Source organism: Capra hircus, chromosome 9 (genome assembly GCF_001704415.2).
Source record: "Capra hircus breed San Clemente chromosome 9, ASM170441v1, whole genome shotgun sequence".
Taxonomy (NCBI): domain Eukaryota; kingdom Metazoa; phylum Chordata; class Mammalia; order Artiodactyla; family Bovidae; genus Capra; species Capra hircus.
In genome coordinates, this window is record NC_030816.1 from 12481249 (window position 1) to 12603144 (window position 121896).

The window sequence follows — 121896 nt, forward strand, 5'->3', positions numbered from 1 at the left end:
ACCTTAACATCTTTTACATCTGGCTAGAGAACACAATCCAGTCAATGAAACAAAGTGGAAAGCTGTGATTCATAAGAGCCTTACCTCCTCATTAAAAATGAAATTAAGTTTTTCACAGTGTGAACCATATTTAGACTCCTTTGCTCAGCCGATGTTATTTGACTTGAATCAACAGAAAGGAACTCTGGCTATTTTGGGCAAATAAAAATGGACTGTATTATAAGAGCATGAAATAGCAACAGAATAGAAAGTCAAACAGCCAGCCTTAGACAGAATGATAATTCTGAAGCCCCAGAATGTAGGCAGGAATGGTCCTTTCAGTTCTTAGAACAAATGAGCTTCAGCCCCACAATCAGAGGGTGTCTGATTGGTCCCTTTAGTTATCTGCCAACCCATCTGGCCACTGGGGAGAGGGGAGGGGACCTTGTTTGACAGCCCCATCCACCTAGAGGCCTCTGATGAGGAAGACGCTATTATGAAATTAAGGGAAAATGGGCACCTGGGCAGGTAAGACCAACAGCTGTTCATACTGTTATTCACTGTAATCTTCTCACAGTGTGATGGCCATACACTGGCTATTGGTGGCAAAGAAGGACAGCAATAAATTCAAATATCACACTGAACTGGTTACAGACATCAGTGGCTGAAAGAACTGACTGACCCTTGGTTTATTGTGAGGATTGTGAAGCATGTGGAGGGAAAAAAAAGAGAAGGCTATGATTTACTGATGCACAATAAATGGTTTTGGAGAGAGTCACCATTTTAGTTTAAAGAAACAAATAATTAACCTTGATAACAAAAGTTTAAGAACTATGTGAATGACTTTAGTCATTTTTCTTCTCTGCTCTTAGACGAAAGTTGTAACTTATGTGATATTACTGGAACTTGTTTTGAGTTCAGAGAGTACTTATCCAATTTTAATGTCCATATAAATCACTTGGAGATACTGTTAAGATGCAGATTCTGGTTCGGTAAGTCTGACTTAGGGCCTGACTTTCTAACAAGCTCTGGGGGGATAACTGCAAAGTACCAGAGAGTTGAGCCTCTCCTGTGGCCACGATTCTCCTCTCACATCCCATCGTCCTTCATGCAGGGGCTGCACGATTCACCAGCACTTTCAGATCACAAGAGACTACTTACCTTCTGGCAACTTTTAGAAAGATATGATGGAGAAGGGGATTGAAACTACCCATGAACATGAGTCTTATGGATTTCATTTACACAAGTGCAATGAGCTGAATGTCTGTGTCCCTCGCAAATTCATTTGTTGAAATCCTAGCCCCCAAAGAGATAGTATTAGGAGGTGGGGCCCTTGGGAGGTGCTTAGGTCATGAGGATGGAGCCTCACAAATGGAATTAGTGCCCTTACAAAAGAGAGACCCCAGAGAGTTCCCTTGCCCCTTCTGCCATGTGAGTTCACAGTGACAATATCACTATTCAAGAACCAAGAAGCACAATGGAGTATTACTCAGCCATTAAAAAGAATACATTTGAATCAGTTCTAATGGGGTGGATGAAACTGGAGCCTATTATACAGAGTGAAGTAAGCCAGAAAGAAAAACACCAGAACAGTATACTAATGCATACATATGGAATTTAGAAAGATGGTAACAATAACCCTGTATAAGAGACAGCAAAAGAGATACAGATGTATAGAACAGTCTTTTGGACTCTGTGGGAGAGGGAGAGGGTGGGATGATTTGGGAGAATGGCATTGAAACATGTATAATATCATATAAGAAATGAATCACCAGTCTAGGTTCAATGCAGGATACAGGATGCTTGGGGCTGGTGCACTGGGATGACCCAGAGGGATGGTACGGGGAGGGAGGAGGAAGGGGGGTTCAGGATGGGGAACACATGTACACCAGTGGCAGATTCATGTTGATGTATAGCAAAACCAATACAATATTGTAAAGTAAAAAAAAAAAAAGAAGCAGCAGGCTCTCATCAGACACCAAATCTACCAGCACTTTGATCTTGGAGTCCCCACCCTCCTGAACTGTGAGAAATCAATTTCTGTTGTTTATAAGCTCCCCAATCGATGGTATTCTGTTACAGGAGCCCAAAGAGACTAAGACACCAAATAATCCCCTTTCTACAAGCACAGAAACTGCACAGTGCTTTTGTCTTCTGACCCAAAAGCAGACCACAAGTGGTTTATGTTGCATGGTTTATGTTCACAATGCTGCTCGACCCAGAAATCTAATATACTGACTTACCACCAGCCCTTAAAATGGGAGCATTGTCTGTCAACAGAGTTGGGGGATTCATTTCTCCATCAAAAGACAAAAAGGGCAACTTTGAAATGAATCTCTTGTGTGCCTGCTGGACAGAGCCCAGGCCCTGTCCTCACCTCTGGCAGTGACTGGCCACATCCTGTGAGCAGGGCCAGCCCAGACCCTCTGGATGCAGTGAGGGGCTTTTATCTGCACCTTGTCACAGACCCACTGAGTGACAGAACACGAACTGAATAGCCCATTCTCTCTGTCGAGACAGAGTCAACAGTGTTCTTGTAGCACACTCGGCCTTCCTTGCCTGAAGGAAAGTGAGGGCACCGCACACACCCCCTCTGGCAGCTCACTTCCCTTGGTGGACAGCTTGAGCTGGAGAGCCGCAGATAAGATAAAAGCAGAACAGAAAGAGCAGACGTCAGGTTCAGAGGCGAGGCATTATTTTTAGAGCTTGTAAGTAAAAGAGTGGCTAACCCTAAAGGGAAGACAATTCCTTAATTTTTAAATTTGAGTTCTTGACCTAAGGTTCTGAATTTAAGAAATATAATAATTAAAAAATCATGCAACCAGGTCTAGGTTGGTTCTAAAGCATGAAGACAGGAAATTAAAAACAGAACCTGCTCACAAAGAGTAAAAGTGACAATACATTTGAAATATATCCACAGAGTTTATATAATCTCTCTCTGGGTCTTGATGGTCTTTGTCCATTCATTTTCACTAGAATGCTGCTGAGCAAAGGGCTCGTGAAGACATCATGGCCAACAGTAGCAGTTCTCACCCACATCTCCATTGACCATGACTTTTTTCCTTCCTTTCCTCCAGATGAATTTTTAAAATATCTTTTCAGAGCTGTCTTTGGACATGGCAATGTGCAGTTTTGTCAATGGAGGCCTTATACTTCCTTAAGAAAAAGATACAATTCTGTATACCACATTATGATTAGGTATTCAGAAATCCAAGAGAAATGGGCCAGAGGCCTTATCCTGGAGAAACCTACAGTCTATAGGAGACAAGCTATTGGTAGATTGCAATGGTCAAAAGTACAGACCTCATCAGTCAGATGCAGGTTCAAATCCCACCTCCAACATTATTCACCATTAAACCACTCACTTCATTTAGTCTCTGTGAATTTCAGTTTCCTCATCCATAAAATAGATATAATTCCAATGGCGTAGAATGACCATGAAGATGAAATATTCCATAAAAAGCACTTATCACAATGTCTACCTATTAAATATTTGGTATATACTAATAATTATTATCATCAGTACTGCAGCTTACTGAATTTCCTCATGCCGATCCTCTGCCTCCTATGCAGTGTTTTTCCTACTACTCATGTTTTGGATCTGTTTACAAGACCTTGTTTTAGCCACATGATCTTTGGTCCAAAATACATTGAGAGAATAGAGAGGAACATCCTAAATGGTGTGATATACAATTAGCTTGGATTAATACCACCTCTGGGATCATTCTGGGTCCAGAATCTTAGAATTGAAGAGAAACTTAGAAATCTAGTAACTAATCCAACTTATAGAGGAGCTTTTACCTGCCACATCTTTGGCCATCAATAGTGAGATACAGTGGGGCTGAAAGAAACTGGAGGTACTAGGACCCAGTACCTCCAGAGGTACATAAAGGAATAATCTCAAGACCCAACTCAGTCTCCTATATCCATCTGAGGTGCCAATGACAAAAATCTATCCAGCTCCATCATCTGCATTGACCTTATCCTTTTGAAATAATATTGGGGAGATGGAGCTGCACTGCTAAGCCTCTCAGTCCCCACCTGCCTTTTAGCAAAGATGCTCTAGTAGAGACTTTGAAGACAACCAGAGCCACAAGGGGGTAATCTCTTAGGCCACTAGGGCTTGACCTATGTGTCTTGAGTTCCACTGCTGTCAAAAAGCTAAAACCCTCTCAGATACAGATGGTGGGTTTGACTGACTGAAGACAATGGGGTAAATGACACATTGTCTGTGTTTTTCCTGAAGACTAATTGCTGCCTGGATAGAAGCATTTTAACTATTCTAATTATTATTAAACCCATTACAAAGCTCCTTTAAGCAACTTGCTTAACCAAGCCTATTTGGTTCTTTGGGGGCTATGACTTCTCCTAGAATTACAGTGCGCAGAGTTCTGATTCAATACTGACCACCAATCCTTTCCAATCAGTAGGGACTCTCAACTTCTCCAGGGAGCCCCTAATAGAGTAAGGAATAGAAAGTGTCTTCAGCCAGGCATATAATTTACAGTAACTTCAAAGAAAACTTAATGCTTAAGACTTCAACTCCCAGCAACAGAAAATCAAGACACAGACCATTGAGACCACCAGACAGTTGCCTGAGGAGTACCACTTACTTCCTGCCACAGAGGAATGGAGAGGAGGAAGAAGGAGCAAAGAGGCAGTAAAGACTTGCAACCTCAGACATTCTCCCAGGCAACCTGGGCTTTGTTTAGGCTGCTTCCTGTTGGAAAATGAATGTTCAAAACAAGTTTATCATTCATGGAGTCTGTAATAGTCTCTTAAAAAAAAAAAAATGAAGAAGTCTAGGAAGGGCATAAGATGAGGGTTCCTCTGATAAAACTGCGCCAGAGTTCACTGACCAGAGGACACAGGGCTTGTGTGTTTAACTGAGGGCTCTCTATTTGTCACCACACAAGACTCAGTGGACCGCAGACGAGAGCTGCTATCTGCCCTAGACACAGCCTTTCTGGGGTCAGGTGCAGGCATACACATGTCAAAGCTCACCTTATCTCCCTCCCCGCTTCCTATCTCCTGCCGATAAACAAGGGCTCCAGTCCTCAGCTATCAGACCAGGTCCTCTTCACACTTGCATATTCAACTGCACAGAGAGTCCTCATTCCTTCTCAAAGTACAGCTTCCTCCCCAGTGCAGTACGTGGGCACGCTTTGCCTCAGGGAGGATGGTGATGTCCATCCTGAAGACACAGCCCTCCAGCAGTCTGTCTTGTTTCTCAGACTCACATGGTTTTCCATGTAACCTTGACTAGATCTTTTCTTTGTTGGAAACCACTTGACAAGTCAGAAAGGGATCAAGCAGCTCAGGAGATAAGCCTCAGCTGACCCCAAAGGAGGCCGATCAGGCGGCTACAAATTCATGTTGATGTATGACAGAAATCAAACCAATATTGTAAAGCAATCATCAACCAATTAAAAATAAATATAACTATTAAAAAAACAAAAAAGAGCCGCATTCTTTGCTTAGTCACGCACCCAGAAGAGGACGCTGCCTCCGCTAGGTCACAGGAGGACTCAAGAAAGGATCTGAAAATGGACAGGAAATAAATCCATCCTTTACCTTCCCCTACTGAGCCCAAAAACCGCTCCAAGTTCTTCCTTGCAAGTTTTGAAATCACGTGAAAACTCTCTTGGACGACAGCCCAGAGGATTCGACCCTTTCTTGTGACAAACATGCCTGATGGGTTTAGCATTAGGCTCTGGGTTTTCTCTTCCTTACGGAACAACCTTTCCAAACGCATTCATACATATCATCTCAATATACCTTCATTCCAAGGGAGATAGAGAAGTAAACGTTATTATTTTTAAGTTAACAGTGAGAGAAACAGACACAGGTGAAGTCAGAGCTGTCCTGACAGGTCTGGGACGGACCTGATAACTTCGGGTCCTTTTGTTACCAGCAAAGCCCATGAATAATTCCTGGGAAGTAAACATAGAATCTGGGTAATAAAATAAAGCCTAACCTTTCGTTTTTCCTTTTCCTTTGTGCTTAGTCTGGTTTCACTTGCTCGCAAGATGCCGCAGGCAGAGGCCTTGCCCTGGTGTTCCTGGCAAGAATCTGCTGGGCCAACACCCCGGCTTTGAAGAAGGGCAGAATTCAAGATGGCGGCAGGCTGCGTACAGAGACCACGCCCATCCCCACGCCCCGCTGGGATCTGGAGCCCCAGCAACCTGGCTGCACCTGCTCGCATGCCCACCCGTAGGAGCTCTGCTCCCCGCTGCCCCCATGAGGACCCTATAAAGCAGCCGGGAGCACAATTTGTCAGGGAGGGCATGGGCCGTAGAGTGTGAACTCTCACCTCTCCGTTCTCTGATCAAAGACTAAAACTGTCCTCGGTTTTAGGAACTCAGTCTCATTCTTTTGGCCCAAACACCATCCGGCTGGAAGAACCTTCCTAGAGCCGGACAAGAAAGCGTCAGTCACACTTGGTTCTCGACATTGATTGTCCCACGTGTGTGATGCAATGATGGCCTCACATTTAGACTCTCCTAGCTTGTTTAAGGCGGAGAAAGCAATGGCACCCCACTCCAGTACTCTTGCCTGAAAAATCCTATGGACAGAGGAGCCTGAAAGGCTGCAGTCCAAGGGGTCGCTGAGGGTCGGGCACGACTGAGTGGCTTCACTTTCACTTTTCACTTTCATGCATTGGAGAAGGAAATGGCAACCCACTCCAGTGTTCTTGCCTGGAGAATCCCAGGGATGGGGGAGCCTGGTGGGCTGCCGTCTATGGGGTCGCACAGAGCCAGACACGACTGAAGTGGCTTAGCAGCAGCAGCAGCTTGTTTAAGGAGAAGGCAATGGCACCCCACTCCAGTACTCTTGCCTGGAAAATCCCATGGATGGAGGAGCCTGGTAGGCTGCAGTCCATGGGGTCGCTAAGAGTGAGACACAACTGAGCGACTTCACTTTGACTTTTCACTTTCATGCATTGGAGAAGGAAATGGCAACCCGCTCCAGTATTCTTGCCTGGAGAATCCCAGGGATGGGGGAGCCTGGTGGGCTGCCGTCTCTGGGGTCGCACAGAGTCGGACGCGACTGAAGCGACTCACCAGCAGCATCAGCAGCAGCTTGTTTAAAGGGGACTTCCCAGGTGGCGCTAGTGGTAAAGAACCCGGCTGCCAATGCAGGAGACATAAGAGACATAGGTTCCACCCGTTGGTTGGGAGGATCCCCTGGGGAAGGGTATGGAACCCACTCCAGTATTCTTGCCTGAAGAATTGCATGGACAGAGGAAACTCTGTCCTGGCAGGCTATGGTCCATAGGGTTGCAAAGAGTTGGGCATGACTGAAGCGACTTAGCACACACACACATATCCCCAGCCTACCTCCCCACCATTCTCAACCTCACTAGTCTCTCAGCAAAAGAGCAGTATATTGAAAGTGGCATAATCTATGTTTTGTCTGACATTTTTGCTTGTTTTTTTAAGTAACAGACTTTGAAACTCAGAATACTATTTTTAATAGTTTAACAAAAACCACCTTAACCAAAGACTATGTATAGCTTCTTAGCCGGAGAAACACACTTTTTATCATCTTTTTGTCCAAGGTAGCTGGTATACATAGGGTATGCAGTAAATGTTGAAGGAGAAGCAAGAAGGGAACGATGGAGGGGGCTGGAGAGGAAAGAAGGATGATAAACAAGGGCTCTGAGGATTTCATCCTGCCTTCCTTCTCATCCTCATTATTTATGGGCTTTTAAAGAGTCATCAGAATATGATGATTAAAAAAAAAAACAAAAAACAAAACTGGATGTTCTTGGTAGCCTACTTCAAGGAGAAGTGCTCAGGGTTCTGAAATGTAAGAACAATGAACCCCAAGGCAAATCTCTGAAACAAGCAACAGTATTTGAATCACAAACTGTTTTTTATTTATGACAGCTTTCTTGAGGTTGATCAGTAAAATATTCTTTTGAAATCTATTTGCTAGGATTTCAAAATCATGACACTTCAACAGCTCATTTGTCTTGGAGTAGAGACACAGCTCCTGGAGACAGGGTTTGTGTTTGTCCTTGGAAATAAGGACAAACACGAGCTGGCAACTCAGAGTCTTTATTTTCGTCAGCTTGCTCTTCTGCAAGCTTACACCGTCAGCACTGTGTGAAGAGTGAAACCAATAAAAATCATCTCCCTCAACGCAGGAGGCCAACTCAAGACTGTTTCTTGGCTCAGGAGCAAGTATCTGTCAGTCAAGGTCAGGGAGGTTTCTGCTGCATTCAGCCAGAAAAATCTCTCACACAGAGTAACTGGGAGCCTGAGAAGGGAGCCTAAATGGAAGAAACTGAGGCTCCCAGGTGATAACGCTTTGCTCCGGTGAGGCTCGCCCTACTCAGAGGTCATTAACTGAGATCCAGAACCAAGAAAAGAACAGACCCTAGAGCAGTGGCAAAGTCACAAAACTCCATCACATGGGACGTTTGTCAAGAAAGTCAAGAATCTCAGCCACAGGGAGTCATTTTGCAAAAGCTACAACTTCCTAAAGAGCCTTGACAATGGCATAAGGGGGACGATCTTCACGGGGAGGGAGCTTCTCTCAGTTCAAGCCTCAAGCCCAGACTTTGTAGCAAGGGTTGGAAGTCCTTCATGATCTGGCCCTCGTTTCCTCTCCAGCTTCATTTCTTCTATTCATCCAACACTTGTAGTTGAGCTCCAAGTATCCAAGCTACTGGAACTGCTATCCAAGTGTCCTTTTCCAGATGCCTGGAATCCCCTGCTCGCCCTCACACAACCTGACGTCAGCTGGCAAGTTCCACAGCTTCTTCCTCAGGAGTCTACTTAGATGTCAGTTCAGTTCAGTTCAGTCGCTCAGTCATGTCCGACTCTTTGCGACCCCATGAATCGCAGCACGCCAGGCCTCTCTGTCCATCACCAACTCCCGGAGTTCACTCAGACTCACGTCCATCAAGTCAGTGATGCCATCCAGCCATCTCATCCTCTGTCGCCCCCTTCTCCTCCTGCCCCCAATCCCTCCCAGCATCAGAGTCTTTTCCAATGAGTCAACTCTTCGCAAAAGTTGACTGGAGTGGCCAAAGTACTGGAGTTTCAGTTTTAGCATCATTCCTTCCAAAGAACACCCAGGACTGATCTCCTTTAGAATGGACTGGTTGGATCCCCCTGCAGTCCAAGGGACTCTCAAGAGTCTTCTCCAACACCACAGTTCAAAAGCATCAATTCTTCGGCGCTCAGCTTTCTTCACAGTCCAACTCTCACATTCATACATGACCACAGGAAAAACCATAGCCTTGACTAGACGGACCTTTGTTGTCAAACAGGAAAGACGTCAACTTTGTTGACAAACAACTTAGATGTCAGCCTCTCTCAAAAGTGCTCCTGGACCCAATCCTCTCCCACTGTTTGTGTTTGAAAATGTAGATTTCCTGATTATTCAGGTTTGCTGAGACCAGCAGGTCAGAATACCATTGCCAATGAAAAGAGTTTGTTCATCAAAGATCCCAAAAAGAGGGCATGCCTTGCCAAGCCGGTGCACACAGATTTGTCAGGAGGCAAGAGGGGAGGTAGGGGAAAAATGTGGTTAAGAGCCTTTATAAATAAAGGTTTTTGTTTATTTATAAATAAATAAAGGTTTCCTTTATGGGGGTTCCGGCAGGAACAAACGGAGAGGCAGGGTGAGGAGGCTTGGGATTGGCTAGTCTGGAGTTTCCGTGGGCTCTGGGGTGTAGGGTCTGTCCCTATTGTCTGTGCCTGGCCTTTGAGTGATTATGACGTGGGGACAGGGGCCCAGAGTATGAGAGCCTGAAAGAGGAGGTAGGGGTTTATAGGCTCTGAGCTCCATGTACATATGAGAGGCGAGTCCTTTACTACCTCTCAGAATTGGCTGGCCAGGAGCAGACTCTCCAAGGTGAGCAAGATTTTGCATGTCATGTCACAGGATCAGAAACACATGATTAAGACTAGACACTGTTCAAAGTGGTTACCTGCTCCTCTTATACGCACCATGGACTTACCCTCTGGAAACCTGACTACTTAGCTTGTTATTTGCTATGACTTTTGGCCCCCTGGACTTGAAGCTCATTGAGGACGGGGGCTGTACCTTTTTCAATGCCAAGAATGACAACAAAGTATACAGAGATCAACCTGATTGGCTTCGAGGTCTAACCCTTGGTCTGGTGTACTAGGTGACCAGTGCAGGATCGAGTCTCATGGAGGGTTGATCACCTGCTGCAGGATTGGGTCTCATGGACCACTCAACAGCTCATGGAAATATGTCTTCCACAGCCCCATGTTGCCCTTTTTTCCTTAGGAACCCAGTTAGCATCAAGCAAGACCTCTCTTTGGGTTCAGAAAGCCAAACTGAAGGCAAAAACAAAGTTCTGTTGTTTCCAGATTCTTGATCTGTTTTTTCCAAAACTAAGAAAACAAGCTAACAAAGGCAAAAACAAAAAAATAAAATTTTACTCATCTATTTTGCTCCACAAGATAAGACTGTAGAATTAAATGTCAAGGGATCTCATGACATTTCTTGGCAGAATTTCTGTGTGAAGCTTTCAAATCAGTCAGTTTAATCCAAAGTAGTAGGAGCTTCAGAGAAGGCTTTTGGCCCATCCCTAACTGGGAAGAGGTTTTGTCATGGACTCTGCCAAAAGCATACATATATATAAAAAAGAGATAGAGGGAAATTGGGATTTTGGCCCAATATTTTTTAATAACAGGCAAACAAAACTCTCAACTTAATTAAAAATTTCCCCACATTCTGGCCTACCCTGTGTGATTTTTACATTGCTACCCAAAAGCTATTAAGCAGTTACTTTAAAAAGAGAAAAGGGAAGTATTTTTAAAGGATAAGGAGAAGAGGAAAAAACTCAAGCTTTCCTTTCCTTTCTCCACATCCAGAGTCCAAACCATGGTGGCCTGTTTCTTTAGCAGGTTTTTCCTTCAAGGCAACTAACAGCTTGTCAGTTTTTAAAAGTTCTATGATGAGGCTCGTGAACATATACAATCAATGGGGTGTATGCATTCATCCAGTTTGGACAGGGGCTCATCACCCCAAAGCCAGGGGGATTGCTCTCTGCAGCTTCTAACAGTGCGATGCAGCAATTTCATCTCACTAGATGAATTTCATCTTACTGTATCTCACTATATTTGTAATTAAAATATAAATTTCTCATAGTAATTTTGGAATTACCTCATTCAGTCTGACAGGTGTTGGGTCATGCCAATTCTCTTTGCTAAATATACACAGTATGCAAGGGGACAGGGCAACAGAATGAACCGGTGTGGGGTATCTTCACTCAGGGGCTCTTTGTCTCAGGCAAGGATCTTCTGCTCCTCAAATCTAGAACCACTATCCAGATTTGCTCTTGAATACTCAACAGTCTGCTGTGCAGTTTCTCTGCCTGTTCCATAGGCTTCACGTTCAGGATGTCTGTCTGTCCAAACCCTAAACACACGGTCTTTTCTATTTTCTGTTCCATTGTGTGTCATGCCATCCACCCAGTCGCCCAACTGGAACTCTGGACATCATCCATTACTCATCCTTGTGTGCAATCAATCAATCAGCAGGACCTGCTCATTTCATCTTCTAAATAGTCTCCATTCAATCTTTACTGTCACTGCTCTCTAGTGGAGATCCTCACATCTCTAAGCTGGATGGATGACTGCAGCAACCCTCTGACTAGCATTCCAGCTTCTCATCTATCTCCCTTCATTCCAAACCGCTACTGGAGTGATGGTGATAGACCAAGCCTGCCAATATTACCCATGAAACTCCCAAGGTAGCTTCCCTTCCGCCCCTAGGAGGCAAAGTAGAAAGCCCTCCTGCCATAATTTCTAGCCTTATTTGGTTGCTCCCTTCAGTGATTCCAAACCACAAGCAGTTCCCCTACACACCCTCGTCTTTTTATGCCTTTTAGCAACCAATCAGCAGCAAGCAAGCCTTAGAACGTATTTAACAGGAAAAGCAGGGAGCTTCTCTGGTGGTTTAATGGTTAAGAATCCACTTTGCAATGTGAGGGATACTGGTTTGATCCCCGGTCCAGAAAGATGCCACATTCTGCGGAGAAACTAAGCCTGTTCTCTGCAACATGAGAAGCCACCGCAAAAAGAAGCCCGTGTACCACAAGAGGAGCCCCACTCTCTGCAACTAGAGAAAGCCTGTATGCAGCAACTATGATCCACCACAGCCAACAAATAAAATTAGTCCTTATAATAAAAAAAAGGAAAAGTAGAGGAGCACATATAACTGGTACATGGCAAAGCAGTTATCATTAAAATAAAATAGAAAAGAACGTTTTTACATATTTTGGGCTCTAGAGGAAAATATAAAGAAAATTAAAGATAATAAATCAGCTGAAATATTGATTTTCCAGCTTCAACATCAGTAATAAAGCATACCAGGTAGAGGGCTCCTTTTGGACCAGATTTTCACAGCTCCCTCTCTGGGTCTGGTTCTGGAAACCTTCCCAGTGTGAGGCTCAAGCTGTTAATCAACAATTGTCTCTGGGCTGAAACCCAACAATTAAAAGACTTAGATGTCTGACAAAGGACGAAACACTGTACTGTTCAGAGCTAACTCTAGAGCAATGTATTACTAAGCCTTTCTGAGAAGGCTTGGTAAACGACTGCCAGAGAAAACATAGAACAATGCAGAGAAAATTTCCAAAGCTCAAAAATTCCAGATGCCTGCGGATGGTAGGGAGCATGGAAAGTCTATCAAATACCTTGACTATCAGCCCATGGTTGAGTGGCTTTTGCAATAAAAGGTATAATACCATTGTCATACCAATGGTTCAGAAAGCCAAACATGTGACACCACTTAGTTTCAAGGGCCAAAGTGGTGGCTGGAGTCAACTGATCAGACTGGAACAGCAAAGCTGTAACCGAAGAAAGTGCCAACAGCAGTGACACACAAGCAGCAGCTCTGAGAGTGGGGGCAAAGACCCGAAATCATCAATCTGCCAGGAGCAGGCTGGACAGCACTCCATGCAACGTGGCCTCCTTCACCGCAAGGCAATCAGGTCTATTTCTTGGCAGGAGTCATAAGTCTGGCACCGAACAGTAGCTCTGCGTCAGAAACACAGCCCTTTACTTCGTGTCCTATCTACATATTGGTGGGTGTGCGGTCACATGGGGGACAACGCTGGATCCAGGCCACAAGGATGGCAATCTGGGTGGTGTCGGCCCAGACAACAGCTTTCTTCTAGCTGGCTTCATCAGAGAAAGACCCAGACAGCTGTCAGCAGCCAGCTGTCTGTTTCCGCTGTTGGTAGCCCCCAAGGAAGGGTATCTTTAGTCAACCAATCTGCAGTTCTCCAAGTGAGGGACCAAACCATAGGTCATCAGCAATAGCCTAAAAGTCAGTAAAAATAGAACAAGTCTCAGCAAAGAGGGGACTGGCTGGAGCTATGAGAAGAGCTTTGAGATTTGCCCATGGACCAAGTCAACCACACCCATTTTCGGGTCTGAGTGCCTGGTGCTAAAATGGAGTGGCCACGGCAGCCCATTGCGCACTACTGGGTTTCAGTCTGGCCGATCCTTCAGTGAAAGAGGCAAAAGGCACTTAGAGGAATAGCCTAACTGTAACGTAAAAGTATTTTTAACCCACTGTAAATGTAACCTTTAAGAATCAAGGAGACCATTGAGCCATTCCCTTTGTTTCAGGCAATGTGGAATGGGGGACAAAATTTTCCCCCGGATAGCTACCACCTTTTCATCTAAATCCAAGATGCAAGTAGGGCTATACCAGTTGCATTCTTGAGTACAGCAACTCCATCTGACAAATGAGGTTTGCTGGGCCCTTCTCATCATGGTGAGTCTGTCTGATTCACTCCACATTGGCAGTATCAGGTTGGTTGGCTCAGGTGTTCAATTTTGACAAGAGCCCAGTCTTTTGCTATTTTTTAGAAGCGGGAGCAGGCAGGGGGAGACACTATGTCTCTATCTTTCAAGGGTGCTCACACATGCACCAAAAAAAAAAGTTTTGCTGTTTGTGCTGGAAGCACTCAAACTTGTGAGATACTCCAGTCCATGATTTATAAACAAACCAATATCAAAGCAGACTTCACCTACTCTATGGATACAATCCTTCTAAGAGAAAAAGATTCTTACAAGTGTTTAAAGAGGTTTTACAGATTTTTTAAAGGTTCACCAATACCAGCTCTGACCATCCTGATTCACTTCACAAATGTACAACATATAATATACAATACTTAGGCAGACCATGGAAGCCCAACCCAAGTACCATTTCACTTCCAATTTTAATTTTCTCCTCAGCCATTTTTAAAATTTGACTAACTTCACCCATAAGCCCAGCTAAGCTCCACTGCTGGATGTTAGACAAAATAAGAGTTCTTCTGATAAGCCCTCAGGAGAGATGGGAAGGCTTGATTAAAGGAGAGATTTTAAAGTCATAGAGGTCAAAGCAGATTCCTTTTAGGGTGATTCAATTTGGTATCACTGTGATATAATTATCTTAGTAAGAACATTCAAATGCTAGAACAAAAATATACTAAGAACATCCTAATATCCCAAGAAATAGGACTAGCAGTTACATCAAGTGAAGTGGGCTTATCTTAGCATTCATCTCTTAAGCCTATTTTCTGCGACCCAGGCTTCTTAGGAGACTGCCATGAGAATTTAGCCTCCATCCCCCTAAAAGCCTGTCTACAATGGCTTATGAAGGAAGGGATAACAGCCAAATTCCAGGTTGGCCTTGGTTATGCCTAAACGTCAACTTGCTTATCCTACCTAGCGAAACATATGAACATCCTGAGGCAGACCTCTACTGAGGGAAGAGGGTCAGGTTCCCTAGTGAGCTTTGCTAGGAATGTGCTGTCTCTATGATTCTATGGCTAGACCGAATCACAGATATGTTTATCATTCCATCACAATTCTTTACACTCTAGACCTTATGCTCTCAAACCACTCTGTTTTACAGACGCTCTCAAGGTTTTAGTAAAGTACAAACATCATCAGTCTAGTATTATTGTGTCCATGTGTATGTTCTGGATTAAAACACTTTTTTTGGTTTGGACTATAAACCACATTACTTGATAAATATCTGAGAAAAATGGGAGTGAGTGAGTTGGAAATAAAAGTAGGTTTTGCTTATTCTATGAACACAATTCTTCTAAGAAAAAAAGATCCTTACAAGTGTTTAGTTTTCTAAATAACTTTATAACGGAGAAAAAATATGCTCTTGTGAGTTGTCAAAGTCCTTATTCTGGTATAATTTACTCACTTTGGTCAAACAGAAAAATCAACAATAAGATCATCAATGTTCTTAGCCACAATTACCTCCCATTTCTATCCCTATGCTCCATATTAATTAATTTATGCCCTGCTTTATCTACAATGGATTTTTCCCCCCATTAGAACTATTAACGAGTTCCACGGTGCTTTTACAAGGGAGATTAGAATGCAGTAGAAAGATCATTTTCCCCCAAACATGTCACCTTCACTCTTTAAAACATAAACATTATGCATTATTACATATCTCCTGGGATTAGCAATACCTGGTAATACTTCCAGCATGGGTTATTTCTTTTTATCCCAAACGACTAAGGCCTTTGATTCAAGAGTCAGATTTGTTTATACTGGCATCTAGATAACCACCTTAACATCTAATTTCCCGATGTTAAAAAAAGTCATCCCTCATTATAAGAGTATAATAAAACATATTACCTAAACAGTTGTTTCTGTCCCAAACATTTAAAGCACATCTTTCACTCGATAACGTAAACACATTCACTATAATCCATCCATTAACTCATACTCTACCTTCCCCTACCAACTTGAAATAAATTTCTTTAGTTGTAGTCATCATTCTCCTTAAATGTACAGTAAATATCAAATTTTAAGTGAATTTTCACCATAAGGAAATAGTTGTAACACTGACTTACCTTCCAGAGTTTAAACAGTTTGAAAATATTTTACTGCTCAATCTCTGTATTTAAAGAATTAGTCATAAGGAAGTTAGCGGTGAATAGGCCTAAACCTGGGTTACCCTGGGCAGGAAGTGGCTAGAAATTTATAGGAGATTTGAAACTTTTTTTTTTTAATCTGCTGGTCACTTTGTCTAAATACCCCAAAGACCACCTATTCCACTATTCCCTCCCAGCTATCACAGAAAAAAAGAAAAGAAAATCCACCAGAATGGATGGGAAGGTTACTTATGATGAAACACCACCAAGATGCCAGAAGCAAAATTATAGAGTCTGTCATATTATGAACATTAACTAGGCCAGCCCAGAGACCACCTAAGGTTCACTCACAGATTATACTGTAAATTCATACTACAGGACTACCGCAGGCATTATGCTAGGTGATATTCTTGCTAGTAAAGTGCATGAAGAATATACATAAAACTCAAGCAATCCTGGAAATGATCTTCTCCAACTTATGCAGAAAGTAGTAAGATCCTGATGCCAGAAAATAAAGTTGTCCTTTCTAGAATAAGAGGACGTGTGACCTCTAAAATCGAAATTGGTTGAGAGTGATTAGTTTCTCTTTCACTTTTGGGTACCGACCTTAAAACAAGTGAAAACAATCTCACAACAATGAACAATTAAAGAGTAGAATACCTCCATTAGAGGTAATAAGAAATAATTTGAATTTTTTTTAAGGTAGGGTCATTTTTTTAGAACAAATGATTAAAATTAACATTGCAACTTTTCCAGATTTAATTTGGAACTAATTTGGACTAATTTTTGTGAAAACCAAAAAATGAGGCAAGGCTAAAATTTCATATTCCAAATTTAGTCAGCTACAAACTTTCAAACTCACTCCCCATACAACCTACAAAAATTTTAAATAAGACGGTTTACAACAGAAATACTGAAAATAAATCATTCTTGAATACTTTTAGATTTTCCCCAGTGTACCACAAATCACATCCAAAAACCCAAACAAAATAATCACTGAACTGTTTGAGATCTGCTGAAATTCAGAGCTGAAGAACAAGAAGAAGAGGGAGGATGTAGCAGACGGCCTGCTCCCTTTCTGCTTGGGCAGCACCGGTCTTCTGGAAGTCTTAAGCTATGCACATTCAAATTGTGAGACCATAAAAGCCAGCAGTAACACTAAAATAATAATAACAGCATAAATAAAAATAGGCTCTGGTTAGAGAGAGAGGATTCATTTACTGCCGCCCTGCTGAGGTACTTTGGCCACTGAAAGCAGGAAAGCTATTAGCATCCTGAATTAATGGGTACAGTGGTTTCCAAACAAGATATTTTCATGATGGACACAATGTGGACTCAGCAAAGTTTCTCCTTCAAGAAAAATATAGCTTCTATTTCAAAGAGCTCTGATTAGACTTAATACCATTAGGGAACCATCAAGGATTTGTGTTGTTGTTACTGCTTTAACTATCAGTTACTTTCTAAACCAAAAATTGTGGGTAGTTAACTTGACCGACAGTCAAGGTTTAGGAATGCAGAAGCAAATCCAAGGTACAGACGAACTTCAGATGTGAACAGGCCTCAAGGAGTTTGGAATCTTTTTAGGTTGTCAGGTCCTAGCCTTTCTCATTATCAACATGATCATTGCTACTACTTATTTGTCTTGGATTTATAAATAAAAGTTCATTTCCATCATCACACCCCCTCTGTATACTACATGATTTTAGAAATCCTCAGTAAGCTTTATTAGTGACAATGACAATGTAAAACAATTACAATCAAAAACAAAATAAACAAGTCTACCTAATGAACAAATTCTCAACCACTATTAACTGCCTGTAACATATCCAGCAGATTATGTTTAAAAAGTCAATGTGATTAGTTCCCTTTATAAATTAATTACCAAAAATATAACTGTTTTCAATTTCCATAATACTTGAAAGTACAAATAGAAATTAAAGTTCAAAAGACACATACAACCAAACAGTCTATAAAACAAAGCTAACGTTAAAAGAATTATACTTTGTAGAATTTATTTTATTATATAAAGCTATTTAAAACAGTACATTTTCTGTATTATACATGAAAATTCACATCCAGATGTCTTTTCTATCAAATCCTTATTCTTTCTCCATTGTCAAAAATCTTAAATTTTCATTCCTGGCTAGATTTTTCCTCCTTGGCAATTCTTTTTGTTACCCCACTGAAATATTTCTCACGGAAGGAATTATGACCTTGGTACAGCAGAAAGTGATCGCTCAGCAGATGTGAATACTGGTCCCGGTTCTGGTTGGTTGGAAAATACAAAAAATAAAGATGTTTGAGTTACTTCTTTTGTTAGCCTGCAAGCAAAGCAGTTACTTTAAGCAAAATCTCACTCTCTGGTATACAGCTATTTTCCCTTTATCACATCTGAATTGGAAATATACCACCATTTTATATCTGGGTCATGCTTGTGTATCCAAAGTACTTTCACCTGCTTCACCTCACCTGATCCACCCAACAGTCCTCTGCACAAAGAAGACAAATACTCTTACTGGGTAAGAGGGAAAGCAGGGAGAACCATCTCCTGCAACTTTAGTCCGGACAGCCACCAGCATCTTCCAATTCCTTGCTCAGCACAGACAGAAGCCTTCTTTGACTACAAGAATCACTGAGCGAAGAAGCTTCTATTCTAACAAATTACTACCTCTGCATGATGTCATACAGGTCAGTAAAACTGCTTGGGGATATGTCCACGTTCAGTTAATGATGTCAACTACTCCTGGCAACTTTAACCTCAGTAGATGAAGATACAGGCTAAACAAGTGGTCTTCACACTCTGAGACTTCAAAGAGAGGTGAGGACTAGTGGTCAGACAGATCTTTAGGAAACCAGAAACACGAAACTGGGACAGACTGTCTTGTTTCAGCTTAGAAAACCAAAGGATAAGAAGACTGACAGAAAACACTGACACATCAGCTTCTTGGTCAATTTCACTCGTCGCCTCAAAATGTGACAAAAACGGAATTAGAAATAAAACCACATATCCCATGCCCTTCTGCAAGTTCATATTCTACTGCACAAGGATTAGTGTGATTTGGAGAACAGGCAAGGAGACACAGTTAGAAAATATGAAGCCTAATTTGTTACTCTGGTTTCAGTATAAAACAGTATCTACAAATATATTTGGAATATAACAATCCTCAAAATATTCTTGTATTTTTCCTCATTCCTGTATGAGATGAATACCTTCATTCTTTCCCTCATATCTAATATTAATAATAGCCCAGGTTTAGCCAAAATAAAGTTATTTTGGCTGATTCGTTTATTCGAAACTATTTTGCCCCAGAATGCTTTTTTAAAAAATCACACACAAAAGAAACAAATTATTAAACATGCCAAGATTTCCTGATTCATTTTATTAAAAAAAAAAAAAAGTGGCTACTTAAATTCTATGGCACTAGGAATATTATACTTCCAAATTCTTGCAAACACATGAAAACATGATGGTGGTTATAACTTCAGGCTATATAAACGTCAAAAGATTAAAAAGAAATTTTACCTATCTACAGGTAAAAAATTAAAGAATATCAAAAGAAAGACGGTATTTATGTGGTATTTATTATGAACCAAAAAGACAACCCACTCCAGCATTCTTGCCTGGGAAACCCCATGGACAGAGGAGCCTGGTGGGCTACAGACCAGGGAGCAGCAAAGAGGCAGACACACATACCCACACGCCATCCTAAATGCTTCATAGACGTGGAACTGTTAGCTGCTTAGCTGCGTCCAACTCTTTGCCACCACGTGGACTGTAGCCCTGCCAGGCTCCTCTGTCCACTGGATTCTCCAGGCAAGAATACTGGAGTGGGTTGCCATGCCCTCCTCCAGGGGGTCTTCCCAACCCAGGGATGGAACCTGGGCGCCTTGCATTGCAGGCAGATTCTTTACCATTTGAGCCACCAGGGAAGCTCAAATGCTTCATAAGCACTATCTAATATAAACTCATCACCTCTGAGAGATAAGCACACTACTATCACATCTAGAGATGAATTATTTAAGAGCACAGGCCCAGGAAAACACAGCTAGTAAGTAAGTGACACAGCTAGGATTTGAACACAGGTCTATCAGACCCAGGGACTACACTCTTTAAATGTAACATAATGAGGACTTTTTTTTTTTTGTCCTCCAAAGAGCTAACTTTTTCCTCAACTCAAGAAGCAGGAGTATCTCTGGGAACAAAGCATGTGATAAACAAAGGCCTCCCAGAAAGGAAGAGAACTGGATCGGAAGTGCTATTAACTTAGTTCTACTAACTAAAAGAATTACTTCAGTGACACAAAATTTTCCTACTAGGAAATGTAAGGAGCCACAGATGCCCTAACCCTAGGAGGACAGTTGACTTGAAGGGAGGACTCAAGGTCCACATCTCAGAACCAGACATGGGAGACCAGCAGGGCAGAACAGTGGCCCAGCATTCAGCCTCTGCGCATGCCAACTCTGATCAAACGTCTGACTGAGGAGTCATCAGAAAGGACGGGTCACGCCTTCATCTGTCCCCCCAGGTATTCTGCATTCTGTCCATATATCAAATAAGAGCATTAGGAAACTTGTCTACTTGCTGAACGGCATGAGTTTCATCCTGGCAGAAATACCTTAGTTATAAACAGAGCTATGTCCAGAAGTGACATCTCTCCTGCTATTACGTCTCACAGCTCTTTGTGTCATTCTCCACCCAGTCATCAAAATCAGAAACCCGGGTCAAAGTGCTCTCCCTTTTTCTCACATTGAGTCAGTCCTGTAACCTGAGGTTCTACACCCTAAATATTTCACATCCACTCCTCCTCTTCATGTATAACTCCAGTACTACAGTCTAAGCCTTCCTCATCTCTCCTTGCCTTTTTCCTGAACAGCCAGTTGCCCTGCCTTTGTGGTTCCCTCTCTAGTCTATTTTCCACAGTGGGATCAAATACAACTTACTAAAGTGCAATCTACTACACCAGCATTCTGGTTGAATCCAAACGAGTCCAAACTCTCCCCAGTGCTGATACTTCTCCCTTAACGTTTGGGAGTGACATACAATTTCACATCAGTTTGCTGAATCTCCTCTCACTTTCCCCTTCCGAACAAGAGGGATCAGAACACTATCAGGCAGTGAGATCCTTCAGTTCTGCCTTCTGTCCATTCTTCTCCCTGTGACTCCTCTAAGCCAATCAAGATCACCTCTACACCAAAATGCACTGCAGACTAGTTTAGCGAATGTTCCAGGGCTGCAGGGGTATGACAGGACAGAAATGTGTGATGCGAGTGTGCAAGCTTAAAAGGCAGAGGTGTGGTAAGACAGCTGAGACCAGGATGGGCCAGGAACTGACTGGGGCTCAGTCGCTCCTGCACCTAACCTACCTCAACTGCCAACTATGCAGCTCACGAGGGGAAGCAGGAGAGAAAGTCAGAGCACAATGCAAGACAGGTGTCCTCAGAAGACAAACCGAGAGCTTAACAAGATAGCTTGCCTTTGATTTCAAGGATATACACAAGACAAACTGATGATAAGTAAAGACAAGACTATAAAGATCAGACGCAGAGACTAGGAATGAATAGCAGAAGCCTGGAAAACTCAAAGTGATGATTATACCCTACACCAATGAATGATTACCAAGAAAACATGTACTAGCTATGGCATTCTTTATCTGACTAGCTTAGACCTCAAGATTTACTCAGAATTCAGTAAAAGCAAACTAAGCCTCTTAACAGATCATATGCTCAGTGCTACAGAGACCCAGCGACAGAGAAATCCATGCTACTGGAAAAGTGGGGAAAGACTATTATTAGAAATGAAACCTCTTCGGGGACGAGGGTGGGGGTGTGGTGGCAGTGAAGTGAAAGTCACTCAGTCGTGTCCAACTCTTTGCAACCCCATGTAATAATAGTCCATGGAACTGTCCAGGCCAGAATACTGGAGTGGGTAGCCGTTCCTTTCTCCAGGGGATCTTCTTAACCCAGGGATTGAACCCAGGTCTCCCACATTGCAGGTGGATTCTTTACCAGCTGAGCCTCCAGGGACGTCTTGGGCGGAGAGGGGATCCTATTCATCTCCCAGGGAGTAGAGAAGATTTAATGTGAGTCCTATATTGGAATGCCTCCTTATGCAAGGATTGATTGCCCCCTGATTGCAAAATCAGACATTCATAACAAAAACTCCTGGAGAACCCCAAAGCTCCAAATCCCTTGTTCAGCCAGGGATCTGGCAAGTGCTGTTCTATTACTAACAGCATAAGTCTGCTTCAGGGCAAGCCAGACACTCCAGGACTTTGACTACCATTTTCATCTAAGTGGAAGAGACGTGGTTCACAAAATGTTGCACATAATAGGTTCAGTACATTTATGGTCCACATAGATGCATGTAAATATCACACCTATGAACAGTACACTCTGGTCCTTATGAAAAATACCATTTGCAGCATTCAGAACTTATGTTACCTTGATGCTGAATAAAATAGCAAAGTCAATGTTTTTCCTCTTATTTCTCTCTCTCTTTCAACCTATCTTTAGTTCAGTTTACCAGGGATCACATTTGAGACGATGATATTCAACTCCACATATTTTTCATCACCTTTTGATAACTCTTCTCTATTCACATTCCCTGCCCATCTCAACCAAGAATATCTGCAGATTTTTTTTTTCAACTCAGTATCTCAAAGGCCAAGAGTTTACTTAAAAGGGAGAAGAGCATCCTCAAGCAACACGACCCTTGAAGTCCCTCACTAACTCCAGCTTGCCCCAGTGTTTGATTTCTGGTTTCTCTGACACTTCTCAATCTGTCTATCACTATCAGTCATGATATCATCTATGTATCATAAAACCTGACTTATGCCAGTTTTTAGTAAGCAAGATATACTGCATGGAAAATACACATACGCAAAGAATTAGGAAATGCCAACAAAAAAAACTATGGCAATGAAAGATTACAGACCACCTTTCCTAAATATGATGACTACTGGTTAAATTTTGGCACATGTCAGTACTTGAGGAAACAGGAATAAAATACTAAGATTGTTGATTATACTATCTACTGTTTATCATTTTTATAACCAGAAATCAAGAATTTCTGTAGGAAAATCCTGGATACATAATGGGAATACACAGCTTTCGGATCTATCACTTAACTTTGTAAGACAAATAGCAATTATGACAAGAAACATACAAATTCTGATTTAAGAAAGCAACTGATATACATGTATAGCTATATGTTTGACAGAAGTGAATTATTTAATTTTCTGCATCTTTTCACAGCAGATTATTATCTAAATTTTCCACATACAGAAACTTCAAGAGTTTAAATAATCTGCCACAAGTCATATAGCTAGTAAGTAATGCCAGAGTTGTAGCCTAGATCAGGCTTTAAAGCACATACTTTTTCTGTCACACATTTTTTTTAATAGATATTACATCAAAACAGTGGTTAAAGAGTTAACTTCCTACATGGTATATTAGTGGGTTGTTCAAAATGGAGTGTGACATTTTGAGGCTGTTTTTCACTAAACAGCAACATTATGGTAATACATATTTCATCTCTAAACTTTTATAGACAGAGCCCCTTTAACCACTGTTCCACCCAGCCAATTTCCGGTCCTATCACTGCTACTAATTCTAAACATGAACTTCTCGAGGAATTTTAACCCTATTGCCAAGGGAAAAAAAAAAAAAATCAAAGGAAGCTTTACAATTGGCCGTGTACTTTTTATGTATACAGTGCCCCCTGCTGGCTGAAGCAGATAAATTCTTCTTTATAGTATTTCCTGATGTGGGTAAAGAGCATTTGAAGCCCAGCTGATCACGATGCATCCGACAGTCAGGAGCACTCCACTTCCCTCTCTGTCTGAGTCTTGGTTGCTGTAAACATATAGAGCCACAGGGCACCAACAAGACAGCCGTTTTCCTTCAGAGAGCACTGGCATTTATTCACATCATTTATAAAAGAATGATGTAGAAATATACTAATACGTATTTACCTTAGTGATTCTAAAGTGTTTTATCATTGTCATTTATGTCCAATCTACAATTGCAAATTATTCTCCAGAAAAATAAATAAAAAGTACATAAACCACACCTTATTCAAGTTAACCTTTATTTTTACAACTAACTCTACATCAAAAGTTGCTGAGTTGCTGGGTTGTGTCTGACTCCTTTGCAACCCCATGGACTTCAGCCTGCCCGGCTCCTCTGTCCATGGGATTTCCCAGGCAAAAATACTGGAGTGGGTTGCCATTTCCTCCTCCAGGGGATCTTCCCTACCCAGGGATCCAACCTGCATCTTCTGCACTGCAGGAGAATTCTTTATCACTGAGCCACCTGGGAAAAAAGTAGAGCTTCAAAAAGAAAAAAACAGCCTTCAAAAGGGAAGTACTTTGGCTACTTATAATTTAATAAATGTTAATTTAAAAGAGAACAAATCCTCAAGAAAAAAAACTAACTATGTTTTATAGTAGCATCTGAAGCTGCCACTTTAAATGGAACTAATGACACTCTGGATTAATCTGGGAGAATACATATTTGCAAGAGTGTCCTCAAACTGAATGTCATAAAACTTCTCACTTTAGAGAAAATAAAGCTGAGAACTGCACTTACATAAAACTATCCTTCTAACTACTATCTTCTCCCAGAGATCTGCCTTTCTTTGTTATTTCCACCTTAATTAGAAGGAAGGTGTTCTCATTTCCACAGTATAGCGATCCACCTGTTTTTCTGTTGCTTCTAAATCACTGACTTTTCAGGAGTGACATCAGGATAATGACAAAACTCAGTGTATTACTCTTCCTTCAAATGGATGATTTAAATACTGTTGAATTTGACTGCTTTTATTCTAGAAGGGGCCCCACCGAACAGTTACTATTTATTTCATAAATATGTACTGAGTAGTAAGCAAAACAGTCAAACTCCATTAATTCACAGAGTTACACACATTAAACAATACACACCCTAACATATACTTACAAACTGTGATGAAATACTGGGAAGAAAAGGGTACCATAAAAATATAAGGAGATACCTAGTTGGATGGGAGAAGAAAATGAATAAGAAAAGCTTCCCAAAGGAAGTGACATTTACCTGAGACCTAAAGGATGAATCAAATTTACTCATAAAAAGAGACAGGGAGAAAGCATTCTAGGAACACAATGAGGGAGGAGACACAATGTGAAAACATTCAGACTAGAAAGAGCTAAGTACATTCTGGGGAGTGAAAGTGGGCCAGTGTGGCTCAGGCTTGAAGAATGAACGGAAAGGTGGCTCAAAATCATATTGGAGAGACCGGCCAGAAGTAGGTCAGGCTGGCCCTGAAGGTTATGTGAAGGATTCTGAATTTTGATCTAAATTTCATAGCAAGTTATTGATGAATTTTAAACAGGGGAGTTTGATTATCTGCTTCCACTCTGAGAGATACTCTGGCTACTGTGCAAGCTATATGATGGGAGGAGAAGCTGCAGAAGCAGGGAGACCAGCGGGAAGCCTCCTGCAGTAGCCCAGGGAGCAGCACTGCGCCGTGTCCTTTGGGACAGAGGGGCAAGGGTAACATACCTGCACCTACTCAGCCACCCCAAGCCAGATTTCTAAGTCAGCCTTCAACCTGTCTCCCTTCCCCAATCATTCAGTCAGTCTTCAGGTCCTGCCACATCCACCTACCCGGAAACTCTCAATATCACTGTCTCTCCCACAATCTCTATATTCTATCTTTCTTAGTTGACAGCCTCATTGTCTTCACAAGATCATACGAGAAGCCTCCAGGCTGGTGTCACAGACATCTTTCCACAACAAAAACTGGCCTGCATATTAAAGTCTGGGTGACCTTCCTAAACAAGAACCTCTGTTACTCTCCTAACTCACATCCCTCAGGATTCGCCATCACCAATAGGATAAACTTGAAACTCTTTGGTAGGTAAAGACCTTCAACACTAGGCAGGCCTCTGGTTTTCCACTTTATCTCCAACCACCTCTCCCCAAATACTTTCAGTCATGCTTCAATGTCTAGAATTCCCTGAAAGCACCCCTCTCATGTCTCTGTACCTTTGCTGAGAATGTTGGCTCTTGACTCAAGCACCATCTCCTCAGGGAGGTGCCCGCTGGTGTTCACACAGCAACTTGCACGGATCACTACCGAACCAAACTTTCTCTCACACCAAGTTCTCTAAGGATAAGAACTATGTTTCATTAGTCTGTTCTATCTCAGCAGATGACAGAAGTGATTCTATAAACACATGCTGAGTGATGAAAGCCATGGCTTTCCCCTCAGGGAGCACGCAATCAAGTCAGAAAAAGAAAACACAACAAAAATACCCGAATGTAAAAACCAGTAAAAAACAGTTTTCTTTCTCATTTCGCACAGTCCTTTTTCCATTCGCTCTCAACAAAAACTTATATCCTTCTTTATAGAGAAAAAAGAGGAGTCAGGGGGTATGAATTTCCTCAACCTCCTTGCCTGCAGCCCACCCTCTACTTACAAACTGGATCCCCTTGCTTAATTCTACAGTCTCATCTCTCACACCACTCCCTACCCACATTCTAACTGAAGCCAAAATTCTCTCACAGCATCACTTTTCTGCCAAAGAGTGACTTTTAAAGAATCCCCCAATAATATACCTAAGGATAATCATCAATTTATAATTAATTTACTGTTTAAAAACAAGAGCTTACCCCTAGAAAGGTATCACTTTGGGGGTGAAGTTGAAAATCATTTAGAAGAAAACCAAATGCCTTCTATTTTAATTATAGGTCAAGTTTAAGTTGTCCTTTTACTAACTGACAATTCCTGATAATGAGATAATGATTTTTTCTACCTCACTAGTATTAACCTTAAGTCATTTATATTCTCAAAGTGGCAGCAGTTTATATAACATAGCAGTTTCTCTGCAAACACTTGATACAAATGGCTTATGAAACTTATTCTATGATAAGTGGAAACCAATGATGCTGTCATCGTAATAAAAGCCAAACTGGTGATGCTCACCTAACTTTGTCAAGACCAACTTCTGGATTCAGGCAACAGATTAACGGCATAATATACATTCTTTAATAAGGTGAGAGGAAGAAGGCAAAGAGATGGAAGAGGAAAAGAGTCAACAGATTTTCCTTCTTATAATTAGCAGAGAGTGAAATGAAAAGTAAATGATAGTGCTGAATATAATGGACCTCAGTTCAGCTTCAGGGTAATTACCCATGTCCGGCTTTTGTTTAAAAATCCTTGCTCCCCTTATCAAAGCTTCCCACTGTTCTACATCTGGTACTGGACAGTAGCTATAGAAACCACTTGTGCTAAAGTTATACAACTATAAACAGCACTAGGCCATTTGCAAACCAAGGACAAGCAGGTCAAAAGTCTGGCATCCAATACTATTATGGGAAACTTCTAGCATTACTCTTAATGGGAACAAGGTAAGGGTTGGAAATCTTCCTCCCTAAATTAGGTATTCCCATATAATCTATACTTGTAAAAAAAAAATTACTCTGTAAGGCATTAAGTTACCTAAAATCTGGTAAAATATTTTAATATATTAAAAAATCTTTATAGCTAGAGTTCTGAAAATGAGTGACATTCAATTACTTAACTTTGACATCTGGCACTCAACACATAACTTCTAACTGTAAAAAAACGCATCATGGATATCTGTGCTATCATGATGATATAGAACTATCAGTATATTCCACATGCTCACCACTAAAACCTATAACTTCATAAAATTCAAAACTTAACCCCAAACATTAAAATACAGGCCAACGCACAGGATGAAAATGTAATGACAACTTATTAGTTACTCTGTCTAATGGCTAGTTACAGTTAAGAAGAATCTAACTTACTCTAAGCAGCAAAGGATGAGCCATAGGCCAAAGCATGCACAGACATGCATATACAAACTCTCCTGTTTAATGTGGAGACACTTCATCTCCTGGGTGACTTTTTAAAACCACCACAACCCATTAAAATTAATAAAAATACATATGTATTTATATATATAAAGATCAGAAACAAATAATTATTTTGCTTAGCAATGAACTGGATAGTGATAATATTATAAAGGAAAGCAAGGAGGTGATTACCATAAGAGTCAGATTAACGCTTATATCTGCGGGAGGAGGTATTTTTGACCAAAAAGAGCCACAAGAGTGGGATGCTCCAGTACTCCGTAATTTTGACCTTGGTGGTCACTACAGAAATGTTTACTTTATAATTATTCATTAAACTGTACCCTTAGGATTGGGGCAAAAAACTACATATTAAGTTTCAGGGTTGGGTTCTTGATGGGTCATACGGTGAGAAGACAAGTCTGTATTTGAATTTGAAAAATACTAAGAAGAGAATTCTAAATTAAACAACCATATGATAAACAAAAATACAAAAAACAGAAAATGTGTCATTTAGAATTATAATAAATTAAATAACCATATGATAAATAAAAATACAAAAAACAGAAAATGTGTCATTTGAGAATTATTTTTAAAAAAAGCTCCAGAGGATTACGCTGACTCTGAACATACACTTCTCATTTCCCTAAACCATTCATGCCTTGGACTCCCAGATCACACTTTAAAGTTTGCAAATGACCTCTGCCTAAGATTCTGTAAGAGCAATACATTAACGACAGTTTTACCGTCATGGTTTGAAAATATGAACATTAGAGCTGGAACATGAAGACGAATGCTCCCTCTGCCATCAGAGAACTGCTTTTTCCTGCAAATAAGAGAGTTATATCCAAGTAGCATCATAAGTAGAAAGACCCAGGTATCTTAAATGATTCCTTCTTGGAGGAAGTAGGGGACAGAGTTTTGTTTTTACCTGGTTTACCAGAAACAGTAATTTCAAAATATTGTGATAGCATTAATTTAACAGAAAATCCGGTCTGGCGAAGTCATTTAGTTGCAGAAATATAAAAGAAAAAGTCAAATGATGACTCTCTCAAATTTAAATTCAAGGGAAACTACCATTAATAGCAAAAGTAATTCACTTGGTAAGTAGATGGCATGATCCTTAAACCTGAATTAATACGATATATAGCATCATCAGTCTTCTATCTGTGGTTATAAGCCTTTTATAAACACCTCAAGTTGAACTATAATTTTAAAATAATGCAAATAGCTTCCTTTTGATTTCTAATGCAAAATAATTTGGAAGATTCTCTCTCCATCTCTGTTCCTTGACCTCTCTCTCTTACACACACACACACACACTTTTTAATGTTAATGAATACTGTATTGTACTAAGACACAGACTGAGTTCATATCCCACTACCACGTTCTTGGTGTCATTCTGTCTTATTTTTGTCACTGATAAACGAAGCAGCATCTATTTCCCACTAGGCTTAGGATCGAAATAGTTCATACCTAATTTTTAATCTTTCCCTCTCTGATCAAAAGGAAAATACCCAATCACCCTGGCAAGGGATAGGCAAAAAAACAAAATATTTCAGAAAGAAAGGTCAACAGGAAGAGACCATCTTTAATTCAAATGGCTGCCTAAGGAAAAAACAATCAACACCACTGATCCTGGGAGAGGGTAGCGCATCATGGAAACAGGCACAGGCTTGAAGTCAGCAGAACGCCAGAGTTTATGATTAGCGACACTACTATCACTCTAAAATGCCACTACTTATACGAAGTCAAATTTCTTCCACTTCAAGCCATCCATAAGTCATTTTCTCAAACAAGTGACCTCAGTTTCTCTTCTCTTGCTTCCTCATTTAAAACACTGTTGTAAAAAAAAAAAACAAAAAAACACTGTTGTTGTTAGTGGTATGTTAATGGCTGTTTTCTCCCTCCACAGCTTTAAAATCTTTCAGTCAAGTCTTTCGGTTTTGGCCACCTTCCATTATGATTAATGAAGCATTCATAGGCTTCATGTTACAGGACTCTTTCATTTGGTCCAAAATAAAAAATTATATTAACTTTCACCACCTGCCACTATGACCTCCCAATATTCTCTGTTTTAAGTCATGTGAACTATACTGCCTAGCTACTAAAAAAAAAAAAAAAAAAAGACAACTGACTCACACTGTAACTTTAGTCTAAATGTCAGTGATATCTAAAATTAATTGACTCATACTTCAGTAGTTTTCAAATCACCAGCAGGGTAAGGCAAGATGTCAAGTAAATAAGCTACAAATAAATAGGGCATGTGTGTTAGCTGTTTGCTGCTGCTGCTGCTGCTGCTGCTAAGTCACTTCAGTCGTGTCCAACTCTGTGCGACCCCACAGACGGCAGCCCACCAGGCTCCCCTGTTCCTGGGATTCTCCAGGCAAGAACACTGGAGTGGGTTGCCATTTCCTTCTCCAATGCATGAAAGTGAAAAGTGAAAGTGAAGTCGCTGTGGCCCACCAGGCTCCTCCACCCATGGGATTTTCCAGGCAAGAGTGCTGGAGTTGGGTGCCATTGCCTTCTCCGTGTTAGTTGCTTAGTCATGTCCAACTCTCTGCAACCCCATAGACTGTAGCCCACCAGGCCCCTCTGTCCATGGGATTCTCCAGGCAAGAACACTGGAGTGGGTTGCCATTCCCTTCTCCAAAAGGAACTATACAAAGAAAGAAAATGAAGTCGCTCAGTCATGTCTGACTCTTTGTGACCTGATGGACTGTAGCCTACCAGGCTCCTCCATCCATGGAATTTTCCAGGCAGGAGTACTGGAGTGGGTTTGCCACTTCCTGCCCTGAAATAGGGCATATGATGGCCTATTTAGTGTGACGGCAATTTAAGATAATTTTCTTATATTTAACCAAGTACTTCTATAGCATATAAGAGTTGTATGAATGTTTAAAAAAAAATTTCAAGGAGATCTTGAAAATGGCTGTCTTGGGTACGCACGCATTCATCTGTTCAAGTACACTGGTACAGAACACCGAGTATTATTTTGGGTAATTTTCACTGAAGACAAACTACTGTACTCATATTCTTCTGGATATCTCTAGAGATCAGCATTTTTCTCCTATGAATTTTATATGAGAAAAATATTTTATATGAGTAACCACTGTGACCACAGCTATTTATGGCCGCACTGACTACACGTTGTATCAGCAGGAAAAATAAGTTCTCGTACAAGTCACATTCTACCACGGCCACATGAGGAGTGGGAAAAGAAACCTGTAACATGCCACTCAAGAATGTCTGCCTTTTAATCTCAGCATATTCTAAAGGCAGGATTGTGTTTTGGTAAAGAGGCAACATGATGTTGAAAAAAGGATATAGAATTTCAGGTACAAAGGAGGAGTTTTGCTCTCAAACTGGCTACTTCCTACTTAAGCAGACTGGGCTAGGCCTTGGGCACTTCCTCATCTCTAACCATATGCAACAATAATAAGGTCAAATTGATGTGAAACTGCTGCAAAAAATAAAGCCTTATAAAAGGGCTATTTGTCATTCATTTAGCTTTCAAATTGTATCAACAGGGAATAATAACAAAAAACTGGCTTTTCTTAGCATGCATTTTCATATTTTAACACAGTCAGCAAGAATATTCTTCCTTACTACCAATGTTCAGTAAGTCTAAAAACCATAGCCAATAAAGATACAAAATTTTATGAACTATCTATACTCTTTAGATATTTTTTACATATATAACTTATGTTTACATTTTAAAAGGGGGGAGAGGGAGAACACTTTATAACAACATATCAGCTGGGCCAAAAGTTATACTGAAGTTAATCCTAACAAGAGACAAATCAAAAATGAAGAGACAGTATACAAAAGTGTAAAAACCTAAAATTAATAGTCTTCCACTGCCAAAGTCAACAACACTGAACAAGGTCAAGAATAATTTGTTAGATGTACATGAGAACTGTTTGACAATTTTATGTCATCACTTTCATTATAAAGGACTGGGATCTTGCTGCAATTATATACACTCCTCTCCATGCAAACAGAAGGTAGAAATGAAGCAATTAATTAAAAGCCAAACATGACTAATTCAACATGACAAAGTAATTTCAGTTATAATAAACTCCATGCAAATTAAAACTCACTGATTAAATTTGATCTTATAAAGGGAAGGACATTTCAAAAAATTACTCGAGCAACAGGATTTCCTTACTTTATAAATTAATTTGAAAGGACAAAAGTAAAATATTAAATATTAAAAATATCTCAGGAAACTGCCTTTGTTTTTAGATAGCAGAAATATTCTCGGAAGCATCCTTAGATCATCCTCTATTTCCTCTTCTGTGTATCAAATTTGCTTGGGGAAATATAAATCTATCAAAAAAATAACCAGACTTTCTTAAACAAATTAAACTCGGAGGAAAGCAAGCGTGAAATGGTCCACAATGGGTTTTAATTCTGTCATTAAAACAGAAATGACTGGCTTATCATGTGGCTCCATTAATTCTTAAGCCTTTTCTCTAGACTGCTCTCCTTCCAACTCTTTAGAATAGCACTTCAAGCCTTCATAACCATCATATGGTGCACTTTTTACGGAGGCCACAAAGTAACAACCGCTGATGTCATTCACTGTATTTTCTAATATCAAGACTTAAAACTGAAAAATCTATTGGCAATATTAAATTTTTCAAACGTATTAAAATAAGCATTAAATAAACAACCTAACTTTATACCTCAACAAACTAGAAAAAGAGGAATAAGCCCAGAGTAGAAGGCAATATAGGTCAGAGCAGAAATAAATGAAAGAGACTAAAAGGATAATAGAAGAGGTAAATGACACTAAGGGCCGGTTCCTTGAAAAGATAAAAACTGGTAAGCCTTTAGCCAGACTCATTAAAAATAAAAAAGGCTCAAATAAGTAAAATCAGAATTGAAAGAAGAGACTTTAACCTGACACCACAGGGGAAAAAGCAAGGACAAGAGACCACTGTTAACATCTACATGCCAACAAATTATACAATCTAGAAGAAATGGGATACATTCTTAGAAAGACTTCTGAAGAATTCTAATAAGTTCCTAGAAATGCCTTCTAAGACTGAGTCATGAGGACACACAAAATCTGAACAGACCAATTACTAAGAGGACTGAAAAAGTGACAGGGAAAGTGCTAGTTGCTCAGTCGTGTCTGACTCTGCAACCCCTCTGCAACCCCATAAACTGCAGGCCACCGGGCTCCTCGGTCTATGGAATTCTCCAGGCAAGAACACTGGACTGGGGAGCCATTCCCTGGGCTTCCCTGGTGGCTGAGACAGTAAAGAGTGGGAGAGCCGGGTTCAATCACTGGGTGGGGAAGTTCCCCTGGAGGAGGGCATGGCAACCCACTCCAACATTCTTGCCTGGAGAATCCCCATGGACAGAGGAGCCTGGTGGGCTACAGTCCATGGGGTCACAAAGAGTCGGACACAACTGAGCGACTAAGCATAGCACAGCACAGCCATCCCCTTCTCCAGGGGATCTTCCTTACCCAGGGATCAAACCCCAGTCTTCTGTACTGCAGGAGGATTCTTTACCATCTGAGCCAGCAGGAAAATCAATAGAGATTGCACTAGTAATCAAAAGCTTCTCAACATACAAAAGCAGAGGACCAGAGAGCTTCATTCGGTGATTTCTACCAAGCATTCAAAGAAGAATTAATACCAACTTTTTCAAACTATTCAAAATATAGAAGATGAGGGAACAATTCCAAGCTCATTCTACAAGCCCAGCTAAACCCAAAACCAGACAAGGATACCACAACAAAAGAAATTACAGGCTATATCCTTGATGAATACACAACTCCTTAACAAAATATTACTGAACCAAACTCAACAATACATTAAAAAAATCATATACCATGATCAAGTGGGATTCAGGCAACAGTTCTGGGGATGCAACAAGTTAATCCTCACAGATCAATCAACATGACGCACCACATTAACAAAAGGAGGGTAAAAATCATATGATCATCTCAGCAGATACAGAAAAAGCACCTGACAAAATTCAACATCCATTCACAATAAAAAAAAAAAAAACCTGTCAACAAAGCAGGTATACAGGGAATATACCTCAACATAATAAAGGCCACATATGATAAGCCTATACTCAAGAATGAAAAGCTTAAAGCTTGTCTTCTAAGATCAAGACAAGGATGCCCAATCTTGACAATTTTATTCAATACAGTATTGAAAAGTGCTAACCAAAGCAATTAGGCAAGAACAAGAAATAAAAGGCATCCAAAATGGAAAGGAAAAGGCAAAACTGCCACCATTTGTAGATGATGTGATAATACATATAGAAAACCCTGAAGACTTCCACCAAAAACTGTTAGAGACAATAAACTGTGAAGTTTCAGATGCAGTAAAGCTGCAAAATACAAAAATCAATATACAAAAATAAGTTGTATTTCTATATACTAACAAACTATCAGAAACATAACAATCCCGTTTACAATTACATCAAAAAGAAGAAAATACCTAGGAATAAATTTAACTAGGGAGGTAAAAATCTGAAAACTATGACACTGATGAAAAAAACTAAAGATAACACAAATAAATAGAAAGGTATTCCATACTCATTCCATACTGGAAGTTTTAATATTGTTATAATGTCCATACTACAGGTTCAGTGCAATCCCAATCAAATTTCTAATGGTACTTTTCAAAGAAATGGAACAATTCTAAAATTTGTATGGAATTGCAAAAAAAAAAAAAAATCAAAAAACCAAAGAGCTGAAAGACAACACATAGGTAATAGATACCTGAAAAGATGTTCAACATGACTAATCAGGGAAATGCAAATCAGAACCACAATCAGATAACATCTCACACCTGTTAGAATAGCCATTCTTCAAAGGAAATAACAAGTGCTGGTGAGGATACAAATGGAAGGGAACCTGTGTGCTTTGCTGGAAGGAAGGTAAATTTGTGCAGCCACTATGGAAAGCAGGCTGCTGCTGCTGCTGCTGCGTTGCTTCAGTCGTGTCCCGACTCGGTGTGACCCCATAAATGGCAGCCCAACAGGCTCTGCCATCCCTGGGATTCTCTAGGCAAGAACGCTGGAGTGGGTTGCAGTTTCCTTCCCCAATGCATGAAAGCGAAAAGTCAAAGTGAAGTTGCTCAGTCGTGTCCGACTCCTAGCGACCCCATGGACTGCAGCCCACCAGGCTCCTCTGTCCATGGGATTCTCCAGACAAGAGGTCTGGAGTGGGTTGCCATTGCCTCCTCCAATGGAAAACAGTATGAAGATCCTGCAAATTACAAACAGAACTACCACGTAAACCAGCAATTCCACTTCTGGGAATTTATCTTAAGAAAATGAAAACACTAACCTGAAAAGATACATACAACCCCACATTCAAGGCAGTATTATTTACAACAGCCAACATATACAAGTAACCTATCACTGATAGATGAATGGATAAAGAAGATGTAATACATATATGCAAAGATGGGCACAATGGACAGAAATGGCATAGACCTAACAGAAACAGAAGATATTAAGAAGAGGTGGCAAGGATACACAGAAGAACAGTACAAAAAAGATCTTCATGACACAGATAATCACGTTGGTGTGATCACTCACCTAGAGCCAGACATCCTGGAATGCAAAGTCAAATGGGCCTTAGGAAGCATCACTACAAAGCTAGTGGAGATGATGGAATTACAGTTGAGCTATTTCAAATCCTAAAAGATGATGCTGTGAAAGTGCTGCACTCAATATGCCAACAATTTTGGAAAAGTCAGCAGTGGCCATAGGACTGGAAAAGGTCAGTTTTCATTCCAATCCCAAAGAAACGCAATGAATGCTCAAAGAATGCTCAAACTACTACACAATTGCACTCATCTCACACTCTGGTAAAGTAATGCTCAAAATTCTCCACGTTAGGCTTCAGCAGTACGTGAATTGTGAACTTCCAGATGTTCAAGCTGGATTTAGAAAAGGCAGAGGAACCGAGAGCAAATTGCCAACATCTGCTGTATCACCGAAAAAGCAAGAGAGTTCCAAAAAAACATCTACTTCTGCTTTACTGACTATGCCAAAGCCTTTGACTATGTGGATCACAACAAGCTCTGGAAAATTCTGAAAGAGAAGGCAATAGCAGACCACCTGATCCGCCTCTTGAGAAATCTATATGCAGGTCAGGAAGCAACAGTTAGAACTGGACATGGAACAGACCAGTTCCAAATTGGTATGTCAAGGCTGTATATTGTCACCCTTACTTAACTTATATGCAGAGAACATCATGAGAAATGCTGGGCTGGATGAAGTACAAACTGGAATCAAGAATGCCAGGAGAAATATCAATAACCTCAGAAATGCAGATGACACCACCCTTATGGCACAAAGCAAAGAAGAGCTAAAGAGCCTCTTGATGAAAGTCAAAGAGGAGAGTGAAAAAGTTGGCTTAAAGCTCAACATTCAGAAAACGAAGACCATGGCATCTGGTCCCATCACTTCATGGCAAATAGATGGAGAAACAGTGGAAACAGTGACAGACTTTATTTTGGGGGGCTCCAGAATCACTGCAGATGGTGACTGCAGCCATGAAATAAAAAGACGCTTTTTCCTTGGAAGAAAAGTTATGACCAACCTAGACAGCATGTTAAAAAGTTGAAATATTACTTTGCCAGCAAAGTTATGTCTAGTCTAGTCAAAGCTATGGTTTTCCAGTAGTCACGTATAGATGTGAGAGTTGGACTATAAAGAAAGCTGAGTGCCAAAGAATTGATGCTTTTGAACTGTGGTGTTGGAGCACACTCTTGAAGAGTCCCTTGGATTGCAAGGAGATCAAACCAGTCCATCCTAAAGGAAATCAGTCCTGAATATTCATTGGAAGGACTGATGCTGAAGCTGACACTCCAATACTTTGGCCACCTGATGCGAAGAGCTAACTCATTTGAAAAGACCCTGATGCTGGGAGGGATTGGGGGCAGGAGGAGAAGGGGATGACAGAGGATGAGATGATTGGATGGTATCACTGACTCAATGGACATGAGTTTGAGTAAACTCCAGGAGTTGGTGATGGACAAGGAGGCCTGGCGTGCTGCAGTCCATGGGGTTGCAAGGAGTTGGATTCGACTGAGCGACTGAACTGAACTGATACACATATACATATATATGTGCGCATATACACACAGCTTAGCTTTCAGAAATGCCCTGATACTAAAGCCTAATTATTGAGAAAAATGTCATACTGAAGATTCTGAACCTTACTCTGTAATAAAAATGAGTCAACTAAAATTCTTACAGAAAGAAGTAACCTAACAAATGCAGTGTTTTAGGAAGATTTATTTAACATATAGGGCTTCACAAGTGGCGCTGGTGGTAACGAAGCTGCCTGTCAACGCAGGAGATTTAAGAGATGCAGGTTCGATCCTTGGGTTGGCAAGATCCCCCTGGAGGAGGGCATGGCAACCCACTCTAGCATTCTTGCCTGGAGAATCTCATGGACAGAAAAGGCCTGGTGGGCTACAGTCCATGGGGTCAGACAGAGTTGGACACAACTGAAGAGTCTTAGCAAGCACACACATTTACTATATAAGAGCTAGAGGTGTGAAAAGTAGGAGACGTAATTTAGGAGCTTATCAGCATAAACCAGGTATATGGTAACAAGGGCCTATAGTGACAGATAGGAAATAGAAATTAAAAGGAAAAAAAAAAAACAAGAAATATGTAGAACAACATATGCAAACGGCACTGTACAAATATTATTTTTTATTATTGTGAAAGAATCCATAAGCTGTGAAGCCCATGAGAAAAATGAAATGCAGAGGTAAGGATGAGTAAGACAAAATCCTCAGGCAGTAACACTATTCTTTTCTGCTTGCCCTCCAGATCCAAAGCATTCATGGGGCTTACCCAAGTTCTAGTGAATGTGGAAGTGCTTCGGTTGTTAATCAAGATCTGTACAGACCAAGATGAATTCTGCAGATTTAATTAAGCTCCATGAGGAGGCATTATTCATATCAATTCTGATCTTGGTATGAAATAACAGATGTTTTGTTCTTTTCAACCTGAAAAATGAATTGTGTGTGGGAGAGAAAGAACGAAAGAGAGGCAACGCATGTTGGACCCTAACAGATGGGTCTTTCTCCTTTATACAAAGTGACATGTTCTCCAGTAAAGTGTGCAGTCAAGCAGGTTCTGCTTTTGAAGAAAAAGGGTAACTAGTACATTGCTAATTACACCTTGGTTGTTTAATTAACAGTGCTCTGTTCTATGACTAAGTTAGCCCAAGGATAACAAACATAGCCTGAAAAATAAAGGTCAACCATTCTTTCTATTCTTCAGTTTCTATATTCTATTCCTACCCCACCAAATGCCACAAACCTGTTCAACTTTTGCCTCCTCCTGAATTCATTAAAAACTTAAAAAAAAGGACTAACATTAACCAAACTTCATTTGAGGAAATTAGGAAAATCTACGTTTAATTCTTCCAGAATTTATCTGAAAAAAAAAAAGAAAGCAAAAACCTTGGCCAATTTACCTCAAATTCCTTCACCTTTTCCATGGTTATCAAGCGCCTTGACGTGTGACTGGAAAGCTTCTGCTCGCAGTTGCTGATGAGCTTCAGGCAGGGGTGCCAGGGCACCATCTCCTCAGTGTATCTGAAGAAAGAAGAGCTCACGGTTATGAACACTCACAGGTGCATCCCGCACAGGATCATCAAGGGGGTTGATCCAGGGTGGAATGGGACCTCCTCCCCCTACAGGCTGCACCATTTTATTTCACATATGTTAACTGTCCACATAATCCATAAACCATCTGCATTTTTAACAAGCAGTTTAATTTTTTTACCTATATAATGTGAGAGAATATGGATACGTCTTAAACTACAAAAATACAAAATGACAACTCGACCCTAAAGGATCCCGCAAGAGCACAAAAAGACAAATACAGACCACAACAACTCTCTGATATTCTTGACGGACTGATTCAGCTAGGGATTTTTATAAATTCCCCACGTATAAAGTCCACTACACTATATATTTTCCCCTTTAAAATGAAATGTCCGTGCTAAATTGTAATGACATCTTGAGACCTCTAACAACTTTGTTATGTAAAGATACTTGAGATAAACTACTGCTAGAACACTACAGAAAACATCAATCCTCTGCCATGAAATAAAACCAGAGTCATGATAAAGAGTGGTGGTACCCGCTGCTGTGCAGCACGTGTATTGAACTCGGTGAATGAAGATGATGACACCGAGAGAGCACAGCAGTCCAGCTGCAGGAGTTCAGAAGCTGACATCCGATAGGCTTTTGGCATTAATCTTGGTAGAAGAAGCAGGTAACAAATGTGGGGGAAGTAGTTATGGAGCAGAATTCAGAAGAACAGTAGAAGAGAGGGCTCCCTAGGTACGGGCATCTTTAAGAACACAGGGATTGCCAGTTTTTGTGTTTTTTTCTTCTTTACAAATCGTTATACCTTTCTAGATACATAGTTTCTGCAAACATTTCTTATATGGGAAATTTTAAAGCTCTGATCCAAGGTGGGGAAGGAGCCGACCAGCACTTCCTGTAAAGGATCACCATCTTGGTTAGCCCATTCTAATACATCAACACTGTCTCCCCCACCCCTCTAACTGATTTATCTAGGTCCCTGTGACCTTCAACAAGCTCTCCCTCACTACCTTGACCACTTGCTCAGAACCTTCACCACCCACTTACCAAACGACATTCATAATGCACCTCACTTCATTATCAGTGGAAGGAATTCTCTTGAAGTCCTTCTCTGACTCCTTCCTCAGGGCTTTCCAACAAGTAATGACCATTTTGGACTTCATCTCACCACAATTCTCTAATGCCAACTACACAGTAAGAAATGTGCTCTTATAACATCAGTTGATGTCAAATTTGTAGACTTCATATAAACCATTTATGATATGGAAGAATACATTCTATATCATAGTTGACAGACTAAAATAATGATAACAGAAAGAAAATATAGTTCTGACCTTAGGTTTGCAAGCAGCAGGGTTTCTAGATGTCTGAAACTGTCAAATCTAGTAATGTATACTTTTTTAAAGAAAAGAATCTTATTTTCCAGCAAAGTGATAAGGTATTATTGTTAAAATGCTACTTAAATGTATACAAATATAAACTCCTCATGCTTATATAATCTGTATAATTATAAAACCCAAGATAAATCTATAAATCAAAGAACAAAACCAATACAATTATTTATGACATGAATAATATTAAACTGGTAAAACTAAGCCATTGGCATTTGGCTTAACAGCAGAAAAACATATTTACATGTTAGAGATTATTTTTTGACTTGATCTTTGAGTTTGAGCATGAAAGGACATCATTTAGGTTATCATTAACAAACTTGTTTTTAACTTACTGCTCTTGAATGAGCCAATCAATTTAATCATGTACTTCTAAAATATACTAAAAAAATTAAAAACAGCATTTAAAATCATCTACTATATATTTATTACTATATTTCATACCAATGGATTGTTTGCAATCTGTTAAGTAGGAGCTATAAATCTGTACTATGCCCAGATTATGATGAGGGAATGGTATTTTAATTCTGTTTTTACTACCATCCCTCTATGATATAAGCAACTATTTAAAAATCTAAATAGTTAATAGTCAGCTAGAATAGATAAATCCACAGAGATAGATAAGTGGTTGGCAGGGAAAACAGCAAGAGAGATTGTTTGCATGAATGAGGTTTCTTTAGGGGGTGATAAAAATGTTGCGGAGTTAGACCTGGAGAATCCCATGGAGGGAGGAGGCTAGTAGGCTGCAGTCCACGGGGTCGCAAGAAGTCAGACTGAGCGACTTCACTTTCACGCACTGAAGAAGGAAATGGCAACCCACTCCAGTGTTCTTGCCTGGAGAATCCCAGGGATGGCAGAGCCTGGTGGGCTGCCGTCTATGGGGTCACGCTGAGTCGGACACAACTGAAGTGACTTAGCAGCATGGTTAAATAACCTTGTGGCTATGCTAAAAACTGTGGGGTTGCACACTTAAAAGCTGTGATTTTTCTGGACTTCCTTGGCAGTCCAGTGCTTAAGACTTTGTTTCCCAATGTTAGGGGTGTGGGTTTGATACCTGGTTGGGGGAACTCTGATTCCACATGCCTTGTGGCCAAAAAAAGCAAAATATGAAACAGAAACAATATTACAACAAACTCAATCTTGTTTAAAAATAAAATAAAATTGCGATTTTCATGGTGTACAAATTAAATTTCAACTTTTTTTAGAAAAAAGGGGAAAAAACCCTGTATTTATACATAGCTTTTCCATCAGTCAGTTCTGACAGTCATTTATCTTCCTGTGAATTTTCACACCTCAGACTATTTCCAAATGTCATTAGAGCTGCACTTCCCATTTGAGACACAGTGCTGATTGGAGCACTTACTGAAAACAATTTAAAGAATCATTTTTTTTCTGTTTCCCAGATGAAAAAATGAAAAATATGTTCTGTTCACTGCGCTGAGCCAGCACAAAATTCATTTTATCACAATTAAAATTTACCCCCAAATCCTACTTTGGAGTTCTTTATCAGACTTCACTTTGTCATCATTTTTTCACAAGCTTAGCAGTTGGATTTCTATGAAAGGACATCTTTCACAAAGAAACACAGTTCCTAATCATTTCATATGGATATGTGGAACCTGGGCAAGAAGCTACAGTCACTCAACAGCTTAGGAACTCCTATAACATCAAACACAAAAGTTGAATGCATGCCCTGACCAAATGAATGTTACACAGATCTTCGGGGTCATTTGCAAAGAGTTGAAATTGTGAATAAACTCACATGTACCAAGAGTCAACAGTAACTTTATGTGGTTAAGTTTCTATGCGTAATAAGAGTAAACTACTAGAAAAGCACAGATGCTAGACTGATGCATTCTGCTGAGAAGGGTTGGGAAAGTGTCAGAGGTCGTGACAATTAAGCCTGGCCTTAGATTACCAGAATTTCACAGCTGAGGAAAGAAGAAAGAGTATATCAAGCAAAGGGGACGAAATAAAAAAGGTAAAAGGATACAAAGAGTACAGAGTGTCTTGATGCAGGCCCCAAACCCAATATACCACGGCAGGAAGAATCTGGTCTAGAGGAAGCAGAATTTGTTGAGCAGTAGTTTCTTCACAATTTAAACTGTTAAACAGTGAAAAAATCATCAGTTTTGATAATTCTTCACAAATAACTAAGCTTTGATGTTTTTATTATGCTTTACAACTTTCAAAATGTCCTGGGTTTAATGAATAATACCTTAACTTGATTATAATGTGCAATTCTTATTTTTAAACTTCAATCGTATTAACAGGATTTGGTTGAGTAAAGGAATTCAACAGCAGGACTAAAAGTCAATATTACTATACCAAAAATACAAAAGTTTTCCAATTAAGCTGTGCCAAGGCACAGTTTTAAAATGAATTCTTTATTCCCAGGCTAATAAAAAGCTATACCCGCAATACAACATAACCAAACTAAGCAAGAGAGTTCCAGAAAAACATCTATTTCTGCTTTATTGACTCTGCCAAAGCCTTTGACCGTGTGGATCACAATAAACTGTGGAAAATTCGGAAAGAGATGGGAATACCAGAACATCTGACTTGCCTCTTGAGAAACCTGTATGCAGGCCAGGAAGCAACAGTGAGAACTGGACATGGAACAACAGACTGGTTCCAAATAGAAAAAGGAGTACGCCAAGGCTGTATATTGTCACCCTGCTTATTTAACTTCTATGCAGAGTACATCATGAGAAACGCCGGGCTGGAAGAAGTATAAGCTGCAATCAAGATTGCCGGGAGAAATATCAATAACCTCAGCTATGCAGATGACACCACCCTTATGGCAGAAAGTGAAGAGGAACTAAAGAGCCTCTTGATGAAAGTAAAAGAGGAGAGTGAAAAAGTTGGCCTAAAGCTCAACATTCAGAAAACGAAGATCATGGCATCTGGTCCCATCACTTCATGGGAAATAAATGGGGAAACAATGGAAACAGTGTCAGACTTTATTTCTGGGGGCTTCAAAATCACTGCAGATGGTGACTGCAGCCATGAAATTAAAAGATGCTTACTCCTTGGAAGGAAAGTTACGACCAACCTAGATAGCATATTCAAAAGCAGAGACACTACTTTGCCAACTAAGGTCCGTCTAGTCAAGGCTATGGTTTTTCCAGTGGTCATGTATGGATGTGAGAGTTGGACTGTGAAGAAGGCTGAGCGCCAAAAAATTGATGCTTTTGAACTGTGGTGTTGGAGAAGACTCTTGAGAGTCCCTTGGACTGCAAGGAGATCCAACCAGTCCATTCTGAAGGAGATCAACCCTGGGATTTCTTTGGAAGGAATGAGGCTAAAGCTGAAACTCCAGTACTTTGGCCACCTCATGTGAAGAGTTGACTCATTGGAAAAGACTCTGATGCTGGGAGGGATTGGGGGCAGGAGGAGAAGGGGACGACAGAGGATGAGATGGCTGGATGGCATCACTGACTCGATGGACGTGAGTCTGACTGAACTCCGGGAGTTGGTGATGGACAGGGAGGCCTGGCGTGCTGCGATTCATGGGGTCGCAAAGAGTTGGACACGACTGAGTGACTGTACTGAAATGAACTGAAACTAATTCTACATTGTTTAATTCGAAAGCAAGAACAGTATTTCAAACTTTCACAGATGACTTTAGTTTTAAGTTCATCTAATAGAAACAGTAAAGATTTTGGGTTATGTTTGCTGCAAAGGTGAAAACAGTTCATTCCCTAAAATAAATTCATGACAAATTAAGTTCATTAATAAGATTACTTTGGGTTAAGGGGAGGAGAAGACACACTGGAAGTCTAGTAATGAACATCAGAAGATCTGAAAATAACTCTCAGACAAGTAAGTCAGGGAAGTAAACGCCACAGAAGTCTTCCTATTTGTGTCCTAGTCTGGATGAAACTTGCCCTTTGATAAAACATCTAAAGCTAAAAAAATAAATAAGTAAATAAAAACCTGCCTCTTTTTTACTTCTAAAAAATCCCTTTGGTTATAAGGACTTGGAAATTTCCTGTTGTCAAAAAACTATTAAAAGAGAAGTCACTGAAGAAACATCCTAGAGATTTTTTTTAAGATCTTCAGAAATAGTAAAATAGTTGAAAGCGCCTCCAATTTGACTTTTCATAACAACAAAAGAATTAGAGAACATACTCATAACCACATTTAATTTCAATTAGAATTAAATAATAAACTACAAAATAGTAGAAAGTAAAAAAAAAATGCCAGAAAATAAGAAACACGAAAACCAATGAGGATACTTCAAAAGGACAGAGCAGCTACCTCAAAGAGACTCTCCTATTTCAAATCTAGGACAATCTGAGTAACAAAATCATGACAGAATTAAATTATAACCCAATGAATAATACTGGAATCTCTGACTCCATACCAATATAAATCAACAAATTAATGGGAGGGAAGGGGAAACTAATCCTTACAGAAAGCCAGCTTACAAATGCAGAAGGAATGATGGAAGAGCAAACTCATCATTATGGCGGTTGTTAACAATAAAACAAGACATTGGTGTATCCTGGGTTTCCGTCCCCTGGAACATACTAACTGAAAAGAAAATGATAAATCACTTTATCAGAGTTCTGATATTTCTTTATCAGAAATGACAGTTTCTCCACTTGACAGAACATGACCAGATGATTAAGTTTAAGATCTCCAGGAGGGGCTGCTCTGTGTGCCCCATAATGCAATGCACTAAGAACATAGTATCACTTTTGTGGTATTCCTACCAAGAGCAGTACCAGAGCCTGGTCACGGAAGAAACAACAGACGGACTTGGTTAAGGGCCAACCTTCAGAATATAAGCCACGTACTGTACAACTCTTAAGGACACACAGATAAGGAAAAGACTGAGGAAGTATTCCAGACTGGAGGAGAATGACATGATGGATCAGGGCAGTACATTTTCCTGGAGAGACTACAATCAGTAAAATCTGAAGGGGTCCAGGATCGGGCAGAAGTACTATCAATGGTGTTTCCAGACTTTGGGGCTTGATGGTGATTTGACAAGAATGCTCTTACTGAGAAATGCAATGAACTATGTAGGGGTGATGGGACATCACATCTGCAACTTCTTAAATAGTTCTGAAAAAGATTAATGACAGTGGGCATAAATGTAATGTGTGAGAAAACAAGGGTAGAGGAGGTGTATCTGAACAGCTGGAAAATTTGGATGAGGGGAGAAATTAGAGCTTTTTGTACTGTATTTGAAACTTTTCTGTAAATTTTGAATTTATTTCAAAATAAGTTTTTAAAAAATTCAGTCCTGAAACCTGAATTAAAACAAAGACACAAGGAAACTTACTGCTGGAATTTAGCTTGTCTAAGACAGAAACCACTTTTGCATAGAAATAAGCAAATACGCTACTTTCTGAAAATATTAATAAAGCCTCATCTATCACTTAATATACCAGGTACCTGAGATCTTGGCAGGATGCTGAATTAAGTGAACACAGCACAAGGAATAATGAAACCAATGAACTAGTCAGCTTTAAACTTTCGACAAGTCATTTCATTCCTTAGAATTAACTCCTCACATTTCTAAAATTAAGAAACGATCAATTTCTTAACAGAACATAAGCCCAGTGTTAAGGGGTTCAGATACAAATGTGCACAGTTTTATTAGCCAATAAACAAAATGCAAGACTAAAGTTAGCGCATGGTAGCTTCCAACGTGACATTTATTAAAAAAACAAAAAAGCATAGCTTCCAACGGCTGGAAGACCATCCACCATTACAAAACCACAAACAAGATAAAACTGTTCTAAAATGCTCTCTGTTTAACTATATACAGTAAATATAGAAATTAAAATAATTTTTAAGAAAGATTTCTATAGCAGATTGAATAGCCAAATTTTGAGCTTGATACTGCTTTTCAACTCTAAAGAGTCTATTTTGTTCAACACATCATGTCTTTCATTGTTGATGTATATAGCTCTGTTTAAAATTAATAATTACTGAATAATAAAACTCAAACCACTAATGTTGAACAGAATCAGGGCTTTAAATATATGCATAGCTCTTCTTTTGGTCTTAGTTTTTTAAGACAATCACAAGAGCAACATATATTAAGGCTAACAGTAAACAGATGAATCACTCAGCCAAGTTGTTAAAAATTACCTAGGTTTGTGGCCTGGCAAAAGAGCTGATGAGCAGCTGACACATAGAACCTGAACTAACAGTGATCAACAACAGGGCAAACTTTTGCACTTACAGGTCAGACAGTAAATATTTTAGCCTTATGGACCACGTGTGCTTCTGACACATATTCTTTTTCGTTGCCTTTTTCCTTTCTAACAGCCCTTTAAAAAGATAAAAACCAGTCTTAACTGCTTTACCGGAAAAAAAAAAAAAAGGCTAAAGACTGTATCAGGCTGACAGGTTGTAATTTGCCAACCCCTGATGTAAAATAAAAAGTTTAAAGCGATTCAATCAATAAGAGAAAGGGGCCTGTTTTATACAACGTGTTGGTAAATAAAGGCTATTGTACACATGTACACATTAAACATGAAGATACTCACTCTGAATATGATTAGAGACAGAAAAAAAGCATGTTAGATACACAAACACCATAGTAAAAATGAAGTTAAAAGTAAAATTATTATTATTACATACTCTGGTGTGTATACTGGTAACCAATAGACAAGTCTTCCACCTAATACGAGGGTCTCTGCTGAGAAGTTTAACAGGTCAAAAAACATATCACTCAGATGATAACTCAAGGAAACAGGAACGTGGCTTTCTGGACTAGACAAAACAAAATTTCAGAATCAGTGAAAAACTTAAAAACCAGTGAAAAACTAACACTATTAAACTCAGTTAGTTAAAAAGAAGCAATATGCTTCTTCCCAAGGTAGTAATATATCATATTTAATATTCACTTACCATTTTTCTATTCCCTTTGGTATTTCCTTCTGTGAACCTGTTCTTCTTGTAGATTCTCTAATACCATACGGAGCTAGAGAGAGCACACGGAACAAGGACAGTCAAAAGTCACCCCTTCACCACTGCCAAGCAGATGGACACCACGTGCCTCCAGATGTGACATCCTGAGGACACAGCACCTGTGCAATATCCCAGCCGAGAACGCAAACGAGAGGGACATTCTCGTTAACGCTGGGAGGGCAGGCAGGCAGGTGACTGTGTTCTTCAAAATGTCAATGTCATGAAAGACAGAGGAACGTTGTGGAAATGCTACAAATTACAGGAGGCCCTAAAGATATGATTACTCAAAGCAATGCCTGACATTAGACTGGATACTGTACTTCAGGGAAAAACATGCTACAAAGGAGTAATACTGGGTCAACTGACGAAACTGGGTGAGAAACTACAGATTAAAGTACTGCACTGACTCACTGAAACTGGTAACTGTACTCTGGCTATCTAGGGCTTCCCAGGCTCAGCGGTGAAGAGTCTGCCTGCCAATGCAGGAGCACAGGTTTGATCTGTGGGTTGAGAAGGTCCTCTAGAGGAGGAAATGGCAACCTGCGCCAGTTATTCTCGCTAGGGTAGTCCCACGGACAGAGAAGCATGGCGGCCGCAGCCCATGGCATTGCAAAGGGTTGGACAGGACTGAGCATGCATGCTCTCTGGCTATCTGAGAGCCTATCCCTATTCTTAGGAAATACACACTGGAGTGTAGGAAGGTAAAGGGCCAAGATGGACACAACTTACTCTCAACTGATCAGGAACAAAATTACATATTTTTACAAATACATATAGAGTGAGAGCAAGTAATACAGCAGGTTATAAATAAAAAGCCACCCAATTTCCATGAGTATATTCATACACATTGTAAAGTGAAACTTTACAACGTATCCAACTCTTTGAGTCCTCATAGACTGTAGTCCATGGAATTCTCCAGGCCAGAATACTGGAGGGGGTAGCCTTTCCCTTGTCCAGGTGATCTTCCCAACCCAGGGATCAAACCCAGGTCTCCTGCATTGTGGGCGGATTCTTTACCAGCTGAGCCATAAGGGAAGCCCAAGAATACTGGACTGAGTAGCCTGTCCCTTCTCCAGGGGATCGTCCCAACCCAGAAATCAAACCAGGGTCTCCTGCATTGCAGGTGATTCTTTACCAACTGAATTATCATTGTAAGGCCTTAATAATTTTCCTTTTGTTATATTTGAAACCACCTAAGTTACCAAATGGAGAAGGAAATGGCAACCCACTCCAGTGTTCTTGCCTGGAGAATCCCAGGGACGGCGGAGCCCGATGGGCTGCTGTCTGTGGGGTCGCACAGAGTTGGACATGACTGAAGCGACTTAGCAGCAGCAGCAGCAGCAAGTTACCAAAGAACTGAAGAGGTCTGAGATGGAAGGGCTGAGATACAGCTTGCCACTATGTACAGATTTACAGTCAAAGACTACAGAAAAGGCAGATCTTTTCTTAGACAGGATGCCTGAAAAGCCCAAGAACCCAGGAGACAAGAGAAAACAAGTTCCATGCACATTCCTGAAGCTCAGCGGGTTCACAATCCCAGGGGTTCACAGAGCTCCAAAGTTCTTATAACTCTAGGAAGAAGATGCCAGTTAGAATGGGCATAAAAACAACAACAACAAACACAAAAGGTTAGACACAGAAAATCTGAGATGCCTAAAACTTTCTTCTTCAAAATCTGATCCCATAATTGCAAATGACATTTTGGCTCTAGTTGGCATGCTAATAACCAACTACAGGTAAACATAAAACAAATATAAAAACAAATTTATGTCTTGAAAATAAGCTGAAGAGAAAAAAGGGGTGACAAGTTAATATACATCGTTTAGAAAAACAAAACCATGTAGTGAAATTGGCGTCCTGCCCTACATGCACAATTTCTTCCTTCTCACAATGTGAAGAAGTCAGGAGTGGGGGTAATGCTAGTACAAGGTGGCTCTTTTCTGTCGTACTGATACATTTTGTACATTAAATGTAAATGACCTTAGGAACCCAATCCTACTCCTGCTGCTGCTGCTAAGTCGCTTCAGTCGCGACCATCTCTGTGTGACTCCATAGACGGCAGTCCACCAGGCTCCTCCATCCATGGGATTTTCCAGGCAAGGGTTCTGGAGTGGGGTGCCATTGCCTTCTCCAATCCCACTCCTGCTTTTGTATAAAAACATACTTACGATCAGTGATGATTGCATCAAAATATGTGCCCTTCCTCCAGGAAGGTTTAGATGCATCTGAAACCAGGACATCAAGGTAATACTTCTCTAAACCATACTGACGAAGATTGGCCCTAATGTTTTCATCTGGTCCTCTCCATTTCTGGTTTTTCCTACTAGCCTTTCCTAAAGGGAAAGAAAAAGGAAGACAGAACTAACAAACAACATTCTTAACTCTTTGTCATTTAGCTAAAAGCAATGTTTAGCTCACCCAAAACTACATTAACTCAAATAGAACCTGCTTTTGTTTATAAAATTTTAACTGTATTTACACAAATGAACAATTATTTTTACTTTAACTTGCAATGAAGAAATACTGATGAATGAGATAAACGGAGCAGAAATGAAGAGAGCTAACCTTGGAAATGCAGAAGCAGTGACCATGGAGAGAGAGAAAGGAAAAGGGAGACACGAGATATGAAAAGTTAAAGTGGCGGCTCAAGGGAAGTTCAGAAGTTTCAGTTTAGGAGACATGAGTAGATGATGACATTGTCAGTTAAGATCTGAGAAACCAAGAAGAAAAACAAGCCTAGGAAAAAAGATGAAATTCATCTGCGATACATCAATCTCGATATACCTTGAGGTACCTATGGAAGATTCAGAAAGAGCTATTCAGCAGGGAGTTAGAGGCCAGAATATATATACACACTGGGAGATATCAGTAAATAAATTTAAGCTAAATGTGTAAGAATGAATGATATTTTTTACTAATGTAAGTGGCAATTATCTGTTTGTTCTATAATTTCTCTATTTTCATAAACTTCTCTGCATTATGATCTACTTCACAATAAAAACGAAACCTAAAAATTAAAAGATGAATGACATGACTCTGCACAGTATGTAATGTGACAGTTGGGGCTAACAAAGATGCCTGGAAAAAAGCAACATGTAAACAGACACTGAAGATAACCACAGGGCCTTCAGGAAACTGAGAAAGAAACAGACAAAGAAATCAAAGTACCACCAGATGAAGTCACTGTCTAGGAAACCAAAGGAGGCATTATGAAGGTCTACACTGCCGAATACTGTAGACCTGTGGCCTGAGTATTCAGTAAGCATGGAAGCTGGAAAACAACAGGCAGAAGACAGTTAAGAGATGAAAAAGAGGAAAGAGCAAGTAAATACTAGTCTTTTTAAGAAGCACTTTGGCAAACAGAAGAGGAAAATAAAGTAGTAGCTAGGAAGGCCTCTACAGGGTTGATAGAAAAAGTTTTGCATTTTTAAAATAGAGGAAATTTGGAAGTATTTGAGAGTATAGTAAGAGATGAGAAGCACAGGAAACAGAGGGCAAATCTAACAGCACCTTGGATAAGCTCTGAGGAAATTCTACCTCAATCAGAATTCTACCCAAGCAGACTGAGAGGTCAGCACGTAACTTTTACACGTAACTCTAATAAATAAAAATTAAAATGAAGCACATAGGACAATATCCTTAAAGCAAACAGACTGTTTCTACTAAAAGCAAACAGGAATAATTCTTCTTAGCACTCTGTCTATGCTAAGATACTGCAAACAAAGACTATCTTTTTCTAGTTAGCCCATTTAGATGAACTTCATAAAATGTTATTCATTCTCCTTATAGTACTAAAGTACTATTCCTTACAGTCAAAGTAGAAAAAAAGGCAGTTCATCAAATACAATATATCAAATTACTTCAAGAAAAGAAAGTCTAATAAATTCTCACCTATATAGTAACTTACACTGGGTGAGAAAAATAAAAAGCATGTTTTACAGGCTGATTCTAGCTACAACGATAAAACAATACCATAAATACAATTTCAAAATCAAAGAAACTTTACATTTTTAACACTATTCAGCTATAAAAAAATACTTTTAGATTGATTCAATTTCATGCAATCACACTTCATTAGCGCAGCTTCTGGATTTTAAAAGTGTTTTCCAAAACTGCCTCAAAAGCAACCCGATGCTTATTTCAAGTTACTCTCAGTCTAATGCAGAATCTTTAAAGTTACTGTCACCTTAACTGCTTTGAAGATGTTTTGGTTAATTATGAAATCAAAAACATATATGGTACTCAAGGACTACAGTAATTAATCAAGTATACACATAACAAATGGCTGCTAAACAAAAGAACGGTGACCATCTTTAAGCAGAAACTATGTCTTACTAAGGTGAATATACTAATTACAAAAGGCTTAGTCAGTCCCTCTCCTACTTCTTTCCCAGCCGTAAAGTTTTACAACTTTACTGACTGCCTACTTTTTAAAAATCTAAGACCAAAAATAGCTCTGAGAGAAGGGCTTTTGGTTATTCATCTTTGGTTCCCCTGGGAGGTCATTTTGCTCACTGGATAATTTCATGAAAAGCAGATACCCAATGAAAAGTCTTATTGTTGTAAAAATAACTAAAACCGTATTATATCACAACTCTATATTTTAACATTAAAAACAGATGTATAATGCCATACATAACTATTTAAGTACTTTAAAGGCACATTTGGTACAAGAGCAAAGACTCATTTGCTCATTTGTTATAGAGGAAAGACTGTAACACTGTCTAGAACCACTACTCACCCAAGCCATGAACAGTATTGTAGTCTATATCTGTCCCATATACGTATGCACCAAAATGAGCAGAAGCTATCAGAAGGCCACCTGAAAAAAATCACACAATTGTGATTTGTTAACCAGAAAGTCCCAGACTCTTATTTCTTCCTCTATTTAATCTGATCCAGATTCTTACAGACTACCTGTAGGCAGAGTACCCTGGAATGACCTTGGTTCTGGCCATACTTAACAGGCTTCAGGATGAAAAAGCAAACTCCTAACCTGTGCTCATCAACCTGGTTAGAAAGCAAGGAATTAATATATGTCCTGGCATTACTACTTAAAAATTCCCAGCACTATTTTGGGAAAATTATCCATTTTTTTGGTGAAAATAAGAGGTTTAGACATTTTCCTTTTATTTTTGAGAAGTCTATATAAAAGCATCTTCTTCCCTTCTTACAAATAAACATATAAGGCTGCTACACAAAGAGCTGGCAATAAGTAAGTTCTAACAATTGAACTTAATTCTCACTGAAGTCAGAGTTTCAGATAACTTAGAACATAATTAATATATGAGATTAATTCTTATAAAAATTAAAATATGAAGACAAGTATATCAGTGATTATCACTCCTATAATCAGTGAGGTAATTCTTTCATTTTCAACTGTAAATTTCTATGGTAGGACAATCATGTCTGAATAAAGCTATTATTGAAAATCAAAAAAAAAAACTGTAAATACAAATTCCTGAATAACTATTATCAGACATAAACAAAAATAGTTAATAAAACAAATCTTTTTACCTAGTGTTATAAACAAAGAAAACACAAATGTCCTAATACAATCTGAGGGGACTAAGTAACTTGGTAGGTATGACCAGTTTAATATGGAAAAGAATCCTAATAGAAATTAAAAATTAATGAAAACCTTAATGAAAAATGAAACATTTTAAAATTGTTTAAGAACAAAAATTCACAAAGTTAATAGCTGTTCTTTTCAGTGAACTTCACTTTTTAAATTACCCAAACTAAAAATGTTCTTAGTGATTGGGTAAATCCTCAGAGCTTTACTGCAGAAAGATCTGCCAGTCAATATGAATTCAGAAATATACAGAAACATACACTTAGACGATGCACAAACTTGGATACGGGGCTATAACTAGGGCTCTTTCCAGTCTATCCTTTTGAAATGTAATCTCTAAAATCAAGATGGGTAGTGCCTCCAGAGGGTCAAAATCTATAAATCTTGTTTTGAGATTTATAGATAGATATAGATCTATAAACCTATAAATCGTGTTCCTTCCATAGTCATTTAAAACATAGTTTGGTAACATGTACTTAAAAATCCTTTGCTCAATGAAAAATAACTGACTAGTTCCTAGCGGAGCCATGAGTAAGAGAGATGGAAGACTAACAGCATAGCAGAAATCAAAACCTAGGTTCCCCCATGCGAACTACAAAAAGCATTTGTTTGAGGAGGTAAAGACTGACCTCCTAGTTCTTAGCCTATAAATGGAACAGTCAAAATTTAGGAAAGATACTGTATGTAGTGACTTGAAATACTCATTAAAAAAAAATCACTTCATCCAAATTATGAGGCATTACTACAATTCTGCCAATTAAGGCAGATACTCACCTAGAAGAACTAGTTGTCAAGGGGAACAGAAAAGCTTTCCTGTGCTTCCTTAAACAGAACCTTATCCATTTGGTTAGAATGAGCTTTGAGAAGACCCAATTTAGAGTACACTGCTGAAAGGAGATGAATAATCTGTTAGACTGCATCTGTTAGTGAACTCTGCACTCTTTCAAGGTTTTCAAGTTTTAAATAAAATCACTATAAATTAGCTTCTCTGGTCACTGGGTAATCACTGTTAATTACCTCATTTTATTTCAATTAAATTGAAGCATTTTTGCATTTAGTTATGTATCTCAGGTGGAGTTTTCTTGGAAGCTTTTTGGTGGAACAAGGGGTAATAAAAAAGAAGAGGTGAAGAGTTGAGGGGGCAAATAATGCAATTCACCCAATTTCTCATTATGCTATCAAGTGTAAAAATACCACAGTGTGATCTACACTAGTAAACCAGTGTTTTGATTTCTTATTACTTAAACAGTAACCAGTTTAAGGTTCAGGCAATATCTTTGCAGGCAAATGGACACAACAACTGAACTTTATAATGGAGAAACTAATTTATGATTTTCATCTGTACAGATTTAAGCAGAAAGCTATACAAAATGTGAAAATCAGAACTGGGCTTTAGTTTTGCTGAAAGAAAAGGAGGAAAAATTGTGATACTACTTTACCTATGTTACCCTAAAAGAAGAAAACAAAATACGTAGAACTCTAAAAAACCGGCAGCTTATGCAAAAGGATACTGCCAGAGAACAGAAATCCTACCAAGCTATGAGACTCAGGAAAATGGGACTACAGAGTGGCGAATAAAACGGGAAGCAGAAAATTATTAGAAAGACCTACAGAGATCCATTATCTCTCTCCTAACTTCCTCTCCTCTTCATAGTCTCTTTTCAGACCTAGGACAGTGGGTATCTCAACACCTGCTCTCACATCTATCATTCTGCAAAGATAAAATTTTAAAGTTTTACTCTTTTCCTTACACCTATGGGCCATCTGAAGGTAGAAGAACCCAAGGAATACACAACCAGTCTCCTGGGTATATTCTCCACTAAAGGAGAAAGAAGAAAGGGAAAAGGAATCTGAGCTACGGCTGCAGAGCTACATCACTGCATCTGCACACACTGGCAGACACTTATGCCAATTATTTTCATTATAAGGTTACAATTTTAACCCTCAATTACATTTCTTGCTGCCATAACTTGCAAATAGTTGCAAATTATGAATATCTTGGAAATCAGCCAAAGAAGGAACTAGAAAATGAATTCATGGTCAAACTGTTCATTGTAACAATTCAGTATTGGCTATATCTAACATCTTTCACCAAAAAGGATCTCAGTGCTTAACAAAATAATTAAAAAATGATCAACAGTACAGGTCACTGTCTACCATGCATAACACAACTTCCTAATAAGTTCATAGACATATATTACCTCATTTACCCTCACAATATATTACGTATTACAATTGTACAAATGATGAAATTGAGGCCCAAACAAGTTAAGAATTTTGCTCAAAGTCACATAGTAACTGGTAAGAGTAAGGATTTAAAACTCACTCTCTTTGCTGTTACAGTGGTCTATAATCAGACAACCTCCTCTAGGATCAGCAGCAAGTGAAGTAAATATTTATTAGGCTACTATGTAGATACACAAAAGTAAAAGTTTGTTATTAAACAAATTAGATTAAGTAAGACTACACACTCCGTTAAGAGTTGTATACCATTCACAAGTCTTATATCACATCACAGGTCTGCCTGTGACATTATAGGTATTCAACTGATGCATCCTCATCACTCCTTTAGTGATGTTCATATTAGAATAGCAGTACTTTCTAATCACTGAGAGCTGATCCAGGATATGTATCTTCTCCCTTGGAAAAATGGAGATGCAAAAAAAAAAAAAAAAAACCTTTACTACAATGAGAATCAATGTATTTGCTAAAACAGAAATGAAAAGTGTGCTTCTGCAGCTTATAATGTCATTCTAGACAAGACAGCAGACTGTCTAATAGAAAAAGGTATTTAGGTAGGAAAAGATTACATCTCTCCTTTCAACTTCCCGGAAGTTCTCTAACCTACTCCATAACCTTGAGAATATCACAAGTCGTAAGTAGTCTGTGGGTAAAGCATTTAGGAAACTAATAAATATCAATTTTATACCTTTAAAACAGAAAAGGAATTGCAGACACTTAAATTTATAAACAAATAAAAACTAAACAGGAAAAAAGACAAAAATAACCAATTGTGTGTGAAAAACTATGACCATGGAGGAAAGCACAGGGCTGCTTATTTCTCCAATCCTTCAGAAGGTACTACCCATCAAAGAGAGAAAAGGCCCAGGAAAGAGGACAAACTGCTTAAAAACTGTTGCCTGTTCACAATTACTGGCCATTATCAATTTTAAAGATGGAGCCAGTGGCGAAAAATCTACCTGCCAATGCAGGAGACGTGAGTTTGACCCCTGGGTGGGGAAGATTCCCTGGAGAAGGAAATCGCAACCCACTCCAGTATTCTTGCCTGGAAAATTCCATGGACAGAGGAGCCTGGTGGGCTACAGTCCATGGGGTTGCAAAGAGGAGGACCAACTGAGCATCAGTTTTAAAACAAAAGCACTAAAAGCCGAAGTCTTAAAGCTATGCTTAAACAACAAGCACAAATCATGAAATGTATTTTAACAACATTCTTTGCAAAGATCTTCGTCCTGCAATTTTTCATTAACCATCCTGCAATTTTTCATTAACTGTCCTGCAGAGTGCAATTAATTCTCCATTAATTGTCCTTATGTTGTTATCGTTCAGTCACCAAATCGTATCTGACTCCTCGAGACCCCACAGACTGCAGCACACCAGGCTTCCCTGTTCCCTGTCCCTCACCATTTCCCGGAGTTTGCCCAAGTTCATGTCCATTGAATCAGTGATGTCATCCAACCATCTTATCCTCTGTAACTGTCCTATACAAACACTCAAATGACCAAGATATGCCCCTCACTCTAAAGAGCTGCCCTAAAGGACATTAGGGGCAGATCTCTCGCCCCTTACCACACTAAAGGTAGTCAACATCTTGACTGCTATGGAAGTTAGCATTTCATAACATGCCCAGCCTCATCCATGTCAAAGGAAGAAAATTTTACCCATACTAGTAACTATTTTTAAACTTTATGATCTTGCCTATGTGTATGTGCGTGCATATCAAACACATACATGTATGTATCTCAAAAAAAAATCACTCCGCAGAAAAAGGTTTTAGAAATCCAAGAACAAGATAATTAACAGAGGGTTAGCATTTGGAAAAAGACAAATTAGATTTATTCCTCACAGCAAACAAGAAAATAAACTCCAAATGTACCAGAGATCTAAAGGGAAAAAAATCAAAACTACTGAAGAAACCATAGCTGAATTCCTCTATAACTTGGATACAGGGAAAGCTATCGCCTGGTTGGAGAAAAAAAAAAAGTTACACACAAAATCAGAAGAAAAATGGCAAGCTGAGAAAAAATATTTTATATATTTATCTACATTAAAACAGGAAAAAAAAGAAGGGGACTAAAATACAAAGTATTTTTAAAAATAAGGGGGGAAACCAAAATATCTACAGAAAAATGAGAAATGACTTTAAGAAAATTCCAAAAAAGTTACACTGTTAGTCCTTAAAATAGAAAGTTATTAGAGGTCACTCTTAATAAGAAAAATACAAATTAAGATTACACTGAGATAACATTTTCACCCAATGGACTGGCAAATTTCAAAAGCCTGATAATACACTCTGCTGGTGAGGCTGTGGGGGAACAGGGACTCCTATATATTGCTGGCAAGAAAGCAAAATGGCATAATGCAGAGTAACTTCGCCACATTTAACAAAATCACATACACATAAACTCTTCAACCTAATTTCCTAGTTTTAGGAATTTACCCTAGAGCTCTATTTCCAACACTATAAAAGTATATATATAAAGATTATTCATTGCAAGCACTATTTATAACTGTGAATATGGGAAACTACCTATATCCAGGCTTAGGAGACTGTCTGAATAAATTACAGTACATAAGAATCTGCCTGCAACGCAGGAGGACTGGGTTCGATCCCTAGGTTGGGAAGATCCCCTGGAGAAGGGAATGGCTACCCAGTATTCTGGCCTGGAGAATCCCATGGACAGTATAGTCCATGGGGTCCCAAAGAGTCAGGCACAACTGAGAGACTTTCATTTCATTTCAAACCCATGGAGTATGCTGTAAAATAGAGGAAAACAATCTCTATGAACTAAACGCAGTGATTTCTAGGAAATACTGTTAAGTGAAAAAAGGTTAAAGTGGAATTTGTAGTATATGTGAGAACTCACAAGTTCTAAACTATGCATATATGTTTAGTTATGTATACACACAGTATGTATGCATGAATGTGTATTTGCATATGCATTTATATACAGATTATATATATATGTATATATACACACACATGTATTTCCAAGTTGTCTGCTGAAAGGGTGTAGAAGCAAAAATACCTAGCACCTAGATCTTGGTTTCTAATATTAATACCATTCCCCACTAAAAGAAATAAGAATTTCTAAGAGACATGACTGATTCCAGGGTCTGGGGAGGTAGGAAATGAGCCAGAAAAAAGAGGGAGGTGTTAAAATAAAAACAAACAAAAAAAAGACTACAGGAACATATCACAAAGACAGATCCAATATGAAAGGGCTTGCACAAGGCAAATCTGGGACAATTTGAGCAATAAAATAATTTAGAAAAAAGTGAATTAAGACCACTTGGGAAAAGGAGGGGAAATCCACTAATTCTTATTAACAACAGATAAATGAATACAAAGGAAAAGAAAGAGTTTTTGCTTATAATAAGAAAGGTGTCCACTGGAGGGAGTGCTGAAGACAGAAAATCATCCCTTTGTAGCCAGAGTTAAGAAGGGTGTAGGCAAGAACCGACAATCAGCACTAAATCTGACAACCACAGGGTGGGGGTGATTCAGATATATAGAATAGAATATTTTCAAGATCTTGGTGTTTCTCCATACAGACTGCCTATTAACTGCAAGGAAAAAAACTAGTAATCACACAGCGGGAGGGGGGTCGGAAATCGAGCACCATCTCAATCAGCTGATCAAAATTAACATTACCAATGGGGAGAGATGGGTACTATGTGGATGCCCTCAGAAGGACACAAAACCACTGATGCAGCGGTCCAGCCAGGAAAGTGGGACCCCTTAACCTAATCACAAGGAAACATCAAATTAGCAAAAAAAAGGAATATTCTGCATAAAAAATAAAGAGAGGAGGGATAATATTCCAAGTTTCCTAAAAGAAAAACTAAGCCTTTGGACACATTCCATACCAAAGGATCAAAGAAATGCTGACAACAAAATACAACACCCGATGCTAGAATGAAAAAGGAAAAAGATGGTATAAAGGACATTCGTGAGTCAACTAACAAAAATGGAATACCAACACTAAAGTACTATATGAATACTATGTTTACTAACAGTGAAAACCATACTGTGGTTATGCAAGAGAATATACTTATCATCAAGAAATATATACTGAAGTGTTTGAGAGGTAAAGGGATATAATGGATGCAACTTACTTTCAAACGGTACAGAAAGAAAAATACTGTTTATATAAAACACAATGAGAAAGTAAGTGATAAAGCAAATAATGCCAAATTTTAACAACAGTCTACTCTGGGTCAGGGATATGTAGGTTTTCTTTCTCTTATTTTTATAACTGTCACATTTCCGTAAGTTTGGTATTATTTCCTGTCAAGTTCAAAACGCTGGGGAGGCACTTAGGATGATTAGGATAGGAAAGAAAGGAGCGGGTAGTATGTCGGGGGTAGCATATATACAGAGACAGTGGAGGAACGGAGCAGAGAGACGCACCAAGGCTGATTCAACAACTCAGGAAATTATTCCACCTCTTAGAAACCTCTTGACCTTGATTCTACTTGCTCCCCATGTGCTACATTGCTCCCGTTAGTTTAGGGTACAGCAGCTGGCTGGCAGCTCCTAACGCTGAGAGAGGCAGTGCTGACGGGGACGGGCAGGGAGCCCCGGAGTTAGTGCTTGAGTGTGAAACCTATGAGATTTATACCGTGCCTAAGTCTGGGCAAGTCACTTAATCTCTGTGCATTAATCTCAGGAAGATTTTGTAGAGTATCTCAATGTCAGTAGCTGCAGAGAGTTAAATTAGACCTTAGAGTCCACAGCTATTACGTGACATGTTTTCTATTCAACAAATGGGAGCTCCTGTGTCATCACTGCTTACAGAGTTTCAGAGGAGTTTCTGACAGGGAAAGACCACTACAGTGAGAAATTCCAACTGCACATAATTTATTCCTACACAATCTGAACATAGCAAATTTAGTCAGGCGAACCTAATTGTGAATCCTCCATAAGCATCGGCAAGATGGAAGAAAAATGGGTTGAGGCGGGAAAATGTCGTCAAACTCAGGTGAAATAACCCTGGACTTTCACACAAAGTTAACTACGAGGACATCCAATCGCACATCCTGGGCATACAAAACCCAGGGAACAGCCTCAGCAGTCACGCTCTAGGCCACTGATACTTAGTCACTTTTCTTATTTTCAAACTTCACACATGAACCTCCACAAGCCAAAGATAAGGCACATTAACTATTTTTTATGTAAGTATATAACCGCCAATTTTAAAAGATGAATACTTTTTAAAATTGTGTCACTCAAGTCTTTCTTCCTCAAGTGCTTTCCCGTTTTTTTAATTCAAGTACAGTAAGAAATTTCCTATATAAAGAAACTGTAAAGCTTTACAACATTTCTATAATGAATGGTATGCTCCCCTCAGTGGTTACTTATGGGAAAAAAAACCCACAAAATTCTAAAAAACATAATAAAAATAAAAACAGAGCCCACAAAATTCTTTCAGCATTATCTTTGGAAGTAGCAAAAATGTCAAATACTGACTATTATACAAATATGTGGTTGTCTCTTATTTAGTGATCAATAAAAAATTATTCTATTTAATCTTTTAGCAAAAATACTACTATGACCTTGACTAATATAAACAAGTAACATCTCTACATTAGTTTAAAACAATTAAATAAAAATACCTGTTCCAACAAATGGATCAAATACAATATCATTTTTTTTCACTTTTCCATGGTTGGCCATGATGAATGATAAACCAGCATCCATGCTTGTATTTCCAATAAAGTGTCTCTTTTTGACACTGTATGACTCAATAAGCTCTCTCTGCCCATCTGCAATCTAGATCAGAGATATTTTTCAATAAGTATAAATCTATAAAACGGATCTAAAATAACTATTCACATTAAACCCACAGTATCTTGATGACAATAACTTCTTTCCACTTAATCACTGCTTTATATAAAAATGTGACTGACGTAGTTACGGACATACACTTTTTATTTCTTAGTGTGTTCCCATTTACTTCTGCTTTTCAAAGCAAATATGAATTGAATTTGAATGCAATTATTCCAGGAGCTGGTAGGGAGCTCTAGCCACCTCTTTTATTCTCCTAAATAGCAGTATCTTGTAGCATAAGCCACAGATTCCATTTGCCCATTCAGTGCCTCAGGGAAGTGGGCAGAACTGCTTTGCAGTGATTTCATTTAAGAATGGAAACCTCAATCACAGAGCTCCACCAATGAGGTTCCTGCTGTCACAGCACTCTGCCTTGTCTCTGCTTTTATTTAAAAAGCAGTTCATGCTTTCCAACAAGTTTTGGGTTAAGGTTTCCAGGTACACAACCTGCTACCTAGGCCCCACACCTTATAACACCTTATAATAATCCTCTCGCATTTCATCAGAAACTCAGGAAAAAAACACACACACACACAACCACATATTTTCCACTGATTTTATTTCACACAGTAGTTCTGACTCTTCAGCTCCTTTCAAGTTTTACATGGAGTCCAATTCAAAGGACTAACATTTAGGTTTTAAAGAAAACTAAAATAGGTAAAAAGATCACTTGCTTACCCATCTACCAAAATAAATATTATGTGGATTTTCAGGGATGTGGTTTGGGTCCAAACCATAATCTTCCAAAATAGAGAATATATGTTGCGGCTTCTTTAAATTTACTTTCCCTTCAAATGGCAGAAATTCAAGTGCCTAAAAAATAAAAATAACTCTAAATAATATAAATATCTAAAAGGAAAAATAGTGCTTATATAATAATTTCTATCTTGTAAGTCTGGTTATCAGCATTAAATAAGACAAAACATGAAAAGTGCTTAGCATACAATGTGGTACAAAAGCACTTAGTAGACACTGGGGATTCTCATCTATCAAGGGCGACTATTCTACATTAATCTCATAGGTCCTTTCAGCTTTGCTTTTGCACGCGTGCTCACTCGTGTCCAGCTCTTTGCGACCACAGGTTTTGGTTTTTGCTAAGTTCACTTACATCTATCCGTTTGACTTTTTCTTCTTGTGTCAATGTTTTATTAAATGTGTGAATCTTTATTTTATATGTAGAATCTGAATGCAGAAATGGAACCTAAAATAAAAGCAGATAAATCCTTTAAGTTTTGTACACAGTACACATGTAGATAGTACACTATCTACAGATCTGCTTATATAAAACCACATTTGCTACGTACCATCTTCTCTACAGGGTAGTTTTTAAGAGAACTGTACAGCTCCTCTGGACACTTCCCATGACCCCACAGTTCAAATATAGACCTAGGAAATAAATGATTGGCACTGACCTCAGTAAAAGAAGAGTTAGTTCATACAGTAATATATAACAATTCTTTCATTGGTTCTTTATGCTCGCTCCACCGAAACAATTACTGCCTATGTTTCTAAGCTATTACATGAGAAATACGTATCTAGAAAACAAATATAGCTTAAGTCTAAATTACAAACGCATGTTGAACTTTACACAGAAGAAGAATCTATAAGTCAAGATCTTTTTTGAAGTCTTCACCATTATCATTTCATTTTTTCTTTAAACTGTAACACAAATGATGCCATAAAAATCACTTCTTTTAATGAAATAGTTATAAAGTGTAGGAAATTCAATCTTTCCCAATGTCTTCTACACAAAAGGAAAAATGACTGGATAAAAATGTTACCATTAATATCTAGCCATATTTGATAACACTTAGTAATTGTTACTTTTAAATATGAAATTCTTACTATGAAAAAAACCTCAAGCTTATATCTATTTTAAGGAATAAAAAAGATTAAGCAAAATTTTATCGCAATCAATGAAACCACTTTTAGGATCAGTTGTAATGAAACTTGATCTATATATTACAGTTTTGTACATCTAAAATCAACTACTTTATGATTAGAAAAAATGCTGCTCTCAGGACTGCAAATATTATCTTTTGAAAATTAATTCCTCCTTTCCCTTGTACTGAATTTATAGAAACAGGGCCACTACAATTATACTGCTCTTACTTAGCTAAGTAAGAGCTAACACTTAATATAACTCAAAGTACCAGGGACTGTTTTAAGGCCATTTAATATTAACTCAGGTATTCCTCATAGGAATCCTGAGGTAGCTGCCAGGATCATCATCCATTTAACCAGTGAGGAAACTGAGGCACAACAAGATTAAATGACTCTCTCAAGCCATACAGCAATTTGTAAGGCAGGATTCAAACCCCAATCCATCTGACTCCAGAATCCATACGTCACTTCTCTACGCAAAAAGAAGAACTCCAGGCCATTCAGGAAAGGCACAGACAATGCCACAATGCATAATTATCCCTAATGAACTATTATGCAGTAATAACGAAGGAACTTATGCTGGAGTGACAACCCAGATTCAGTAAAAATAATACTCCATGTGCTCTTTCAGACAGAATTTATATAACACAGTAAATTTATACGTAAATGGAAAAATAAAAATATTCAATATATAACATCATAAGCTTCCATTATAACCGGCACACTGGAGTAACACCTTTTATGATTTAGATTTTCACAGTAAACTGTTTCCGTACATATGACTGCACTATTTCGATTCCTGTTTTAGAGATTAGAAAACTTACATGGATTGCTACATTTCCCATGGGTGCTATATAAATAAGCATGGGTGTCAACTTATTAATATCAGTATGATTGAAAATATTTCACTGATTATAGCAATAATAATGAAACCTTTCTGACAAATAATGCTTTAAGAAACTGTCCTTTGAAGGAAGGAGGGTTAGAACTGGGACATGTACACAGGGAGCACCAATCATTTCTGTAATGGGTTGTTTTTTTTTAATTGTGGCAAATTACCCCGAAATGTTGAGATTTAACATGGTAGGTACCTAGGCATTTGTTATATTTTTCATTCTGTAATACGCTAAGAAAACAGTGCAGGTTAAAAATAAGTCAAACAAAATCAACTTTCAATCCCTATTCTACCACAAAAAAATCTGAATCTAAGTTAGTTTTGAACACACACTTCTAATGTCTGTTATTCAAGAATAATTAATGCTACAATTAGGATTGTGAATTTTATCCTCTAAAAATGAATTCCCCTTTACCTGTTAATTATAGAAAGAAGGGCTCCACAGTGATACGACTTTTACTTAGTTATCACTTAAGGTATAACCTCAGCTATGCAAAATATACACAGACTAAAAAGTGAAGTCAAGTGGGCCTTAGGCAGCATCACTATGATGAACAAAGCTAGTGGAGGTGACAGAATTCCAGCTGAGCTGTTTCAAATCCTAAAAGATGATGCTGTGAAAGTGCTGCACTCAATATGCCAGCAAATTTGGAAAACTCAACACTGACCAAAGGACTGAAAAAGGTCAGTTTTCATTCCAATTCAAAGAAAGGCAATGCCAAAGAATGTTCAAAGTACCGCACAACTGTACTCATCTCACACGCTAGCAAAGTAATGCTCAAAATTCTCCAAGCTAGGCTTCAACAGTATGTGAACTGAGAACTTCCAGATGTTCAAGCTGGATTTAGAAAAGGCAGAGGAACTAAAGATCAAACTGCCAACATCTGTTGGAGCAACAAAAAAGCAAAAGAACACCAGAAAAACATCTACTTCTGCTTCACTGACTATGCTAAAGCCTTTGACTGTGTGGATCACAACTGTAGAAAATTCTTCAAGAGACAGGAGTACCGGACCACCTTACCTGCCTCCTAAGAAATCTGTATGCAGGTAAAGAAGGAACAGTTAGCACCAGACATGAAAGAAGACTGGTTCAAAGCTGGGAAAGGAGTACGTCAAGGCTCTATACTGTCACCCTGCTTATTTAGCTTATACGCAGAGTACATCATGAGAAATGCCAGGCTGGATGAAGCCGAAGCTGGAATCAAGATTGCTGGGAAAAATATCAATAACCTCAGATATGCTGATGACACCACCCTTATGGCAGAAAGTGAAGAGGAACTAAAAAGCCTCTTAATGAAGTGAAAGAGGAGAGTGAAAAAGCTGGCTTAAAACTCAAAAAACTAAGATCATGGTATCCAGTCCCATCACTTCATGGAAACTAGATGGTGAAACAATGGAAACAGTGAGACACTATCTTTTTTGGTCTTCATTATCACTGTAGATGGTGACTGCAGCCACGAAATTAAAAGACGCTTACTCCTTGGAAGAAAAGCTATGACCAGCCTAGAGAGCATACTGAAAGGCAAAGACATTACTTTGCCAACAAAGGTCCATATAGTCAAAGCTATGGTTTTTCCAGTAGTCAAGTATGGATGTGAGAGTTGGACTATAAAAAAAGCTAAGCACCAAAGAATTGATGCTTTTGAACTGTAGTGTTGGAAAAGACTTGAGAGTCCCTTGGACTGCAAGGAGATTCAACCAGTCGATTCTAAAAGAAATCAGTCCTGAATATTCATCAGTCCTGAAGGACTGATGCTGAAGCTCCAATATTTTGGCCACCTGATGCGAAGAACTGACTCTCTAGAAAGGACCCTGATGCTGGGAAAGAATGAAGGCAGGAGGAGAAGGGGACGACGGAGGATGAGATGGCTGGATGGCATCACTGACTCAGTGCACGTGAGTCTGAGCAACCTCTGAGAGCTGGTGATGGACAGGGAGGCCTGGCGTGCTGCAGTCCATGGGGTCACAGGCAGACACAACTGAGCAACTGAACTGCACTGAAAAAGCGACCAGGGATATTATTTCATAATGTTACACAAGTGTTGCCCAACTATTTACTGTGCCATTACTCAATGCATTCATCAAAGATATGAGCTATGAAGGAAGCATATAAATCTGGTTCTCAATAAGCTATTTTAAGCCTATAAGATTTATCTTTGGAACTCAAACATCTCTCAGAGCCATAAATTTTAATATGCTAACATACAGTGATAATTATTCAAATGACTTGTTTTTTAGTTCTGTTTCCATTTTCTGGTCATTTTTATTGACTAAGTGAAACTCATTAACAAGCTTCAATTTATGAGATTAGACTTAGCAATGCAGCTAATTTTCAATTGCTGTTGTTAAGTCACCAAGTCGTGTCCTACTCTTTGGGACCCCATGGACTGCAGCACGCCAGGCTTTCCTGTCCACGTCCTGGAGTTTGCTCAAACTCGTGTCCATTGACTTGGTGATGCCATCCAACCACCTCATCCTCTATTCCCCCCTTCTCCTCCTGCCCTCAATTATATGGGGGCTGTAATCTACTCAAGAATAAAGCAATAAATATTGCTAACCATACTAACAAAACTAGATATATGTAAATTCTTATTTGCATTGCATTATTAAATACAATTTCCAAGCAAAAAGAAGGAAGTTCTCAGAAATCTGTCAAAATGTTCGGGGGGTTGGAGGGGAGTGTTGAAAAAAAAAAAAAGCAAGGATAGCATAAGTTTTTCAATTTTAAAATGCGAGTTGAAAATGCAGTTTAATTTCGAAATGCAAAGACAGATTTTTCCAGCAATGAAACAAGAAGGAAGAAAGAACAGATACTAATGGTGAAAGCCAGAAAACACTCAGGCAGGATAAACAAGGATGACATCATCATATTAATTCACATGAAGATATTATAATCAGAACTACACTAACAAATAAAACAGTAAAACATATTTTATGGTAGGTTTCATTTTTTGTCATCTTATACTTCACCAATCTGTTCATCTAATTAAAAACCATCTATAAGAAAAACACTTTTAGGCTTTCAATACTTTGGCTATAATTAAATGTGGCATTTTCCCTATGTAATAACATAGCATTTACATCTTAAACCATATGCTTGCTTAATATAGAAGTTTAAAAAAATTATTCTAAAGCACGTGTTTCTGCATTTCATCATCTGAGAGTCTCTCATCCAGGTTCAGTAGGTAACTCTCCTCTGTTCTCTTACCACCATCCAGTGGCAAACACACGCAACTACAAGCTAAACTGGGCTCCTCACAACTATCAACCCCTTCTGCTTTCTGACAACATAGCAAAAAGAACCGAGTGGTTGTGAGAAGTCCAGCTTACACTCATGCAGGAGAACACAGTAAGGTTTTCTTACTTGGCACACACTGTCCGTTTCATTAAGTTTCTGGCAATATCCTCAGAGGGAATGCTAAGAATCCAAAAAGGAGACTGAAAGAAATAATAATATGCAACTTACTTCTAAGTGGTTTTATGACCTTATTTAAGAAGTCAGTAAGAAGAAATTCTTATTTGCTACTTTTACGTGAGAATATCTAATCTGACACTAACCAAAATAAAAACTGCTCCAATAGCGGAAAAAAATTAATTAATAGGTAACCTGTCAGGACAATCCAGTAAAAATCAGAATACTTTTAAAAATGATCGCATAAATGAAAACATTTTTTACTGCAAATTTAAGGTTATTTAAACTTAAAAGTTAATTTCATGTTTGCTCATATGTATTACGACCAAGAATTAATGCACATTTTACCCTTAAGTATAATCTCAGAATTTTTTTTTGTTGCTAATATTTTCTTATAATACAGCTATTTTGTTTTGAATTACTAAGTAATACATGTCTGAATCATCTCTTTTTTTTTTTTTTCTAGCTAGCTTTGGCCACCTAAGAGGGTGGGGTCGCTGCAATAACTATGATGAAAAATTATATAGAGTATATTATTCAATTATCATTTATTATTTTATCCAAGGAAAAAAGTTCCAAGCATATCAGGGGCTTTTAATACCCAAGATTATAGGCACCTTTGTGCTCCACCCAGATAACCACTTGCCAGAATGCAGCAATATGTAGCAGGACCCCAACCTCAGTTCATCACCCTCACCCAATTATATCCACACACTCTCTCTTTTCCTCCTCCATCAATAATTGAAGTTCACTTCCCTGATGGCTCAGAAAGTAAAGTGTCTGCCTACAATGCGGGAGACCCAGATTTGATCTCTAGGTGGAGAAGATCCTCTGGAGAAGGAAATGGCAACCCACTCCAGTACTCTTGCCTGGAAAATCCCATGGGAGGACCCCGGTAGGCTACAGTCCATGGGGTCGCAAAGAGTCGGACGCAACTGAACAACTTCACTTCACCTCACTTCAGGTGTAAAAGTCCAACACCAGAGGACTTTCAATTTAAGTTCTCTCACTTTTTATGAGAAGTCCTCCCTGCCAGACCCAGTCTTGATTCTAATTTTTATACTATCCTACAAAAAAATTCAAAATAACCCAAACAGGGAAAAGATGGTAACCTTATTATTATTTTTATTAGGAAAAATTTTAAAGCAAGCTGAATGAAGTAAAATCATTAGATAAATTATGGTTGAGTTAATTGATGGAAAAATATACAGCCCTTTAGTAATGAATGCTATGCAGAGGTATGTGACTGACTATATTAATGCAATCAAATGAAAAAGAGATATAGAAGTTCACTGCTAGTATTACAATGAAGGGGGGGAAACATACATCAAAAGACCAGAAGGCAGTATCGCCAAATTATAAGTCATATCAAAGAAGAATTGTGAATGATTTTTTTTCTATTTTTTAAACTTCCCCAATACACTGATAAACTGTCAAACCCAAATATATGGCTCATAAATTCACAATTTCACATATACATAATTAATTGCAAATTATAAAATGAGTACCAAAGTAAGTCTGAAAGCCAGTTAAATTCTAATTAACCTCATCAACAGAAGACAGTTCTCTTTTCAATAAAGGGACAGACAAAAATTATGGTAGACTACCGAAGTAAAATTTAAAAACTAACGAAGTGAAAGCTGGAGATAAATCTAACTTTCCAAAACAAAAATTTTCCCAAAATATCCTTTTTATTCACTGCCCTTAAAAACAGACACAAGTAACTATAAAAATATAAATTTAAGATTTCTAAGGATACTATATATATAGGTCTAATAAAAAATATAAATTCAACTTACCTTTCCATAAGTTTCCTGACTACTGGTGAACTGACCTCCAAAAAGTGAAAGCAAAGACTTTATCTCCTATATTGAAAATATTAGAGAATACATTTTAACACATGGAACTTAGAAGTATAATAAAACACAGTTATTAACAAAATTTTAAAAAAAAGAGGGGGGGGGGTTGATTATCTACCTAAAGGGCTTAAATGTCAATACCAGACAAATTATAACTCTGGGTTCTGAAAATATTTTATAGTCACAAACATGGGAAGCAATTTTTGAGAAATTTTAGAAAAAAAAAAGTTGTCAAAAGATTTTGAGAAAATGCCCTGATTTCTGAAAAGAAAAAAGCAGATTGCAAAAATGATATCTGACAATGGATCAATAAAAATAAAACCATTAGATGATTTGAGGATGTTCAGAAAGGAAATAACATGTTTGTAATGAGGTTTAGGACTATTACCTCTTCACTTTAAATATTAATTGCATAAACATTCTTCTCCTTGGCATTAGGATTACAAATTTTTCAGTAGGAAACAATATACTTTATGTTGAACACTTAGGTGTTTTCAAAATTTTATCAGTTTAAAACAAGGCTAAATACTCATTTTCATAAATATCCGGCTTTTTCCAAATTTTAGATTGTTTCTTTAAGATAGAGATGCAATAACCTAGATATCCATCAGCAGATGAATGGATAAGAAAGCTGTGGTACATATACACAATGGAGCATTACTCAGCCATTAAAAAGAATACATTTGAATCAGTTCTAATGAGGTGGATGAAACTGGAGCCGATTATACAGAGTGAGGCAAGCCAGAAAGAAAAACACCAATACAGTATATTAACACATATATATGGAATTCAGAAAGATGGAAATGATGACCCTATATGTGAGACAGCAAAAGAGACACAGATGTAAAGAACAGACTTTTGGACTCTGAGGGAGAGGGAGAGGGTGGGATGATTTGGGAGAATGGCATTGAAACATGTATACTATCATGTAAGAAACGAATCGCTAGTCTAGGTTCGATACAGGATACAGGATGCTTGGGGCTGGTGCACTGGGATGACCCAGAGAGATGATATGGGGAGGGAGGTGAGAGAGGGGTTCAGGGTTGGGAACTCATGTACACCTGTGGTGGATTCACGTCAATGTATGGCAAAACCAATACAGTATTGTAAAGTAAAAAAAAAAAAAATTTTTTTAAAAAAGATAGAGATGCAATAAACTGATATTATACACAGAGATGTGGAAAGTTGTATGACTTCTTGAAGTACATATGGGCAAAATACTTTCTTGAAGAATTGTTCTACGTTATAAGGTGAGAGTATCAATTTGTCTTCACTACTGTTCAACTGGAGGCTGTACTGTTTTTAACTCATTAAATATATGAAAAATAGCACTTGTTGTTTTAATTTTTTGATTACTTGGATAGAAAATTATTTTTAATGTATGTTTACAAGCTGTATTTGGAACTATTCTTTCTCTAGAAAATAAAATCATTAGTTATGTATTAATTTATGATTAACGAAGACCAATAATAGAATTTTACCAAATGTCAGAAGAGAATACTTTACAGACTAAGTTTGCTGTCTTGTCCAGTTAATTAGATGAATAAACATATGTTGAATTACAAAAAAAGAAAAGTGATTATTAGGGACCATAAGTATAGATTAATTGAATAAGTACAAGCCAGGCTTCAGCAATACATGAATCATGAACTTCCAGATGTTCAAGCTGGTTTTAGAAAAGGCAGAGGAACCAGAGATAAAATTGCCAACATCTGCTGGATCATTGAAATAGCAAGAGAGTTCCAGAAAAACATCTATTTCTGCTTTATTGACTATGCCAAAGCCTTTGACTGTGTGGATCACAATAAACTGTGACCAACCTAGATAGCATATTCAAAAGCAGAGACATTACTTTGCCAACAAAGGTCCGTCTAGTCAAGGCTATGGTTTTGCCAGTGGTCATGTATGCATGTGAGAGTTGGACTGTGAAGAAAGCTGAGCGCTGAAGAATTGATGCTTTTGAACTGTGGTGTTGGAGAAGACTCTTGAGAGTCCCTTGGACTGCAAGGAGATCCAACCAGTCCATTCTAAAGGAGATCAGTCCTGGGTGTTCTTTGGAAGGAATGATGCCAAAGGTGAAATCCAGTACTTTGGCCACCTCATGCGAAGAGTTGACTCATTGGAAAAGACTCTGATGCTGGGAGGGATTGGGGGCAGGAGGAGAAGGGGACGACAGAGGATGAGATGGCTGGATGGCATCACTGACTCGATGGACGTGAGTCTGAGTGAACTCCGGGAGTTGGTGATGGACAGAGAGGCCTGGCGTGCTGCGATTCATGGGGTCACAAGAGTCGGACACGACTGAGCAACTGAACTGAACTGATGGTACTTTTTATCCTTTCTGGATAAAATTACAGAACTAGAAAGAGAATACAACAGCTACTTTAAAAATATCAAGTATGCAAAGTTGAAATCTGTTCAGATAGTGCATATGGCCTATGAAGCAAATACTTTGTATTGGTAAACACAAGATGAGGATACAAACTTTCTAATTCATACCGCTAACAAATTTTATCTTCCTCAAATAACATAAAGCAGTTAGACTCCCACTCCGCTGGATAGGTCTTACACAGGATGAAAGCTAATGAGAGGGTGCCTACAATCCCCTTTCCTCTCAGGCAGGGGAAGGAAGAATCAACATCGAGCCCACCATGAGCCCTGGTCACCCTGGGAGAAAGTATACCCAGCTAGGAAAGCCCTCCACCTCAAGACCAAGAAGAATGGGAGGTTTGCCCAACTAGTGCCTTGTCTTTTTTTCCTTTTGTCTGTGCAACAAATCTTTTTTTTTTAATCCCATGTACTAGAAGGTGCTGCATTCACTTGAATCATATGCACAGAGTAAGAACTAGCACAGACTATCAGGTCCAGTAGTTATTTTGCAGCACAGGTGACACAAATTTAAACAGGAGGCATCATTCAACCTTGGAGGCGGGCCACAATTTGGTTTCCAGTTCTTCCAAATAAGCAGCTATGTGATTTTATACCAGAATCTTAACTCCCTCGACTCCCAGTTCCCTCATCAATGAAAAAGGAATCAGCTACCTCAAAAGGTTAAGGAGATCTGTAGTGAAAAGAGCAAAGAACCTAGGCTGTAACTGAAGGAATCAAGATAGTGATCACCACAACACTGTCCTTGAAGCAAAGCAAGCAAGACTGACAATTATACTACTTAAAAGAAAAATGAAGTTATAGATTAAGTTTCTTGGCCAAGAATGATTATTGTTCACTCCTTATTAAAGCATATTATGAATATGAATTCATACATTCATAACATACTTTCAAAATATGAAAGTTTGCTGCTCTTGGAATACAGTTAGAAATGAGCAACAGGTTAAAGCACAAAGGTTCTAAGCGTTTAAAAAAAAAAAGTTGAGGATTACTCGAAATTTTATGGCATAGGATTAGCACCATTACCCAAAATCTAAGAGATGACTTAAAAGTCAGAGTAAATGTGATAATCCATGTTTTGAACTGAAAAGCAAAACATGTATTAAAACTACCACATCAACCTACTTGGAAAAAGCAAAACAAAATTTTTATTCATCACATGGCAAATTTACTTTTCAGTTGAGAATCTTTTTACATCAGGAACAAAGAATTTAGACACTGGATACAAAAATATGGCATGATCTGGGGCATACCTGATGCATTAATTCACACGAGCTTTGCAGTTCTTTTAGCCACTCACTTTCTCATCCATTTAGTTTGCTTCAGAACCAGCAGTAAAATCCAGGTGTCTGAACTTTACTTTTAGTACAGTAAGGCAGCTGCCAACTAAAACTGGCCTGATTAACTGCACAGAGGCAAAACCAGAACCATATTTGCACTCTTAATCTTTTACTTTAAATCACATAGGCAGCTACTCATTACAGCTTTCCTGTCTAGCAGTTCTAACAATGTGTGTGTGTGCACACACACGCATGCACACTCAGTCAAATCCAACTCTTTGCCACCCCATGGACTGTAGCCCGCCAGGCTCCTCTGTCCATAGAATTGTTCAGGCAAGAATACTTGAGTGGGTAGCCACTGCCTTCTCCAGGGGATCTTTGCCATCGAGGGATGAAACTCACATCTCTTGTGCCTCCTGCATTGGCAGGCAGGTTCTTTACCACGGTGCCATCTGGGAAGCCCTCTAACATAGTAGATGGGTCCAAAAGCGTCCTTTTGATGGCCTTCCCCAAAGAGATCCTATTTCACTCAATTCAATATTTATTAAATGACTAATATATGCAAGGCACTGAGCTGTATAAAGATACATTGAGCTGTGTAAAGACCCTGAGGGAGCTAGGGTCTAGTAGAACTAACATTTACCTAGTAACTGAAATGTGAGGTGTAGAACAGTGCATGCCCTTAAAGAAGCCAAAAAAAAAAAAAAGACAAAACACCATAATAATACACTAGAGTACAAAGGAAGAAAAGATTGCTTCAGTTTTAAAAGAAAACTATCAATGGAAACTTACTTCAAGCCCTGAAACACAAGGAGAATCTATACAGAAAGAGAACTTTCAGTGATGGCAATTCAATTCAAATCTAATTCAGGTTAACTCAGATTAAGCCTCCTGTTGAGAAGAATTAAAAAAAAAAAAAAAAAGAATGACCTCTACTTGAAGGCATGAGAGATTACAAGAATTACCAAATCAAGATCCAGGACAGGACAGAAATCTCAAGGTATAGTCACTCTTTCCCTGGGAAATATATCAAATCCAAGACTAGTGGTGAAGGTGGACAGCTTAACGGAGCCAGAAGAACAAAAAAGAGCACAGGGCCAACAATGGGAACGAAAGAAACTTTGATAAAACCACTCAGTTCAGACTGGAATCCCCCAGAGCTATGCATATTATCAAGCTCGTGCAAATCAGAGCAGAGATAGAACTCAAGGCCTGAAAATGAGTTCAAGCGATCCTGGAGTGTTAATGCTCCTATCTTCAAGAGCATTTGCATCATCATCCCAGCATTCACTTCTTTAAATAAATTTTCAAATATATCTGGCATGTATTTTAAAAACACCCAGCACACATATGAAAAAGAAGCAAGAGAAACAATACATGAAAGAAACTGACCCACAGGACCCCTTTTATCAATTACATATTTTAACATAACAGTGCTTTCTATATTGAAGAGGATAAAAGACAAAATTAAGAACTGGGGCAGAGGATTAAAAAAAAAGAAATTGCACATCTGAAAAAGAATCAAGTAAAAAAAATCATGAAGTCTAAAATAAACGAGTATGTGGGCAAATCCAAAGGAACACTGACTATATAAAATCAATAGTCTGAAGAATGGTGCGGGAAAGACGCAAACAAGATGGTGGGAATGACAGGGAAGGGTGTCTGGCTGCGCTGTCGGTGGCCAGAGGCCGTGGGAGGGCACAGAAGACAATCGTGCAGTGGCAGGCTTTAAACGCCAGACCAGAGTTTCAGCCTCAGGACAAAGGAGACAGAAAAGACCACCGAGCTTTGGGGAGATGGAACTGGCACAAAGGAAAGATACTGAGAAGAACTTAAGAAAGAAGAAATAGGTGAAAAATCAGCAACTACTAGGGATGCTATTTCTAAGACTGCAGCCTAACCACTCCATTCTCCCCGCATTACCTGACTATAGGCACTCACTCTCCTTGGCTTCTTGCTAGTTTCCACCCTGGTGGATTAGAATCCTAGAGGATTCTAAGTGGTATCCCTTATTTGGTACTCCAGAGTTATCTTTTTAAAACACAAATGACTGCTAGTCACTTCATGATTTAAAAAGGAAAAATGTTTGTTACTTCTTGGCTTAAAAAGGAAATTTAAAAAATAAAAAAAAAGCCAGTGGTTCTCCATAATCTAAAATAAAATCCAAATTACTTCCAACAATTTCAAAACACTGCAGAATCTGGATCCTAGCCACCTCTCTAGCCTCACTGTCCGTTACTTCATCCTCCTTCCCCATACAACCCACACCCAAACCACCATAAACAACCACCCCTCTGGGCCTCTACACTTGCTTTCTCAGTGAAGTGGGCTCTTGAGTCCTCTTCATCCCCAGAGTATCTTCCTTATCAATTAAGATCTAATTAGAATATTACTTCCTCCATGAGACTCTATGCCCTTGCACCTCATCTTACCAGTGCACCTGCTCAGCAACACATTAGTCCTGAATCAACGCAGCAGTCTTCTTGGAAACTCCTAAGGCCAGTGGACTGAACACAACTGAAGAGAATCACAGAATCCTGGCACAATTACAAATATGTGCTCTTTACCCCAGCTGAGTTTTCCACATCACTCTATCACCAGAGTTCCTCTCTACTCAATTGTTTAGCTCATCAGCTCCCTCTTTGCTCTCAATGATTATTTCAAAGTTTTCTCAATTTCTCCATTCAACTGCTTGGTCCTCTATCTTTCAAGAAAGTACCTTGACTCATTCATTACCTAGAAAATAGTCCTTCAGGCAACTACCCACACCTATCCTAAGTCTCCTCTGCCCAAGCTCCCTCCTATGGAAAGGCCAAGACCTCCAGCTGTGTCCTTATACCCACCTTCCCCTTCCCTCCAGCCTTCAAACACACCAATTTCTCCAACAGGGAAAGGGATTCTCCCTCAACTCTAGGTCTCCCTCAAGCTGTTAACCAATCTCTTACTTTCCATTCTTGTGTTAAGAGCAGTCTAAGTCTGCTTTCTCATTTTCTAGTGATCACTAAACCAAGTAATCTATTTCTCCCCTAAGACTACACAACCACTCTAGAAAAACCCTAAAGCTTTATCCTCTTGATTTCTTTGGTCTCATATTCAAAAACAGAGACATTAATTTGCCGACAAAGGTCCATACAGTCAAAGCTATGGTTTTCCAGTAGTCATTTATGGATGTGAGAGTTGGACCACAAAGGCTAAGCGCTGAAGAATTGATGCTTTTGAACTGTGGTGCTGGAGAAGACTCTTGAGAGTCCCCTGGACTGCAAGAAGAGCAAACCAGTCAATCCTAAAAGAAATCAACCCTGAATACACTGGAAGGACTGATGCCGAAGCTCCAATACTTTGGCCACCTGATATGAAGAGTCGACTCACTGGAAAAGACCCTGACACTGCAAAAATTGAAGGCAAGAAGAGAAGGAGGTGACAGAGGATGAGACGGCTGGAGGGCAGCACTGGCTTAATGGATATGAGTCTGAGCAAATTCCAGGAAAGAGTGAAGGACCAAGAAGCCTAGCGTGCTGCAGTTAATGGGGTCGCAAAGAGTAGGACACAACTTGGCGATCGAACAACAAGAACAACTCTCTTCCTATTCTGACGCTTGCCTGTCTTCCTCAGGACCTTCTTTTCCCACTTCCCCTTAATATCAATGCTTCCAATGCTGTACTTGGCCTACTGCTCTTTTTGAGGCTATGCTTTCTCTGAATAATTTTGTTCTCTCTTCTACAAGACTTCTAAATGCTAGTTACCAGCCCATGCTCTATTAAGATCCATGCATACTCATATTCACTGCCTTGTCATGTCTGTTTGGTGTTACACAAGCATCTCAAATTCAGCATAACCAAAGTTTAAAACTTACTTCTGCCTGTGCTATTTTAAACGGAAACACCTTGATATCCATCCCAGGACTCATCCTTGATTGATCCCTCTTCCCCCCACCTTCAACCAATCATCTAACCGTCAACCCTCATCATCAAGCCCTGATGATTTTATCACCTAAATATTATCCCAATGTATACAGTCATCTTATTCCTTGCCCTAATTCAGGCTTTCTTACCTGAAGAAATAGTCTGTGGACTATTCCAACAGACTCAACTCCTAGCTCCTGATTACCCTGAAATCCATCCTCTGTACTGCTTCCAAAGTGATTTTTTTTTTAGTCTGATTTTGTCACTTCCTTACTTAAAATTCTTCAATAAAATCTTCTTCTAAGTTCCAGAGTATTTAAGGCTTTGCATTTTACGAACCCTACCCTTTTCTCCAATATTTTGGCCACCTGATATGAAGAACTGACTCATTGGAAAAGACCCTGATGCTGGTAAAGACTGAAGGCAGGAGAAGGGGATGCCAGAGGATGAGACTGTTGGACGGCATCACTGATGCGATGGACATGACTTTGAGCAAGCTCCAGGAATTTGTGATGGAGAGGCAAGCCTGGTACGCTGCAATCCATGGGGTCGCAAAGAGTTGGACACTACTGAGTGACTGAACTGAACTGACCCTTCTCTCCCAGGCTTCGCTGGTGGCTCAGTGGTAAAGAATTTGCCTGCCAATGCAGGAGACACAGGTTCAATCCCTGGGTTGGGAAGATCCCACGGAGAAGGAAATGGCTATGCACTCCAGTATTCTTGCCTGGGAAATCCCATGGACAGAGGAGCCTGGTGGGCTAGAGTCCATGGGGTCGCTAAAGAGACGGACACGACTTAAGACACTACAACAATCCCTCTCTCCCGCTCTCCTGTCATGCTTTGCTACATATTTGGTAATCCAGTAATAATGAATAGCTTGTAATTCTAATTTACTTGTGTCTTTCCCTGGCCTAGCTAACTTCTACTAATCTTTTAAGTTACAGTTCAGGTGTTATACCTTCCTGAAAGCCATCTCAATGGCCAGCATCCCCCACCCCTCAGATTTCCCTTCCATATGCTTCCCTGGTGGCTCAGAGGTTAAAGTGTCTGCCTGCAATGAGGGAGACCTGGGTTCAATCCCTCGGTCAGGAAGATTCCCTGGAGAAGGAAATGGCACCCCACTCCAGTATTCTTGCCTGGAGAATCCCATGGACGGAGGAGCCTGGTGGGCTACAGTCCACGGGGTCGCAAAGAGTTGGATACCACTGAGCGACTTCACTTTCACTTTCCAGCTGGTATTTCACTGCGTGTCTATCACTGCGCTTACCGAAGTTATTTCATAATGCTCTGTTTACGCATCTGGTCACCCTTTAGCCTAAACGGTAAACTCCGTGAAGACAGAAACTCTGCCGTCGTTATATCCCCGGCGTCCAGTATATTCTATTACATGTATTCTGAAAATCTTTCTTGAATGAATAAGTAAAAAATTTCCCAACTTTTCATCATTCAATCCTAGCAGCCACATTCACCACCACTACTCCAAACCCCATGAAATTTGAGCCGCATATTCGATACTTAAGATACTTCCCGAAGCATTTCTGTCCGCTGTCTCTATTTTCCAATAGACGAAGAGCTCCAGTAGGAAGAGGACCGGTCATACTCACCTACCTGCTGCTGCTGCTGCTGCTGCTAAGTCGCTTCAGTCGTGTCCGACTCTTTGCGACCCCATGGACGGCAGCCCATCAGACTCCTCTGTCCCTGGGATTCTTCAGGCAAGAATACTGGAGTGGGTTGCCATTTCCTTCTCCAATGCATGCATGCATGCTAAGTCGCTTCAGTCGTGTCCGACTCTGTGCGACCCCATAGACAGCAGCCCACCAGGCTCTTCTGTTCCTGGGATTCTCCAGGCAAGAATATTGGAGTGGGTTGCCATTTCCTTCTCCAATGCATACATGCATGCTAAGTCGCTTCAGTCGTGTCCGACTCTGTGCGACTCTATGGACAGCAGCCCACCAGGCTCCTCGGTCCACGGGATTCTCTAGGCAAGAATACTGGAGTAGGTTGCCATTTCACCTACCTAACTCCGGGTAACAGGCACAAGGACAGAAGAATGAATAAATATGCTTAGCGAGGATGAGAAGCTGTTTCGGACTTCTCTCTCACATCCTCCTCGGAGCTCAGACCTGTCTCAAGGGCCGAAGGATTGGAGGGGACGAGTCATTTCCCCGACAAGCACAGACCCGCAATCCCCGCGGGCTCGGACTGCGCGAGTCGCCTCCACCCGCACATCAATCCCCACCGCGCCGTCCTCTCCCCCCAGAAGCAGTGGACAGCACTGCGGGCTCACCGGAAGGCGGAACTCCAGGTGCTCCTGTGCCATTAGCAGAAGATACCTGTTCAAGATACCTGGCGGCGCCATCGCAGCAACCCACAACACGCCTGCGCGGTCCAGAGTGTCTCACCGTCTTCTTCCCCCACACACCACTTCCGCTGGGGCGGAGTCTGAGCCGGAAGCGGAAGTACGGCAAGCCGAGCACTGTCCGGAGTTTGCCAGCTGTTAGAATTCGAACTCTGCGGCTGCTGGGAAGGCTTCCTCCCGTACTAGGTGCGCGCTGGTTGAGGCCACCTTGTGCTAGGAGCTTGTGTGGAATGCTGCGTTGTGTTCCAGAGCAGGTTGCGATCAGACAGTGTAGTTTCCAGTGATCCTCCACCTGAAATGTACTTTTAACTTTCCCTACAACTCTTCAAATCCGAGTTCTAACTGAACTGAAATTTCACCTACTTCAGTGCAGACTTCAACCACTTTAGGCGTGGGGAATGACTTAGCTGGCCCACTCACTCAAGATTTAGTATGCTTTTTATATTTTCGGTAACTTTCAAAGATACTTGCCTTGTAAGCCAATCAGAGTCAGCTCTTGAGGACAGAGGTCATCTCTTAACAATCCATTCTGTACCTCACAGAAAACAAAGTGAAAGTGAAGTCGCTCAGTCGTGTCCGACTCTTTGCGACCCCATGAACTGTAGCCTACCAGGCTTCTCCGTCTATGGCATTCTCCAGGCAAGAATACTGGAGTGGGTTGCCATTGTCTTCTCCAGGAGATCTTCCTGACCCAGGGATTGAACCCAGGTCTCCCACATTGTAGGCAGATGCTTTACCGTCTGAGCCACCAGGGAAGACCTCCTCAAAGTTCAAGTTGATCCTTGAACAAGATGGATTTGTACTGCTTGGGGTCCAGTTACATGTTGTGGTGGTTGTTTTCCCACTGAGTACTACTAAAGTACTACAAGATTAGAGGTCGAAGGGCCAACTATAAATTTTTACACAGATTTTCAACTTCACAGGGGCTGGATACCCCTAATCCTTCCCCAAGACCCCACCAACGCCGTCTTGTTCAAGGATCAACTGTACTTGAGTTGTGGTGTTAGGCTCACGTGACAAGTCCATAGCCAATTGTATATTAAAGCAATGATGTAAGTTGCTTCTAACTATTCACAATGGCACAGATTTGATAGCAGATAGTTTATAAATTCTAATAATTTACATAGTCTATGTATATGTTGTTGCTTTTGAGGGTACTGAGTCTTTTGAGCTTTTGAGACCTGTTTTACATTGTACATAATATTGTGCAAAGTACAAAAGGGTTCGTATTCTGCATATCCCCACCATCAAGCGCCAAGATCATAGTTGATGCTTAGTGGAAGTGACTAAGAGCATAGGCTGTTGTCAGTTTTAGGTTCAAACTTCAGTTCCACTATTTACCATCTACATGCTCTTAAGCAAATTTCTTTGCCTCTTTTACGCTCAGTTTTATCTGAAATGGAATAATACTGCCTCCCTTAAGGGATTGTTCTGATTGAGATAATAAACATAAAGAGTTTAATAAATTGTATGGGGCAAAGGGGCTTCCCAGGTGGTGCTAGTGGTAAAGAACCCACCTGCCAATACAGGAGACGTAAGAGAAGTGGGTTCGATCTCTGGGTTGGGGAGAAGGCATAGCAACCCACTTCAGTATTGCCTGAAGAATCCCATGGACAGAGAAGCCTGGCGGGCTACAGTCCATAGCGTTGCAAAGAGTTGGACATGACTGAAGTGACTTAGTACGTGTAGGGCCAAAAAAAAAAAAAAAAAAATTTTAAGGAGGATATTTTTCTTCTCATTAAAAAAAACTGTAAGAAAATTCCTCTTAACAAACCATCTACTTTTTTTAGGTAAAATGTCTTGATAACCCCACTTGAAGTAAGTGAGCCTCTGAATGTCTCTTGGCCAAGGCTTCAGAGAGGGTTAAAACTACTAGATGTGAAAAGGGAGTTGTTGACTCCTTTGAGAAAAGAGGCCAAGGTAGGCACAGAACCGATGAAATGTTAGGGCAAGGATGTGCAGTGCTTGATAAACCCCTATCCCCCAAGTTTCTCAGAATGAATAAATACTATACATGAGATGGAACAGCTTTTTAAGTTTTAAAGAAATGCTGATTTTCATGGCTGGGTTGATTCGGTGCTGTGGAGAAATACCAAGTGAGAATACTGGCCCTAGAAGAACCCAGATGAGTTCAAGTTTCACAGATTTTTCACATTGAGATCCTCTAAGCTAAGGTTCATAACTAAATCTCTCCTAATTCTTCACTCCAGAAATGAGCAGAAGAGCATCTGCGTCATGAATCTCAAAGCGTTAGCTACATGGTCTGGGGAGATAGAACTTAACCCTGCATAGGCCATTAAGGTTAGTGAGAAACTACTCTGAGATCAATTAAACTGCCTTTGGAGGAATCACAGCTAGAACTGTTCAACATTTGGGGGCTTTCTAGAGTAGTTAAGGAGGAGCAGGAAGGTACAGATTTGGGAATTTGGTGTTCAAACTAGCATCTAGAGACTCGCAATTTTAAAAAAAATCATTTTGTTGAAGTATAATTCGTTTTCAGTATTGTGTTAGTTGTGCACAGCAAAGTGATTCAGTTATACATATATATTTTTTTCACATCCTTTTCCATGGTTTATTATCAGATATTGAATATAGTTTCCTGTGCTAGTCAGTAGGACCTTGCTGTTAACCCATTCTATATATCATAGTTTGCATCTCCAACTTAAAAAAAAAAAAAAGAGTACTAGAAAGAGTTAAGAGGTTCAAATTCTGTCTTCTGGGAGCTGATCCAAAGCTCCATTTTTGTTTCATCTATCCAGACAGATCTCTTAGAGACCTGGCTCCTCTTGTGAGATTGGAGCCTCTGAGATAGGCTGCTAATATTAAAAACCCAGAGGTATATTCCTGGGAAGTCAGGAGAGGAGAATTTTAAGTTCAGGTTATAATAGGTCACTACAGTGTTGAGACTAGTAGGACACAGTGAAGGTAGGAAATGAGAGTTAACAGGCCCAGCAGCAGAAGTGTGACCATACATCTAACTGAACATCTAACACTTGAAGTGTTTAGGTGTCACAAAGAACCACAGGGATTGTGAATCAATGAGAGGGAGAAAAGTATATATTAAGACTAGAATTTTGCAACAAATTAAAAGCAAGGGGATTCTGAGCAGTTCAAAAAGTACAAATTTGTTGTAACAAGTCATATAAGAACTGAAAACTTCACTGTAGTGAAGCATTCCTGAGGGAGTTCTGTTTCACAGTATTTCAAAAGAATACTTGGCATCGTCAGTCTTAATGAAGATAATCCAGGAAGAAAAGAGAAAAAAAAAATGGTTACTTTCAGGAAACTGAACAAAGTGGGACTCTGAGTTCAAACTCAGCTCCTGGAGGTTAAATTTCCAACAAGCAAGATCTCTAGATGAGGATAAAAGTAGATCCCATCTTCCGGTCGAAAGACTCCCCAGAACAAACCTGAAGTCCCAGTTGCAAACTAGACCAACTAATTTGCTTCCTGTGAAGCCCAATCTGTGCGTACAAAAAAGTGTGAAGGGAAATAGGGTGGAGATTCAGCTTTCTCTCTTGGTCGTCCTGCCACTTTCAAATAATCAAGGGCCATACACTTCCAGGCAGATGTAAGATGGCAGCATGATTGAATTAGGCTCAAAACCAACTCTCCCCAACTGAGCAACTGCATGAAGTCGAAACAATTTTTCCAAAAGGAGCCTAACCTAGGGCCTGCTGCCAAAATTAGGGATGCCTTTCCTCTTTGGGCCTGTCCTTAATTTCTTTTGTTTGCAATGAGATCGATTGCCAGGTACCAAAAAATGGTTTCAGTCTTTTACTCCACTTCAAATACAAGGCCATGCAAGACCTGGGTATCATCTGCACTGCTCCAGGCTTCAGCTTTGTAGCTTAGGTGGCTCTGCACATCTTTGAACAAATGCCATTTATTACTTCTCTTGGGCATAACTTGCGTACTAGACAAGTTCACAGTGCATGTGCTTTATCTGAGCCAATTCTTTCGTCTTTCTTTTTTTTCCTCCTCATTTTCCTTCTCTTGCTTCCTTCTTTCCTTCCTAAAATATAAGAAGCAAAATATGATATCTAAATAAAGGCTTTTGACAAGTGTACATGCTAAATTGCTCCAGTTGTGTCTGACTCTTTGCAACCCTGTGGACTGTAGCCCACCAGGCTCCTCTGTCTGTGGGATTCTCCAGGCAAGAACACTGGAGTGGGTTGCCATGCCCTGCTCCAGAGGATCTTCCCAACTCAGGGATCAAACTCTTGTCTCTTACATCTTCTACATTGGAAGGCAGGTTCTTTACCACCAGGGCCACCATTTGTTTGCAGATATTAAGTAGGTGTGCAGCTTTCCTAGGGAAAAAAAAACACACACACACACACACACAAAACCACAGATTCTAATTTAAGCACAATTTCCAGTAATGACCATCTCTTGATCCTAGTTGCTTACCATGAGTGGAAAATAATCATATATAGTGTAGTTAGCGTCAGGTCCCAGAGAAAGATTTTCTTGAGCATCTACTGTAACAGGGCCCAGAGGAGTTTTATTCAATCCCATAGGACACAGGTTCTCCCATGTTAACTGCACACTGGAATTACCTGAAGACTTTTTAAAACTACAAGGCCTGGAATCTATCTCCAGAGACTCTTGTCTGGTATGTGGCCTGAACACAGTTATTTTTTAAAAACTCCTCAGTTTTTATTTACTGTGCAGCCATCAGCATATCACCTGGGAAGCACTCAGAATGCAAAATCCTGTCCCACCCTACATCAGACACTCCACTGTAGGCCCCAGTAGTCTGTTTTCAGTAAGCCCACGAGGTGGTTCAAATGCACAATGAGGTTTGAGAATTACTGCGAGAAGACAGTGGCACGGAAGATGGATGGGCTTTGAGTCCCAGGTACCACAGATAATAGCATGTTTTGCCTTCTTTGCACCCAACTTTGGGAAGAGAATTTATGTGATAAGTTTGCAACACACTGCAAATATTTTCTCAGAAGATATAACAAGAAAATATTCCTGTCTTAGTAGCCAGAATGAGAATCAAAGATAAATCTTAGCTGAGAAAATACCTAGTATAGCCTCCTGTGCTAGGTCACTTCAGTTGTGTCCAGCTCTTTGTGACCCTATAGACTATAGCCCGCCAGGCTCCCCTGTCCATGGTGATTTTCCAGTATAACCTCCTAAGGTAGGTGAGTTCTTGTGGCCCAGGCATGGTGATTAGAACTGAGGCTTCAGAGCAAGTTTTTAAATTCCAGAGTGAAAGTGAGATAAATGTGTCCCCAAGGCAAGGAGAGAAGAAATAGAGGAAAAGTGAGTCAAGATGGCAGAAGCTAGATAACACTTTCCCCTTGCCCTGCAAAGGTGTGGTGTTAGCTGCAGGAAATATTTGGTGTGGGTGGACTCTTTGGAATCTCAGAGGTTTCACACCTGAGTTATCTTGGTCATGGACACCACCGTAATGCCAGGAAGGTCCTGACATCTAGGTTGTACTCTTGATTTTTGGATTGAAGCTGCTTGAAATCACTATCATGGTGCTTGACCAGATTTTGGTTTGTTACAGTAACGTTTTAAGAGACATGGAAAGTAAAATACAATATTTCCTGAGTGGTATTATGCATCAGTCACCGGGTTAAGGCAGTGGGAATACAAGGATTAAAAAAAATCATCCAACTAAGAGTTTTAAATCCAATGGCAAGAATTACACTCTATTTCCTGGCTAGACTGTGTAAGGTCTATGCTAGGAAAATAAAATGTCATGGACCACAGCTGATGGTACATTTAATAATGCTGTAGTTGGGGATGGGCAGTATAGACATGACTTCCCTAAGGAGGTATGGAGAAGGCAATGGCACCCCACTCCAGTACTCCTGCCTGGAAAATCCCATGGACGGAGGAGTCTGGAAGGCTGAAGTCCATGGGGTCGCTAGGAGTTGGACATGACTGAGTGACTTCACTTTTCACTTTCATGCATTGGAGAAGGAAATGGTAACCCACTCCAGTGTTCTTGCCTGGAGAATCCCAGGGACGGGGAAGCCTGGCGGGCTGTCATCTCTGGGGTCGCACAGAGTCGGACACGACTGAAGCGACTTAGCAGCAGCAGCAGCAGCAAGGAGGTAACATTTTAACCTGGCCTTTAAAAGTGAACAGATTTTCAAAGGTGTGCTCAGTTTAGCTGAAATAGTAAAAAACGTCTGATATGTGGACTATGAGTACAGGAGAGAAAGCTGAAAAGGTTGCTGAATAATCTTGATGGTAAATGGGCGTTTTCATAAGAAAGAAAATTGCATAATCAGGTCAGTAATTTAGAATGGACTCTGATGGAGGCTGTGTTAGAATGGAACCAATAATGGAAACAGAAAGCCCAGTTAACAGATTCTAGCAACATTCAAGGCAAGAGAGGATGAGTGTCTGGAAAGGCAGAGACTTTGGGCACTTACAGGAATGAACTGATTTTTGTTTTAGCTTCCTTCTAAACAGTTCGTGTGATACCATAATGGGATACATGTCATTACATGTCATACATGTCATTAGGGAGCGCCCCTGTGTGCTCACTCGAGTCAGTTGTGTCTAACTCTGCAACCCCAATGGACTGTAGCCCACCAGACTCCTCTGTCCATGAGATCCTCCAGGCGAGAAGACTGGTCTGGGTCGCTGTGCCCACCAGGGGATCTTCCTGCCCCAGGGATTAAAGAGATCTCTTGTATTGCAGGTAGATTCTTTACCCACTGGGCACCTGGGAAGCCCCTACATGTCATTCATTATGTATTTGTCTAAACCCACAGAATGTACCACACCAAGGGTAAACTTTAAGATAAACTATGAACTCTGGGGTGATTTTGATGTGTCAGTGTAAGTTAATCAGTTGTATTAATAACAAATGCACCACTCTGGTGGGGAACCTTGATAATGGGAAAGGCCTTGCATATTGTGGGGACAGGAAGTATAAGAAGCCTACGTACCTTTCTCCCAATTCCACCATGAACCTAAAACTACTCTAAAAAAGCAAAATCTTTTAAAAACAAAAATTTTTTTTAAGCCCAGAGAGACAAAATTTCACACAATATTTTTCCCATATTTATTTAACAGAAATTTAGCTAAGTAAACAGCTTGAAACAGTTCATTGTTAATAATTTTAAAATTCCACAGTTACCAAAAATAGTATCACAACATGCATTAATAATGCTCTTGATACTACTATAAACATTTTTAAGACAGGTTATGAATTAGCATTTGTACTAAGCTAATGTTATAACTGTAGCAGCTAGAGTTACCAAATATTAATAATTAAATAAAGAAACTAATAATTAAACTATATACTTAAATAAACCTAATAATTAAACTACTGCAAAATCTGAATGAATTTCAGTTGTCATAATTCGATTATTAATCTTGACAGAAGTGCCACTAAAAATTTAAGGCTCCAAGGGTTTTCCAGCAAAGGAAAAAAGCTTACTATGAGAGGGTATAATCCCATATAAATTAAATCAAATGGCTAATCAACATCTTTTGTGAAGCCCATGGGGCATCTGAGAATTCTGAGAACTCCTTAAATACCTTTACATTATTATCATAATACTGTCCATTATGTCACTACAAGGTCACAAAGCACAACACGTTCCACATGTTGAAAACTTTCCTGAAGAAGCTGGTCACAGCTGAACTGATTTATTGCTAAGTCACTTCAGTCGCGTCCGACTCTGTGCGACCCCATAGACAGCAGCCCACCAGGATCCCCTGTCCCTGGGAGTCTCCAGGCAAGAACACTGGAGTGGGTTGCCATTTCCTTCTCCAATGCATGAAAGTGAAAAGTGAAAGTGAAGTCGCTCAGTCATGTCCGACTCTTAGCAACCCCATGGACTGCAGCCTACCAGGCTCCTCTGTCCATAGGATCTTCCAGGCAAGAGTACTGGAGTGGGCTGCCATTGCCTTCTCCAGAACTGACTTATAGGAACGTGTAACTGCGAATCTGCATAGGTGCTCAGCAAGCTACTTAATACAGTAGTGCTGAAAAACTCGTAAATATGATTTTGAGAGCCCATAAGCCCTCTCTCCACCTCTAGTGAATACAATGGAATCCAGATATTCAGTTGTAAAGTAAATAGTAATGGAGGCAAAACCCAAGGAAAATGCACGTTGGTCTCTTGGCCTTAACATCCACGGTCCACCTGCCGAACACTGAGTCACGAACGCTTAGTTCCACTGCCACCCGTCTCCAGTGTGGTCCTCTCCACAGACTCCGCTACAGACATTCTGATACTTAACATACCAACTTTTACCCACTGGTTTTGTCTGATCCTTATATTGGCAATTAAAGGCAGATGGTCCTTTCTCACTTCTATATTTCCTGATCCTGGCAGTGCCTGGTACAAGTTAAATGCTCAGCAAATGTTTGTTGAATGAATAAATGAACTAGACAATATTGAAAAACACTGTAATTGTAATAAGTATTTCATTACTAAAAACTACGTTTAATATAATGCACCCCAAAAAGGAAGGAAAAAAAAAAAAACCAAACTAGTCTTCTTGGATTATTTCTAAGATCAATACTTTAATCCTTATATTCATTTATATTCATGTACATGGTACAATTATACACTGGCACAACGTAAGATCAGCTTTCAGTGCTTATTTCTCATTCACATTCACTGCTATTAGTGTAGGTTAGCACCAAAAGACAATTCCTAAAGAAATGTGTCTCATGAAATGATTTATCAATAATATTAATGTATTTAATGTATTATTAAAGTAAGTTTTCTCATCCGCACCTATCCATGCCTACTTTCAAGTCAGGGCTTGTTCATGATAAAAGACAGGTCTAATCACTTTGTAATTCTAACTTTCCTTTGGTATAGTAGACAAATTATTAAGCAGCAGCTTCCTCCAGTTTTTAATATATTAATAAAACCACTTCATGTTTCTTCCCCATTTATATTCTTACAGGTAAAATTCCAATACAATGAATTCTCTTGGATAACCAAATTGATTTGCGGTAGCAAATTCACTGTTAGAGAGAAGTTATTTTATATATACTATACAGCTTTCAGTATCAATTTATTACAAAGATGCTAGGTTTCAGGAAGTGAAAACCAGCACCTGAAGTCTGAGTAAAAAGTGACACGCATACAATTCTTTCCATCAAGATCAGAGATCACTGTGTAGTATGGTGCTCTTTATTTTGAAATTTTACATGTAAAATTACAGAACAATCAATAAGTAATTTATTTCTCTCCTTCATATAACAAAGGTTCCAACAAAGTACTTTTATACCGGTTTATTCTTCATAAATAAATCACTATTATAACTGACTGCTAAGCCGCTTCAGTCGTGTCCGACTCTGTGCAACTCCATAGACGCCAGCCCACCAGGCTCCCCCATCCCTGGGATTCTCCAGGCAAGAACACGGGAGTGGGTTGCCATTTCCTTCTCCAATGCATGGAAGTGAAAAGTGAAAGTGAAGTCACTCAGTCATGTCTGACTCCTAGTGACTCCAAGGACTGCAGCCTACCAGGCTCCTCCACCCATGGGATTTTCCAGGCAAGAGTATTATAACTGACTACTTACTGAGAAATAAAAATATTTGAATTTCTTAAAAAAATACAGAGCCCTTCTTGATTAACAGAATTTGTTTTAATAGGACTTTATCTAGAGTATCTTATACTTTAGACAAGGAACCATTAAAACAAAGTCAACGACAAAGAATTTATATGACTACATCACACATTTCAGGAAACAAACATGAAGAAACAATTTAAGGCTACCCAGTAATAGCTTCTCATAAAACCCAGTGAACCTTACAATTGTAATTAGACTTCAAAGAGACGAAAATATTAGTCTATGTTGAGCCAAGATTAGGAAATCTTCCACTGTTGACATTTTCATGTTCTTAGTCTTTCAATCAAATAATCAGCCTGTAATTAAAAAAATAACATATCTTTATTCTAATTATCATAGCCTGTATGAAATAATTTTACTGGCACTTCTATTATAATAAGCCACAACAGAAGAGCTGGATACTACATATTCTTTTCCTAAAAATCTTACAAAAACTCTCAGTTGGTTTTAAACTATGGTAAAGGTGTTTATTTAATATTTTATATATAAATAGGCAGATTTTTATCCACATTGCCTATTTGTCAGAAAGTTTCAAAAAGAAAAAGAAATACATCACACGAAAGTTTTATAAAGTAAACTAAAGGGGCTTCCCTAGTGGCTCAGCAGTAAAAGAATCCACCTGCACATGCAGGGGACAAGAGTTCAACCCCTGGCCAGGGAGGATCCCACAGGCTGTGGAGCCACTGAGCCTGTGAACCACAACCACTGGCCTGCTCTCCAGAGCCCAGGAGCTGCAACTCCCGAGCCCACGTGCCACGACTGCCGGAGCCTGTGTCCCGAGCCCACGTGCCACGACTGCGGAAGCCGGTGTCCCGAGCCCATGTGCCACGACTGCAGAAGCCCGTGCACCCTAGAGCCTGTGCTCCACAGACAGGCCACCGCAATGAGCAGAGAGCGGCTCCCCCTCACCACAACTAGAGGAAAGCCCGTGCAGCAACCAAGACCCAGCACAGCCAAAGCTCAGTAAGAACTGTTTTTTTAAAAATCAAGAAGTAAACTTTATATGGAGGAACTTGAAATGCATTTTACTAAGTGAAAGAAGTGAAAAGGCTATATACAATATGGTTCTAACTATATGATATTCTGGAAAAGGCAAAACTGGAGACTTAAAAAAAAAAAAAAATCAGTGGTTACCAGAGGTTAAGGGGCAGGGAGAAACGAACGATCAGGGCACAGAGGATTTTTAGGGCACTTTAACTACTCTGCATGGTACTACAGTGTTGGATATATGTTATGATACATTTGTCCAAAGCCGCAGTATATACTACACAAAGAATGAACCCTAATAAAAACTATGGACTTTGAGAGATAATGATATATCAATGTAGTCTCACGGATTATAACAAATTTGTCACTGTGGTGTACAATGTTGATAGTGGGAGAGATTGTGAGTATGTGGGGACACAGGATATATGGGAACTCTCTGAACTTTCCATTCAATTTTGCTGTGAACCTAAAATTCTTTAAAAAAAATCTGTTTAAAAAAGAATAAAAACTAAGGTCTTCTAGTTAAATTATTTCAGATACTTTACTCAATCATCTTATATATCTGGAATACTATATAAGATTTCAGAATAAACGTTAACATCTTTATTTTGATTTTTTCAAAGTCTCATAATACATACTTAATATCTATATTTAAGAAGAGTTCAGATTCCCAGGATGAACCATTAACAGATATCATAACTTTGTTCATTCATTTTTTTCCCATCTAAAAAATCTTGTAAGGAATACAGTTTAGAAATTATAAAAATATATTTAAATTTTCTTATTATAAGACATAGTATAGAAAATCAGAAATAGATTTTTTTTAATGCCTCTTTTTTATCATACCAATCTTTTAAAGAGACCACACCAGCTTCCCACAAAATGTCCAATTTTTTAATCTGAAGTACACATACGTCTTGGCTTCCCAGGTAGCGCCAGTGGTAAGGAACTCATCTGCCAGTGCAGGAGGCGAAACAGACGGGGATTCAATTCCTAGGTTAGGAAGATCCCTTAGAGGAAGGTATGGCTATCCACGCCAGTATTCCTGCCTGGAAAATTCCATGGACAGAGGAGCCTGGCAGGTTACAGCCCATGGGGTCACACAGAGTTGGACATGACTGAAGCAACTTAGCATGCACACACATACATCTTAAATATATTTTTAATTAAATAAAATAATCTGGACAAGTTGAAGAAAGAGATAATAAGTCTGAAATACGAAGTTTCTAAGAATCAAATGTATTTTCATTTCTTCTGTAATATGGCTATAATAATAATATATATTAACTAATGGTAATTACTTAATTTGTAATTTGATGGTTTTTCAGATTTAGCTGCTACAGATCACCTTATCATCATGGACATATAAGAAACTGGTAAATTACTAGTCAAGTGGCCCTGGAAAGACAGAGTCATTTAATAACAAAGCTTGACTGTCAGGTTACAAGCTTATAATCAGTAGAATTCTATTCTACTATTGCTTTAGCAAAGCAGAATTCTGCAATTTTTTAGACTCACAGCTTCAACTTCAGGTTTAGCAGCTGATGCTACTTGCCTCTGTTTCTACAAAGAGGCTAATGATGATAGAGGCTGCATTTCCTGAGTCCTTACTATCTGCAAGGTACAGTTTTAAGCACTTTGTGCACATGTGTGTGTTTGTGTGTGTGTGTGCTTAGTCAGTTGTGTCCAACTCTTTGCAATCCCATGGACTATAGCCTACCTAGCTCCTCTGTCAACTGAATTTTCCAGGCAAGAATACTGGAGCGGGTTGCCATTTCCTTCTCCACGGGATCTTCCTGATCCAGGGATCAAACCTTTGGCTCCTGCACCTCCTGCATTGGCAGGCGGACTCCTTACCACTGCACCATGTTAATTAAATCATCAATCCTCTTCTGAACCCTGGAAGCAGGCACTATTAACCGTAAGTCAGTAGACAAAAAGCTTGGGCCTTAAAAAGTTTAAGTAACTTGCACATGGTCACTTGAATAACTAATGGAGCCAGAATTCAGAACTATTAATGCTACAAACTTCTATATCATATCCTCTGCTTACAATTCAGAGACTTCACCACGGTGTCTCTTCCTACAGATTTGATGACCTGGAAAGTCCCCCAAATTAAAAAGATTATTTTGGATATGTGCAAATAGTACATTAAAACAGATGACCAAATCTATAAGAAGTATAAATGTCGACTGTTTCCAAGAAAAGAAAAACTACAACCAAAAGGACAAATATTTTTGTATGCTGCTAGCGTAACAATAATACTCACTGTGATAAACCAATAGGAATTCACTCTATAAACCAATCTTGACAAGAAGCTCAGCTGATCAGCTGGTGCCAGAACATGAAGGTGCAAGTGGGCAATGGAACAGAATGGTGACACATGGAAACCCATTCTGAAATAGAAAAGTACGAGGTAACTGACAGATTAGTTTACAACTACATTTTCAGGTTAAAACACATAAATATTAAAGATACCCAAAACAGGTTATTTAACTTCTATGCAGAGTACATCATGAGAAAAGCTGGACTGGAAGAAACACAAGCTGGAATCAAGATTGCCGGGAGAAGTATCAATAACCTCAGATATGCAGATGACACCACCCTTATGGCAGAAAGTGAAGAGGAACTTAAAAGCTTCTTGATGAAAGTGAAAGAGGAGAGTGAAAAAGTTGGCTTAAAGCTCAACATTCAGAAAACGAAGATCATGGCATCTGGTCCCATCAGTTCATGGGAAATAGATGGGGAAACAGTGGAATCAGTGTCAGATTTCATTTTCTGGGGCTCCAAAATCACTGCAGATGGTGACTGCAGCCATGAAATTAAAAGACGCTTCTTCCTTGGAAGAAAAGTTATGACCAACCTGGATAGTATATTCAAAAGCAGAGACATTACTTTGCCGACTAAGGTCCGTCTAGTCAAGGCTATGGTTTTTCCAGTGGTCATGTATGGATGTGAGAGTTGGACTGTGAAGAAAGCTGAGTGCTGAAGAATTGATGCTTTTGAACTGTGGTATTGGAGAAGACTCTTGAGGGTCCCTTGGACTGCAAGGAGATCCAACCAGTCCATTCTGAAGGAGATCAGCCCTGGGATTTCCTTGAAAGGAATGATGCTAAAGCTGAAACTCCAGTACTTTGGCCACCTCATGCGAAGAGTTGACTCATTGGAAAAGACTGATGCTGGGAGGGATTGGGGGCAGGAGGAAAAGGGGACGACAGAGGATGAGATGGCTGGATGGCATCACTGACTCGATGGACGTGAGTCTGAGTGAACTCCGGGAGTTGGTGATGGACAGGGAGGCCTGGCGTGCTGCGATTCATGGGGTCGCAAAGAGTCGGACACGACTGAGCAACTGAACTGAACTGAAGGTAGACAGATTACCACTCAAACAACTCTTCCACTGTTTTTCTACATGAACTTCAGAGTATTCACACAGTTCTTTCTCATGTTGAAGTTCACAGTAAGATAAAGTCTTCATCAAGAAAAGCTTTCACAGAATATTATGGCACTGTATAACTCTTATGAATTCTGAGCTGGCATTATGTCTTAATTCAGTTCTTATCCCTGGTGGCTCAAACGGTAAAGCATCTGTCTACAATGCGGGAGATCCAGGTTCGATCCCTGGGTTGGGAAAATCCCGTGGAGAAGGAAATGGCAATCCACTCCAGGACTAATGCCTGGAAAATCCCATGGATGGAGGAGCCTGGTAGGCTACAGTCCATGGGGTGGTAAAGAGTCGGACACAACTGAGCGACTTCACTTTCACTTTCAGTTCTTATCATATTCTGTTTAATTTTCCTAAAAAATGCCGAGTCACTGGACACTGAGTAGAAGTCAGGAGTCCTTAGTTCTAAGACATGACCAGTAGATGGCATGCTTTCTCCTAAATAAAGTGGTCATTTCCTTACCATCACTAAAAAAACTTTGTCATCACTTTTAAGTTTCTTGAATACTAAAAGTAAGTTAGATTTTTTTCCCTAAGGAAATTCAATTTATACACAGTTTTACAGGAATGCACATACTGAACAAAAGACTAACTAATGTTCCCTGCCCACTGCTTGAATATACCTGTCTGTCCAAACTGCAAGTGGCGATTATTAGAAGATGCTGAGATGTGAAAAGAAGTTCTGTTCATTAAATTTACTAGTGAACAATATGTTCACTTTCAGGAAAACTGCATTTAGACCATGAACTCTGCATCTCTACTTTCATTTTCCCGAGGAAATAACATTTGAGAAAAACCAACTGTATGTATTGGTTTCTATATGGAAGTATACGAACCTTGTATTTGCAAAATCAGTGAAATTATTCCTCTCTAGAATGGCTTTTCCAACAGTCACCATGTTCTCAACTGTAAAACAGGAAAGAAACTACATTATGCTCTAGGAGACGTTAAGTTCATTACCTAGTTATTAACCCAAACTTTTAGATCCTAGTAAAAAGTCATATCAAATGGATACACATTTAAAGACTTCTTCAACAGCTCTAAGTTACTGTGACGTTTGCTGATCAACACCTCAAACGAAGGTGCAACCTATCACAAACTACCACACATGAGCTGACTCTAAACAGCTCTTGAGGGATATTATCAAGTGATACCACAGGACATCTGATCCTACTGTGGTCTAATTGTAATCATAAGGAAACCAAGTATCTACACAAAACTTGTCTGAGTTAAGAAGACAAGAGAACTTTGAACTTGCCTTTGAACTCAAATTAGGAATATGACACCCCTTTATACTAGCCCCGCTGTGACTAAATGTTTGTTTTTCTTCCAAATTCTCATCTGCCTTGGCATCTTAGTCTCAGTGTTTCACGGGCTTCAGATGGGATATGCTTCCCCATTAAAACATTTTTGGCAACCTGGTATCTTCAAGCACAATGCCAAACTTCAGATCCCTTTTGTTTCTGAATTGGTGTAATCAAGCATTTAAAAAGGGAAGAAGTGAGAGAATCTGCAGAGGATAGTTTTATAAGAGGTTTAAAATCATTGCTATCAGTTTGCTTCTCTTAAGTCAGGCTTGAGTGGGAAGGCTTCCATGACAAGGTCAGTACCATTCAGTTAAAAAAAAAAAAAAAGCCTAAACCAGATTGTATCGTTTTCTTTCACAAGACTCCCAAGATTCGAGGGGGTGGGGTAAGGTTAAATTAGGAGGCTGGGATTAACATACATACATTACTATATGTAAAACAGATAACCAACAGGGACCTACTGTTGTATAACACCGGGAACTACACTCAGTACTTTGTTATAACCTGTAAGGAAGAAGAATTTGAAAAAGAATATATATACATACATGTATAACTGAATCGCTATGCTGTATACCTGAAACTAACACAATATTGAAAATCAACTACACTTCAATGAAAAAATTTTAAAATAAGAAAAGAGAGGTGGTAGAAGCATGTAATAAGATAGAGAGAGATGGTAGTCCATGTAATAAGAGAGAGAAGGACTTTTAGCACCATAAATCTAGTCCAGAGATCTTAATTGGATGACAAATTAAACTGAAAATATTCAGAAGAATGTTGCCTAGTTTCTGGTTCAATATGGAGACCTGTGTGATTATTCAACTTGCTTTTGCTTTCAACATTAAAACCATTCTCGGAAGTATAATTTGAGAAAAAAAAAAATACCCCCAAGATGCCAAACATTTGAATAAATAAAAAAGACTGTTTTTTCTTTTAATTTCTTTAAAGGACATATGACTATTTAATCATTTTAACAGTAACATGGCATCATAAAGTATATAGATGAAATATAAATGACAACACTACAAAGTGTTGCAAAGTTTCTCATATTTTGAATTGATACAATGCTAACTCTTAAGTAGGCTGTTTTAATTGCAGGATGTGTGTTTTAATTTCACTATAGCAACTACTTTAAAAAAAATACATAGAAAATTGGCTAAAATGACAGGAGATAAAGTGGAATATTAAAAGTATGTTTGGAAAAAAAAAAAGTATGTGTGATCAACCACAGAAAGGCAGGAAAGAAGAAACAGGGCAACAAAAAGCAAGTGGGACAAATAGAAAACAAATGGCAAGATGGCAGACCTAAATCCAGCTATGTCAATAGTTATAGTAAATGTTTCTGAACTAAATGCTCCAATTAAAAGACAGAGATTTCCACATTATGTTGTTTTTTTAAAATGCCAGATGCAATTACATTGCTATCTTCACGTCTTTAAATATACATATTCAATTCATTGTAAGTAAAGGATAGAAGGGGCTTCCCTGGCAGCTCAGTGGTAAAGAATCTGCCTGCCAATGCAAGGGACACAGCTTCCATCCCTGGGTAGGAAAGCTCCCGTGGAAAAGAAAATGGCAACCCACTCCAGTGTTCTTGCCAGGGAAATCCCACGGACAGAGAAGCCTGACAGGCTACAGTCCACGGGGTCTCAAAGAGTTGGATACAACTTAGTGACTAAACAACAACAACACAAGGATAGAAAAAGATGCCCAAGGCTAACAGTAAGTAATAAGACAGTTGCTGCTACTGCTGCTGCTAAATCGCTTCAGTCGTGTCCGACTCTGTGAGACCCCACAGACGGCAGCCCACCAGGCTCCGCTGTCCCTGGGATTCTCCAGGCAAGAACACTGGAGTGGGTTGCCATTTCCTTCTCCAATGCATGAAAGTGAAGTCACTGAGTCATGTCCAACTCTCAGTGACCCCACGGACTGCAGCCTACCAGGCTTCTCTGTCCATGGGATTTTCCAGGCAAGAGTACTGGAGTGGGGTGCCACTGCCTTCTCCTAATAAGAAAGTTGGGAGTATCTAAATTAATATTATACAAAATAGACACAAGAAGTACTTCCAGAGATTAAAAAGGAACATTTTATAATGATAAAAATAGATCATTGAGAAGACATGACCATCATGTTATGCATTTACTTAAAACCAGATCCAAACTACATTAAGCAAAACCAATTGTCTCGTTCCTGTTTCATTGATATCTGCTCTGTTATTTCCTTCTTTATGCTTACTTTGATCTGATTTTGCTCGCCTCTTTCTAGTGCCCTAAACTGAAAACAGATCATTGGTTTTATACCTCCCTTTCTAACATAAGCACTTAAAGCTATAAATTTTACTCTATACACTTTAGCTGCATTCTATAATCCTTTGATATATGTTTCTATTACCAATCAATTCAAAATACTGAACTATTTAGAAGTTACTTAAAAGTGGGTTAATTTAAAAATATTCAGTACTATTCTAGATTTTATTATTTCTTCAATGTAATTCCATTGTCATCAGACAACATACAAGGTTTTGATCATTTGAAAATGTACTGAGACTTACTTTATTGTCCAGAATATATCTTGGTGAACATGTGCTCACAACAAAATATGTATTCTATAGTTGGGTGAAGTTCTATTAATGTTAATTATAGTCACAGGGCTTGACAGTTACTAAGCTCTTCTATATGGTTATTATTTTCCCAACTTTAAAGACTATAAAAAAATTAATTGCAAGGACTTTTAAAGGTTTATTATGAACATATTCAAATATACACAGAATCAGTAAAAACAGTTTTATAAAATGAAATCCAAAACATCTACTATGCTGCTTCAAAATTAGTAACATTTGATTTGCAACAGTTATAAAAGCTTTCAAGAAGAAATATTAGAAAAAGAAAAGCAAGCATAAACACATTTCTTCCTCTTAAAAAAAACCAAAGTAAATACTTAAGGGCCTTCCCTGATGGCTCAGTGGTAAAGTCTCTGCCTGCCAGTGTAGGAGAAATAGGTTCGATCCATGATCTGGGAAGATCCCACGTGCCACAGAGCAGTTAGGCCCGTGTGCCACAACTACTGAGCCTGGCCATGAGTTAATAAATGTTGAGGTTCGATGATAAGTACGTAAAGGTTATACTAAATATTTTCTTTAATTTTGTATATATTGGAAATTTTTCATAATGAAAGTTTAAAAAGCCACATGCTCCTTTATCACAATACCTGTCTAAACTATTTCAACTGTCACTGCCATCACTGATGCCAGTTCAAGATGATATGACCGTGAAGAATACCACCATCCACTTACTGAGTTCTATGTGATCTTTCTTTAGATATCTGCAGTTTTCAAAATGCTTCTTTGGCACCACAAGATAATGATGAGGTGCTGCTGGCTTGATATCTTTGAAGCAAACTAGGTCTTCATTCTAAAGGAAAAAAAAAAGTGTCATTTGTTAGTGAATTTTTAAAAAGAATTTCCTAATGCAGTTGAGGCATGTGTTAAACATCATAAATCTCAGTCTGACATGGAAATGGTACTTATGTTACAACTAATCTCCATTGGGCAATTTTGTGATTATGCATTATGTCCATAAAGACAAGCTTTAGCTTCTTTCATGAGATACTCATTTATCCCAGAGAAGAAAAAGACTTATATAAAGTCAATTTCAAGGAAACAATTATGAATGAAGCTATTAAATTCATTACTATAATCCCAAATTTTTTTTAAATCTCATTATATATTTCTCCATCTCTACCCTAAGGTTTTTCTCCTCCTAATATGTACTTTTAAAGGTTTGAGTACAGAATCAGAGCAGGTTTGATAAATTCTTTTTTAAATTTAGTTTTTTTCTAAAGTCACATTTTCTTCAATTATAGCATCATCTAGCATCTACATGGGATTACATTTTAAAGCTTTTTCGACAAAAGTTTTTTTTATTTGCCACTTTACAGCATTAAAAAAGACTCAAAATATTGAAAACAAACTCCAGTATATTGTTCTAAGATATGTATGGCATCAGTTTTCTGTTTTATACACTCTATACAGCAATGTAAGGAAAAACGAAATAGAAACAAAACAGTGAATCTTTCAACCTATTAACATTTGAGTTTCAAGCTTTTCCAAGAGAAAAATCTATATTCCCTAAATAAGCTTATTCAATTTCTCATACTTAAAAATTAAGTAAAAACTAAAATCAGTATCAATAATCATAGTTTCCCTCAGAAACACTGACAGAATGCACTGTTGCTCATTAGTTCTCCATTCCAAGAACTAAAATTCAACTGGGACAAGGGCCTCATATGCATACCAATAATCTTGATTTCAACAAGAATAATGATGAAAGGCAATTGTACATGTATCATGAACTCCCTTATCAGTATCCATCAGTTCAGTTCAGTCGCTCAGTTGTGTCTGACTCTTTGTGACACCATGGACTGCAGCACGCCAGGCCTCCCTGTCCATTACCAACTCCTGGAGTTTACCCAAACTCATGTCCATTGAGTTGGTGATGCCATCCAACCATCTCATCCTCTGTCATCCCCTTCTCCTCCTGCTTTCAATCTTTCCCAGCATCAGGGTCTTTTCAAATGAGTCAGTTCCTCACATCAGGTGGCCAAAGTATTGGAGTTTCAGCTTCAGCCTCAGACCTTCCAATGAATATTCAGGACTGACTTCCTTTAGGATGGACTGGTTGGATCTCCTTGCAGTCCAAGGGACTCTCAAGAGTTTTCTCCAACACCACAGTTCAAAAGCATCAATTCTTTGGCGCTCAGCTTTCTTTATAGTCCAACTCTCACATCCATATATGACTACTGGAAAAACCATAGCTTTGACTAGATGGACCTTTGTTGGCAAAGTAATGTCTCTGCTTTTTAATATGTTGTCTAGGTTGGTCATAGCTTTTCTTCCAAGGAGCAAGTGTCTTTTAATTTCATGGCTGTAGTCACTATCTGCAGTGATTTTGGAGCCCAAAAAAATAAGGTCTGTCACTGTTTCCCCATCTATTTGCCGTAAAGTGGTCAGTATCCATACTGCTCATCTAAGCTTTAGGTGACTGACAAGCTGATCTCCAGTGACACCACATGATACTTTAATATCACAAATATACTGTGTATCTGTCATAGTCTATATGACATAGCTGTACTTTATAAAGAATAAACCATATACTTTGCTCCTTCTCCTTCTTCAGAGCTTTATTCAAATGCCACCTTCTTTTCTCAATTTTTTAAAATTTATTTGGCTGCATCAGATCTTAGCTGTAGCACACAGGATCTCTGTTGTGTTATATGGACGCTTCTGTTGAGGCACGCAGGCATGGGCTCCAGCTCAGTAGTTGTGGTGCACGGGCCCAGCTGTTCCAGGGCACGTGAGATCTTAGTTCCCTGACCAGGGATCAAACCCGTGTCCCCTGCATTAGCAGGTGGATTCTTAACCACTGGACTACTAGGGAAGGCCTCAAATGCCACCTTCTAGGTGAAGCATTTCCTAACTAAAACTTTAAAACTGCATCCCTTTTCTCTTTTGTTGTTCCCCATCTAAGAAACTATGCATTTTATTTATTATGTTGCTTATTGTCTATTTCTTGTGAGTGGAATGTAAGCGCCACGAGGATGGGGAGTTTTGCTCATTTCATTTGTTGCTGTATCCCAATGCCTCCAGCAGTGTTTGGCACACAGAAGGCACTCATGTAAATACTGAGTAATGGACAGGGGACTAAATTCCTCTCTACCAGGGACAAAGCTCTACCTCTTGGGGCCAGTTTAAACATCTCTCCATTGGCACCTGCCCATAGGGATTTAAGCACACCAAAGACTTCCCTGTTTTATAAAACTTTCTCTTAACTCCACCACCTCCTGTAGTTACCACTCTCTCTCCCTTCTCCCCAAGCCTGCCAAACTTCCTTCAGAAGTCGTCTGTCTTTGCTGTCTTCAATGTTTTAGGTTGAATCTCGAGGTTTTTATCAACGACCTGCCCGCTGCCCCATCACTGCACTGCAGTTGCTCTCCTGAAGGTCAGCGGTCATCACCCCCGGGACAAAACTAGTTCTAATCTAAGTTGGTCTCTCTGCATGCATACTGGAGAGTCATCCAACCCAGATATGAGGATGAGGGAAGGTAGCTATTGCTGCCAGTTCCTATCTTCTCAACATATTCCTCTCTCTTTGCTTTCCTAGTTTCTCTGTCCCCTTTTCAGGTCTTCATCCTCTGCCTTTCTCTTACGATGTTAGTGTTCTTTAGAGTTCTGTGCAGGGATCCCTTCACTACCCTACAAATATGTCCTAGGTGATCTTATTCATTTCCCTCTTTTCAATTTCCACCTATAAGCTGGCAGTTCCTATCATCTGGGCTAGCGATGCAGACCTCTGCATTGTCAGACTCCTAATTATTCCTAAATTGATCTGCTTTTCTTCATCCCCATTACTACGTTTTAAATCAGGCTAGATTACCTCAACAGCTTCATAACCAGTCTCTATGCCTCCAGCCTGGTCCTCTCCAAATCATTCTTCCCCAGGGTACCAGATGATCTTTCAAAGATCAAACGTTTTCGTGGACCTCAACCCTTTTCTTCCAACTCAGCGTGAACAGTAGCAATAAAGTGTGGCGCTTCCTTCCCCTCACTCTTCAAATAGAGCCCAAACTGCTTAACATGAAGTACAACAGCCTTAATAACTTGGCCCTCGCCTACCTCTCCACCCTCAGTTTTTACCACTCACCCCTTCAAACTCTATGCTCCAGTTAGATTGAATTTCTATTCGCCTGTGGCAGAGACCAAACCGCGGAAGGTTCTCTTTACCCAAGACATTGTTCTCTCCTCCTCCTCACCTGACCATGCTTATTTTTTCATGTCTCACTTCCTCTGGAAGGTATTCCCTAACCCTTCAAATCTGGTCAGGTGCCCCTCCCACGGGCCTTGCAAAATACTGCAGGTGCTAAAACCATCTCACCATAGCACGGAGCACTGTCAGCTGCCTCTTCTGTCGGTACTGACTCCACCCTTTAGATTATAAAATGTAGACAGGGACTGCTGGCCTTTATTTACCTTGCTCAGCACTGAATCTCCAACAGTGCTTAGAAGGAATTCAATTTACTTTTAACCAATGAATGATTATTACAAAACAAAAACAAAGCCCAGAATCTTTGGAGCTGATTCTTTCAAAAGACTGTTTCTTTAAAGGCGAGTCAAGCAGGTAGACGAAAGTACCTACCCGATACCTGTTTTAAAATATCTGAGCAAAGTCTAAATGCTTTGAAAATTTCCCCAACTGATAATAACACTTCTAAGGAACTGTGGAAATCAGAATGCATTAACTAATAGTGTGACCACGGACCACTTCTGCCAGCCTATTTTCAGCGGATCTAACAAATGGGCTTGTCACAGTCACCATTATCTATTTTCTACTAGTTTGTTTTCAGTATCAGTATTTGCAGAATGTAAAGGCAGTGTCTAGAAAAGTGGGGGGAGGTGGGGCAGGGGGAGGTTCCTTTAATAAAATCAGAGGTCACTATTGTCCAGCGACCACCTTGGCAGCTGCGGAGAGAGGTTTATCTCTACATTTTCTCCCCTTAGAACAGTAAACGAGGCTGGCGACACTCCCGGCGCCTAGAGAAACAAGCCTGTCTCTATCACTAGGACACCCAGCCTCCTCCAGCTCCATTTACGCAGGACCGTCCCCACCCGATCCACGCCGGCGAGGCCCCCCTAAGCTGAGGCGCCCTAAGCGGAGCCCCCCAAGGGCGTTCCGGATCCCACCCGCGCCGGGTCGCGCGTCGCAGCCCACCTCACAGTGCAGGAGTTCGGTGCCGGGATCCTGGTGCGCCGCGATCCGGCAGAACACGCACTTGCTACTGTGGTTCGCGAGCTCCGGGGACTCTGCGGTGACCGCGGGGGTCTCCCCTGGGGATCCCGCCGGTTGGGCAGCCGCCACTGGCTCAGAGCGGGCACACGACTTCCCTAAACCGCATTCCTCCTCCTCCATCATCGCACCCGCTCGTCTGCGCCGCTGAGAGGCTTCTCCGGGACAACAGGGCCTCTTGCAGAGTTCGCCTCCTGCACCTCCTAGATTTTACCTCGAGGCGTCGCCCCTTGTCTGGCGCTGGGCCGGGCAGGGACTGGGCACAGCGCGGATCCAGGGCCACCGGAGCCGCAAGGCGACTCGCCGCGAAGCCGCAGAAGCCAGAGGCTGGCCTTCACGCTGACTGCCACGCGGGGGCGCGCAAGGACGCGACACGGAAGAGCCGCCGCCGCGGGCGGCAGCCGCCCATCCCCGTGCGTCTCGGTGGTAACGACGCAGGACTTCCGCCACAACGCCTGCTCGCGCCCCACGCCGCGATGACCTCACGTTCGCGCTCTACCCGGGGCCAAATGGAGCTTACTGAAGGTCTTCTCCCTGAGCCCAGTAACATAAAGTACCTCGAGTGTATAGCGATGTCTTAAAATTAAAAAAAAAAAAATTAATTCTTAGGTTTTACGAGAATGAACATTTCTAGAGCTTTGTTTTCTACACAGACTATATTCGATACTTTGGGTATCCATTTAATACCATGATAATTTTAGGTGATAAGGCTCAAAATATCAAAACGGAACTTCACACCTGTTTTTACCTTTTGTTGTTATTATTGACAGCACCAGCTAGATCAAAATAGTGGGCTTTATCTCATTCTTCATACACAGATAAATGCGGAATCCTGTAGTTTATAGTCTGACATATTCCAGAACTTCATAGAAATTGACGAGGAATTGACCTAGAAACTTCAAGAAATTGACAAGAAATTCAGGCAGGGCTTTCTTGGGAGTTGTGCTTCGGGAAAGAGAGAAAAATGCGTAACACATTCCCTTGCTGGCTCCCTGGGTTGGGAGGGGCGCATGAGTTGGTCCCTTAAATGGGATGAGGGCCGGGCCAGATCTGGGGGTCTATCGGCGGGCGGGGGTCGGGGAGGGGGGGAACGTGGCTTAGGAGGTCGGCCCACCCACCCCCACCCTCTTGAGGGTGCTGTGTGCAAGGATCATGAGTAATACTAACACCCTCTTTCTGCTCAGGACATCGCAGAAGCAGCAGTTGGGTTTTTGGTCTTTTTGTACCTTGTTGCTTATAACTTGTTCAGGCTGTACTTCAGTTCAGTTCAGTCCCTCAGTCCTGTCCAACTCTTTGTGACCCCATGGACTGCAGCATGCCAGGCTTCTGGGTCAATCACCAACTCCCTAGAGCTTGCTCAAAACTTGCAGTTATTTTTAGTCCTTTAGTTTCTTATATTCTGTTGTTCAAGGAGACACTTGTCCACATGCAAACACTGTAGCAAAGGGTCCCAAGTCCTCAGTCTCTCTCATCCCCCCCCCTCGCCCCGTGAGCTTTTGCACCCCTTATTTTTAAGGGTTAAGGGGCTGAAGTTTTCCTCTTCTGAAGCATCTTCCTGCTGGACAAGGGGTCTCAGACCCTAGCTTACACTAGAGGTTTAGAAGTCCCTTGCTGACTGTTTTCAAGGACATGTAGGGACCTGGGCCACCCTCTGCTGGAATGGATTGAAATCCTTGAGCCATAATGAGCCTTACTTGAAAGTGCTGGAGCCTAGAAGATACAAAGTTAACCAAAAGATTAACCAGACAAGAGCGGAAAAGAGCAATAGTAGCCACTAACGGGCCTAGAAATGGAAGAAACCAAGTTAACTTTGGGAGTAGGGCTCCTGTCAGTGTTGACCAGACAGTGAGATTGTGTTGCTCTTGCCACAATTGTGACACCATTCTGCATGAGTGAGTATTTTTTTAATATTAACATCCACCTGTCCTGTTGCACTGATCTAGGTACAGCAGGAAGTATTAGTTACCAAACAAACTCTGCCTTGTTCTGGCAGAAAGTAACAAAGAGCCAGGCGATTATGAAAAACTATATTAGCCAAAGAGACAAGAGAGGTCTTAGGTCCCATTAAGGCTTGTTCTATCAGTTCCATCACACAACCACACTGTCCGAGTGAAATTTCTCAGTGTTACTTCATGATAAGTTAAGCCTCCATGTAGAGCTGCCTGTCCTATGACTAGCCCTGCCCTGTGCTAAGATCATTCCTTTTGCTCTCCAGATTTGGGAGTGAGCCAGCCTGGTCCTATTATAGATAATATTCCTCTTACCCCTATAGACCAGACAGGACACTCTCACACGAAGTGGACATCATCAGTGCATTTACAGGCCATAGTATGAAGGCCTTGGGAAAAGGGCATGGCCTGGCATAACTCCATAACACGATGTTTTGGGTGTCTTCAGAGGAAAACAAACCGTTCAGGGGGGCAAACCCTTCTGAATGTCTTACGATTGTTCAGACCTGATAGTCCCTGAAGGACATAGCTGTTGCTAGCACGTATGCAACTAGGAGACCACAAATCTTTATGTTGGTAATTTAGATTATATCATGTTATAAAGGTCTTCATGAAATGCTTCAGTGTGATCTGGTTGGTTTTGTCAGAGTTGACAACTGTAGTCCAGCTCATTATTTGCTCGATGTCCCACAGGCAGGTTGAAGTGGATTGACGAGTGGATGAGATATTTCTTTCAACCGTTCACACTCCCCTTCCATGTTGTTTAGGAAGACGGAGCCATAGTTTGAAACAGGACACGGGAGGTTGTAAGTACAGTTTCTCCCTACATAAGAGGCAGAATATCTGGTGTAATTCTGTCTCCAGTTGCCGGGGGTTGGGGGGTAGGCATATGAAACAAGTACTATTTGTGCAGTTTAACATAGCGTGCCCCGTGCCTTGGGTCGTTGTACAGGGATTCAGGTTAAAGCATGGTAATAGCCCCCTGGAAAGTGCAAGCGTGACTAGCAGAGAGTGAAGGGGTGGCAACTGTCCCCAATTTATTTTGTTAATCAATATTGGAACCGGAAGGATCAGGGGAAATGCAAGGGGAGGGCCAGTATCCAGCTGGGGTGGTGAGTGTTGATAGTATATCCAACATTATTTTAAATGTTCTCTTTTGGACATGATTTTGGAAATGTTGATAAGTGAGTGTTCTCACTATTTTTCCCTGGTTTCAAGGACTAGTAGGGCACACAGAGTCAATAACAGAGCATTTTGGGGGTGGAGAATTTTCCCTTAAACCAGCATGGACAAGGGAGTTAATTCTCTGGCGAGGGTGGCCGTGCAAACCAGTAGGATGCAAGCAACAGCACAATAGCAAAATTGCAAATGGGTCCAGCTCACCACACCGATTTACTTACCTGTGGATCATGCCTGTGCTTGCAACAGGCATCTCAGGTTTTCCACTGGCTCACAGATGGGTTGCTCTTCTCTAATGACTTGAGGGGTTTTTTCCACATCTAGTACTAAGACAAGGCCTCCCACTGGTCATTTCTGAGCTAAGCCTCAGACCACTCCTGGGGACTACATGGACCCCGAGGACTGCAAGAGGAAGCAAGTGTCATGAGTCTCTTGGCAGAGCTTTGCTAAGGTTTCCTTTAAAGTATGGTTCATTTTCTCCACCTTCCCTGAAGACTGGAGGTCTTCAAGTATGGAGGCCAAGAAGTATGTAGCTTGTAATCAATCCCTAGAGCCCATGTGAACCCCTGTGTGATTTTGGCTATAAAAGGGGGCCTGCTATTGCCCTGGAGGGGAAGTTCAAACCAAGGAATTATTTCTTTTAAAAAGGACTTAGACTTCAGTAGCCTTTTCAGGTAGAGTACGGAAGGCTTCAACCCATCCTGTGAAAATAACAACAAATACACAAGAAGATATAGCCTCACCACGGGGGCATTTGGGTGAAATCTAACCACCAGCCAGTCTTCCCTGTGTGTGTCCCTTGATGTTGAACCAGCCTGAGTAGCAAAGCGTGGATTGGATGGGTTTGTGAGTTATTACAGGCACACAAATCGTAGGCAAGGGTTACTTGTTTTACTGTTCTTTGGAGCCCCTTTCCTGGAAGAGCCTTTTGCGTCAAGCCCCGTAGTGCATCCCTGTCACAGTGGCTGGCATCAGGCAAGCTCTTAGCGAGTTTCCGTTGTTGAACCTTAGGGATTAGAGCCTTGTGAGCCTTCAGGCCAGCCTGTGCTTCCTTTCTCATAGCCCCATTTCTCAGCATTTTCTTCTTCCTGTGGGGAATGTTAGGGACCAAACGACAGTCTCTAGGACCTGAGTCATGTTTACCAGAAAGAGACAGGATATGCGCTCATCCTGCCTGGCCAATCATGTAATGCCAACTACTCCTGTAACGGAGACAAAGAACTGCCTGTATATAAGCCGCCATACTTCTTTGTTCGCGGCTCTTGTCAGATTCCCTTGTGTGGGATGAGACTTGGGCCCTAGCGCCCTAGGAATAAACAAACTCCCTTCTTGCGTTTGCAATACTGTGGTGGCCTTGCTCTCTCGGTCGGTTCGGAGATACGGGCTCGGAGCATAACATCTGGGGGCTCCTCCGGGATCTCCGTCCCGCCGGGGAGGACAACTCTCCTGGTAGAAGGGAGTAACCTCGTTAGGAGATAAGAGCTCTGAGCACCGGTGCTAACGTTGCAGAAGCCCAGATTAAGTCCGAGGCCTAGTATCTTACTGGGGAGGCATCTGGCTGTAAAGTGCAGAGGCAAGTCAGTGTAAGGCCGGGGCCTAGTTTCGTGCTGGGGAGGCAGCTGGCTCTGATACTGGATTAAGTCAGCGTAAGGCCGGGGCCTGGTTTCGTGCTGGGGAGGCAGCTAGCTCTGATACTGGATTAAGTCAGCGCAAGGCCGGGGCCTGGTTTCGTGCTGGGGAGGCAGCTGACTCTGGTTACTGGATTAAGTCAGCGTAAGGCCGGGGCCTAGTTTCGTGCCGGGGAGGCGGCTGGCTCTGTGAACATCCTGCAGGTAGGATTGAGTGCATTGTCGGTGGCCACCTTGTGTTTGTTATCTGTTTGTCTATTTGTGGGGTCTGCATTGCTCTTTGTGTGCTCTGTTGGCTCCCAGTGTACTTTTCTGTGATCATGGGACAAACAACTTCTACTCCTTTATCTCTTATGATTAACCACTTCTCTGAATTCAAGTCTAGAGCTCAGAATCTTTCGTTACTGGTAAAGAAGAGCAAACTGGTGACTTTCTGTTCTGTCGAGTGGCCCACCTTTGACGTTGGATGGCCACAAGAGGGAACCTTCAATCCCCAAATTATCCAGGCAGTTAAAGAGAGGGTGCTTACTCCTAGTCCTGCCGGGCACCCAGATCAGACTCCCTACATTCTGGTCTGGCAGGATCTAGTGAGGAACCCACCAGAATGGCTTAAACCCTTTGTTCTCACTCTTCCTAAACCTCCCCGTCCCTCTTCCCCAACTCCAACCTCACCAAGCCCACAGGTGTTAGTAATGAAGGCTTCCGAAGAAAAAGAAAAAAAAAAAGGACGAAAATTGACCAAAGCCGGTATTCCAGGAATCTTCTCTGTATCCTAATCTGATAGATCTGGAGACCGAATTGTTCCCACCCCCGTATGCGGATCCACATCCGCCCTTGCTTTCACAGGTTTCATTGGGAGAAGCCAGGAGGAGAACCGAGCCTTCAGCTCATCCCAGAGAAGGGGGCCCCGCCCAGGGAACTCGGGGAAAAACAAGAGAAATGGCCAATGTAGCGGAAGAAGACCCAGAAGTCCCCTCCTCCACTGTTCACGCGTTTCCGGTCCGGGCGGGACCAGCCAGAGAGGGTGGAGAGCGGACATATCAGTATTGGCCCTTTTCCACTAGTGATTTGTACAATTGGAAAACCCAGACTCCCTCCTTCTCTGAAAAACCGCAGGGTCTTATTGATCTTTTAGAGTCTATCCTTTTTACTCACAATCCCACTTGGGATGATTGTCAGCAACTGTTACAGGTGCTTTTCACTACAGAAGAGCGCGAGCGGATCCTGTCAGAAGCTCGAAAGAATGTGCCAGGGGTGGATGGGAGGCCCACAATACAGCCTAACCTCATTGAGGAGGGATTCCCCTTGGTGCGACCCAACTGGGACTTGGAACGCGCTGAAGGTAGGGAGCATCTCCGGGTATACCGTCAGATTCTTATGGCCGGCCTTAGAGCGGCCGCCAGAAAGCCGACTAATTTGGCCAAAATAAATTCAGTGAGGCAAGAACCAAATGAGAGCCCAGCAGCCTTCCTTGAAAAGATAATGGAAGCTTTTAGACAGTATACCCCTATGGACCCACAGGCAGATGAGTCACGAGCGGCAGTTATGTTAGCATTTGTAAATCAAGCAGCCCCCGATATTAAAAAAAAATTACAAAAGATAGAGAGGTTAAATGAACAATCCTTGCAAGATCTAGTGAGGGCAGCCGAGAGAGTTTTTAATCATAGAGAGACCCCAGAAGAGAGGACCGCATTAGAAGAGAAAAAAGAAAATTTAGAGCTAAAGAAAACTGTAAAAATCAAAAAGAGCTGGCCCAGATATTTTTTGCTGGGGTTGAAAACAAAAACAGGTTCCAGAAAGGGAAAAAACTGGACTCAAAAACTGAAGAAAAAACGACAAGGCATAAGCTTGAGAAAAACCAATGTGCGTTTTGTAAAGAGTTTAGACATTGAAAAGATAAATGCCCCAAGAAAAATCTAAAAGAGGAGCCCAGGAACCCCAAAAACGAGACTCCCTCTCCAGACAGTCATATCCTCTACGCGGGTGAGGATAGTGACTAGGGGGGTCAGGGCTCAAAGCCCCTCCTCGAGTCCTGGGTAACTATAAATGTGGAGGGGAAACTGGTTGGCTTCATGGTGGACACAGGAGCCCAATACTCAAGTCTTAAACCAAAAAGATGGACCCATGTCTAAGAAAAGTAGCTGGGTGCAGGGAGCAACCGGGACTAAACGATATGGATGGACTACAAAACGGCATGTGAACTTGGGGGCCCACCAGGTAACCCATTCTTTTCTGGTGATACCTGAGTGTCCAGAGCCCTTGTTGGGCAGGGATTTACTGTCTAAAGTGAATGCCCAAATTCATTTCGACCACGGACAAGTGTCGGTTTTAGATGGGACCGGGCATCCTCTTCAGGTCTTGTCTCTGGCATTAAAAGATGAATACAGACTCTACTTGCCAGAGGCCCCAGCGACAATAAGCCCCGAAGTACAACCATGGGTTCAAAGATACCCTCAGGCCTGGGCTGAAACTGTAGGAACGGGACTAGCCAAACAGAGGCCCCCTATCATTGTGGAACTGAAAGCCAGTTCTTCCCCGGTGAGGGTACGACAGTATCCCATGAGTCAGGAGGCTCGACAAGGAATTACTCCTCATATACAATGCCTCATAGACACTGGGGTCCTAAAAAGGTGCCGGTCCCCATGGAACACTCCCCTGTTGCCTGTGAAAAAGCCTGGGGGAACTGATTTTAGACCGGTTCAAGATCTACGAGAAGTCAACAAACGGGTGAATGATATTCATCCTATGGTTTCTAACCCTTATACATTGCTAAGCAACTTGCCTCCAAACTACATTTGGTACACTGTTTTAGATTTAAAAGATGCCTTTTTTAGTTTGCCTCTTGCCCCCGCAAGCCAAGAGATCTTTGCCTTTGAATGGCAGGAAGACGGTGGTCAGACCCCTGTGCAGCTGGCATGGACTCACTTACCACAGGGTTTCAAAAACTCGCCCACGTTATTTAATGAGGCCCTGGACGAAGACCTCCATGAGTATCGGGTTGAACACCCTACCATTGTTTTATTACAATATGTTGATGACCTTATGCTGGCGGCGGCTACAGAGAAAGAGTGCCAAGAGGCAACAGGTGACCTTCTCCAAACCTTGGGGACTTTAGGTTACCGGGCTAGTGCCAAAAAGGCCCAGATTGCCAAGCAAGAGGTTACATACCTCGGTTATAAGATAAAACAGGGCCAGAGGTGGCTAACACAGGCTATGAAAGAAACCATCCTCCAGATCCCTGAGCCGGCTAACCCTAGACAAGTGAGAGAATTTCTGGGAACGGTGGGATATTGCCAGTTATGGATCTTGGGGTTTGCAGAAAAGGCCAGGCCCCTATATGAGGGGACCAAAGAAAACAAGGACTGGAAATAGACTGAGCCAATGAAAGAGGCCTTCCAAGAGCTCAGGCGAGCCTTGCTAGAGGCTCCTGTCCTTGCCCTCCCTGATCCATCTAAGCCTTTCCAATTATTTGTAGATGAAAAGTGGGGGATAGGAAAAGGGGTACTAACACAGAGATGGGGACCATGGAAGCGACCTGTAGCTTACCTTTCCAAGAGACTGGACCCAGTGGCAGCCAGATGGCCACCTTGCCTCCGTATCATCGCGGCCACCGTGCTCGTAGTCCACGATGCTGATAAACTGACTTATGGACAGAGACTCTTAGTCTACACTCCTCATGCCATAGAGAGAGTTTTAAAGCAACCCCCAGGTAAATGGATTTCTAATGCCCGCTTGACGCACTACCAGGCCTTGCTACTTGACACCCCATGGATTCATTTCCAAACGCCCTGCACTCTAAATCCGGCCACTCTTTTGCCCAATCCGGGGAAAAATAGCCCCCTCCATGATTGTGATGAGATACTGGCCAGGATAACAGCAATGCAAAAGGACTTAACTGATACTCCACTGGATAACAGTGAGCTAAGATGGTTCACAGATGGCAGCAGTTATGTAAAAGATGGACAGAGACGGGCGGGAGCCGCAGTAGTAGATGACTCTAGACAGACAATATGGACAGAGGCCCTTCCCCCGGATACCTCAGCACAAAAGGCAGAGTTAATTGCCCTGATTCAAGCATTAGAGAGCCAAAGAAAAAAAAATAACTATTTTCACTGACAGTCGCTATGCTTTTGGCACGGTACACATCCAGGGCCCGATATATCGGGAACGGGGGTTTTTGACAGCTGAAAGAAAAAAAATTAAAAACTTGCCTGAAATCCGTAGACTTTTAGAGGCTGTACAGATGCCTCGGGCTGTGTCAATAGTACACGTACCTGGACATCAAAAGGGTGACAGCCCCACGGCACGAGGAAATCATGCCACAGACCTGGAAGCTCAAAAAGTAGCTGATAAAGATTTCATCACCCCTGTGTTGGCGATCGGACTTCCACCTCCAGGTATGGGAACTCTGCCCCCAACCCCTGAGTATTCATCCACAGACTTTGCTTGGATCCAAAAACACACCAACCTTCAAAAAGATAAAGATGGATGGTACCGAGACTCAGACGGCTACTTGATACTCCCTGCTCAGTTGGGACGGCAACTATGTGAGCATTTGCATTTGTCTACTCATCTGGGAAAAAAAAAGACTCTGATGCTCTTTCAAGCTGCGCGCCTGCGATTTCCCCGGCACCAGACAACTGTAAAGAACATAGTGCATGCTTGTAAGGCGTGTCAACAGATGAGGCCAGGAAAAGGACAACATGCAGGACTGAGGTATCGGGGAGAAGGACCAGGGCAACACTGGGAAATAGATTTCACCGAGGTAAGGCCAGGCAAGTATGGTTACCGGTACTTGTTAGTGTTGGTGGATACCTTCTCAGGGTGGGTGGAGGCTTTTCCTACAAAGGGAGAAACCGCGATGATAGTGGCAAGAAAAGATTAAAAAAAAAAAAAAAAAAACAGTTCCCAGGTTTGGCCTGCCAGTGACCATCGGCTCTGATAATGGACCTGCCTTTGTGAGTCAAATAGTTCAGAGCCTTGCCCTAGCCCTGGGGACTAAATGGAAGTTACATGGTAAATACAGTCCACAGAGCTCAGGGCAAGTAAAAAAAATGAATTGGACTCTAAAAGAAACTTTAACTAAATTGGCTATAGAGACTGGCGGGGACTGGGTGACCCTCCTTCCCTTCGCCCTCTTCCGTGCGCGTAATACTCCTTATCAACTTAATCTGACCCCATTTGAGATTCTGTATGGGAGACCTCCCCCTGTATGTCCAATATTTAAAGGAAAGAAACTACCGCCTCCCACATTGGGGCAATTCCAAGAGGCCTTGATGCCTTAAGCAAGGTGCACTCTTGTGTCTGGAAACTGCTCCGGGAAATACATGTGGGTCAAAATAAGAAAACTATTCCCTCACATGACATTGGCCCAGGAGACTGGGTGTGGGTCAAAAGGCACCAAACCAAGGCACTAGAACCCAAATGAAAGGGTCCTTATGTTGTTCTTCTTACCACCCCAACTGCCCTAAAGGTTGACGGTATCGGGCCTTGGGTGCATTGCAACCACGTACGCCCAGCTGCTTCAGCAGAGCAAAAAGGCGCTAAAAAAAAAAGAGAAGCATCTCTGCACCCGTCCAACCCCTTGAGGCTAAAGCTTCAAAGGTGCCAACAGGACCAGGACAACTCGGCTGGGCCCTCTTATGGATGACCCAGTTACTCTGCTCCGGAGTTGCCAGCGTGAACCCGCATCAACCCGTCAAAATCACCTGGAAGCTGCAAAATGGACTAACACGAGAGGTGCTAAACTCCACCACCGCAATACATCCACCAAACACATGGTGGCCAGACTTGTACTTTGACCTCAAGCCGATGGTAAATGTGCCTTGGGCTAGGGGTTATCTCCGAGAACAAGGGTTCTGGGCATGCCCAGGCGCACCCAGGCGTGACTGGAAGACCTGTGGGGGGGCACAAGACTCTTATTGTAAAACTTGGGATTGTGGTACTTCTAATGATGGACCTCGGCGCTGGGAAGTAAAAAATCGAGATTTACTTAATTTTTCATCCGCCAAGCCCCTCCCTAGGGTCCTCGGAGATCCAACTTTTAGCTGTAAAAGTTGCAATTATGCACAAGTCAAAATAAGGTTCAATCCAGAAAAAAGCAAAAAAGAGGGGACCTAGATCTCTGGCCTATCTTGGAGACTACAGACGAGGGAATCAAGAGGGTTTGGGGTTGATGGAAAAGGGATTATAGTAGTGAGCCAGGTCTTAGAGCCAATTCTTGTACACAGTATCGGGCCCAACAAAGTAGAAGAGCTGGCTGTAACCCCCCGCCTAACGACTTCAATGCCAACATCTTTGGCAGTGAGTCCCAAAGCAAAAGTGCTCGCTGAAATAGATCCCCTATGGAAGCTGATTAGGGCAGCTTATGCCACCCTGAATCAGACCCATCCTGAGGCAACTAAATCTTGTTGGTTATGTTACAACTTAATTCCCCCTTATTACGGAGCAGTAGGCCTCAATGCCTCTTATGACTTGGCCAACAGCACCGATCCTCCTCAATGTCATTGGGGAGACCGAAAGGTGGGTCTGACGATGAAAGAGTTATGAAAAAAGGGCTTATGCATGGGCACGGTGTTACCAACAAAGTCTCCACTTTGTGTACATGTCGTTGAGCCTGATGATTTGCCTGTAGCTAAATGGTTAATACCTCAAATGGGGGGATGGTGGGTCTGTTCACACACGGGGCTAACTCCATGCCTGCATAGCTCAACCTTTGACCCCAGAAAAAAATTCTGTGTTATGGTGGCTGTCATGCCAAAGATTCTGTACCGACCAAAAAAAAACAATATATGATTATTGGGCCCAGAAATTAACTCTAAATCCTCCAAAAAAAACTTATAAAGTTAAGAGGGAACCTCTTACCGTCATAATGATAGCAACTATGTTCGGTCTTGGAATAGCCGGGGCTGGGACCGGAATAACAGCTCTGTCCCTGCAAGGCCAAGGATTTAACTCCCTGAGAGCGGCCATAGATGAAGACATTACCCGTATAGAGCAATCTATTAGTCATTTAGAATCGTCTCTGACTTCTCTATCTGAAGTAGTTCTGCAAAACAGGAGGGGATTAGATCTGCTCTTTCTGCAACAAGGGGGACTCTGTGCTGCCCTAGGAGAAGAGTGCTGTTTCTATGCGGATCATACAGGAATAGTTAGAGAATCTATGGCCAAAGTGAGAGAAGGACTAGCCCAACGTAAACGAGAACATGAGGCTCAACAGGGATGGTTTGAATCTTGGTTTCAACAATCCCCTTGGCTGACTACCTTAATCTCCACCTTGCTAGGACCCCTGCTAGTACTTTTACTAATGCTTACCTTTGGCCCATGCATTATCAATAGACTTGTAGCCTTTGTAAAGGAACGCATAAATACCGTACAACTGTTTGTGCTTCGACAACAATATCAAACTGTGTCTCAGGACCGAGAGGAAGATTCCTCTATATGATCTAAGGACAGGGGGGAATGTTAGGGACCAAACGACGGTCTCTAGGACCTGAGTCATGTTTACCAGAAAGAGACAGGATATGCGCTCATCCTGCCTGGCCAATCATGTAACGCCAGCTACTCCTGTAACGGAGACAAAGAACTGCCTGTATATAAGCCGCCATACTTCTTTGTTCGCAGCTCTTGTCAGATTCCCTTGTGTGGGATGAGACTTGGGCCCTAGCGCCCTAGGAATAAACAAACTCCCTTCTTGCGTTTGCAATACTGTGGTGGCCTTGCTTTCTCGGTCGGTTCGGAGATACGGGCTCGGAGCATAACAGGGAATACTAGGAAAATCTAGGAAGTTCAAGAGGGCCAGTCACTAGGACCATAATTTGATTAGGTTCTTGTGGTCAAGCTGCCTGTTTTGCAGTTTGATCAGCTTTTGCTGTTCCCGTGGCTCTCAAAAGATCCATCCTTCAGTGGATTACTGCTACCTGGCTTGGGAACTACACTGTTTCTAGAAAGCCAGAATTAAATCTTTATGATTTTAAAGAGAATTTCTAGCAGTTAACATTCCTCTTTGCCAAGTATTGGGGCAACCATACAGTTAACAGAATAAGTCTCAATTTTTTAAAAGAGCCTGGTCGCAGGTCATGGAGCATTTGATCTTTATTTAAGCATAGATTGCAGCAATAAGCTTCAGAAAAAAAAAAGCTTAGAACGTCTTTTTAATAACTCAAACTACAGGAAGGGGCTATCTGGGAGGTGAGTTTTAGGCAGTAAATACAGATTACTTATGTAAGTGTAATTGATCATATAGGTTCTTTTAAATTGGCTATGCTGGACTTTTCATAAGGTCTCAGACTAAACTTTTAAAAGACCTCCCAGGACCCAGGAAAGCCATGCCAAGGGTTTATCACAGATTTTGCCTAACAGATTTGAAGAAATTCCTCCCTTTCTGTGGTTTTCCTCCCAAATGACCTTGAAATTCTTGCATTTGTTTGGAGGTGGGCTACCTTATTTACCGGATAAAGTTCCTGGGAAACTCTGAGTTTCCAGTTTCTGGAAGGATCAGGTAGAGAGAAAATATAAATGCTTCAATTCTACTTAGCATTGTAATTTACCAAACTGCTGTAAATCATAATTAGCTTTAAGGGAAGGGTTTTCTTATATATGGTGAACACAGAATAATAAGCTAATAATATCTCAGACAAAACAAAAGAATTATAACCACACCCATCAGTTTACTCAGTCCCCTGTAATTAACAGCTTTCTAGAGCCATCAAGTTTACTCAGTTCAGTAGAATGATACGAAAGTTATCAGAAACCTGTATTGGTCAGAAGACCCTTTCTATGAATCTTCCTGAATGAAACATTTTTGGTTTCTTTACACTTACATTATTGAAGTACAGTTGATTTACAATGTTGTGTTAATTTCTGTTGTACCGCACAGTGATTCAGTTATTTATGTACACACACATATACACACATATACACACACATACACACATTCTTTTCCATATTCTTTCCCATTAGGCTTTTTCACAGAATATTGTATAGAGCTTCCTGTGCTCTGCAGTGGGGCCTTGTTGTTTATGCATTCAATATATAATAGTTTGCACCTGCCAATCCTGAACTGCCAATCCGGAATGCCCTGGCTTGGCAGCCACAGGTGTGTTCTCTGCATCTGTAAGTCTGTTTCTGCTTTGTGGATAACTTCTTTGTGATATATGGTGTTTGTCTTTCTCTTTCTGAACTACTTCACTGAGTATGATGGTCTCTAGTTGCATCCACATTGCTGCAAATGGCATTGTTTCATTCTTTTCACGGCTGAGTAGTATTCCACTGTATATATGTACCATGTCTTCTTTATCCATTCATTTATAGATGAACGTTTAGGTTATTTCCATGCCTTGGCTGTTGTGAATAGAGCTGGTGTGAACATAGGCGGAGTGGCAGCTGTCCTGGTTATATCCCTAGTGATACCTACAATTGCTTTGCTCACTTACCTGGTATTTTCAAAAAGTTGCTCTCGGTTTCCAAACCTTGGACTTGATATAGTTCCCTGCCACAGAAGTGGGAGGAGCAGAACAAAGTATTTGAAAATTTTCTAGAGTATGTGTCCTGGTGTGGGAGCAGGCACAAATACAGGCACTGTGTGTGCACCGGCAGAGCTGATACCAGCTGGTGTTCTGGATAGCTGCCCTGGGAAACAGCAATTTGAGTTGTGTGGCAGTAAACAAACTTTACATTTTATTTGCAAAATGGAGTGCTCTTTTCTAATTTCGAAAGGACACCATTTGGGGCAGTAGCAGCCCTGCTTCAGAGCAGGCTCTGGAATTAGACAGCTGTGCAACTTGCCATCTGTGAAGACATGGGCTAAGTTTTTCTCTCTCTCTCTGTATACTTTGCTGTATACCTGAAACTAATACATTGTAAAATTAACTAGAATTTAATTAAAAAAATAACTGATATCAAAAAATAATATACAATATGGAGTAAGTCACATTACTCTTATCAGTAGCAAGCATTTATTAAGAGCCAACTTTGAACATCATTGGAGAAGGAAATGGCAACCCACTGCAGTACCCTTGCCTGGAAAATCCCATGGACGGAGGAGTGTGGTAGACTACAGTCCATGGGGTCGCAAAGAGTCGGACATGACTGAGCGACTTCACTTTCACTTTCACCATCATATCACAATAAAACAAGCCGTCATTTGTCCATGCTTTCCCTATCACTTACTGATCCCTTTCTCTGCTCTCCTTTGCAGCCAAACGCCCCCTCAAGAGTTGACCTTGCTCTTCCCAACCCTTCCCCGCCCCTCCTCTCACACTGTCTCCCCTCAGGCTTTCACGGCCATCTTCCCATCCAAACTATTCTGCCAAGAGGACCAATGACCTCCATGTCACCAAACCTAATGGGTCAGTGGTCATCTTTTCAGCAAAAGTTGATTATCATCTTCCTCTTAATGAGCTTCTTCTCTTGTTTCCAGGACACGACACTTCCTCAGCTTTCCTCCTCCTGGGTTGGTTGTTTCTTCTCAAGTCTCCTTGGTGGCTTCCTCTTCTTCCCAGCCCTCTCTCATCACCAATGGGCTTCGGTCCTAGGTTCTTCTCTCTCTCTGCCTCCCTCCTTCTCTCTCTCATTCCCTCCCTCTCACATATAAAAAGCTGTACATATTTAACGTGTCAGTCTCCCCTTAACTGTACTCACTCCCTTGGTGACCTCCTGCAGCCTAATGCCATCACATTAGTCAGTGTCAGAGCTGAGACCCAAATCCAAGCAGTCTGCCTGAAAGAATATATACCAAATAAATTTGCACTGTGATCTCTGGATGGGTAAATTATGACTCGATGGTTTAGCTATATATTTTACATCTTCAGAATATAGTATTTTTGTCATAAGGAAAACATTTTGACAGACTTAAAATTCAGGATTCCTGATAAACTTCATGTCATCATTCTCTGTTTCATAAATAATCTCATTCCATACACTTTTTAAGTCGTTCAGCCATGGTGTCAAAAATCACAAGGCATTTTTCGGGCAGATTTTTTGGTGTTTCCGGCAGAGACAGACAATGGAGCTACTACAGCCATATGTCTGATACAGCGCAGCGCTGAGTCCATTCTACAGTGAGGATATAGAAAGTGTGTTGGTGAGTTTGTCTTCATCTCATAAAATATCATCTCAACAGTAGACACCCCTTTTCCACATCCTAAATAGAAATTTCCTGAATATAAATACAAAAACCTTCTATGGCTTATATTGAGTAAATAGAAATAACTTTTTACTACTTCACCAGTCTCAAAAGTTTTAGATAATTCTGGAGATAAAATATAAGCATGGGCACATTTCCCCCTCCCTAAGAAAGCCAGTGTAAAAGTAAGTGTATGTGTAGGTGCAAAGTTATGTCTGACTCTTTGCGACCCCATGGACTGTAGCCCGTCAGGCTCCTCTGTCCATGGGATTTTCCAGGCAAGAATACTGGAGTGAGTTGCCATTTCCTTCTCCGTGGGATCTTCCTGACCCAGGGATTGAACCCGTATCTCTTGCATTGGCAGGCGGATTCTTTACCACTGAGCCTCCTGGTATGCCCATAAAAGGAAATACTTAAGGCTAAAGTGGCCACTGCTTGGTACTAAGTATTGCATGATGCTGGCCTCCAACTGTTGGAGTGAGTGAAATGTCTAATAGGCAAAAGAGGGGAGGAAGAAGTGCTTGTGTGTGGGAAAGGAGAGAACTTTCCAGTTCCTGATTATTAAACTGCCTTATTTAGACCTCTCTTTGAGCAAATATTGGCACATGGCCCAGGATCCTAACTTGTGACTGTTTGAGCTCTGCTGAAGGACTTTAAGGGAAGTCCTGATCTGTTGTTCTGAAGTGGAAACTTGGTAAATTGATTGTAATGGATAGGATGACAAAAGAAAAAAAAAATCCCATCTCCTTATAGCAACTTTCCCATTCCTTCACTGATATTTTGTTTACTTGTCTATAGAATATAATGCAGACACTTCTGCTTTTTGCCATAATCCTTTCCTGAAAGCCATGTCTTCAAAGCACTGAAAGTAACTTCTACTTTTATCAGAAACCACATTACAGTTAGACTTTGCATTTCTGATAGAGAGTGCAGAATAAGCAAAGTCTGATGTGACTAACACCGAAGTAGCACTCCCTGACCTTTTCTGGCAATTTGCAGCTTTCTGAGCCACTTTCACGCCTGCAACACGGGAGACTTGGGTTCAATCTCTGGGTTGGGAAGATCTGCTGGAGAAGGGAATGGCTACCCACTTCAGTATTCTTGCCTGGAGAATTCCATGGACAGAGGAGTGTGGTGGGCTACAGTCCACTGGGGTCTCAAAGAGTTGGACAGAGCTGAGCAACTAACACTCTCACTTTTTCACTTGTTTCACATATGCAAATCAATTTGATTCTCTTGACAAATCAGAGAAGACAATATTATTACTTCTATTGTGGAAATGGAGAAAATGGGACAGAGGAAGATGAATCAGCCTACTCAGGATCACTTAGGTGGTAGATAATAGAGGGACCCATCTTTCAGACCTTTGAGTAGAACCAGGACCAGAGGTACTTCTTTTCTTCCTCGAATCAACAGAAAACAGCTACCACGTAAATCGGCACACTCCCATCATCTTGAAGTTAACGTCAATTTTCTTGCCAAATCACACCTGTATTTTTTCATAATCTTTGCCATTCATTCTTTTTCTTATTAAATTTTTTTTGTCTTTACTCATACCCAAACTGTCTTATGCTTCCTTTTCGCCTTTTTTCCACCTCTGGCCTCTTTGAATCTTTTTCCACTCTAATAGCCACAGTTTCTTTGTAAGCACCCTAATCTATATCAACAGCTTCCTCACAGAACCATACCTTCACCTTCTTGCCTTGACTGAAACCTGGCATTCCCCTAAGGACATCACTCCCCTTGAGCCCTGACAAACAAAAACTGCTTTTTCTGCCCCCCTTCTAACATGCTGAAGCAATCTGGAAGCAATGTTGGCATTCTCTAGCTTCTAACTGCCAGTCCAGGTGATCCCATTCCTACCTGTGTGCACCTCCCCACCCTCTGCACCCTTCTAAGTGTCATGTTGTAGCACGAAGCGCAGTCACATCGTGCTCCAGCTTCTTGGTCACTCCCTCAGATAAACAGATCTTCAGCACCTGGCCCACACACGCTGCCAAACTCCCACATTATCTCAGACAAACCCAGCACCCGTGACTCAAAGCTTCTCAGGCACACAAAGGGACTGCGTGTGCTTCCACTCCTCTTTAACACAACTCATTCCTGTGGCAAAATCCCAACCTGACATCTTCCAGATGCTCTGAAAAACCTAAACCTTAACGACTCTTCACAACTCTGAAAGCACCCGTCCTAGCAACTTTCACTCTCTCCTGACTTCTTAGTGATTTCTGTTCTTGATCTTTCTTCAACGCTTTCTGTTGGATCCCCACCTTCACTTCTCTCCTTTCCCAGCATAAACTCCCAAAGCCCATCATATCCCAGAATTGCTTCTGGGCACCTACCATGCCCTCCCTCTATTTTTGCTGTACTGCCAACTAACTTGGTATCGCCTGTGGTTATCTCAGTGGTTAAAGGCACGAGCTAGGGAGTCAGACTTCCTCAATTTCTACCATTTAGTAGTAATTCTATCTTAGACAAATCATTAATTTTTTCAGGGCTTTCAGTTCCTCAGTTGGGAAATAATAATAGAGTACTTAGGGCCATAACAAGTTATTATGAAGATTAATTGAGATAAAGTACTTGAAGTGCTTAGAATAGTGTTATGCCTTACACAAAAGTGCTCGAAAATCTTTACTGTTATTACAAATAAACTGCTTGATGCTGCTTCTTAAAAGAATCACATAATCAAATTAATAAGTCCCAATATATGCCCAAATCTGCAAAGCAAAACACAAATCGATAAACATCCCCCTTGTCCACCCCTCTCCCTAGATCCTGCCCACTGAAAGGAGACACTTGAGAAAATACCCTTGTAGGGCCTGAGGATCTCTGAGATATGTGTTTGTGCTCAGTCATGTCTGACTCTTTGCGTCCCCATGAACGGTAGCCCACCAGGCTCCGCTGTTCATAGGATTTCCCAGGCAAGAATACTGGAGTGGGTTGCCATTTCCTCCTCCAGGGCATATTCCTGACCCAGGGATCAAACCGTGTCTCCTGCATTGACAGGCAGATCCTTCATCACCTGGGAAGCCCAAGGACCTCTGATATCATCATGTTAACTGTCCTCCTCATCAAAGGTAGATGGGATTAACAGACTGGCTAATTTCTTTTATTCTTAGGGCAATAACAGAAAGGATTTCAGGTGACTACTTCCCAGAAGACAGACTAGAAGAAACAGGCATTGACATGAATAGACATCTCACAAAGGAGAAAACATAAATGGCTAAGGAATATGTTAAAAGATGCATATCCTCATTAATAGTCAGGAAAATGCAAGTTGGAACTACAATGAAATAACATTGCACATTCCTGAAATTGGCAAAAACTAAGAAATTTAACAATGTCAGGTGTTGGACAGAATATTGTAATAGGCATATAAATTGTACAGACACTTTGTGAAACATTGAGAGATTATCTTGTAAAGCCAAATACTTACTCCATAGACTAGCCATTCCACCCCCATGAACCTCTTTCCTGTGGGCCTCAGGACAATTTTCAGAATCAGACAAAACTGCCAGCAACTCTATCCACTGATAGAATGGATTAAATAGTGATACAGTGGTACATTCACACCAAAGAATATTAAACACACACAGAAATGAAATACAAAAACAATAACAACATGGCAGAATCTTAGAAACAATGATGAAAAGAAAAAACCACATCTCTAACAAGTAAATAGTATAATGACATTTTACATTTATCGATCCACTTGATTCTTCCAACATTGCTCTCATTTGACAAGTGAGGAACTGACGGCACAGAGAGTTTAAATAGCTTGCTGACAAAGGGAAGGTTCCAGGATCTAGCTAACATTTACTTCGTGCTTACCATACCATGTACTTTCCTGCTGCTGCTGCTGCTAAGTCGCTTCAGTCGTGTCCGACTCTGTGCGACCCCAGAGATGGCAGCCCACCAGGCTCCCCCGTCCCTGGGATTCTCCAGGCAAGAACACTGGAGTGGGTCGCCATTTCCTTCTCCAATGCACGAAAGGGAAAAGTGAAAGTAAAGTCGCTCAGTCATGTCCGACTTTCTTAGGTTATTATTTTATGAGAAATGCTCCACATAACATGTCCTTGATTTTTTTTTTCCCTGACTAATCTTTCTTCCAAAATCAACCCCTAGAGTTAGGAGTGAAGAACCCAGTTTATCATATGCCTTTGCACTCTTCCCCTAACCCTATCACCAAAGTGCAAACTCACTGGATAGTTGAATTTTTACTTAAATGGTCTTCTGAACTATTTTCTAGATTCCTCACTTGGAAGCAGAGTGTGACTCACTGTCCACACCCTAAAGCCCTGAAGCCTTGATCTTCCCTTTAGTCTATACTTTTCAGAATGACAGTAACTAAGAGGTCTGAAAATGAAGGAATTTTATTCCCAGAAAGCATTCACACACCACCCTGCCCTCCACCCTAGACTTTACGTGACGCTCCTAAGACCCAAAGGATAGAACTTGAGCAGCTAGAGGAAGGTCATTTCTTCTTGCTTCACAATCTTAAGAATGACACTTGTAAACCTGTGACTAAGCACTATATAGCAGGAAGGGGAGGAGAGCCAGG

General features: G+C 40.5%; 3 protein-coding genes across 5 annotated transcripts; 1 reads left to right on the forward strand and 2 right to left on the reverse strand.

Annotated features, from left to right (window-relative positions):
- Positions 17853–78355, reverse strand: TRMT11 (tRNA methyltransferase 11 homolog). 3 transcript variants are annotated; one of them, XM_005684481.2, is made up of 13 exons: positions 78227–78355; positions 68310–68375; positions 66463–66536; positions 61624–61705; positions 61428–61520; positions 60998–61132; positions 60106–60262; positions 51415–51495; positions 48842–49006; positions 46614–46686; positions 46344–46475; positions 38208–38328; positions 17853–18133 (listed from the first exon to the last, which is right to left on the reverse strand). In XM_005684481.2, exons 1-13 carry the CDS (start codon positions 78296–78298, stop codon positions 18002–18004), a joined length of 1383 nt encoding a protein of 460 aa, XP_005684538.1. In that variant the 5' UTR covers positions 78299–78355; the 3' UTR covers positions 17853–18001. The 3 variants fall into 3 exon arrangements, with proteins under 3 accessions (XP_005684538.1, XP_005684539.1, XP_013821818.1); XM_005684482.3 differs by lacking the exon at positions 17853–18133 and adding an exon at positions 28321–29564; XM_013966364.2 differs by lacking the exon at positions 17853–18133 and adding an exon at positions 37569–37734.
- On the reverse strand, positions 86559–101883 carry HINT3 (histidine triad nucleotide binding protein 3). The gene is made up of 5 exons (XM_005684483.3): positions 101380–101883; positions 96909–97026; positions 93146–93215; positions 91134–91260; positions 86559–88173 (listed from the first exon to the last, which is right to left on the reverse strand). The coding sequence occupies exons 1-5, from the start codon at positions 101578–101580 to the stop codon at positions 88141–88143; spliced, it is 549 nt and encodes a 182-aa protein (XP_005684540.1). The 5' UTR covers positions 101581–101883; the 3' UTR covers positions 86559–88140.
- LOC108636779 lies at positions 107131–107890 on the forward strand (the record flags this gene model as incomplete). The annotated part of the gene is made up of 1 exon (XM_018053526.1): positions 107131–107890. A coding segment is annotated over exon 1 (741 nt), but the record flags the coding sequence as incomplete, so codon positions are not given.

Excerpts from the sequence above, each read along its gene's own strand:
- TRMT11 (XM_005684481.2), bottom strand. The coding sequence starts at position 78,298 with ATGGCGCCGCCAGGTATCTTGAACAGGTATCTTCTGCTAATGGCACAG. Across the intron at positions 68,376-78,226 it reads ACCTGGAGTTCCGCCTTCCG|GAGATAAAGTCTTTGCTTTC; the intron begins GTGAGCCCGCAG and ends TTTTCAATATAG. Across the intron at positions 18,134-38,207 it reads AAAAGGTGAAGGAATTTGAG|AACCGGGACCAGTATTCACA; the intron begins GTAAATTGGCCA and ends CCAACCAACCAG.
- HINT3 (XM_005684483.3), bottom strand. The coding sequence starts at position 101,580 with ATGATGGAGGAGGAGGAATGCGGTTTAGGGAAGTCGTGTGCCCGCTCT. Across the intron at positions 97,027-101,379 it reads CCGAACTCCTGCACTGTGAG|AATGAAGACCTAGTTTGCTT; the intron begins GTGGGCTGCGAC and ends TTTTTCCTTTAG. Across the intron at positions 88,174-91,133 it reads ATTCCTATTGGTTTATCACA|GCTGATTATTTGATTGAAAG; the intron begins GTGAGTATTATT and ends TTTTAATTACAG.